The 137,113-nt window shown below is 44.4% G+C and overlaps 1 protein-coding gene across 1 annotated transcript; it reads left to right on the top strand.

Annotated features, from left to right (window-relative positions):
• Window positions 1-46,769: 46,769 nt before the first annotated feature.
• LOC138246802 (killer cell lectin-like receptor subfamily B member 1) lies at window positions 46,770-135,535 on the top strand. Its single transcript, XM_069201564.1, has 4 exons — window positions 46,770-46,988; window positions 61,412-61,510; window positions 72,289-72,357; window positions 135,360-135,535. The coding sequence occupies exons 1-4, from the start codon at window positions 46,904-46,906 to the stop codon at window positions 135,533-135,535; spliced, it is 429 nt and encodes a 142-aa protein (XP_069057665.1). The 5' UTR covers window positions 46,770-46,903.
• Window positions 135,536-137,113: the final 1,578 nt, after the last annotated feature.

Here is a 137,113-nt window from a genome sequence, read left to right as displayed (position 1 = left end):
GAAATACTTTTTGGAGGACATGATCCTTCTTTGTAGCTGAGTATTTGAGCTAGACAAACAAACATGCTGTTGACTAAGCCAGCTGCTTTTTCATTAAGATTGGTAATATTTCTTACATCCTACGCATCATCAGCCCACAACAAGTGCAATAATGGGATGACTTGGCTCTTGGTACAATCTTCCCCTGCTGACTTCCAGTGTCAAAATCTCTAAGATTCTAATCAATAGATGAGGCAGTCTATTAGCCCCTATTTGTCCACATCCTTTGGGTTTGCTTCTGCAGCAGCAGGTCTTCATCTTTAAAGCGTATGATTATTTATAGAAAATACTACCCAGAGAGTTGTTGCACCATGGCTTAGATGGAGTGCCAGTGGGTCAGAAAATCTGGTAACTGCTTTTGCAGGGAGTTTATTTTCTCCCTGAATGATCCTCCAGCTCTTTTAGGCTTTGAAGGAATGACTAAAAGGTGTGCAGATCCTCTGACAGGTGACCAACATGTTCTGGGCTACTTCTTTTTGATGAAGACTTCAACAATCAGGTTGATGCAGTGGGCTAAACTGTGCACTATGAAGTATTCTCCATCTGGTTTTGATTATGTTACTGCCATTTTTAGTGGCAAACACTCCCATTATGGGACCCCTGGCTTCAAATCAATCAGACTTGATACTGACGTTTTCCAAGATGCTTTTTCATGCATAACACCGCAACTGTCACATGCAGACAAACATCTTGAAAAGCACTGGTAGAGGTGGCACCAAGTAACAACCTTCCATTTACTACGGTAAAGCAGACCCAGTGTGCAGTAAAGCATATATAATCTATAGCTAAACAACTGGTCTACTTGTCTGCCCTCAGATGGATGTTCTACACAAATCTCTCCTTCACTGTCACAGTAACCAGTTTGGAAACCTCACAGTGCAGCTGTGGTAAAGTGATAGTTGATAAGCAATTCAAACTTGGAATTTTTCATTTCGGGCATCAGGCATCCAGTAATCCTAGGCAAGCATTGGCAAAGCCAAAATGTCCCACCTACACAAGTGTTATTGGCCTGCAATGTGTTTTTTTCTATGTACACCAAAGTTAGTGGCATAGAGTGTCAGAGCGGAGTGGACTGGGTCAAGTGGACTGGGGTGGATTGGAGTGTGGTGAAAGAGTGTGGTGGATTAGATTAGATTAAATTGGGGGTGGACTGAATTGGATTGATAGGACTGGGGTGGGGTGGATTAGATTGTGGTGGAATTGAATGGTAGGTTAGATTAAATTGGTGGGTGGACTGAATTGGAGTGATAGGAGTGGGGTGGGTTGGAGGGGTGGGTCAGACTGAACTGGAGTGGAGTGGATAGGATTTTTTTGATTGGAGTGGGTTGGATTTGACTGCAGCGAGGTGGATTGGATTTGGTGGAATGGAATGGATTGAAGTGGGATGGGCTGAACTGGTTTAGGGTGGATTGGGGAAGAGTAGGTTGGATTGGAGTGGGATGGATAGGATTTTTTGGGTTGGAGTGGGGTGGTTTGATTGGACTGAAGCAGGATGGATTAGACTGTAGTGGGGTGAGGTGAATTGGATTGGATTGGAGTGGAATGGACTGAACTAGGGTGAGGTGGAATGGGGCAGAGTGGGGTAGATTGGATTGCCTTCATGAGCTCATCAGCTGAGTGGTTACAATGGCTGATGTTGGACCTCAAACGCAACTGCCATACACACACAGTTTGTGTATTAATTTTGAGGGGTCTGGAGAGAGAAAAAGGAGTTTGAAAATGCATTTAGCACTTCTAAAGAGCCTAGAATGCACTTGCTCAATCACCCTCACTATTGCAACCTCTCAGAGCCCCATGAAATCCGGCTGCTACACCAGTCCCCCGCATGCCTACACGTGATGCTCTATGATTTACTTCTTCACTTTTGCATGCATCCAGCCTTGAGTGGTCCTATATCAGCCGTGATCTTAGTCTGTTCTCACGATGTCTACAGTTTTGTGGGTCCCGAGGTGTCAGATGACATTGGCAGATCAATGTTGTTGAGTTCAACAGAAACAGGCTGTCACACCGCCCCACCTTCCCCTTTTACAACAGGGGCTCAGCCCCTTATCTCACTGCTGATTCTATGGATCTACTGCCAGCGATTACAAAAAGCACAATATAGTCATTGAAGGAAGGCAATATGAGACCACAGGGCAGGCAAGAGGTAATTGAAAGCGCACCAGCACACAAAGTGCATTTAGAGGCGACACAATGGGCCAACTCATGCACACCACACATGCACACTGACAAAGTGATATGAATGCTGCTAATGAGATAGCCGGCAACATTTGCCCGGAGATAGACATGAAGGAAAAGGATGGGGAAGGAGTAGAAACCAGCACATACTGGTTGGGAGAGAGGGGTTATGAAACAGACATGATTGAGAGTGAGAGCTAGTCAAACCACAAACACTAGTGGGGAAAAAAAAAATAGTCCCTCCACGAACAGATAAGCACAACAAAGTTGAATTATATTGTACTTAGTATCTGCTCCGTAGTGGAACAAAAGAGAAAAGGAGGGACAAAGAGGCAGTACTGACCACTAGCAAGCACTGATTTTTTAAAGGACAATGAAACAAGCAAATGAGAAGAAGGGAGATGGATTTAGGCCCACAGAGATGTATACTAAAGTATACTTGAGGTCGCACGCTTATGCTCGACCTAAAAAGAATAAGGCCTTAGCTAACAGACCTAATTAGGGGCCCAATTGTTATTGAAAGTCACACAAAATCACTCATGGCATTTGCCATTGTATTAATGCAGATTCATGACTAACATAAATTCACAAGAATTTACAGTAGAAGACCAGCAAACTTTACAACTAGAAAAGGTTTGTGATCTGCATTTTAGCATGAGCAAATATGCATGGGTAAGTCTGCTAATGTGAAAATCTGCAGAACTTTTGTAAGTTCACTTTCCCTACAACCCTTCGTTTCTCCATCCTGAAAAAAAATGTACTTATGCCCATATCAGGAGTAAATTACCAACCTTTACCAGTGTGGGAAGAAATTAAAGAAGAGATGGTGGAAACTCTTAAACATGCAAGTTAGTAAGCAAGCGCAGAATCAAAAGGAAATCCAGCCCTACTATGTGGATCGGTGAAAAAAAGGTGGCAAAGTCAGGTCATTACTAGACTCCAAATCCTGCTAGAATAGGAGTCTTGTCATAATCAAGAAAGGATATTACTGGAGCTCTGATATAACAAGAGCGTTGCCATAATGTGTCCCCTCACTGCATCACCAAAGGGACAAGTGGTTTTTTTCTTGTTTTTTATTTTTTTAAATAGGACAAGTAGATTTAAGAAGCACCTCGTCCTCTGGACTAGTAGATGTTTTATCAAATTCCACGCCCCTGTCGTTCCTTGGCAAAATAGGGAGTTAATCAGAGCATCAGCTAGTCCAACATAGCCCCAATTTAATGTGGAGATTCAGTGCAGACCTACATGAGCCCACTTGTCACAGCCTTACTACTACAAGCACCTAGATTTGAACTGACTCCGTGAATAGAGAGAGCAGCTGATGGGACCTGTGGTGAAAACGTACTTGCAATGTAAAGCCTCCCACGGCAGATCCTGAGCTGTAAAGGTAACATAGCATCACAGACAGCAGGCTTCTTACTCTTCTATTGTTCCACAGGTCTAGATGTGTCCTGAGGAGTTGGGGGGTTAGGTGCACTTCTATGTAGGCCACTAGCCAGTGGGTGGCAACAACTTTATACTCAATGGTTCAAAAGTTCTGAAAGGTAAATCTTCCTTCTTTTTCAAAACATCCTGTGTGCCTCAATGCAAACTATTCCACAGTGCACCGTTGCCAGGGAAAACTAAGATGGCACAACCTTTCTACCACTGGATGAGGCCAGGGACCCACCAAGAGCCCATGGTAAGGACCATTCCCCTCTTAACTATCTACACCAGATTGGTTCTCAGACCAGCCCTACTCTTCTGTAAATGGAGTCAAGATGGCTGCAGTGCAAAGGGCCCCCATCCCCAGGAGTCACTTTGCTTTGAAGGACTAGGCCCCAGCTTGGATTCTTTCAGGTTAAATGAAGTCCCTTATCTCACCCCCACGAGCTTCCTGAGACAGTGCGAGTTGCATATCAAACACCATATGGGGTCACGCACTCGAAGGATGGACAGTCCAAGCATGCTAATGCCCAATAGCCCAAGGGAACTTCAACCAGAAAAATGGTAACTTTTAAAAAGTAACTTTTCCTTTAAAACTATTAAAAATACAACTTCTCCTTTGAAGTGGATTTTAATACATATTCAAATTAGTGGTTTGTTCATCTGTGCAGCTTTCCTCAAACTAAACATACAACATCAGCATTTGTATAGTACTTTAGCCTGTCTTATAGAAAAAGCCATAACACCTATACAGTGAAAATAGCTTTTGGAGGCTAGTAACTGTAGGACTATGTCAAACTTAAATTTCCCACATGCACCACTTTCAAATATTGGGAACGCTGCCTTGTGGGTTCAGGGTCCACTTAGGGGTTATACATTTAATATTTAAAAATTAGGTTTTCCAGTCAAAAAAGGATTTAATTTGACAGGTGTGCCTGCTGTTTTTGAGCTGCAGCAGTTGGGCTACAGATGTGGGCCTGATGCCATGTTTACTCTCCAGACTGGTGGAAAGCATACCCACATACTGCGGTACACTGGTGACTTAATTTCCGTGCCAATGGAATGTTTCCAGCGCTATGTACAACAGCCTTGTTGAAAATTTAAGTTTGCCAATTTGGGGAAATCCAATTTACCCCCCATTTTTAGTTGTCAGTGAACACAACTGGGAACTGGACAACAGTGGCCAGTGTACAGGCTCCAAATACAGTAACATCAGAACAAAAAAAAAAAATGATATGGGTCTGGCCGCAAATAAAGCACTTTCTCACAATTCTCATTGTGGATATGAAGGTATCCACAATTGTATACCCGAAGACTCATGTCAAGGAACCTTGGTCAAGTGTTTGTCCATGCATAGAGGATTTATGATTACAATTAAAGACTCTTCGCACATGGTGCATCCAAACAGCCTGATGCAACACGTCAATATTGTCTGTCAAAATTATGAACGCCGTAGAGGTAAGAATAAAAGCTAAGAATGCATCTAATTGGAGGAGAACAGTAAATATTGTATATTATTTAGAAGATTTTGATGTTTAAAGTGCTTTATATGTCTCCCTGCTACAACTGGGTAAAGCCATCCCTAAGTGTTGTGCATAAACACTATATAGTTTGCTAATGAAAGGAGTTTGTTGATTATATAGGAATATGCCTCTAACCCCTTCGCTGCCAGGCCTTTTCCCCTCCTGTGCCAAGCCTTTTTTTGGCTATTTGGGGCATTTCACGCTTAGGTCTCCGAACTTTTTGTCCAAAGGGTTTGCAGTGTTAAAATCACCATCTTTCCTGCTTTCAGGAAGAGGCAGACATGAATCAGAAAATCAAATTTTTCAACACAATTTTGGCATTTTACTGGGACATACCCCATTTTTACTATTTTTGGTGCTTTTAACCTCTTTCCAGTTAGTCACATGAATGGGTGTGAAACCAATGCTGGATCCAAGAAAGCAAAACATTTCTGAAAGGTAGACAAAATTGTGAATTCAGCAGGGGTAATTTGTGTAGATCCTACAAGGTTTTCCTATAGAAAATAACAGCAAAAATAAAACATTATTGAAATTGAGGAGGAAAAAACAGCAATTTTTCTCTATGTTTTACTCTGTAACTTTTTCCTGCAATGTCAAAAGCAATATACTGTTACGTCTGCTAGAGTCTTCTGGTTGCGGGGATATATAGGGCTTGAAGGTTCATCAAGAACTTTAGGTACCCAGAGCCAATAAATGAGATGCACCTTGCAATGGGTTTTCATTCTATACCGGGTATACAGCAATTCATTTGCTGAAATATAAAGAGTGAAAAATAGGTATCAAGAAATCTTTTGTATTGCCAAAATGGGCACAAGATAAGGTATTGAGAAGCAGTGGTTATTTGCACATCTCTGAATTCCGGGGTGCCCATACTAGCATGTGAATTACAGGGCATTTCTCAAATAGATGTCTTTTTTACACACTGTCTTACATTTGGAAGGAAAAATTGTAGAGAAAGACAAGGGGCAATAACACTTGTTTTGCTAATCTGTGTTTCTCCAAGTCTCCTGATACAAATGGTACCCCACTTGCGTGGGTAGGCCTAATGCTCGCAACAGGAAACGCAACATGGACACATCACATTTTTACACTGAAATCTGGCATGTTTTTTGCAAAGTGCCTAGCTGTAGATTTTGGCCTCTAGCTCAGCCGACACCTAGGGAAACCTACTAAACCTGTGCATTTTTAAAAACTAGACACCTAGGGGAATCCAAGATGGGGTGACTTGTGGGGCTCTCACTATGTTCTGTTACCCAGAATCCTTTGGTAACCTCAGAATTTGGGCATAAAAACATGTTTTCCTCACACTTCAGTTACAGAAAGTTCTGGAATCAGAGTAGCCACAAATTTCCTTCCACCCAGCGTTCCCCAAAGTCTCCCGATAAAAATGGTGCCTCACTTTTGTGGGTAGGCCTACTGCCCGCAAAAGGAAATGCCCCAAACAACTCTCTGGACACATCAAAATTATAAAATACAAAGCTACCTGTTTTTGCAAGGGGGGGGCTGCGTTTTTGGTCCTGGGCTCAGCAGCGATCTAGGGAAACCTACCAAACCCAGACACCCGAAGGAGTCCAGGGAGGTGTGACTTGCGTGGATCCCCCAATGTTTTCTTACCCAGAATCCTCAGCAAACCTCAAATTTAGCTAAAAAAAAATAAAAATGTTCCCCATGTCTGTGTGGGATCACCAAACCGGGACACATTTCCTACCACCCAACATTCCCCTCAGACTCCTGGTAAAAAATGATACCTCACTTGTGTAAGTGGGCCAAGTGCTTGTGACAGGGAAGAGCCAAAAACATGTTGAAATTGAGGGGGAACCAAAGCGGGTCCAACAGGGTAGTTTGGAAAAAAACATTTTTAGGCTGACAAGTGCAGCTGAATTTTTATCAGTATAGATGAGACAATGCTGGGTGGTAGGAATTTTGTGGATTCCTGCAAATTCCTGTTGGAGGTTTGCAGGGCATTGTGGGTAAGAAAATGGTGTGGGATGCAGGTGAAGCAAACCACCCTGGAATCACCCAGATGTTTAGTTTTCAGATGTGTCTAGGTCTTGTGGATTTTTCTACATGGCAGCGTCCAAAAGTTCATAAAGTCCAGCCCTCAAAATTCCAAGTGAGACGATTTTGAGAGTTAGCCAAGCTCTCATGGCCAAAATGTAAAACCAAAACTCCAAATAATCAAATGTACTCTTGGTTGCCGTGGGATAAGATGTTTTAGTGTGCAGGGGAAAGGTGAAAGACTGTTACCCCCTTCGGTTGGGTTGGGGGCATAACCAGGCCCATACTGGTTGGTAGCCCCCACCCCACGATTTTTTTTTATTTTTTTTTATTCCATGGCATCTAGTAGACTTTCTGCCCCCAGGGGTGTGGCTCGGGGGTAGTAGCGCCATCTACCCACTGGTGGCAGAACTACTTTGGCCCCATTTATTTGGGTGGGGGTATAGCCATACTGTGGTTCTAAAAATTCTGGACCCATGTAATTTACTTTGCCACAGCAGTACGATTTTAGTATCAAAAGACCGATAATGACTAGTACACTAAGCATGAGCATTTTCGCTCAATTCCAGCAGCGTTTTCACCTCGAAATCGCCATTTTCGTCCTGCACTCGTGGCTCCCATTTTATACACGACAGCCATTTTAAAAGTTGCCCTCACATAGGCTTATAATACAGTCGGATTTGATTCCAAGGACACGTACACCTTGATTGACTTTTCTCTGACCTGGGCAAGCTGGAACCATTGCCTCAGGCCGAACCTGTTTGGTCAGTCCCTCTCCCAGTGGCCGAATCAGATAGCATCAAGGCACACCAGGCCATAAAACCCTTATTATCGCTCACACACCCTGCCTAACTTGCTCACACCAGCACCTGCTCTTTTCTTCTTCTTACTTTACGAGGGGGAGGTGCCCGTTTTTATTGGGGGTCCACACTTATCTGATGTGAAATTCTAGGCCTTGCCAGGTAATTTATTATGGGCTGGATGACATGAAATACGAGGTTTCATCATGTTACTGGTTTTTCCTTTGTAGTGAAAACATGTGAATGACCAACCAAAATGTCAAGAATGGTTGCCTGAAGCTTAAAAAACTGTATATAAGGAAACCTGATTTTGCATTGACACACAGTCTCCCGAGAACATACAAATCGTGCTGTTGTACTTCTAGGACGCTTGTCAATTGGTTGCAGCCAATAAATTCGATCTTTGACTTCACCTAGAAGACTCTGAGTTTCTGTAGTCTGAATCAGGAAAGTACCCGAGGTCTGTGGGTGTACCCTGGCACCGCTGGGTTACCGGATCAGTACCGGTTCTGAAAAACCCAGTACCTCAGTTGGCGCCCAACGTGGGGCGATACCAGCGGTACCGGTCCAAGCCTGAGGTCGGTGGGGAGCTTCGTGTGAAAATTCTGGAGGAAGGCCGCCACTTCATCGACCCCTGCATGTCGACGTGGTCCGAAAGTCTTTGTTGCGAGGTTCCCCGCTTCCCGACGGCTATGAAGGACTGCTGCCCTGGCTATCGCCCTGATTTGGACCCTTGATTTTTGGTAGAGCGAAACGATAAGACGAGTCTTCTGGTGACGTCATTGATATTTTCAGTTAAGTATAAGTGGAGCGTCTCCCAGTCCTTAGTTGGACACTTGGTTTAGTCCTTAGTTGGACACTTGGTTTGGTCCTTAGTTGGACACTTGGTTTGGTCCTTGGTTGGACACTTGGTTTGGTCCTTAGTTGGACATTTGGTTTGGTATCCCTTTGGGATCACTTTGATTTGGAACTTGCAAGTACCAAAGCCGAAGGACTCGTGTATTCACGAGACTATCGTAAACGATAATCCTTTGAAGTTTGAAGCTAGACTAGTGAGCGAAGATGCCTGGTCTTAGCAGACTTGGAAATTTGTTTTGTCTTGGTTGTAAAAGGGACTCCCGGTTGGAGGACTCATGTCCGGTACCTCCGATTGGAACTCCAACCTATGAACTATATGTTAAGCACGGAGTAGGCCCCATCACGTTTAATAAAGTATGGGTCCGCTATTCTTGGAAATAATTGAAAAAAGTTTTCTTTTTTTCTTGTAAATATGACTTACAACTAGGATCTGCAAACGGTTCTGTAAGTAAAATGCGACGGCGCTATTTATGAAAAATGGCTAAAGCGCGCTGTATTATGTGTACTGAGTGTTTTCTGTTTATATCTGAAATGAGCTCAATGTGTGTTTGTGGGTCTTCTTGATGTTTACAGTTTGTTAAGTAAAATGTTGGTTAATTAATATTAAGTAGAAACTTAGAAAAAATCCAGAAATGAACCATGTGATGTGCTAACATAGCTATATGTTGCTCTTTAATTTATAGAATGAGCAATTGTGCACATATACAAAACTGCCGTTAAATGCTTAATAAATTAGAAAACACATTCAATAGATATAAATAGGGCCCCAAAAAAAAAAAAAACGAAATTAGCTATTTTTGAAAAAAATAAATAAATACATTTACAGCATTTTTCTTAGATGCATTGTATTAGATGTTCACAGGCAAACTTTTCAGCTGCAGTATATTTGATAGGAATGTTCAATTCAGCCAGCACGTTCCCAGTTAAACATGGGGGGAATTTTGCATAACCTTCCTTTTAAATGAAAGTGGCGCAAAAATGTGACGCATTTCAAGTTAGGCTTATGCGCTTAGGCTTGTGAGTTAATGTATCCCAAATAATAGGCAAGGGATGCAGCTTGCTTTTATATGTGGAATTATCACCAAAAAAAAGAATAATTGTTTTTTTTTTTAAAAAAAGAAAATTATTAATTAAGGAAAAATTATTTAAAAAATAAGTGCCTTTCAAAATCGTTTTTTAATATTTATAAAGCTTAATACCTATACTATGACCTCCTAACATTAAAATTTAATTTAAGTTATTCTGCACCGCTAAAATGACATTTGTATGTGCAATTTTCCCTTGGCGCAGGAGCAAACAAGCTCATTTCTATAAAGTATAAGTTAATATTTTCAATGGCTGGCTCATGGATTGTGTAATAGACATTCTGGTAATGCATATTATGCAAGGAAATTGTAGGATATTGATTTTTTAATGCCTAAAACATCAAAGTCGATTTTGGGAAAAAGCACTGTTTAAACTGCATTTTCTTTCATTCAGAGTACTTTTTAAAGTGTCTCAGGCTTCAGTAAATGCATACATTTAGGTTTGATATATATTTGCAGGTTGTGCCTTCTTATGATTCAATGAGTCAATGTGCCAGTACAAAGGCTTGTTTTAATATCAAGGTTGAAGGTTCTAGCTTCAGCTGGGCCTACTGAGACGTTCATTCATTCGAGGTTGATGAAATATGTACCATTGCATGGGATTGCAACAAGCATTTATTCTAACAACTGGTATGTGTGTTATTAAGGTTTGTGAATTATTCACAGTAAATGTAGTTTAATAATCTGGAAATAGAGATAAAAAATTTTAGCGCCTAAAAAGGAATTTTTTTTTTTTAAAATAGAGTGAATTATTACAGGTTAGAAGGAAAATAGGAAGGCCTACTGTCTTTGACAAATGCAGAGTGGCAGAAGCTAGGAGAGCTACAGAGACTGGCTCAAGTCACGCTGCTGAGATGTTATCTTTAGTTTTCCCATAAACAATGGAGGAGGCTGTCATGTTGACACTTGTGACCTTTTAAATTAGGGCCTTGTCTCTGTGAAATGCAGAATGACCCTACCGGCCTCTAAAAGTGGGATTTCTGGTTTCTCCAGAAGAACATCAATACAATTAAAGAACTTAATTCCAAAGGGAAAATATAAAAAAAAGGGGTTTCTTCGAAAGTCCCAACATCATGTTAAATGCTCTGCAGAACTGATACATTTGTGTCTCCGCTCTAAAAAAATAAAATGATGCCTGCTAGTTGCTTTTATTTGACAGAAAACGAAGTGTTGCATTAAGTCTTAGACAGAAAATAAGATGCAGCCCTTTTCTCAAATTTTGAAGGCTACATGCCTTAATGAGAACGATTTGCCAATTAAGACTTATTTTTCACAGTGGAAATTGTAGGTGCCAAATTAATATGGAGTGTCAGTGTAACAATTTTTACTTTTAGAAAGGTAAAACTAAGGTGGCTTGATGTTGCGAAGTAACTGACAAGAGGGTAACAGTTAAGTAATGGAAATTTATTTTCATGTATTTGGTCCTATCATGAATTGTTCTTGCTGGTCCTGTATGTTAGAAGAGAAACAGTATAGTTATATTTGACAGCAGATTTCCATTGCCTGGTGATCTACTGTCAAAAGGAGGGTAAGGATTTTAAACCTGACAAATTAAACAGGCCCAAATATTGGGTTTTGGGCTGCAGGTTTACAGTGCATAAAGTACATGACATGGTGTTGTGTGCCACCGCTTATTCACACATGCTATTGTTTTGTCTATGCTTTTTGTGCTTGATACACAGCAAGTATATCTGATGGCTTGACGTTTTGTGCGTTTTTATTATTTTTTATTTGTTTTTTGCATGTTTGTTGCTGCTTTTGATACTATTACAAGCTCCCCTGTGTTGTGAGGGGATGGCCATGACGATGCCCATCGCTACGCAACAGTTGGTTGAACTTGTTCTGGTTACTAAATTCCACAGATAATGATATTTCATGCTGTGAACATAAAAGACAACACTTCACCAGTGAATGTCTATTTGGCTAAAATGGTATTGAAGGAAAATAAAAAGAGATATACAGGATCAAAGTGTGTCACCTGCAGTTAGTCACGTTACTGCCCCTTCCCTTAAAGGAACAGGCAGCCCTACATTTATGTATCCTTGATTGGACCTAAGGATGAAATTATAGATCTGTGACTCAAGGTGGCCTAATTTCTATATTACATTAGTTAATGATGTTGTGTTTCCTAAGTAGCATATGGCTTTCGTTCCTTAAAAGAAAACCAGGTTTTCATTTTTTCCTGAAGAAGGAACTGAAACATTAGCTAGGAGTACCGTATATATTGTAGTCGCCAACGGTAGAGTTAAAATTTTTGTAACTTTGGCCTTTGTGTATCACCCGTACTCTCGGTGTTGTGTGACATGCCTGACTATCACCCAAATAATTTTTTTTTTTGTTCTTCCTATAGATTTTTTTCTTTTATTACTTCCCCTGACCAATGTCGCATCATGCTTAGTTATTGAGATTTTAGCTATGTCCTAGTCCCATTTCTCTTTTTCGAATTCCTTTCACCAGTCAGCCCTTTTATTATTATTGATGTATTGTCCAGGTTCACATTTCCAGACTGCAGTGATGTACCAGGGACCCCCATGTTATGTATAAATCCCTTTGGTATGACCAGACTGGTTTTCAAGAATTTGCCTTAGGCCTGCTTCAATGTTTTCCAGCCTGACTGTCAGGGTAGCGATAGACTGGTTAACTGACTCAATATTATAGTAAGACAAGTTTTCCATCTCAATAGGAGATATCTTATGTTTACCTTTTTGAACATGACGAATTTTCAATGTCTATTTTAATTTGGTTTTCGGTTCCCTTCTGTTCCTGCTACTTTAATTTTTTGTGGGATCAGATGTGTCCTAATCATGCAAATATCAGGATCCTCTAGTTCTTGTCTTTTTGTTTGCACATTTGACTATTAGCCTGTGTATTGCATAGTGCACCTGATGCACAGTTTTTAAAGGAAGGTTTCTACATGTCCCTGATAATCAGGTATCATGTGATTTCTCTATTGAGATGTTCTAAGGTAAGGAGGAACACCTAGACTTAATAATTGAGGAAAATATGTGTTTACCCCATTAGACAATGCCACTGTGTGAGGAAATCCATTCAGATAGAATTCTCATGTAGCTATAGATGGCAGAGAATAATGGAGAGAACCCAATTAAAGATGCAAGAGACCCTGTTTTGCCCTTCTGCCTTAGTCTTTGTATTTTATGCCCATGGTGTATGGCTACTCCTTTGAAGATTGCAGACCACCTGCTTGCAGTCCCCTTGTTAAAAACCATGAACTGTTTTTTACTAAATTGAAGGAAACTAACAACTGTGGCACATTTCCTACGGCACTAGATTCTGCGGGTATCAAGTCATAATAACCTGCAGGACATTGATTTAAGCCTAATTCCCATCAGTGACAGCTACAGATGAAAGACGGACGTCTTGGCCCTACAGTCTCAGCACCCAGAAAGTAGCAAAGCTGGACAGCGATCGCCAGCGCATGGTATCATACTTGCTCCATCAGATGGCGTTGGACATCACAAAACTAAAGTTTCAGTGTAAAGGAGCTAAAGAGAAGGATTCCTGTTGTTGATGGCAGAGCTGTTTTGAGGTTTCATTTCTCTACCTGTCATGTGCTGGTAACCTCTGACAGTGTGCAATCCCTTGAGCACCTTGGCCTGAGTTTTGGCCACACACCCCCTTTTCTTTGCTCCAATGGAAGAAGGGCAGTGCACCGGAGATTTCAAGTTTAGAAAAAGGCACTATATTGTGGTGCCCATGAAAGAGCAGCTTGAGCGTCCTCTGACACTAAATAATGAGTGTTGGAGTCTGAAAGTGCTGCTGAGCTTGAGCTATTTCCCAATTAATGGTGCTTGCGTCTGCACGAGATGATTTGTGCCCTTGATCAATGAAGAGCACATTGTTTGTAGTGTCTGCCACAGAGGAGAGACACTGGTGCATTGCTTTAAGACATTGAGACTTTCGAGTGAGCTGTGGGTGTTTGCCAGGAGGGCACTCCAACTAAGCAGTATTTTCTCACGAAGAGGCCTGAATTGAGAGGCCCATGCGAAAGAAAACAACAAAAGAAAATTTGATGGAAAATAGAAGCCTGCCAGAGAGGCTTTTTGAACGGACTCTGGGCATAGTTGGTTTCACAAGAGGTTTCTGTGTGATTGTATAGACTAAGGGGGTCATTCTGACCTTGGCGGACGGCGGAGGCCGTCCGCCAAGGTACCACCGTCAGAACACCGCACCGCGGTCGAAAGACCGCGGCGGTGATTCTGACATTTGACCTGTGCTGGCGGGCGGCCGCCAAAAGACCGCCCGCCAGCCCAGGGCAAATCAACCTTCCCACTAGGATGCCGGCTCAGAATTGAGCCGGCGGAGTGGGAAGGTGCGACGGGTGCAGTTGCACCCGTCGCGTATTTCAGTGTCTGCTGGGCAGACACTGAAATACTTTTTGGGGCCCTCTTACAGGGGCCCCTGCCGTGCCCATGCCATTGGCATGGGCACGGCAGGGGCCCCCAGGGGCCCCACGGCACCCCCTACCGCCATCCTGTTCATGGCGGGAGAGCCGCCATGAACAGGATGGCGGTAGGGGGTGTCAGAATCCCCATGGCGGCGGAGCGCGCTCCGCCGCCATCGAGGATTCAGACGGGCAGCGGAAAGTCGGCGGTACACCGCCGACTTTCCGTTTCTGGCCGCGGCTGAACCGCCGCGGTCAGAATGCCCAGCGGTGCACCGCCAGCCTGTTGGCGGTGCTACCGCCGACCTCCGCCATGGCGGTAATTACCGCCATGGTCAGAATGACCCCCTAAGTGTTAGGAGACTGATTGTTTTGCTGGCATTGTTTTAAAGTACTATTCTGTTTAGTAAAAGCAGAATAAAGTCCATTTTCTGTGGAAAAAGTACCCCCTTTTCACCTTAGAGCATTGATGAGAGTCACCACTGTTCCTCCTGAACATACAAAAATTACTGAAATGCAGAGGAGCCCTAAAAATGTTACTAGATAATTTTAGGATTTGCTTTTTGGTTAGGGTTGTGAAAAATTATTATTTCATAGTGGTCACTACTTTCTCCCACTGTCTATATGTTCTTAATAACGTGTTTTCTAGTGTCTTTTAAACATGACGTTGTCATTTATGGGTAGGATTGTTTTTCTCTACTCAATTGACTTCTGCAACCCCTTCCCAACCTATGTCTTTTCCTACTATTGTTTCTTTGCACTCTTTTCACCCTTTTCCTGAACATGAGCAGGTTAGAAGATCAGAATTCGTAAGCAATTCTTTTGTACAGCTTCTGCATCAACACTAGTTAGTAGTGAACATCACTAATTGTTGGGTGTGTGATCTTATGCCACCTACTGCAGATAGAGGTATTCCTTATTTTGTCCTGCCATATGTGGCCTTTTGTGCTACTTCATGTTCAAGGAGACATGTCCAGAGAGAGTTACCAAGTACTAGAATTTTGCTCCAGCAACATCTCCATGGCCTTATAAACATAGACCTGGAGTCAGATTAGCATGAGAATAGGTTTATTGCCTACGTAAGGGCAAAAGGAGGGTTTGTGGTTCTAAAAATTCTGGACCCATGTAATTTACTTTGCCACAGCAGTACGATTTTAGTATCAAAAGACCGATAATGACTAGTACACTAAGCATGAGCATTTTCGCTCAATTCCAGCAGCGTTTTCACCTCGAAATCGCCATTTTCGTCCTGCACTCGTGGCTCCCATTTTATACACGACAGCCATTTTAAAAGTTGCCCTCACATAGGCTTATAATACAGTCGGATTTGATTCCAAGGACACGTACACCTTGATTGACTTTTCTCTGACCTGGGCAAGCTGGAACCATTGCCTCAGGCCGAACCTGTTTGGTCAGTCCCTCTCCCAGTGGCCGAATCAGATAGCATCAAGGCACACCAGGCCATAAAACCCTTGTTATCGCTCACACACCCTGCCTAACTTGCTCACACCTGCACCTGCTCTTTTCTTCTTCTTACTTTACGAGGGGGAGGTGCCCGTTTTTATTGGGGGTCCACACTTATCTGATGTGAAATTCTAGGCCTTGCCGGGTAATTTATTATGGGCTGGATGACATGAAATACGAGGTTTCATCATGTTACTGGTTTTTCCTTTGTAGTGAAAACATGTGAATGACCAACCAAAATGTCAAGAATGTTTGCCTGAAGCTTAAAAAACTGTATATAAGGAAACCTGATTTTGCATTGACACACAGTCTCCCGAGAACATACAAATCGTGCTGTTGTACTTCTAGGACGCTTGTCAATTGGTTGCAGCCAATAAATTCGATCTTTGACTTCACCTAGAAGACTCTGAGTTTCTGTAGTCTGAATCAGGAAAGTACCCGAGGTCTTTGGGTGTACCCTGGCACCGCTGGGTTACCGTATCAGTACCGGTTCTGAAAAACCCAGTACCTCAATACCCCCACCCTACTTATTTTGAAAAAAAAAAAATCTTCCCTGGTCTCTGGTGGACTTTCTGCCCCCCTTTGTGGCAGATGGGCCTTACAGAAATAGGCCAATCTTCCTCCAAGGGGGGCAAATATGGCCAAGAGTAATGTGCCCCCATGGGGAGCGACCCTTGCCCAAGGGGCTGCCCCCCAAACAAAACACACACATACACACACCAATCCCTGGTGCCTAAGTGGTTTCTGCACCCCCGGGGGCGGATTGGCCTAATAGAAATAGGCTGATCTGCTCCCAAGAGGAGAAGAAATGGCCTAAAATAAATTTGCCCCACAGGGGAGCGACCCTTGCCTAAGGGGTCGCTCCCCTTTCAAGAAAATGGTGCCAAAAACAAATCCCCGGTGCCTAGTGGTTTCTGGCCCAGTTGGGGGCAGATCGGCCTAATAAAAATAGTCCAATCTGAAATGGCCTAAAAGAAATTTGCCCCCCCAGGGGAACGACCATTGCCTAAGGGGTCGCTCCCCTTGCGTGAAATTGATGCAAAAAAATAAAGATCCCTGGTGTCTAGTGGTTTCTGCCCCCCTCGGGGGCAGATTTGCCTATCAAAAATAGGCTGTTCTGTCCCCAATGGGGGCAGAAATGGTCTAAACACAATTTGCCCCCCAGGGGAGCGACTCTTGCCTAAGGGGTCGCTCCCCATATATAAAAAACAAAAGTAAAAACAAAAATATATCACTGGTGTCTAGTGGTGTCTGCCCCCCCGTGGGCAGATCGGCCTAATTATAATAGGCTGATCTGCCCCCAGGCAGAGCAGAAAAGGCCTAAAAATATTTTGTTCCCCAGGAGAGGGACCCTTGCCTAAGGGGTCGCTCCCCATCTGTAAAACAAAACAAAAAAATCCCTGGTGCCTAATGGTTTCTGCCCCCCTTTGGAGCAGATCGGCCTAATTAAAGGAAATGGCCTAAAATAAATTTGCCTCCCCCCGGGGAGCGAACCTTACCTAAGGGGTCACTCCCCTTGCGTGAAATTTGCCTTAAAAAAAGAAAATCTCCCTAGTGTCTAGTGGTTTCAGCCCCCCTTGAGGGCAGATTGGTCTAATAAAAATAGGCCAAGGGGGGGCAGAAATGGTCTAAATATAATTTGCCCTCTAGGGACTAAGGAGACCCTCTCCACCTCTATACAAACACAAAAAAAAAAAAAAAAAATGATCCATAGCGCGTAGAGGATTCGAGATCGGCCTAATAACAATAGGCCGATCTGCCCCCAGGGATGGCAGAAAAGGCCTTGAAAAAAATTGCCTCCCTGGGGATCGATCCTTGTCCAAGGGGTCGCTCTCCTTATGCCAATTTCCCTTTACAAAAAAATCCCTGGTGTCTAGTGGGCATTTCAGCAGCCAGATTGCTTCACGATATGGCTGCTGAAATGCCCTGCCAGACTTCAAAGGGAAGGAAATTCCTTTCCTTCCCTTTGAAGCCTCTCAGGCCTCCGTCACATGATCGAAAGAGAAATGCTTTGCATTTTCCCAATGGGAGGTTGCCTCTGATGAGGTTAGCGCGCGATTGCGCGCTGACGTCATCAGGCGTCACTGAGAGGGCTCGGGGGTGGGGGGGGGTCAGGGGTGGCCTTCCATCCCTGCCCTGGAGGGGTGGGAGGGAAGCCCACGGAGGGAGTGCTAGCGCTCCCTCCGAGCTCATGTGCCAGGACGTAATCGTTACGTCCTCGGCACAGGAGCACTGTGCCCGGCGGATGTAACCATAACGTCCCCGGCACAGAATGGGTAAACATACATAAGAGGCTTTAAAAAACACAATGAAGGCCACAGTTTCACATTTCTTACCAGTTCCTCCTGCGTGTCAATCATCGCCAGGGAGGAGTTCAGAGCAACGCACGAGCCTTAGGCCTCCGTCCAGTTCCGCTCGACTTCAGAGAAATAGAAACACTTGCTATGGTACCAGATCCAGCCATAGCCACAAGAGGGCAGCAGTTTAATGTATTCTCCATTGTTTGAATCTCTTTCCATGATTAGAACTGTTAAGACATAAATTGAACAATAAATCAGGACGTATAACTAAAAAGATCTGTGACAAGAAGTTCACGGTACTAATAGAGATTAAAATGTACTAATCAATTAGTGCCATAGAAGCATATTTTGCTTACTAAATATACACTAAAAGGCATGACCAAGAAACTGAGAAAGAATTTTAAAAATATGCATGTTTGAAATATGGCGAACATTGTTGGGCACTGTGTGCTGCCATGTTGGATGTTGTACATTTGTATTTAACAGGCTAATGATGACAATTATCAATGGAAAAAACAGTTTTACAGCATGAAAAGTGTATTATGAGTGTTAAAATGATTATTGCCTTAACCATACTTGTTAGACCTGACAGCCTTAGGGTGGTCACCCCTAACTTTTTGCCTACCTCCCTCCACTTTTTAGACACTGTTTTTGCTGGCTTTTAGACTCTGCGCACTTTATCACTGCTAACCAGTGCTAAAGTGCATATGCTCTCTCCCTTTAAACATGGTAACCTTGGATCATACCTGAATGGACTATTTAATTTACTTGTAAGTCCCAAGTAATGTGCACTATATGTGCCTAGGGCCTGTGGATTAAATGCTACTGGTGGGCCTGCAGCACTGGCTGTGCCACCCACTTAAGTAGCCCTTTACTTTGTTTCAGGCCTGCCATTGCAAGGCCTGTGGATGCAGTTTCACTGCCACCTCGAATTGGCATTTAAAAGTACTTGCCAAGCCTAAACCTCCCCATTCTCCACATATAAGTCATCCCTAATGCGTGCCCTAGGTAACCCCTAGAGCAGGGTGCGGTGTGGGTGAAAGGCAGGACATGTACCTGTGTAGTTTACATGTCCTGGTAGTGTAAAATTCCTAAATTTGTTTTTGCACTACTGTGAGGCCTGCTCCCTTCATAGGCTAACATTGGGGCTGCCCTCATACAGTATTGAAGTGGTAGCTGCTGATCTGAAAGGAGAAGAAAGGTCACATTTAGTATGGCCAGGATGGTAATACAAAATCCTGCTGACTGGTGAAGCTGGATTTAAATATTACTATTCTAGAAATGCCACTTTTAGAAAGTGAGCATTTCTTTGCACTTAAATCTTTCTGTGCCTTACAATCCACGTCCGGCTGGGCTTAGTTGACAGCTCCTTGTGCATTCACTCAGACACACCCCAAACACAGGGTTCTCAGCCTCACTTGCATACATCTGCATTTTGAATGGGTCTTCCTGGGCTGGGAGGGTGGAGGGCCTGCTCTCACACAAAGGACTGCCACACCCCCTACTGGGACCCTGGCAGACAGGATTGGAGTGAAAGGGTACCTGGTGCACTTCTTAGCCACTCTTTGAGGTCTCCCCCCACTTCAAAGGCACATTTTGGTATAAAACAGGGCCTCTGCCCTACCTCATCAGACACTTGCTGGGGAAGAAACCTGAACCAGAAACAACATACTGCCAAGAAGAACTGCCTGGCTGCTCAAAGGACTCACCAGTCTGCTTTCTACAAAGGACTGCTGCCTTGCTGTTGGCCTGCTGCCTTGCTGAACTCTTGTCTGGCTGTAAAAGTGCTCTCCAAGGGCTTGGATAGAGCTTGCCTCCTGTTCCCTGAAGTCTCAGGACCAAAAAGACTTATCTTTTTCACTTGGACGCTCCATGCGCAGAAATTTTCGACGCACAGCTTGTTCCGCGGCGAGAAAAACGCCGCACACCGACGCTGATCGACACGACGCCTTCGGGACGACCGGAACTTCGACGCACGGCCTCGCAAGGACAACGCCGCCCGACTTCCAGAGGAGAAATCGACGCAACGCCTGCCGTGAGATCGAAACTTCGACGCGCAGCCCCGCAGAACGACGCGCAGCCAGAAAACAAGCGGGAAAATCCACGCACAGACCCGGGACATCTGGTAATCCCCGCTACCCACAGAAAGAGACTGTCCGCGCACCGCAAAACGACGCACGACTTCCCCGCGTGAAAAATAACGACACAAGTCCGTGTGTGCTGGGGAGAAATCGACCCACACACCATTTTTCAACGTATCTCTTCTTCTGTGGCCCTCTGAGGAGATTTTCCACTCCAAACCAGGTACTTTATGCTTGAAAGAGACTTTGTTTGCTTTTTTAAAGACTTAAGACACTTTATAACACTTTTCAGTGATATCTCTACAAATTTAAATTGCAACTTTATTCGTTTTGACCTACAATTATCCTGATAAATATTATATATTTTTCTAAACACTGTGTGGTGTATTTTTGTGGTGCTATATGGTGGTATTGTATGATTTATTGCACAACTACTTTACACATTGCCTTCTAAGTTAAGCCTGACTGATCGTGCCAAGCTACCAGAGGGTGGGCACAGGCTAATTTTGGATTGTGTGTGACTTACCCTGACTAGAGTGAGGGTTCTTGCTTGGACAGAGGGCAACCTGACTGCCAACCAAAAACCCCATTTCTAACATTGGTGATCAGCGGTGAGGATAGGACTTGTGTTTGTGCAGTGACATACAGTAGCTAAGTATTTCACTACCTACCCACAGTTGAAGGTCAACTTAATTTTTATCTCTTTTTGCAAAACTTCGTTTTTTTTCTTTCTGACAATTTTCAAAAACGAAATCCTCACTCAACATGTCTCTGACTGGGTCTCAAATGGGAGACTTTGACCTAGTCCGGTTGGATACATATACGGTCAAACAGCTAAGAGGGTTCTGCAGGGCAATGAGGGTACCCACCCAAGGGGCCTCCAAAAAGGAGGACTTTCAAGTGGCACTGAGGGCCTGGGCAGAAGCCCATTTAGAAGAGGATGATAAGGAAGAGGAGCCAGAAAATGGCCCCTCAGAGGATTTGTTGCTATCTGTGGATGATGTTACCACTGCAATTGTGCCCCCTTCCAGACCATGGAGCAGTGTCTCTGTGCAAAGCCTGACCGCAGAGGAAAGGAGAGAGGAAAGGGAGTTCCAATTGCAAATGGCAAGACTGAAAATTGAGGCTCAACAGGAGGAAAGAAGGGCTGAGAAAGACGCCAAGCAAGCTGAGGCTGAAAGAGCAGCCAAACAATTTGAAGCTGAAAGAGAAGCCAAACAAGCTGAAGCTGAAAGGGCAGCCAAACAAGCTGAAGCTGAAAGAGCAGCCAAACAGGTGGAAGGTGAGAGAGCTTTGGCTGAAAAGAAACTATTGTTGGCTCATGAACTGAGTCTCAAGGAGCTGGAGATCAAGGCGAGACAGTCTGAATCCAGCAACAATGGTGGCAGCATACAGACAGGACCTGCTGGAGAAAAGAAGGTTCGTATACCCAAAAATGTGGTGCCCAGTTTTGTGGTGGGAGATGACATAGATAAATGGTTAGCTGCTTATGAAGTTGCACTAAGGGCTCATGAGGTTCCTGCAGGGCAATGGGGGGTAGCTATGTGGGGTTATGTGCCGCCATTGGGGAGGGACACACTTCTCACATTGGATCAACCTGATCAAAACACATACCCACTTCAGAAAGCCACTTTACTTGCCAAGTTTGGGCTGACCCCTGAGGGATACCGTCAGAGGTTCAGGGACAGCACCAAACAAACCACACAAACATGGGTAGATTTCTTTGACTTTTCCAGTAAGGCACTGAATGGATGGGTGCGGGGCAACAAAATAGATAATTATAAAGGGCTATATGACTTGATTCTGAGAGAGCATATACTCAATGTTACCTATACAGAGTTGTGCCAGCACTTGGTAGATAGTAAGCTGACTGATCCCAGGAAGCTTGCTGAGGAGGCGGACCTCTGGGTTAGCACCAGAGTGTCCAAAAAGGTACCTGGGGGGGACACCCACAAAGGTGGTCAGGGTTCCCAACAAAAGAAAGAGGGGGTGATAAACTTACAGATAAGGAACTCTCAAAAGGCCCCCAAAAGAATTCCCAGGGAGGGGGTGGCAACCATTCCTTTTCCAGATTTGGAAAAAAGCCAGGGACTTATGACAAATCAGGGAGATCCAACCCCAAATGTTTAGAGTGCTACCAATATGGTCACTATAAAGGCGACCCCCAGTGCTCCAAGAGGGCACCGTCCACTACTGGACAGACACCTGGGTTGACTAGTGTAGCGCTCGGGGGGAGATGGACCCAGATAGCTTTGTGGAACAGGTAGAGATTTCCCTAGTGTCACTGGGAGAAGGAGAAATGGTGCCCAAAGCCCACATGCCCCAAAATACTTCCAAGTACAGGCAGTGGGCCACCATTGATGGGCAGAAGGTGGAGGCTCTGCGTGACACAGGAGCCAGTATGACTACTATCAAGAGTCAGCTGGTGTCAACAGAGCAGATAGTCCCTAATGCATTCCACCAGATCATAGTCGCTGACAATCGTGAGAGTCACCTACCGGTGGCTCTAGTTCCCTTTGAGTGGGGGGGGTCTCTGGTACTCTGAAAGTAGCTGCGAGTCCTGCGATGCCTGTAGATTGTCTGTTAGGCAACGATCTTGAGCATACTGCTTGGAAAGAAGTAGAGCTCAGATCTCACCTGGAGATGTTAGGGTTACCTGAGTGGGTCTGCATGACCACACAGTCCATGGCTGACCGAGAGGGAAGTCAAGGGCATCTGGAGCCTGGAACAATGGCTCAGAGAACTGCCAAGAGGAGGGGCATGGGGCGCGGGAAACCGGTCCCAGAAGTTCCCGCAGTGGTTGATGGAATTCCTGAGGAGGAGGCTCCTGAGCCAACTGGGGAAGACATTGCCACCCTAGGTGACCTACCTGAGATTGCTGGCTGGCAAGTGGAGGGTGGATCCACCAGGGAGGAATTCTGCAAGGCGCAGAAAGAATGTCCCACTCTAGAGGGTCTGAGGAAGCAAGCCTCAGACCAGGCAGCAGGTGAAGCCTCTGGCGATCACCACCTATATTGGGAGAATGATCTCCTCTACAGTGAGCCTAAGGTTCCGGCCATGGGGTCAGCACGTGCGCTGGTGGTACCCCAGTGTTACCGAACCTTCCTACTGGGTCTGGCTCACGACATTCCCTTGGCAGGACATTTGGGGCAAGGCAAGACCTTTGACAGGCTTGTCACCCACTTTTATTGGCCCAGAATGAGGACAAACTCAGATAAGTTCTGTAGATCTTGTCTTAACTGCCAGGCCAGTGGTAAAGCCGAGAAAAGGGTTAAAACCCCCCTGATTTTACTTCCTGTCATTGGCACCCCCTTTGAAAGGGGCGGCATCGACATTGTTGGTCCCTTGGACCCCAAAACTGCTCTAGGCAACAGGTTCATCCTGGCTTTGGTGGACCATGCCACCCGTTACCCTGAGGCAATCCCTCTGAGGACCGTAACTGCACAGGTGGTGGCCAGAAATCTGATGGGGATATTTACCTGTGTGGGATTCCCAAAGGAGATAGTGTCTGACCGAGGCACTAACTTCATGTCTGCATACATGAAGTCTCTGTGGGATGCGTGTGGTGTAACCTACAAGTTCACCACACCCTATCACCCCCAATCTAATGGTCTTGTGGAGAGATTCAACAAGACCTTGAAAGGCACGATTGGTGGCCTCCCTGAGGCCATGAGGCGTAAGTGGGACGTCCTTTTTCCATGCCTTCTCTTTGCTTACAGAGAGGTCCCCCAGAGGGGGGTGGGGTTCAGTCCCTTTGAGCTTCTCTATGGGTACCCTGTCAGGGGACCCTTAAGCATTGTCAAGGAGGGGTTGGAGAAAGCTCCAAAGACGCCCCCTCAGGATGTGGTCAGCTACATGTTGGCCCTCCGCAACCAGATGACCCGCTTCTGGAAAGAGGCCCAAAGTAACCTTGAGGCCAGTCAAGAGGTAATGAAACGCTGGTATGACCAGAAGGCCACCCTGGTAGAGTTTCAACCTGGAGACAAAGTGTGGATAATGAAGCCAGTAGAGCCTAGAGCTCTCCAGGACTGCTGGTCTGGCCCATTTGAAGTAAAGGAGCGTAAAGGGGAGGCCACTTACCTAGTGGACCTCCAAACCCCTAGGAACACCCTAAGGGTGCTCCATGTCAACCGATTAAAGGCTAATTTTGAGAGGTCTGAGGTCAGCATGCTTCTGGTCACAGATGAAGGAATGGAAGAGGAGAGTGAACCTCTCCCCGACCTCCTCTCTGCCCAAGAAGGTGATGGGTCAGTAAAAGGGGTCATTCTCTCTGACTCCCTGACTCTAAACCAGAAAGGAGACTGTTATGAGCTGTTGGAGCAGTTCTCCCCCCTGTTCTCCCTTACTCCTGGACTGACCCACCTCTGTGTTCATGACATTGACACCAGTGACAGTCTCCCTGTGAAGAACAACATTTACAGGTTATTGGGTAAGGTGAAAGCCAGCATCAAGGAGGAGGTCTCCAAGATGTTAGCTTTAGGGGTTATCGAGAAATCCAGTAGTCCTTGGGCCAGCCCAGTGGTGTTGGTCCCTAAGGCTACTGCCCCAGGTGCAAAACCAGAACTCCAGTTCTGTGTGGACTACCGGGGTCTCAACTCAGTCACACGGACTGATGCTCACCCCATCCCCCGAGCTGATGAGCTCGTTGACAGGCTGGGCGCTGCCAAGTTCCTGAGCACATTTGATCTTACTTCAGGGTACTGGCAGATCGCCCTGACTGAGGGGGCTAAAGAGAGATCCGCATTTTCAACCCCTGATGGCCATTACCAGTTCCGGGTGATGCCATTTGGATTGAAAAATGCCCCGCTACCTTCCAACGATTGGTTAACGGGGTCCTAGCTGGCAAGGATGCCTTCTGTGCAGCCTACCTGGATGACATAGCTGTCTACAGTTCCAGCTGGGAGGAACACCTGCTCCACCTCAAGGAGGTGCTTCAGGCCCTGCAACAGGCAGGCCTGACCATCAAGGCTAGTAAGTGCCAGATTGGGCAGGGTTCTGTGGTGTACTTGGGACACCTAGTGGGTGGTGGCAAGGTGCAGCCACTCCAGGCCAAGATTAAAACTATCAAGGCCTGGCAACCACCTGGAACTCAGACTGAGGTGAAAGCCTTTTTAGGCCTCACAGGATACTACCGCAGATTTGTCAAGGGCTATGGTACCATTGTGTCACCCTTGACAGAACTCACTTCCAAGAAACAACCTAGGTTGGTGAATTGGACAGAGGCTTGTCAGAAAGCCTTTGAATCCCTGAAGGAAGCCATGTGCACGGCCCCCGTGCTCAAGGCCCCGGACTACTCCCAGGAATTTATCGTGCAGACAGACGCTTCAGAGCATGGCATAGGGGCGGTCCTAGCACAGTTAAATGAGGAGGGCTCAGACCAACCAGTAGTCTTTATTAGCAGAAGGCTATTACCACGGGAACAGAGGTGGAGTGCTATTGAGAGAGAAGCTTTTGCTGTGGTCTGGGCACTGAAGAAGCTAAGACCCTACCTGTTTGGGACTCACTTCCGGGTTCAGACAGACCACAGGCCCCTCAGATGGCTCATGCAGATGAGGGGTGAGAATCCGAAACTCTTGAGGTGGTCCATTTCCCTACAGGGGATGGACTTTACGGTGGAGCATCGCCCAGGGGTTGACCACGCTAACGCTGATGGTCTCTCCAGATACTTCCGCCTTAGTGATGAGAGCTCCCAGGAGGTCGGGTACCTCTACCCACTTTCAGCTGGGGCGGACACATGTTAGACCTGACAGCCTTAGGGTGGTCACCCCTAAATTTTTGCCTGCCTCCCTCCACTTTTTGGACACTGTTTTTGCTGGCTTTTAGACTCTGCGCACTTTATCACTGCTAACCAGTGCTAAAGTGCATATGCTCTCTCCCTTTAAACATGGTAACCTTGGATCATACCTGATTGGCCAATTAATTTACTTGTAAGTCCCTAGTAATGTGCACTATATGTGCCTAGGGCCTGTAGATTAAATGCTACTGGTGGGCCTGCAGCACTGGCTGTGCCACCCACTTAAGTAGCCCTTTACCTTGTCTCAGGCCTGCCATTGCAAGGCCTGTGGGTGCAGTTTCACTGTCACCTCGACTTGGCATTTAAAAGTACTTGCCAAGCCTAAACCTCCCCATTCTCCACATATAAGTCACCTCTAATGTGTGCCCTAGGTAACCCCTAGAGCAGGGTGCGGTGTGGGTGAAAGGCAGGACATGTACCTGTGTAGTTTACATGTCCTGGTAGTGTAAAACTCCTAAATTCGTTTTTGCACTACTGTGAGGCCTGCTCCATTCATAGGCTAACATTGTGGCTGCCGTCATACAGTATTGAAGTGGTAGCTGCTGATCTGAAAGGAGTAGGAAGGTCATATTTAGTATGGCCAGAATGGTAATACAAAATCCTGCTGACTGGTGAAGTTGGATTTAATATTACTATTCTAGAAATGCCACTTTTAGAAAGTGAGCATTTCTTTGCACTTAAATCTTTCTATGCCTTACAATCCACGTCTGGCTGGGCTTAGTTGACAGCTACTTGTGCATTCACTCAGACACACCCCAAACACAGGGTACTCAGCCTCACTTGCATACATCTGCATTTTGAATGGGTCTTCCTGGGCTGGGAGGGTGGAGGGCCTGCTCTCACACAAAGGACTGCCACACCCCCTACTGGGACCCTGGCAGACAGGATTGGACTGAACGGGGACCTGGTGCACTTCTTAGCCACTCTTTGAGGTCTCCCCCCACTTCAAAGGCACATTTGGGTATACAACAGTGCCTCTGCCCTACCTCATCAGACACTTGCTGGGGAAGAAACCTGAACCAGGAACTACATCCTGCCAAGAAGAACTGCCTGGCTGCTCAAAGGACTCACCCGTCTGCTTTCAACAAAGGACTGCTGCCTTGCTGTTGGCCTGCTGCCTTGCTGAACTCTTGTCTGGCTGTGAAAGTGCTCTCCAAGGGCTTGGATAGAGCTTGCCTCCTGTTCCCTGAAGTCTCAGGACCAAAAAGACTTATCTTTTTCACTTGGACGCTCCATGCGCTGAAATGTTCGACGCACAGCTTGTTCCGCAGCAAGTAAAACGCCGCACACTGACGCTGATCGATGCGACACCTTCGGGACGACCGGAACTTCGATGCACAGCCTCGCAAGGACAACGCCGCCCGACTTCCAGTCGAGAAATCGACGCAACGCCTGCCGTGAGATCGAAACTTCGACACGCAGCCCCGCAGAACAACGCGCAGCTGGAAAACAAGCAGGAAAATCCACGCACAGACCCGGGACATCTGGTAATCCCCGCAACCCACAGAAAAAGACTTGCCGCGCGCCGGAAAACGATGCACGACTTCCCCATGTGAAAAATAACGACGCAAGTCCGTGTGTGCTGGGGAGAAATCGACGCACACACCATTTTTCAATGTATCTCTTCTTCTGTGGCCCTCTGAGGAGATTTTCCACTCCAAACAAGGTACTTTGTGCTTGAAAGAGACTTTGTTGGCTTTTTTAAAGACTTAAGACACTTTGGGGGTCATTCTGACCCCGGCGGGCGGCGGTTGCCGCCCGCCTGGCGGGAACCGCCATTTGGCCGCACCGCGGTCAAAAGACCGCTGGTGCCATTTTAACTTTCCTGCTGGGCCGGTGGGTGCTACCCAAGGTAGCGCCCGCCGGCCCAGCGGGAAAGAGGCCTGCAACACTGAAGCCGGCACCGAATGGAGCCGGCGGTGTTGCAGGCGTGCGACGGGTACAGTTGCACCCGTCGCGCTTTTCACTGTCTGCTAGGCAGACAGTGAAAAGCATGCTGGGGTCCTGTTAGGGGGCCCCTGCACTGCCCATGCCACTGGCATGGGCAGTGCAGGGCCCCTAGACACCCGTTACCACCAGCCTCTTCCTGCTTGCAGCGCCGCCATGGCGGATTCGCCCAGCCGGGTGTAAACCGGCGGGAAAACCGCCGGCCCCGGTTTTCTGACCGCGGCTTTACCGCCGCGGTCAAAATGGGCAAGGAAGCACAGCCTGTTGGCGGTGCTTCCGTCATTCGCGGCCCTGGCGGTCTTTGATATCTCTACAAATTTACATTGCAACTTTATTCGTTTTGACCTACAATTATCCTGATAAATATTATATATTTTTCTAAACACTGTGTGGTGTATTTTTGTGGTGCTATATGGTGGTATTGTATGATTTATTGCACAAATACTTTACACATTGCCTTCTAAGTTAAGCCTGACTGCTCGTACCAAGCTACCAGAGGGTGGGCACAGGCTAATTTTGGAATGTGTGACTTACCCTGACTAGAGTGAGGGTTCTTGCTTGGACAGAGGGCAACCTGACTGCCAACCAAAAACCCCATTTCTAACAATACTTATATTGATTTATATGAATTTTTTAATGTGGACTTATATGTGTGCAGAAAAATAAATGCACATCGTGGTCATTCTTGGTGTCATACAGTAATAACGTTTCTCATAAATAACTTTGCTTTTGCATATATGGTTTGAAATTGTAAGGCGCGCAGTAGGTTTTATGCATATTGGTTTCTCATTGAAATGTATTTGTGCTAATTTGACCAAACTGGGCCTATAACTCATCTTCACAGCAAATAGAGAAGAAAATGCTGTTTCATCATGTCCCCTTTGACCTGAATTCTTTCCTTAGTATGCACATGTGTTAGCGGCTGAAGCTAGGGTCTACTGACCTTGGTTAATGTTACTTATTTTGTTCTTACTGCTCTATCGACAAATCCTATTCACTTGCTATGTGAGAACTGTTGAAAGCATCCTGTGAGCCATGGGAAGAAATGGTAATGTTCCAATGTAGTCTAAGGGTCCGTTTTCAACGGAAGCAAGGAAGTGCATCATGATGACTTCACAACTTCCATGGGAAGAGTCGGAATAGTTGCAACTTGATAATGTAAACGGACGCCATGGGATATTGATCAGCTCACCCAGAATATGCCCACTTCTTTGACCAATCTGAGAGAAGCTAGAGACTTTTGGAACTTTAGTTAGTCTGACCCTGTGACTCTTGAGTGACAGTCTGCTGCTGACTGTCCTGAGACCCGGTTCTACTTCTTACTTGAGTTTATCTCTCCAAACCATCCTCTGACTTTGTCTGTCCTTATGCTCAGAGGTGTTCCTCTTAAACCATCCTCTATGCTTAGCCTTTGTCCCCCATTTCAGTTGCCCCTATGCTAATGCTGTTCAGTATTGCTATGTTCACTTTGTCTGAACTGTTGTCCTTGTCCTATGTGCAGCCGGTGTTCTGCACTGCCCCTGGAAGCAGTCGACTAATGCTGTGAAGCTGTTGGCGCTCTAGACTAATGAATCTTATGGCCTGCTGTCACCTAAGGAAAGGTATAATCTATCTGCAATGTGATGTTTTGTTTTCGGTTTCAGATTAGACAACTCACACCAGTTTTTATTTTTAGTTACTGCCCAGGCTAGATGATTTTTCAAATTATTTTTGTCTTCTTTTGTCTTTTGCTTTTTGTTGCATGACCCAACCCGGAAACTAACTTACCTTGTTTGAGAACTGATTATGTATGTATTGCCATCAACTGCATCGAAATATGTTTCTGTAGCACAAATGATTATCTTGCTAGTTTGTGTTACTTTGTTAGAATGTATAATTGTGTTAATGCTATATAGGTTACATTTCTTTAGACACTTTGGTCAGCCTAAAGTCTTCATCTATGTGTATAACTTAGTTCTGAGCACCATTTATATTCCCTTAGCATTGTGAATGTAGGGAATAAAGCTTTGAAATGTTATGCTTTTGGAGCTTTACTTCGTGGTCAAATAGGTCATGATGTGTCCAAACTCTTGACTTTACAAATTGTTTGATTGTTGAAAATGTTTAGTTGATGTTTAAGTAATTTGATTACCACGCTCCTTTCTGAGTCAAAAGATCTGATCGACCTCATAGGGTGGTAGGTGATGACTGCTACAAGGCATTTCTAAATCCTTATTAGGAGGTGGTCAGGCGCCCACAACACCGGGAGTTCTGCTAAAGAGCATCTGACCAGTGCAATGGCGAGTGTGCAAATGTCTGGAAGGAAACAAGTTTTGCACCTGGGGTAGGACTGGCCAGCATTAAACAAAGTATGGGAACTGTGATGTTGCATGCAGTGGGGCGGAGTCAGTAACAGTGTGGGCGGGGTCAAATATGTGGCTAAAAAAAAAATATATTCTCTACTTTTTTTTAGTCTTTCAGTGTCGGGTAGCTACATATAAATTAACAAGCTGCTTAAATGAAAAAATAAATACAAATAAGTTGCTGCTCATTGGAAAATGCACTATAGTACATTATGAAACCTCTATTAGTTGATGCACTGCAGAGGTCTGTGTGTGTAACCAGAGAGCCACAGAATTAAGTCTTGGTTGGTGCAGGGAGGAAAGTGACTTGTCTATTTTTAGTGCTACAAAGTCACAGCCTGGAAAAGAAAGCACTGCAAATATGTAATTCATTATGTTTAACTTGCAATACACATGGAGAAGATAGGCTGCTACAAAATGTTTAACTTAAATGGTGCTTGAAAATATAGATTTAGTAATACTCAGAGTGTATGTAATGCATTTTTAAAATTACTGTCCCTTCAACACCTCCGGGTGCAGTAAGCACACAATTACAATTAAAAGCATGCATTTCACAGCCCAGTTAATTCTTTACACTTTTTTCATCACAAAGCTTTGAGTGATTAGGTCAATTAAAGACAGCACCGGCTCCAAGGCACCCTTTACATTTTCAGAATAACTTGTACACATTTGCATTTCTTTCAGGCAAGCAGCCACTCTGGCCTGAAGGCTTGTTTAGCTGGAGCATCACTGAATGACACTTCAAGTGAGGCAGTTAAACTGTTGGAATTAACTGTCCCAGGATGTTTGTCTTTTTACAAAAAGTAGGGTAACTTGTTTCATAAATTTTAGAAATATGGGAAACTTCGTGCCCCTCTGATCCACCCACTTTGACTACCTGGAATGCCTATTAGTGTGTGAGAGCCAAGAAAGAAGATCACAAGGGACACACTCAGGACACAAGGGAAGGCTGCTACCGGGTCACACTTGGGAGGCATGGGCAGGCTTCTAGTGAAGTGAAATCAGGAGACAAGGGCAGGCTTCTAGTGAAGTGAAATCAGGAGACAAGGGCAGGCTGCTAGTGAAGTGAAATCAGGAGACAAGGGCAGGCTTCTAGTGAAGTGAAATCAGGAGTCAAGGGCAGGCTGCTAGTAAAGTGAAACAGTCAGAAAAAGGCGGTGCAGATGTGCTAGTGGACCCGGAGTCAAGCAAGCTACAAGGTGGTGTTTAGGAACATTTTGCAGGCGTAACAGCTAAGATAGTTCAGTGGGTTGAGCACCTACTGCAATCTGCAGAGATGCATGGATCCTGAAAGTCAGATGTTAGATCACAGCAGGTACAACTCAACTACTGAGCTATTAAGGTTGATAAAATGTATTCCTTTGAGCCGGGTTAGAGCATCAACAGTCATAAGCAACGAAATAGAAGAGAGTTTGAGGTCCACGTTTTTAAAGCATTTTACTGTTAAACAGCAGAACCCCTGGGGGATAATATAATCAATAACTCATCTCACAAGGGTGCATTTCTAAATTGTGTTTCACTCTGGAATTCACTGTAGCTCTGTGTAAGTCTTCAGGTGTAGGAAACACATAATTAATCATGATTTAACACTCATAAGCTCCCAAGTGTCGCCAAGCACGCATAATGCATGCGTAATAATATGTCTGCTCCCTTCTTCTTTACACCAAACTTTTAGCAAGTTGGGGGGGGGGGGGTGACATTGACAAACTGAAAACAGGTGGAAATCACACGACAATCAAACTGTCAGGGTCACTTTAAGAATCACATGTGTAACTATAACCAACAGGGACGAACATGGTAACATCACGAGTGTCACTGGCCTAACACTATTACAATACCACACTGCAGCATGTCTGTGAGAGTGTGTGTGTGTCTGTGAGATGGTGTGTGTCTGTTGGTTTTTTTTAAGGAACCACTTACCGATATCACAACTTATAACACAGTTCAGAGTTTAAGGGTTTTTTACGTCACTTAACTCACTGGTTTAATCCGGCTCTGTAAGGGAAGCCAAACAGTCTTTTTAAGCATTTCATGGGTCACCCAAAGCCTCGAGAGACACCCCAGTGATGTGTGGTACTACAGGCTTCTTTGTAGGGAGTGGACAGTCACAAAGTACCCCAGGATCAAAGGTTGAATTCAGGCGGCGGTAAAACTCCAACTATGTACTACATAGGAGGATATAGAGACCGGGCATCGGACACATGTGGAATGTGGGACAGGACTAGGGTGACCAGACGTCCCAGTTTTCCCCGGACGGTCCTGGATTTTTGGGAAGCGTGCCAGCGTCAGAAATAAAGAAATGTCCCGGTTTTTGGGAAGTGGCTAGATTATTTATAGTAATGTCCCGGTTTTTCAGTTATGTCTGTTGAGCATGTGCACTGTTGTAAAATCGATGTGCGCGTTCTCACTTTTCACTGCTTGAGAAGTTGCGGCGTGACGCTGTTTAGGTGAGCATTGTATCGTGAAGGGAAATCCAAAGAGAAAAAGAGAATTTTACTCTCTAGATTTCCCTTCTCTTTATACAAAGCAGCAACAATGGTGTTGTGCCAGCCATGGGGATAAGAGCTCCTTTGAATCAACAGTGACCAGCACGAGCCTGCCTTGCTCACAGGAGTCAGTAAGTCACTGCAGTGAGATCCAGCCATCCACCTTCGTGGCACTGCTCTGCCCTTTTACGCAGCTCAGAATCAAGCAGATGCTAAAGGCAAAAGGGGTCCGGAGTGGAACCATACATACTGGGAGGCAGTATAGTGTGAGTGCTTGGTCTAAAAGCGCAACCTCAGAATTTTAAATGTAACACCACAGTTAGGGGTTCTCTTTAATAGTAATAATTGATTTCTACCAAAATTATACCTTTTTGCAATATTAGGATAATGAAAAGCTGGGAAAAAATCATAATGCTTTAATCTATACCTTGCAGTTTGCATGCACCTCTTTAATGACAGGTAATAGCTCACTATTCTATATTAAGATTCTAACTTAAAAATAATCTTTCCTGACAAAAGTAGTAAGCCATTGACCTATTTGCATTGTATGCACTTAACCTGCATGGCACACTTTCTTTGCAGCAGGCATATTAAAACTCTGTGCTACCTTAAAATGTCCACTAAAGAATCCTGTCTCTCACCAGACAGAACATTAATCGCCAGAGTCACCAGCTATAGTGTCGTAGTTTGGACTCTTGCTCTGAGCAAGACTGCTGGTCTCAGGATGATAGTACTTTCATTTGTAGGTGACTAAGGGGGTCATTCTGACCCTGGCGGTAAAATCCGCCAGGGCCAACGACCGCGGGAGCACTGCCAACAGGCTGGCGGTGCTCCCTTGGGCATTCTGACCGCGGCGGTACAGCCGCGGTCAGAAACGGAAAACCGGTGGTATACCGCCGGTTTTCCGCTGCCCTGGGGAATCCTCCATGGCGGCGCAGCATGCTGCGCCGCCATGGGGATTCCGACCCCCATACCGCCATCCTGTTCCTGGCGGTTTTGACCGCCAGGATCAGAATGGCGGTATGGGGTGTCGTGGGGCCCCTGGGGGCCCCTGCAGTGCCCATGCCAATGGCATGGGCACTGCAGGGGCCCCCGTAACAGGGCCCCACCATGATTTTCAGTGTCTGCCATGCAGACACTGAAAATCGCGACGGGGGCAACTGCACCCGTCGCACCCCTTCCACTCCGCCGGCTCCATTCGGAGCCGGCATCCTCATGGAAGGGTGTTTCCCGCTGGGCTGGTGGGCGGCCTTCTGGCGGTCGCCCGCCAGCCCAGCGGGAAACCCAGAATACCCGCGGCGGTCTTTTGACCGCGCAGCGGTATTCTGGCGGTCCCAGCCAGGCCGGCGGCTTCCGCCGCCGGCCGGGGTCAGAATGACCCCCAAAGTTTCTTCCTTCAACTAGTTGTAACTGTTGTCCAAACCTTACCGGCTTACTAGCAGTACCTCACCAGAAACACAATAGTAAAAGGTGATTTGTAGCAGTCGCTTACGCATGGACTCAAAGTAAGATCTCTCAGGGTTGTCGTGGTTAAACGGAAATTACCCTTTTCTCACAGATTTATTATGTCCCATACAAACAAAGGCAATAACACAGATGCAGTGAAGTTATAATAGTTTTTATTCAACATAACTGCAATTTGCGATAAGTTGAATGAACTGCAATGATTAGGATAATGAATATACCAAGCAATATTATTGTGAAGAAGAGAGTCATTGTTATAAAGACCCCCACCATTGTGCAATATATGAGAAAAATATATGTATATGTATAAGATGGAATAAGCCCTAATACCCTAAGGAGAATAGGTCTAACCTCCTACCTAAAAGGAGAGCTGGGTTCGTTAAACCTAATCTGCCAAAGCTGTGTCCATGAGAGGAGCCCCCAACCCTCGTTACCTTGGAATGAGGTCTCTATCTCAGACTCCGCAGGGACACGAAGACTGGGTCAGTGTCAAGATGACTGCAGCATCGGTATCAGCGATGGTGGTGATGCCCTCTGGTTATCTGTCTAAAAGTGTGTTGTATTTATACAGATCTACAAGGTCCCCTGACATAAGTGTTATTCATAACAATAGATAACAGGCATGCTTGGGACGGCAATTAATATCAACAATCCCTCGAAAGTATGGAGAGGGAAAATCCCTAAAGTGTGAAGGCCTATTGTATGTTTGTCTTTCGTGCTTGATCTTGACGCCTTAGCGCAGTGACACTGATAACAAATGGCCTAACTATAAACAAGGCCGCCATCTTAATGGAAATAAATAATTAAATGGACTAAGACAGAGCAAGCTAAGTAGGTTAAAAGTCACTGGGTGACGGGGGCACGAGTTTACAAGCCTATGGCTAAGCTAACTCCTGTAATCCAATTAAAATAAACTAGGAATCACTATACCCTCCCCATTGCCGTAACAGGTATGATGAAGGTAAAGAAACCCAACCGCTAAAAAAGCTGCTACTGAACTTAAAGCCAAAAACAAAACCGAAAACTTAAGCTAAAAAAATAATATATGCACTTAATGATATAATAAGTGCCATGTGTAAAAATTTGTTTTAAAAAAAAACATACAGAGATGTTTTAATATCAAACATGACAAGTACAGCAAACTGTCAGTCTAATTGCTAATTTTCAGAACCGGGAACTGGCAAGCAAATTCATCAAATCATGTGCTATATGCAGGATCTTGAAGAATGTCATCGAAGTCACCATTCAAGGATCTTAAAAACGAGTCAACATCATCTGAAGTGAAATCGAGAGCTGGACGGACAAACGGATCCACAGAGCAGAAGTGAGCCATATTCATCGGTGTATCGACACTCGCCGCAGCGGCCTCATCCATGTTAGATCTTATCACAGAAGGCTCATATGTGGCCTCGTGGAGCAACCTCAGTCTCAAGGGGCATGACCGTGTATGAACCCTCATCGGGGACATCAGCAGTTCGTGGTCCACAGGAGATGTTGGTGCAACAGCAAGACAGACCATAGGCAGATGTTCAAAGAGACACCATATGCAGCGGAACACCGGTTGTACACACCAAAGTAGAGGCCGGAATGACAATGACCAGTCAAACTCCAGTTCCACCAGCAAAGGTGTACCGAAGATCCGAACCATGCGTTCACGGCACAGCGGGTTTGACGGGAGCGGCTCCATTGCTCTGTGTCGCTGGAAAAAAACAACCACCGCGAATAAGAAAAAATAGCAGTAGTAGTCCGCCAATTAAAGCCAAAATAATTGGAAAGCCACCAAACACACTGGAAAAGAGAGAATGGATGGCTGATGGGATGACTCGAAGACAGTCTGGAAGATGGACACGAAACCAGACCCGACAGCCTTAAAGAGATGAACAATCCCTGTTGTGCTTGAAGCATTGAATATTCTGGATACCAACTCTCCAAAGTGTTTGGGGAAATCGGTATTTAACAGGGATTGTATCTCAGCTGATGATCTCGCAATCTGGAGAGCATACGTCTCTTTTGCGGATGTCAAGGCGACCTGTTTTTTAAACAATAGCGCCTTTAGTCTACTCAACTTGTCATAGTTCACATTAATAGTATCAATGTGGGGCCATATTTCAGATACTTGTATCTCTCGTGTGGGAGGAAATAAAACATGGCCACAACACGTAACGACCTTTGTGACTGAAATTGCGTAGTCAATTCCAGGTCGCAAGCCGCAACAGCTGTCATCGCTCAGTAGAACATAACTCCCATTAGAAAGTACATGAAACACTGAACGAATCAAGGGGACGGGAGAACCCTCCAGAAAACAGGCCAAATTTGCGACCCCCGCATTGCAAAGACCGCGAAGAGACACCTGTTTGCATATCATAGAATGACGAACAGTAGTCTCACATTCACTTCCGCTAAGAAAGACCTCCTGTTCGCCATTCAGACAGCGATACTTAAAGGTCAACTCCCACTCTTCCTTAATAAAGCTATCTCCTAGCCGTTCATATCGTCCCACTGCAAGATGTTTCAGGCATCTCGAGAAACGAAAGGTCGAAAACAGTAAATTAATAATGCTGTGTAAGAGCCAAATAGTTGAAGGACTCTCTGCTACCGTGAAGGGCAACTTATCTAATTTTTCTACTTGAAGCAAGGTGAAACGAGCCTCCCTTTTAGCCATTGTCTCTAGTTCACTCCCATTAATGTATTTCCATGGAATGTAGCTACTTCTCAGCGTCTGTAATGCCCAACCCAGCTGCATGATGGAACGTTGCTGTGTTTTCCCATGATATAACCGGGACAAATCAGTCTGAGTGATATCAATAGCAGATGACACTATATTCAACACTATATTCGACAGTGAATAAATCCTGTTGGATAGCGTGTTCATACTATTGTCGACAACAGCCAATGTTTTTTCCAAATTCTCCTTATCAAGTTGCCTTAAACGTGCAGCAGCCTCAATTTGAGAAAGTTTCCAAATTTTATTATACATAGCATATAAAAACCGCTTCAAGCGTTGTTTCTTAGGACCTAATAGGAAATCTTGTAAATCTATGCTGTCAGAAAGAGTGTTCAGGTGTTGTTTTACCGCTGTTAAAGTGTTTGTCTGCACCCATTGCTGACACAGCTTACCCACACTGTACATTGTAATTATACCAGTATGTTGACCCGATAGAAAGTGAGGGTCTGGCCTATGAATGGAAAAAACCCCTGAAGAGTTCAAAAAACGCCTCTGACACTCATCAGTGTCAGTGGGCCATACCAACCATCCCCCGGGACGGGAAAGTGAAGAATTATAAGCACCAGCCTTAACCATTGCATCTAGCCAGTCCTCTGAAACATTAAGAAAGTGTTGCCAATCTCTAAATTTTGTCGGTGTAGGGATATTGGGCGTGTTTAGATCTTTAATTTTTGCTAACCCCAGACATGATGTCTGCTCAACAGTGTCATTCAAAAAAATCATTTGCACAGGAATCAAGCAAGCTCGAAACAAAGCCTCCCTACCCTGTATTTGCCAATCTTGCGTTCCCCATACACTCTTCAAATCGATAGTGGTCTTCCAATATTCGTAACCCTCAATCGAGAGTCGGGAAACAAAGGGATCTGAATAAATCAGTTTTGTATCTGTTAGCAATAGTTTTCTAAATTGTGCTGTAGGTAATTTAAAATAATATGATTCAGCTTTCTTTGTATCATGCCCAGAAAAGTATTTGAATTTGTCACTGTAATACTTTGGACTCCCCACCTGTGGTGTTGAACAGTGATCCCATTGCGTGTAGTTAAAGAGAGGCCTATATCTAGTTGCACGGTGCAGGTAGTGATGTCCCCAATTGTTATAGCAGAACATTTCCCCATAATTCATTGTATAATCATATACATCATCACTTCCAAAAGCGGAGTAGTCCTTAATCTCAGTTAGCATGGAATCAACTGTTTGGACACCCCAATCATCAGAGACAACATTAGGTGTAATAACATCAGACATTGAAATTTTGAACATGTATGGTATTTGAATTATCTCTGTAGGCCCGTATATATTGAACTGAACTTTGTCCCATACAATCCCATCAGGAATCGGAATAGCTGTAATATTGACTGGGGACAAATCACGTCGGACCTTATGTGATGAATGATGTGGTGTTAAAATTACATCAACAGGCTCTACTGAGGAGCGATCAGCAATATAGTGACCATTAATTAGTAAAAAGAAAACAGTCACAAAACCAATCCAAAAAAAAATGCAACAAATGTCAAACAGAACCAGAGATAGTTCCATGGATATATCAAATAGTTCTTTTTAAGCCATCAATAGAATGTGCTACCTCTCGAATGTCTGTCAGTCTCAGTTGAGGATGAATCTGAAGAAAAATCATCAATGTCTTGCCAGTGTGACTCTAGCAAGATAGTCATTAATCTCCTTATCAATTACAACTCTCTGAGAGATATATTGGTTAGTGTAGAAGGAGGCAAACTGACAAAATGGCATCTATATCCTACAGCTGATCTCCCACCCCCTGCATTCCAGGCAGTGTGCATTCCAAGGGTGCTGGCCGGGTCGCCCTATGATCCCCCAACACTGGCTTTCTGCAAGTCTTTTCATGGTTTGTTTCTGTTCACAAGTGCTTCGACATAGGGGTGGCTCCTTCGCAGTAGCAAAAGAGCTTCACCCCAGTGGCTGAGCCAGCAGCTGAAAAATAAAAGGATATTTTAATATTGTTTTATTTTTCAGCTGCTGGCTCAGTCAGCATGTACACGGAGGGGTGGGGCTGGTTCATGCAAGGGAGGAGGAGGAGTAGGAGTGGAGCCATCCTAGGCCTGCAAACTGACATGCGCACTTAGGTTTCACCAGCCCAACTGTGTTTCACAATTGCAGTGTTGGTTGCTTTTGGGTGATGACTTCCCTGTTACAGATCTATCAGCCCCACCAAGACTGATAACATTGCTTTCACAGAGAAAACTAGCACAACATGATGTTGAAGGACAGTTTTACATTAAGGGAAGAAGCTTCATCAGTACCTTGCCAGTGCCTGCCTGTAGGCTACTCACCAACCAACTAAGGCCCATATTAATACCTTTTTTGTGCCGCATTTGCGTCACTTTTTGACACAAAAGCGGTGTAAACTTACCAAATACAATTACATTTTGTAAGTTTGCTCTGGTTTTGCATCAAACAATGACGCAAATGCGGCACAAAAAAGTATAAATATGGGCCTAGGTGTCAATGTAATTTTTACTGGAACATTGCAGGTGGGAGAGTGCCGAGTGATGAGTATGACTGAGGGAAGTCGAAATAATAAGGGAACATGGCAAAACATACCAAGTGCTAGAATGCTTCAGAGAGTAAATATCTGAGTGTGACACTGCAACATCCATCCCCTCAGATGAGCAGCAGCTCCAGGTGAGTCATGTTTTTCTTCGGATCCTCCTACCCACTACACACATGCCCTGTGTGGATGTGCAGAGGGGGTGTTTTGAGGAATCGGCAACTGAATGTGGAGCAATGCATCAGTAGCCACCATGAGCTGGGGAGTGCTGACGATAGACAGATGTAGCAGTCTTGGGGGAAAGGGGAGCATAGAAGGGGAATATTTGGCTGGAGCACAGTTGGGTTGTGAGTGATTCTGAGTTCCTTAAAGGTTGAATGCCCCAAGCAGCCTCAAAAGAGGGCTGAGGTTTACACAATGTGCGATGAAACTTCAGTCCACGCAGGGCAGTTTTAATGAAGTGTTCTGTTATTGGACTGGGTCAAGCACATGCTTTATTCTTCCATTTGATTTTCCACTTAAGCAAAAACATTATTATACAGCCAGGAGTGAACGTAACACATTTGTAATTCATATCACTCACCCTTTTAAAGTTTTTATGATAGCCCTATGAAATTTTTTTTTCTGATCCAATATGACAGTTCTATTTGAACTAAGTAAACATTTGAATAGTTACAGTATTCAAAATGCACCTCCAGTTTGTTGTTACTAAAAAAGATTGAAAAATGCTTTAGGGTCCATTTAGCAAGTGTCACTTCTGAACTATGCTTTTTAGGAGTTGGTAAGATAGTGTTACATCCAAACTAGGCTCTGTCAAGGAATAACTCTTAAGTGCGAGTCAACCTCAAGATATTAAGTAATAACATTGCTGAGCTGGTACAAAGCTGATACATAAGTTCCATCTTGAAAGTCTTTTGCCCTCTGGGTGTTATTACAGAAGCACATTTCTGTGACAGTAAAACCTGATGAATAGAAACCGTCTGTGGTCATTCGCTTCCTGTGGTTCTGTAGTCAATGGTCCCTGGCGTGTTTCTCAGAAGTGAGCAGGCGAGTGTTATCGCTGGTGTGTCTGTGACCGGACAGTGTGGTGAGAACCACGCTGAAATATTTTTGTATTTGGTTAGTTAGAGAAACTAACATCAAACGTCTGAGGGTGGTATGTCCAGCGTGTGTCAAAACCACAGACAGATACCAAAATGAAAATTCTGAATATACAACATTTTTTCAAGTCAGTTGTACTCAGGGGTACCTGGGCAATCCATGTTACAAATATTGTCTGTTTTACCGATCCCACAAGAGCCATGATGTTAATGCATGCTCACTGAATTGCCAAGTCCCTTCTTTCCAGGATTTGGCATTGAAGGAGCAGAGAGGCTGAAGAATCAATGTTTACTCTAGAATATTGATTTTTGGTGGCATAACAAAACGTGACTCCCCTCCTGCAAAGTACATGGAGGGGCCCCTCCGAAGTCAGTCAGGAGCTCTCAGGCCAGTGAGCCTCCAGAAATTCTGAAATCGTCTTCTGTCCATCAATCAACCATAGTAAAACTGACACATGCATCTCACATGGTAGTGGGTTTGGTGCTATCTACTAAGACAGGCGCGGTGTAATAATGGCAGTTGCAAGCGATTTGAGATTTAATACCTTCCGTCCCTTCCCAAACACCCACCAAAACTATCACTACATTTGAGTGGTCACTAAGCTGCCTCACAAATGTAAAATGCAATATTCTGTAGTATTAAAAAGTTACATAGTAAGAAATTTTTAGGACAGCCTGGGAAAACTTTCAGTCAAGAATCCTTAAAAATCTTCACTGCATAAGAAAGCATAGCAGCACAGAGGAGCAATGCAATGGTTCTTTGATCTCTTACAGTATCAGTGTGAGGCAGTTCACAAGATGTGTTTTGGGGAATCTCTTAACCTTACTTCTATCTCAAGCTCAAATATATTGGGTGCAGCAATGAAAAAAGCATTGGCACAGTCAATCAGTCTTACTTTGTAAACGTATGCATATTCTCAATTGGATCTGGGCAGGCAAGTGAAAAACAGCACGGTATGGTGTGAGAGAGATGAAGTGGAGTGATGGGAAGGTCGAATGAGAGGCAGGTGGAGGGATGACAGGGGAGACACTAGACAAGGAGGCGGAGTGTAGCGATGAATGGAAGCCAAGTGACGAGGCAGCAAGGAATGATCAGCATTGAAATGAGGTGGGAAGAATTTGTGCAAAATAGCAATATGATGCTCAAAGCTTGAAAGTCGCATTATGCGAATCCTTGGATTTGGAGTGCTTCAAAGGCTCATAGAAACAATGGAAGGAATGTCCGGCCTCTTCAAAGAGGTAGACACTCACAACTTGGCCATCTTAGATTTCAGAGTGCCATTAATGTGCTCCACAGTACCAGAATCCACCTGGCCTGTAACTACAGGGAAATCTTTGATAAATCTGTAGTGCTACACACAATAACTTCATTACATCAGTTGTGAAATGTGTCTTGTGGTAAACCAGAATGCAGAACCAGAGAATGAATTCCCTCGGGACTAACATGATCACTTTAAGGCTGTCACACCTTCTGATACATATAAATATATATACACACACATACACACACACACCAAGATATATATAACTCTAATACAACCCGTTAGATAAAAATACAGGGAACAGGCAATAAATGAGCATACAACCTTAAATTAATGCAATATTAAGTAGGTAATAAACAAATGTAAAGTCCTTAATTAACATTCAAAGTTTCATAACAGAAGAAAAGAAAAATAATTATGCTTAGAACGAAACATGAAAACACAAATAGAATGAACGCTATTTCATAATTTAGGTGGTCATTATGACATTGTCGGTGAGTGTTAAAGTGGTGGTAATACCACCAACAGGCTGGCGGCAATTACCGCCAAATTATGACCACGGCAGTGATACCTCCCCTAGACAGCCAATCTACCACACCAACCAACAGGGCGTTAACACCACTGACCACGGCAGCAGCCATCAACAGCCAGGTGGAAGCCAATGTACCTCCCACCATACTATGACATAGTAAACCACCAGGATTTCCAGGGCGGTACCAACGCCATCAAAAGTGTGGCGGAAACATAACACAGAAAATGAAAGACTCACCAACAAGTACACAGAGGTCTCTGCTGCCGCCAGGGTTCCCCAATGCTCTTCTTCACCATGGCCCTCCTGGAACACCAGCGCCGACGACAGTGAGTACAGCCACCTAGAAGACAATGGAGGGAGGAAAAGGAGAGTGACACACACATGCACAACACACACCATCCACACACACACACCATACACAGATCCAGCAGCAGAGTTAAACCAATGTCACAGGACACAAGTTAAAATAAGACAAGGACCACAATGAGAATCAACTAGCACTGTAATTTGATGCCAGCAGCCACCATATTGTCCATTTGAATACAAATGCAGGTGACAATGTCCAGAATGGGCCAATGGCCAGTCCAAAGTACAAAAGGGCCACATGGCCACAGGGCACAGTCCAAGGCCCAACTTAACTCCTGACACAATCCGGAATCCACTGTTCAGGGGCACCTCAGGGGGGAGGGGGGAAGGTGAGGCGGGCACATCAGCTGAAGTGGGGAACTTATCCACTGGTTCTAGAAGGTGCTCCATGCCCAATTGTCTTTGGTGGGGAGTGCAAGGCCACAGTCTCTGAAGTGGGGAACTTGCACACTGGTTCTGGCGGGGGATCCCATGCCCAATTGTTTTTGGTAGGGAGTGCAAGGTCACAGGGGGCTCCTTGTACAACAGTCCCTGGAGAGTGGCCTACATGCCCTCTGCTAGACGTGGGGGCTCCTTGCCCTCTGCTGGAGGTGAGGGCTGCTGTGCCTGTGCTGGAGGGGAGGGCTGCTGTGCCTGTGCTGGAGGTGAGGGCTCCTTGCACTCTGCTGGAGGTGAGGGCTGCTGTTCCTGTGCTGGAGGTGGGGGCGCCTTGCCCTCTACTGGAGGTGAGGGCAGCTGTGCCTCTGCTGGAGGTTTGGGCTGCTGTGTCTTTGCTGGAGGGGAGGGTTTCTTGCCCGCTGCTGGTGGAGTGGGCCTCTTTCCTTTCATTGGTGGTAGTGTGGAAACCTTCCCTTTCATTGGTGGTGGAGTGAGAACCTTTTCTTTCTTTGCTGGTAGAGTGGGTACCTTACCTTTCTTTGTTGGTGGATAGGGAACCTTCCCTTTCTTTGGTGGTGGAGGGAGATCCTTGGCAATCTTTGGTGGTGGAGGGGGATCTATGTGTCCCCTCTTGTGACGGGCCCCCTTGCCTTTGACATGTCACTTGTGTCCTTGCCTCCAGGACCAGGAGTTGCCTTCACTGTCCCCATCTCAAGTCCTTTGCTTTTTACCACCCTAGTCCTTTCTTTCTGAGCCGAAGGTGTGCTCTCAGTAGGAGTGGCAGCCATCACACTCTTGGGCCCCTTTGTGCCAGCTGCTGATGATTTGATGAGAGCAGTGGCAGACTGCTTGGCTGAAGTGCTGTGCTGGGTCGTTGGGACCCTGCTCTTACGGGCAGGAGGAAGGGGTGGAGGTGCAGGGAAGAGGTCAAGTTGGGCAAGGAAAAGCTTCTTAGGGATTTTGGGGTGGGATGTTGGTGGAAAAATGGAAGTGGAGGTTGAGGAAGTGGGTGTTGGAGGTGTACGTCTGCTGGACTTGTGGGAAGGTGCATGGACAGAGTGCCTGTGTGAGGTGAATAGCTGTTGGGTGTCTGAGTGCGTGCGTTTGTGTCTCTTAGGAGGGGGGGCAGAAAGGGTGGGAGGGGACAAAGGTGACATGTGGATGGATGTTGTGGAGGTGTCTGCAAGTGAGGTGTGTGTGCTGCTTGATGTGGTGATGGTGGCTGTTGATGCAGTGCATGCAGGAGTAAGTGCGGATGTGACTGTGAGGGAGGAGGAGGAGGGAAAGACAGTGGAGGTAGTGGATGTGTTTGGGTGTGCAACTGTCCTTTGTTTGTGTGAGTGCTTGTGGCCTGAAGTGTGCTGCCTGTGTTTGACTGTGCTACTCTTGTGTGATGTTTTGTGGACATGCTTGTCTGTATCTATGCCTGGGATGGGCTGGGGTTGAGGAGACTGGGACTGGTAAATGGTAGTTGGAGGGGGGAACGGTAGGAACAGGGACACTGGCTGCCATCAGAAAGGAGGCCAGAGCCTGAAACGATCTCTGTAGGGCCACCAACCCACTCTGGGTGCCCTCCAGGTATGCATTGCTGCATCTGGGATGCTGGCCCCTGGATGGCATTCACAATGGTTGACTGCCCTACAGAGATGGATCTCAGGAGGTCAATAGCCTCCTCACTGAGGGCAGCAGGGCTCACTGGGGCAGGTCCTGAGGTGCCTTGGGCAAAGGAGATGCCCACCCTCCTGGGTGAGTGGGCACGGGCAACTCGGTGGGGGGCTACTGGGAGGGCAGTGCTGGTAATGGGGGCGGCAGCTGTACCTGTAGCTGGGGTGGTTCCAGAGGTGCTCACCACCACCCGGGAGCTTCCATCGGAGGAGGAATCAAAGTCAGTGTTGTCACCTCCTGTTTCCGCTGTGGTGCTCCCCCTGCCCTCCGCCCACTGGTCCCCTCAGTATCACTGGACTCTGCCTCCTGGGTCCTATGGGATGCAGCTCCCTCAGTCGCCGGTGCCTCTACTCCTCCGCCTGATGATGGGAGCCCATTCGCCTTGAAGGGATGGATGTGAGGACCCCAACCGTCAGGACTCCCAAGTTTACTCTGAGTCTATCTCCCAATTAAAGGAGATTAGGGTATGATCTACCTCCTGACCCTGTGAACTATTTACCGCTAAAGCCATATTTGCCATGACTGTAAAGATCCAGCCAGTAGGTGTTTTCTTAGGACAAACAGAGTCCCCCTACTTATGTCCTAAACAGGAGCACTCAAAGCAGCAGGTTTAAAATTGGGTGTCCGGGACCACCAGAACCACTAGTTTCTCAGAAAGGCTTGGGATCCCTTCCCCCACCTTACACTGGGACTTGTCTGGATCATCTTTAACCTACCCCTCACTCTGCAGGAGGGAACCTAACCTAAACCACCCTTCTTGGGGTCACTCCCAGGTAACTTCTTGTCTGTCCTGTACCAGAAGTCGGCCTCTTCAGCAAGCTTCCTGGGATCAGTCAGCCTGCTAGCCACTAGAAGCTGGTGCAGCGCTGTAAAACAAATCTTGAGTGTGTGCTCCCTCAGAATCAGGCTGTACAGCTCATCATGATCATTAACTTTGCTGCCCATCACTCAGTCATTCAGTGCTTTATTATTGGAATCTAAGGCATCTACATAAGACTGGTTTTGAACTTTGTGGCTGTCCCTGATCCTCTTGGGGTATTGCGGGGTGGGGGCACCCCAAATTTAGAAACAAAGATGACTTTAATGGGGACATACTTGGTCTGGTCATCTATCACTAGTGTGAGAAGAGTGTCCCTCCCCACTGTAGGATTATGCATCCACACGCAACCCCCCAGTACTCCTCTGGTATCTTGTGCACCCTCAGGACCCTCTCATATGCCGCAAGACATTTGGCAGTATCATCTCCCACCACATAGTTGGGGACCAGGTCGTTGGGTATGTGGACCTTCTTGTCACCTTCAGACACTACAAGGCCAACATCAGTGATTACTGCCGGCAACTTAGAACCAGCTATAACATTAGGAGCTGTGTCATAGTGAAAGCATCATGATGTCAGAGTTTAACTACTGCAGTACATTGTAGCTTTCTGCTTAGAAAAGTCTACTTCTATCTCACACACAGGCATGGAACTCAGCAGTTCAGCTTCTAATTAATGACAGCTACTTAGAGCAGCTGTGAGGAGACGAATCACTGAAGTCACTTCAGTCTATCACCGAACCTAACAACAGCTCCTCAGGAAACTGTCTTTTAAAGATCCTGTTTGCTGATCCGTCTGCATGTTCTCTGGTACAACCAGGGATGAACAGGCACCAGGCACAAGGAGTCTGGTTCTGGGCATGCGCCTCACAATAACATTTCACTTCAAATCTTCTGGTTTTCAAAAGGAGATTAAAACTCTCCAAAGTTTAAAGAGTCGTCCAAATGTGTACAGACTAATTTGGTCCACATCAAATCTCACTTAGTTTGAATTTAAGCACTGCTTGTTTTATTGTTAGCTTGTGGGTTAATCTGTAGAGTGATCCGATTCTGCACGAGGAATAAATTTTAAAATAAAATAAAAAATAAATATTTACCCCGATACTATGTTTTCGCTACACGCACCTCCAAATGACATCACTGCAGTAAAGGTCACAGGATTGGGTGGGATCGCTGAGAGATTGGACTGGTGCTGAGGAATCTCCGTAAGTGGCGTCAGTGGTCCCTCGTCACGTAGAGCTGCCACACTTCCGCTTCTTAGAGGCGCTACACACTTCGCTTCTGTGACTCCAGGAGCTGAGACTTGTGCACCGCAGGACCCCGAGAGCTCGTCCTTCCCAGCCCTTCACATGGCGGGGGATGTTGTGTATGCAGATATCAGGATTCCTGGGAGTGCCTCGCGCGCTAAGGAGAGGAGAGCAGCAAACAGGCGCTGTAAGTAGTTATTTATTTATAATTTTCTCTAGGCGCTTCAAGCCGGTGCAGAGATGCACCAGAGAGCCTAACTCCTACTGAGAGTTTACCTTCTAATTACAATCTGTAATATTCAGTGTTACACTGGTGGATTCCTCTCACACACAGTACATTTCTCGGTGACCACCTGACAAATGTAGGGAGATGTTACATTAACCAGATGTGAGTGCATTCGTATGATGGATGGTATAGCGACAGAGTAGGGGCGCCAAATATAGGGGTGATTTGCTGCTATTGATGGTTTCGTGAGTGGTGAGGATTACATGCTGCACAATGTGAAAAAATCTCTAAGCAAAACAGAACCTTATTAGTAAAATACTCGTGAAGCCTCATTTCACACCCCAAGTGACAGTGCTTGCCTCTTGGAGCCCAGGGACACAAGTTACTACTCATGCTGATCGCTGGCTCCCCCTTTCCTCCTCTGGTAGCTGCTTCTGCGTGTTCACCGAGGCCAGGCATCCTCTAGGATGCTACCATCCCAAATGTATTTAAACACACAGGTATTTTCACATGTGTCATTTCACCAGGGAGTCAGTCCTTTAATGCATTGGAGTAATGTTGCAGGTGGACGTAGGAGAGCCTGGTCACTTCAGGCTATTCTAGTGAGGATCAGTTATAATGCTCCAGAAAAGCAACACAAGAGAGATTTCGCATCCCCAAGCTCCATTTTCTAATGCGGATGGTAGCAGGCGGTCGTGAGTGGTCGCAATCAGAGGGCTGCTGCTCAAATAGATTTGCTGCTGCTCGAATAGATTTGCTGCTGCTCGAATAGATTTGCTGCTGCTTGAGTGAATCTTGTATTTGAGAGGAAGCAAAATCAACTCGAATGGTAGTGCACTCTTGCACACCGCATGGTGCTGTTTGCGCTGATTTGTCAGTGCTGATATGCTACTTGTGCTAAATTGCAGTGCGTGCAGCGGGATATTCATATTTTCCACCCATTGTAAGAAGTTGCAGAATCTCACTGAGTTTTTATGTAGCTCCGCAGAATTCTGCAAAGTGAAACTTTGAGAGTTCTGCCCACCCCTAATAAACCATTTCAGTTTAATTCAGCAAGGGCTCCCCGGTAAAACGTGTGAGGTGATGATATTTTGAATCCTAAATATCTTGCCTCTCTGTCCAGTTGAATGAAGATCCCAGTAAATCCTTATGATTTCTTCAAACACTGGTCACACTGAAGTGATAGTAAAAGCTCCAGCTACTGTGACATCCCAAAAGAAATTCCTTGACATAGTGACTCTGTGCGGTATTCATTGAACACAATTAGCCCATGAGGGCCAAGTTCCCTGATCCATTGATACCTTCAATATGATGATTCACAACTAAGAGGTCTGATGATTGGGAGATAAAGGTAAAGATGTTACACCGCTCACATTCTGTTGATTTACCTTTCAATAGTGCTACGTTTTCTAGAGCTTTGTGGTAGCTTTTATACGCCTTATAACGTAAAACATCTCTCACCTTACAAAAGAATATGTCATCTTTACCTATAAACGCTTTTTTACCTTATAGAGCCTTCAATAAGCTGAGTGAAATTACAGCTATGGGTGTGTCTGCTATCAGTCATTGACATGAGAGCCAGATTCCCCCCACATTTGTCCCAAATTCTTAACTTTTCACAACAATTCTTTGCTTTATTAAAAAAATTGTATCATGAGATCTTGGGTTCTTTTCATGTAAACGTTACCCATGTCTTTTCTAATTTTAATAATGCTTAGTGTTGTCTAATATCATCAGCTATGCCTCTATGAAAAAGTTGCAAAAATATGGGAGCATTGGTTTCAAGTACAGTAATAATCTTCTCTCAAACCTGTGTCTGAAAAAGTCTGAATTAAACTACTCTCCAAGTTAATACGTGTAAAAGGACTAAGAGAAAATGAGCATGACCAACAAGAAGTAGACAGAGTATTCATTTTTTTAACAGAAATTGTAGTAGAAACATTTGATTGTATGGAAAATATACAGTTTGAGTAATTTTGACAACCCAGGAGGTAGACATAATATTTTTTATGAGGCATTTTGCATCGTGTTTGCACCACACAATGTGATACATGTATGACACACACCCAAGATGTGATTTATGAAGTCATGAAAGACCACATTGTGTCCCCCTCGAGTGGCTTCATTAATATTAATCTGGAATGAGGCAACACAGCGCAAATCGCTCTGTTGCCTTACTCTGGCCTGGAGAGACTATCAGTGTGTGTTGCATGGGTGTTCCCATGCAACTCCCATGGATTTCAATGCGTTTCCACATTTACCTGAATTGGGAAATCTGGGAATGCGCCGAAACACTATGGTGGTCATTACAACCTCGGTGGTCTTTTAAGAAGACCGCCGAGGGTCCACCGTGCGGAAGACCGCCAGTAGTGGTGGTTTGCCGTGCGGCGTATTATGACCGTTGACTGCCCTCCGTCGTTTTTCCAACGGAGAGCCGCCAACAGCCATACTTGCGGACGGCGGGGAAGTGGAGGTTGCTCCACCTCCACCGCCACGCCAACAGAACACCGCCGAGCTAATCACGTCCTGTGATTCTGCGCGGCGGTGTTCTGTTGGCCGTGTGGTGTTAGGGGAGCTGCCCCCATGGCTCTGTCCCCTCCCGGAGGATCGACGGAGCAGGTAAGTCGATCGTCCGTTAGGGGAGGGGGTTGGGGGGTGTTGTGTGTTGTGTGGGTGCATGGGGGTGTGCGTCTGTGTATGTAGGGGGGGTGTGAGTGCATGCATGCTTGCGGGGGTGATGCGTGTTTCGGAAATGTGTGCATGTCTGTCTGTATGTATGTCTGTATGGATGTGTGCGTGAATGTGGGTGTACGTGTCTGAGTGTGTGTGTGGATGTTGGCATGTATGTCGGTGTGTGAGCGTGTATGTGTGTTGGTGGTGCCTGCGTGCGTGTCGGGTGTGTGTCAGTAATGTTATGTTGGGGGTCGGGGTGGGGAGGGGGGCCCTGCCACCTTTGGGGGGTGGCAGGGGTGGTGGAGGGTGTAGGGGAGGGAGTCGGGGTGGGGGAGACCCCTATCAGTGCCAGGGAAGAAATTCCCTGGCACTGATAGTACTTACTGCCATGTATTTCATGGCGGTTCCTATCGCTGGAAATCCACGGCGGTAAGCCGGGTCACAATACCGGCGGCGGTATTGTCACGGCCGCCGGGCTGGAGACCCAGGTCTCCAGCCCAGCGGTCGTCTCTGCCCTGTTGGCGGTCTTACCGCCGCTTTAACACCGTCCGCTAGGGTTGTAATGACCCCCTATTTCTTCCCAGGAAAGGCATAGCAAGGAGAATTATTATTTCTCCTCGTTACTTACTCTTTATATGTGTGCCGCATTCTGCAGCACATAGATGGAGTATGCCTCAGGGGATGATTTGTGTGTAGGAAGGTTTCACTTCCTGCAAAAAAACAATCCTGAATGCAAGGAAGACACAGTTGCTCCATGGTGCCAGGGTGCCTGGGCTGCCGAAAGGGCACCAGTGCAGAGGAAAAGGCAGGAATGCACCTTATTGACTTAAATACAGTACATTACTGTCCTTTCCCTGTCACTTGCTGCACTGCACTGTGTGACATTCATATAAACATGCCGATCATGGCCTCATTAAGAGTTTTGCCCGCCAAACTCTTTAGGTCATAAGACCACCAGTCCGGTCCCTGTTAAGAATTTTCTGCTGGGCCAGCGGGGGGGAACAGCATTTCCGCCCGCTGACCCAGCAGGAAACTCACCACAACATTGAGGCCGGCTCATAATCGAGCTGGCTGCAGTGTTGCTGTGTGTCAGTTGCGACAGTACCATTGTACTGTCAATGGGGGCCCCCGGCACCCCGTCTCCATCAGCCTTTGCTGGGGAACACAGAGGTCGTAATCCCCAGGGCAGCACTGGATTAAGACCGCCAGCACCGCCAGGCTGTTGACCTGAGGCAACATGGCAGTGCTGGCAGTCGGACCATGACGCTTTTGCTACGGTCAAAATGTGCGGCAGTCCGACCTCTACTGCAACCCTGGTGGTCTCATGACCCCCAGGGTCGTAATAACAGCCTCAGTCTTTATTTGTCACTTAACATTAACAACATTAGTAACATTCATAAAACGAAGCATTATGTGGTAAATGAAAATACATAAATTAATGGCACTCTGAAATAGAAATAGTTTCTTTTAATCCATTTAAGACAATATTGTGGTAGTTATACTTGTTCTGTAGTTGAGGAAAAAAAAAGCCACTGATCACTAGCATAGATTTGACACCAGCAAAAAATACCACCTTCTACCTAACTTTTCCAAAAGACAGTTCTAAATATACAATATAGGTGAAGCATTAACTATATTTTTATCACTGGTACTGCCAGTCAAAATAAAGGGTTGATATAATAGACACATATGTTTTAAAATAGGCAAAGCTAAAGAGATAGGTTTTTTTGAAATAACAATAAAATCAGAGAAACAAAATAAAGCAATGAATGTTATCTCTAACTTCACCTTAATCTGAGAACCATAAAAGATGAGTCCAGTAATCAAAACCAGAGCTGGCTCAGAAAATCAATTCATGATAACAACACACAATGAAGGAACTAAAAAAGTATTCTTTCCTTGAGTAATTTAATTTATTAAGATGTATTCAGATTTATTGTTATTTTGACATAAAATGTTCACAATAAAATATATATTTTAATAAAAAAGGATACTGTTACATTAACAGGTAAGATTGAAATAAAGTACAGAAATATTGGTGAAATTGCTACTTTTTAGTCGACTCCTGTCTACCCTCACTAAGAAAGATATAATGGTGACCATGTGCTAATTAAAGAGCAAAAGTTATATTTTAATTTATGGTTGACTGACCTAGAGAACAAAACACCTGCAATTTATTCTTTTGATTACACCAAATTAAATCATACTTTTTAAACTCATCTTTGATGCAGATTTTTATTTAAAAGAACTTCTCATTGTTTTGAGTTGTAAAGTAAATCATTCACTTGTTGGGTCCAACTTAGCTTTTGCAGGTCTCTCAACTTATGCAGTGCTTACAATGGGCAGACACCCTATGAGAGAGTGTAATGGGTTATTATTAGGATTGCAGTCCCTCAAGACTTTCCTGAGGTCCAAACACGCCTGATTTAGCATGCAGTGGACATATTAGTCCGTAACAACAGTGATGGATATCCCCTCCGCCGAAATCTAAATCCCATTCTATCCTATGGGATTTAGATTTCAGTAGATGAAATATCTGCCACCCGTGTGACAGAGTAACCCATCCACTGAGTTTTAAATCAGCCCTTCATCTCTAGTATTTTATGCTATTTTTATAGAGGGACTACCCTTGCATTTTCTTCTGAGACAGTACTAGAAAAAAAGTACTTTTCCAAACTTGTACAATTCAACTAAGCAGCGAAGATAAAGTGAGACTGATATTTAGCAAAGCACAAATCATCAACCACTGCACGTTAATTAACAGAGTCAGTCTAGTGATTTATTTTAACTAGATAGCTGGTCAAAGAATATCATGATAACACAGGTTTGTATTTCTTTCAAATGAATCACTACTTTTCACATCTTGCGTTAGTCAACACCTTTTGTTTAAAATTTTTTATATATACAATATATATGTATATACTATGCTTATTAACTTAAGCAGGCGTTCAGTCAGCTCTAGTAATGCATTGGTCTGCTGCAGTGATGTTCATTCATTTTACTTCCACCCTCCACAACATGCAGAATGAGGCACAAGTTCAGTCCACTTCACATATTGGCTTACCTGACTGCGAGTGACAGCATTCTCCTCTTGAACAATGTGCACATCTGCACAATAGGTAGCCCCTTCAGTGTCAGGCACCACTGGTGCAATATATATATTTTGGCCTTTATACTATTTACTCAGATAAGCGCTTGACAACTCTCCCAACACCTACCGGGCTGATCCTGAGTTGTGTGAATTCATGAAAAAACACAATTCCTTAAAAAAATATATTATTAATATAATTATAAATTATTATCAGTTGCCATAACCAAAGAGTCACCAGTCAATGCCTGGAATATTTGCTTTGCTATTAACTGTTTGGGTAGTTGCCAGCAAACGTACTTGCTGGACAAAAGTAATTACCTGAATAAAGACAGGAATATACACTTTTGGCATTATTTTTACATTTTTTGTATACAACTCAGACTAGCCCTGCATACTGTGTACCGGAGACTAACTAATTCAGTCAATGGAAGAGAAGCAAATGCAATGGCAGAAAAATTATGCTTATCATCAGAAATAACAGCCAATTTGTCTGGCATCCATTTTGAGCCTTGACCAAACATTCTGCCGTTGCCACCATGCAGATCAAATAGGTTCTGGGTATGAATAGATCGCAGATGGCCCAGCAGATGACATTTCCTTGTCACCTGATCTGAAGGGCACACATCAAAATTGAAGTCCAGGGGACCTACTAGAGGGCACACTTTTCCTGTGTGCACCACGGTGCACCTTTGAGCAGATGTGCCAGGTGCAAACAGAAAAAGTGTGCCCTATCAAGTAGAATGCGTTGCCTTCTGGGCAGCAGCGAACTTGCCCTGCCTCCAGGGCAGCGCATTCAAGAGAAATACTGAGCAGCTGTATAAACACTACTCTGGGTTTTTCTGTGCATGCGGCAACCTGTCTTAACTTTGAAGAGGGATCTGAGATCCCCTTGGTGGCAGGTTCAGTGATTGACTGCACTTGTCTGTAAGGGGGTATCTCAGAGGTCCATCCCTCCAGAGGGCTGCCTTTATGCGACACACTGAAAGCGTGCCATCTTTTTGTGGTGCAATTAAAGTGTGTTTCCTAAAGGCATGTTTGCCTCTGCACCCGTATCCATGATAGGGCACGGGCAGAGAGAGAAATTCCTTCATGCCCCCATGCAAGTAGGGAACACCCTCTTGAGATAGCACTGGCAATACATGTGACAGCACTATCTGTATTACAGATGGGACTCACATGCATTTGCAGACCCTTCTGTAATACCAAAGTGCCCAGAGGGAGCACAAAGTGGGTGCAAATGCACTTTGCTCCCCGTGGCTCTTCGTAACACAGTTCCCCATGTATGAACCATTTGCAAAATCACAGAGTTTGCAAAACATAAACTGCCTTTTATACAGTGTTCAAAATGCACTTTGTGTGTTCAAATGCATTTCTCACTTGCAAAATGGGTTTAGTGACCCTTACTGAATAGCATCAGCAGTTGCAATATATTGATTATCAATTAGTTATCAACATCTCAAAGGTTGGGGTAAGTGATCTGCAAAGGCAATGGGGTCCTCTAGGGTCCCCTTACCTTTTGGAAATTGCTTGTGATGTCATCCTAGGGAGCTTCCTAACCTGCCACCCCCAGATATCTTCCCAAACTAGAAACTGTTGTTCCCTTAAACAATGGGGGGTGTTTAAAACGCAAGGCTTGATTTAATGTTTGGCAGACGGGTTATTCCATCAAAAATGTGACAGATATTCCATCCGGCGTATTACAATCTCCATAGGATATAATGAAATCATAATAGGGCGGACGGGATATCCATCATGTTTGTGACAAAGTAACCTCAACCGCCAAACTCTAAATCAGACCCAAAGCCTCCTGTTTGGGAATGTAAACACAGGGATGGTGTCCATTGTTCCTTGCATTCCTGTGTTTGCAGCCGATTACAAAGGATCACAAATAGTGACCTGCCTAAATATTATTTATTAGGATGGTCACTCTGAGACTCTCGATAATTGTAGATTTTGCCAAATTAACTATTAGTACAAACTTTACAAGACAATATCAGAGTATGGTCACTGAAATTAGAGCACAGTTTGCAAACATATATATGTATATTCTGAAATATATGATTAAGATAATAAATACTTCTAGTACATACATAGTAGTTCAACAAAATGTGAAGCGTTATATAGTAGTTCAACCAAATAGAATTGTGACTTTAATAAAGGAACCAGAACAGTTCTTCCTCTCAAAATACGAAACCAAGAGTTATGCATGTATATTTTCTGGATGCAGGACTAATGAGGATAGGACTGTAATGAATTCTTAATTGAGACAGTTTAAAAAAAAAATGAAGCAGACCTCTCACCCAAAATAGGTTACATGATGTATCATAGGGGTCGCTCCACACCAGTAAACAAGTTGCCAAGTGGGATCATCCAAAGTTCTCAGATGTATATTTCTTGAGAAAAGTTTGATGAGTATGTTCTATCCTTGTCCTCTATTTAAAAAAACTCCATCTGGTGATACTACCTCATTGATTTATTTATTTTGTAGTTCACTAGTACAAAATTAAAACTAGGACGAAAGGAAATGTGGTAAAATTTGGAACCACCCTCATCACTTCTCAGTGGTTGACATGTTTCTACTCCAGCTTTCCTACTGGATTATTCTACTAAAAACCCTGATATAGAGAACAGATATAGAAAAAGTCTAATTAATTTTATTTTAATTTTGAACCACATGTACATAGCGATTATGAAATAGCCCAACACTCGGGAGACCAGTTTCTACAGACTAGAAGCATCAATTTATTCAACTTTACTCATTTAACCATATTTCAAGCTCTAGAAATTGAAATTAGATCTTAATAAGAGGCTCTTGAATCTGCTATTTACAGGTTAATATGGGAACTTACAAAGCTCATCGGCAAAGATAATATTAATGTGTCTATGGAGCTGTGATAAAAGATGATCTTCAAAATTAAGGAACTTATTTAAGCTTTGGAGAGGGGTCATCAGACTGTTCTGCCAAGGGATGGAGGTCAATTTGTAAATTGGAGGAAAGGAGTTACATCATACTGTCATTCTATTCTGTTACCAATGATACATAACCAAATCCATCAATTTAAAAAATATTAACAGTAAATGTAATTTTATATAATTGCTCATGTGTAAACCCCCAGCTAACTTAAATCTTCAAACTATAATAATATCCATTAACAGAAAACAGGAACATGTAAATCTTGCCTTATCTTCTAAGTATGCTAATAAAACACCATGATCTATACTGTTATAAGAGGTAATTCTTCATTCTGTGTATTAACCACTTGGAAGCCAGCAAACCCATCTTCGGAGTGCCTAAAGGTTAATCGCTCAACCTAACCCTCTTCAATTCATACATGATCCCTCTGGCCAGTATCATCTGTGCACACTTCATCCACAACCTTTTTTACGCCAATGACACTTCACTCATACTCTCCTTCTCGGACAAGACCCCCAACACTAGAATCAAGTTTACTGCCTGCATGACCAAAATCGCTAACTGGATGAAAGCCAACTGCTTCAAATTCAACACCAACAAAAAAGAAGTAGTGATAGTTGGCAACAGCACCTCACCATGAACCTCCAACTGGTGGCCAGCCATGATCAAGTCACCACCATCACTGCATCCGGTTTCCACTTCCTGAAGATGCTGAAGAGGCTCTTCAAATGGCACCCAAGCAACATTAGAAAAAATGTCACTCTCACCAGCATCTTGGACTATGAGAACATCCTCTACATTGAGATCACCAAGCAACTCATTAGAACACTACAAACCATCCAGAACTCAGCAGCCATAATCATCATCAACCTCCCACACAGAATGCACATCACACCTCATAGAGCTCCACTGGCTCCCGATCCACAGGCACGCTCATTTTAAACTCCTCACACACACATTTAAGGCGGTACATAACTTAGAGTCCACCTACCTGAACAGTTGTATCTCCTTCCAGCAACCACCCAGGCACCTCCACTCTGCAGGACTCGTACTCACACACATCTCAAGCATACACAGAAGCAGATCAGGAGGACAGACTTTCTCTTACATCCCTCCTAAAGTGTGGAATGACCTCCCACTCTGCATCAGAGTATCTTCCTTTCTTCCTGAATTCCACATGAAGCCCAAGACCTGGCTTTTCAATTAACCAACCTGCAATAGTCAGGCTAGGTGCACACACCTGCTCAGTGCCAGGATACCCTTGCAGTTAAGAGCGTGCTTTACAATGCGCATAACAGGTGAAATTGTTCTAATATTTACTTAAATCAGACTTCCCTTCAGATTCTCCAGCTTCCTAATGCCATGGTGTGGACTCCTCAGAATTCAGAGCTAATGTCAGCATGATGCCAAACGGCAGTTAGTTCACAAAGTTAGGGGATTTTTGAAAATCTGGCATATTTATCAAAAATGTGAGAGTAACTTCAATTCATTTTTTAATGTCCATTCTGAAGATATTTCAAGTGGCCAAGTTTAAAAAGCTATCCTATTGTTCAGTCGTGTCCTACCATAGCCTCCAGAAGATTGTTATCCATTCCATGTTCCAAGTGGTAGTAATAATCATTTGATACTCTAACACAGCTGCTACTGAGTACTTCTCAATTACTGGCCCAGCCTCCACAGATTATTGAAGAGCATAATTTTGTTCGGCCAAACCTGCTGTTTTTATTAGACCAAATACATCTAGTAACAATTCCATTTAGCTCATTAAAGCTATTGTTTAACTCATAAGTCAGTGTTTGGAAAAAAATACATTGAGGAAGAACAGTCATTCTAAATAAGATAATCCTGCCAGCTAATGAGAACATCTTTTCGTCCAATCTTTGTACCTGTCTCATAATCTTAACCTTAAGAGGACATAGCTATATTCCTAACATTGCCTTAAATCATTGGTTGTGTGGATTCCGAAACACCTAACAATTTTTATTCAGCTGGATTGTGTTTATAGTGCTGGTAATGTGTAATTCCTGGGGCCATGACACTGGCTCAATCTTAGTATAATTTATTTCACACTTGCATACTTTTGAAACATAACAGATAATACCCAAACCCTTTTCCTTATTCTGCTGCCCTGGATCCAGATATAAAACTGCATAGCTTGCAGGTAATATTTGTTTTCAGTCCGCTCAAAGACAACTCTGCACCAACTCCTTTCTTGCAGATTTTTTATGTGACTGGTTCAATACACAAAGCAAATAGAAGAGACGACGACACCTCTGTCCCATTGTACGGCTAAACTCGATCTCTTCTCAATTCATGCTACTCATCTTTAATCTGATCTTCACTCCTGTGTATAGATGTGAAATTGACCTCTTAAACCGGTTTGAGATTTTCTTTAGAACTTTCTACAGTTTTACCATATCAAGCACTTTCTCAGAATGCATCCAGGTGCTTTTTGCTCCTAAAGATAAGAGATAGCTTCCATCAGTATTTTTGTTTTTGTTCAGAGAAATCAAACTCCTTTGTTAGTTTTGTCTGAGAGTTTGTTTTCTCTCAGCATGAACGTTTCACAGAGTTGGCACTTTCACTGCTGTGAAGTAAGCCCATGGAAGCAGCTCTCTAGCTCCTTGTAGAGCAGAAATATCCCACCTAGTAGGCCATGATCTCTGACCTTCTCCCATTTTCAGGAATGTGTCAAGCCCACTAAATGCTAAATCAAGCCTAACATAATGTGTTGTACATCCCATTTGTGGGCAATGCTGAATTACATTGTATACTGCCCCTGAGACAAACAACTAAGGCATTATGATACCGTCTGGGGCAAGACTTATCTTAGAATACAAATTTTGGACTAGACACATGTATTCATAGTTTATGGATGTATAGTTAACCAGGCTTACACTAGCCTCTCTCTCAATAGAATGCTTGGTCTGAGAGTCACAAGCTATCTCAGCATGTAAGTGACTCAATCTGAGTAATACGGCCCTTTCATAAATTAAATGTATCTGCTATGCCCATATAATCAAAATACTGAAAACCATGCAAAACACTATAGCATTTCTTCTAGATGACTTTCCTCTGCTTGGCAACCTTTTCTTCTTATCTTTGCTTTAAGCTCAGCCATAAGAAATTTCAAAGCGAGACGATTTTTATTGCAACCCAATTCAATATTTCATCTAGCAAAGTACATATAGCAAGAAAAGAAGTGTTTTTTTCATAATTTGAGAACGTATTTCACCTCATTCTGATGGTTTATGACCTGCTGGTACAGTATCTCATCTAAGGCAGCTAAGAAGCATCTTCTTAGAGCTGACAAAATCAGGTTTCAAGGATGGAGATGTGTCACGTTCCCCCTACTGCTCAAAGTAACCTGTCTATACCTAACCTTCCTGACCAGCTTTTTTTTTGCATTCAACACAATATTACAGTGAAGTGATAGCAGAGCTTCTGCCAAAAATCCATGAACACCCCATCTACCACTGATGGTTATCCCAGATCATTTCAATAGCAGAGGAACCTCTTCATTCCATCAGCAGGCCCGCCATAACAAACTCTTTGCCATTGGACCATTTGCCACAGACTCACCTAGATAATAGTTTTAGACAGTTCCCCTTTGAAGGTGTGGACCTTCTGATACTATTTCTCCTGTTCACAACTGCCCTCAAACTGTGGTCATCACAAACAGGAAAAGAAGGAGAACCTTCAGCCCTGTGCTGGAAGAACTACCAGCATACAAGGGGCACTTCATTTGCGTTTTTCAAAAGCAAACAACTGCTTTGGATATTGTTTCTGCAAATAATTAAAATGTTCACCTGGTTGCATGATATGGGAGCCCAGCTGGTATTAACAGTTTTGCTTTCAGTGAAAAGTACCTGCTGACATGAACGAGATGTCTAAATTGTATCATGACGCATAAAATGAAACCTTAAGTTCCTTGTGAAAATAATGTGAGTGAGCAGTGTTTTTCAAGTGTTGAAAACTGGTCTTTACAATTTGAAGAGAAGAGGAGATGCATTAGAGAGGATCTCGGAAAATAGTTCATTTTATCTAAATTTGACGTTAAGTTAAATACATTTCTTTCATTAAGGGTACACCTTTTCTTAGTGGTATGGTCCTCTGCAAGGTGTCTATCACTAACTACTTTCCCATTAGTCTTAAAAGTCTACATTTGTTCCACACCTGATTCTGTTAGAACCTCTACTTCGGAACAGGGTAACAAGTGCTTTTCAGTTAACCTGCTCTAAATGTTTCCTCTACCTCACTACTGCTTTCCTGGGTCTGGCTAATTCTGTAAATGAGTATCTTTCAGGGTGGAATTCTAAAAGTGTGCAATTTTATGTTGACAGTAGACTCATGTGGGTGTTTCCTTTTAATTACCAGCCCTACAGCTGACTCAGTCCTCATGTCCTTGACAGAGATAGATGGACCACTGCCGCACTGTGGACATTGAAAGAGAAAATATTTATCTTCCTCAACTAAGGATGTTTCTTTAGTTCCCATACATGCAGTGTTTTGAAAGTTATTTCTGAGGTGCTCTTCACAGTTACGTATTAGTTAAGAACTCATTAACAGCCAATGACTTTAAAGACATTTCTTTTTATGCTGCAAACCGTATGTCACTTTGTTATTCTAGAGTAGGGGAACTACAACAAGACAGAGATTCTTAAGACGTTATATAAAGCCATTCATGCTGTGGTTGGCTGCATTAAAATAGAGCAATGCCTTCATTTGATGTAAGTACTCTGTAAAGATGGCTCTACCCCCACTTATGATGTAATTCATGTGGTTCTCAAACTCCGGCTTTCACATTGGCAATGGATGCCACCTGGGCCTGTTTCAGTTTCAACTCAACAGAAAGCCAACAATATCTCTTAAAATTCCTAATCTCCCAATAAATTGATTGGGTCTATTATATTTACTCACTCACAAAGAGCAGCCTATAAATAGGAGAAGGTGGAACCTTTCATTGTCCCTACAGAACTGGTGGAATTTGGCGATTTCACATTATTCTTGCAATGTAAAGTGCTGGCCAAATTCTGCCAATCAAAGCATGGTGGAATATTTTCCCACTGAGGTTTCAGAAATGCAAGTAGCCCTTCTCGCCATTTTCTAACGCAAGTAATTGCGGGTGGTCACGAGCGGTAGCCGTCAGTGAGCTGTTTCTTAAGTAGATTTCCTGCTGCTCTAGTAGATTTTCAACTAGAGTGGCAGCAAAAGCAACCAAAAAGGCTGTGCATGCTTGAGCACTGTATATTGCCGTTCTCTCTGATGTTTCAGAGCTGCTCACGCTACTGATGCTACATTGCAGCGCAACATGCATATTTCTGCCTGTTGCCATGGAGTGAAACTCTGCATGTTCTGCCATCTCCTAGCCTTAGTTTGGCAAAGGGGTGCAAGGCATCACCTCTATGAATCCAATTCACATTTACTATAGGTGGCACCCAGCTTTGATGAACATTTGCGGGAGAGGACAAACCCATCTGTCAATACCAGAGTCAGTGCTCAGAACTCCTCTGATCCTAATTACAACACCATGAAAGTTACAGATGAGATGTGGTCAATCAAAGGCTACTTCTCTGTCATTTTCAGCTTCTACAAAGACTACATCTTAGTTGTACCGGTAACTAAGTAATGACCTAAAATTATTATTGCATGCATACTGATTAATTATTGATATACTCTTATCTTCTCAAACTTTCATCTTTACAGCTGATTCCCAGTGTCCGCAGTGGCATAGACGTATACTATGGGTCAGTGGAGCTCTGCTTATAATTGCTGTCCTCGTTTTCATAGGAAGTGGTGTTTGGGGTAAGTGCTGACATCTATGAAATTTAAAAATGTTACATGTGAAGGCCTTGATAGCAGGTCCAACAAAGTAATCAATCAGAGAATTTCTATAGCGCACTACTCACCCGTGAGGGTCTCAAGGCACTGAGGGGGGGCTGCTACTGCTCGAACAGCTGTGCCTTGAGATGTCTCCTGAAGGTGAGGGCCTGATTTAGATTGCTACTCCATCACAGCGGGGACAGATATGCCATCTAAATCTATTATTGCTTATGGGATTTAGATTTCGGCAGACGTGATCTGCATGTGAAGGTAACTTACACCTGTGAACAATCTACAATGTGTAATTTACAACTAACCTTCTGAGTAACTTTGCTACTTTTACGTAGGCAAAAAATCCAAGTGTAAAGTTACTCAAAAGTGAAGACTTGCATGTCTCCTCCTATCGAAAAAGGGGCCAGAGCCAATTTTACAAGTGTTAGTTACTACTGCCAGAAAAGAAACAGTAGTAAGTCCAGCACCACACATGGACACCCACTGATACACCCTCCCATAGAAAATAATGTAGGTAGGTAGGTAACATTGTAAAACAATACACTTTAATGTTTCAAACATCTGAAAATAGTTCATATTTATTATTTAATTATAAACAACTTTAATAATCACTTTTAATTAACTCCATACGTCACCTATAAATTGAATTAATTAATAATGAATAATAATTGTGGTGGGAATTTTTTATATACTTGATATTTCAGAATTTTAAATGTAGAACAAAAGAAACAATGCAAGGCTACAGCACTGGTAACTCAATTTTGCATTCCATTTTGAATTAATTATTTATGTGTATCAAATTAATAATAGAAAAAAAAATGAACATTATTTCAATGGGAACATGTTGATGCTACATGACAGACAAAAGAAATCTAACAAACTAAATGAAATATTGAATATGTTGACTTTTCAATCAAATTGTCCACTATTAGATATAAGCATTGTTCGGCTCCTGTATTCTAAAATCTACTGATATAGAACATTTGCTAATTACACTACAAGGGGGTAGAAGGGCAAGCTGCCCAATAGTAAATAATACAAATGCCAAATCTTCAGAAGCTATCCAGCATGGAAAGGGGCTTGTACCATCAAATTGTTGTGCTCGATACCAAACTGTTAACTCTAATCATTTTATCGACAATTACCCTTGATGTTCTATCCTATCTCCTAGACACATTTTAGGACAATTTGCATAATGGAATATAGCCCTACTCAAAAGATATCTATTAACTGAAGTGAAAGATTAATAACATTTGCTAAACAAGTATCACATCTCATGCTTAAAAGGAAGTAAGGGTACTGGACTGAAGCGTTAGATATCTATGAGGTAAAGGTATAAAGAATGTTTTTCGTCAGCTTATCTATAGATGAGTTAATATCTTTTTTTTTTTTTTTTAGCCATACGTATAATAGTCTGACCCTTCATTGGACATTTCAGGGCATCCCAGAGAGTAACAGGGGCGGAAACAGAGTTACTAAATTGTTGGATAAACCATTTTAGCTGTTTGTTAAGTTCATGAACATTAGAGGCATGTTTTAATATTTCTGGATTCATCTACCAAGAATGACCTGTTGGACATGGTGGGCAATCTGCATGGCCACAGATCATGACTGGTTCAATGGAGAAGGATACTGTATCTTGAGGTAAAGAAGAATTGACTAAGATGTAGTCTACTCTAGTAAAGGATTTATGTTGTGGTGTAAAAAGTTAACTCACTACTTTTAGGGTTCAGCAGTCTCCACATATCAAGCAGGCTGTGATCGGTGCAGAGGGAACGCATACTCTTGTGAACAAGTGGAGACCTGAATGTGCATGCTGATAGCCTGTCAAGGGTGGGATCCAAAAGTGTGTTAAAGGCACTTCCAAACATTATTTGAGCTGCCAGAGGAAGAGAAGCAAGTTTGAATTTTAAAGCAGACCAAAATTGATGAACTTCGCTATTGGGAGTGCAAATGTTCACAGTGTATAATTCTAATTTGCCACTTTGCAGCTGAGTAACTAGCTCTGATCATCATGCTCTGATGAAATAATGGATAGCCCAGAGGCTTTGAGGATGAGGGTGAGTACACTATTTTTCTTACTAGAAGTAGGGCAGTGTGCCAATCCTGAACCAAGCCACTAACTATGGAATGCACCTCTTTGTAACCTATTTCAGCTTCTCATAAGAGAACAATGTCACCTTTAAGTTTGTTACAGCAATCAAAAACTTGCAGTGTTTCACAGGATGGTTCAAACCTTTAGAGTTAAAGAAGATTACGTAGTGATGGCAGTGAATAGACCCCATTAGTGATGGCAATATGTTGAATGTAAGAACAGGAAAAGGTGTGGAGACAAAAAGCAACCCAGAGAGAGAGCCAGGACCCATGACTACCAAATAGGCAGATCAGAAAATAAAAGTGAAAAAGAAGACAGAAGTACCAAAATGTAAAAATTCAGAGAATAATCAAGAAAAAACATATTGAGAAGAATCAAACATTTAAGAGTAATGGCTCAACCCACAGAAGAGCGCAAAGTCCCAAAGTCCCAGAAGCACCAAAAATAAAAAACTCAGAGAATATTAAGAATAAATAAAAGGTAAAATATAAAATTGAGAGGAACCACTCATATAAGAGCAATAGCCTACCTCACCGAAGTGTGGACTGTCTGAAAAAGGGACAAGGTCATCGAACAGGACTAGAGAGGACCCAAGTGGGAATAGATCCACCACAAAACAATGGTATAATAAAACAAGAGTCTCCAGTAGGTTCTTATAATCACCCAAGCAATCTGTAGATCTAGCGACAAATGAATTAGGCCAATGGACAGCTATAACGAGATTATCAGCAGCAATCATTGTAAGCGGGCAAAGTAATACATGTGGGTATTAAAAGGAATTGCAGTATAGAAGAAGAGAGCACTTGTGAGCATTAATATTGTACAGTAACATCAAAGTACATAGTCCTGGAAAATAAAGCAATGTGCAAACATTAACAAGTTTAAACCTTCATGAATAGTGGAAAGTAGTACGCATCAGTACGATAACAGCATAAATATTGACAACATTGTAAAGCAACACAATTATACCATCAGGAAACAGAGCAACAACATTGAGGTATGAATTAGAAAGTTATGTAAAAAAAAAGACAACAATGGTAAAGCATCCAATACTTCATTTCACAAGGCAAACCATCTCAAGCAGGAGATCTGTGCTATGCCTATCATATCAGGTAATACTGTTGTTCGCAACCATCAGAGTTTCAGATTTATTTTCTCAAAATGACCCCAAGTCAGCTGGCTCCATAAAGACAATTGTTTCCCCTTGAAATACTATTTTGAATTTTGATGTGCCAATTGATGCATGTTGAATAGATTTGACAATAAGCCTTTTTCTGAGCGTCAGGAAGCCTTTCCTATGGGTTTTCAAGTAGTTTTCAGATATAAAGATCTTTGCCCCATGCCATGTGGTGGATTAATGTTTCTCTTGTGTGCAAGAATCATTTCAGTGTGCTGTTTGCATAATGGTTTGAAGATCATTGTTCTCAGGGAGGACGAATTGTTGTTTTTGAAAGTAGGAACCCTATGAGCGGGCTCTAGCTCAAAGTCTTTATATAAAATATGTCAACCATATTCAGGATTCAGGATTAGAGGAAAGCAATTAGCGAAAAACCCTCTGGAAGGCTGAAGATTTTGAGTTTCCTCCTTCAATTCTTGTCCTCCAAAACATTAATGTTAAGTTTGAGAGAGGTGATTAACAGATCTAATTTGTTGAACTGTTTCTATTGTGCTAAGGCACCATCGTTCACCAAGTTGATTCATCCCTCCCCACTCATCAACCTGACGTCAGATCCTTGAGATCTTTCTGAATACCTGCAACCTCCACATGTAGTGCGCCTGTGTTGGTTTTGGTACTTTGCTCAATATAATGTATTTAATTTCACTTTTTTAATATGGCCTGAAGGATGCCTTTGCTGCTGAAGAATCAGTTCTTGTTTTGTATGTTTGAGAGTTCCTTTGGTTCTTTTTCTTTGGAGGTTTTAAAGCCCAACATTTTGAGAGACAAAGAATTCCTGTACCGATTAACAGCAAAATTCAGTCATACAAGAAAAATTGGGGAACCAATAGGTAATGTGAGTGTTTTGTATGCAGCAGGCCCTCTGGAGCTTCAGAGGAAGACAACATCATTGTGAAATTCAGGGTCGCACAAACACCCCACCACAGATAGAACCTACAAGGAAGTAGACCATGGTATAGGATATTGAAACCAATTGGGTCAAGCACTTCCCACAGGCAACCAGTTCCTTAGTTGGAGCTGCGTACCTCAGTTGTGAATATAATTGCTTTGAATGTAGGCAGACATGTGAGCACATTATAGCCGCAGGTAAAAGTCACTCATAATAATTGTATTGGTCGGAAAATAGCCTAAGATGAACGGGGTACAGATCACATGTCCGAGTAACAAGGGATAATTGAGCAAATAAGACAATGAGATATGCAGGAGCAGCTTAAAACAGATCAAGCAGGAGGAGGAGGCACCAATGTCCTAGCAGGACAGCTGCTGAAGGCAGTAAGAAGAACACCAAAACCCAAGTACATAAGGATGCCCTCTTTAGGGAAAGCTAATGATCGAGCAGGCATAAAAGCTTTAAAGCCACACCCCTGATGCCACGTTCATACTCATGCTAGTGGTGGTCAGTCATCTTGAATCCTCCAGACATGGAGCAGCTGGTTCCAAAAACGTTCTGAATTCCCAGCACAGAGTTTACATCTGTGATGCACTTGTTTGACAGGTTCACTGCTGACCTCTATGAGATGAGTTTATCACCAAAAGTGTCCAGGAGCAGCTCAGTACCGCAATAATTGCAGCAGGCTTCACAGAGCTCAAGGGAGAGTTGCCATTCCACTCTGGCTCAAGTAATACCCCTAGAATTGTTGATAGTATGCAAGTTTGGTTAATGTGCTTAGTAAATAGTAAAATTAATATTTAGATAGTTACCAATAAATTTGAATGCTAATTCATGTATATATTTGTGAAAATCTGATCTTTAGATTCTGGGGAAGTAGTTCTGAGCACAAGGCTTGTGCCAAGGCCAGTCCCTTTTACAAATTACCTGACTGTAACCAAAGTTTGAGCACAGTGGGCTCTAGGGAAAGCGATGTAGCACAAAGAGTCTGGTCAAAGCCCAGGGTCAGTGTCTACAGTCTGTTGGGTGCATCCTAAAATAGACCCTAGTTTTCTTTGTGGTCATGAACTCTGTGGTACGTCATTACAGTGCTCAAGGTGTGACCAAGAGCCAGACCTGTGCCAAGAATCTATCTGAAAATGTCACAGACCAAACACATTGAACTCTTTGGTCCGTGAGTTTTAACCTACTTCACAGTGCAATTGATGATGTTGATAGTAATATAATATGTGATTTCACATATTATGCTGCCATCTATAATTTCATGTTGATGTTGTCCCTGACATAATGTGTGATGTCAAGAGCAGTGTGTTTATGGAGTAATGGTTGTGCAGTCTTTCAAAACTGTATACCTGTGCAAAGGCCTGTTGTCTGCGTTAGCATCTGCAGCGAAGCATTCAGCAGTCAGCATAAAGTTGTGGCTTCCTGGCTGGAATCGCCCTCCTGAGGTGTAATAGGACTAGGAAGTGTTTTTATAATAACTCAGCTGATGTTCTAAGAAAATGTCCCTACGTAAGGATGTGTATTTTCTACGAATGTTGGAGACTAAACTTCTACTACGTTCACCGGCAATGTACTAAACTGTAGCCTTGACTGAAGCACAAAGGGATCAAGAATGTCTTGTTTGAGAACACAGTTTGAGAACACAGTGCTGGGCTAAGGAAAAACAGTTAGATAGGTGAGAATAAAAATAAAACAAGACTGTAAAACTGGTTATTGTAAAAATAACAATGCAAAGATGAATAAAATATATCTAGATCAAAGTGCACAGCGGCCTAGTGTGCTAAACTAACGTGCATGGAGCTATAACTAAAATGGCTACACTGCACCCTCCCGTTGTCGGTTGAAAGTGGTTCAAAGCCAAACCTAAAATTTCATTGCTAAAAAGCTCAACCTAAGATATCTATAAAAAACAGGTCGATTTTGACAAGTTAAAAGGACACACAAGCATACTATGTGGCAATTTAAAACATGAGCATGTGACTTGTAACCGAATTCTAAAGACATGTCAATTTAGAAAAGTTCCAAACTAGGTACGAGTCATGGAGAACAGGTGATCTTCCACTTCGGCAGATGTCAGAACTGGAAAGTCCATGCCAAAAATGATCAAGGAGCAAGTGTGTTCCATAGCCCTAGTGTCAGCCAAGGCAGCATCCCGTGGAGTGACCATTGATGAGTTGGTGGCAACTTCCTCCAGGAAGGGTAACTCATAATTAGCTTCACGCAGCAAACGCAATCTCAGTGCGCATGTCTGGTAATGAACCCTCAGCGAGAACATCAACAGATCAGCATCTATTGCAGGGAGGTGCTGCTGTGAAAGATAAACTTGCAGTGCATGTTCGAAAGAGCACCACAGGCACCGAAACACAAGCCATTGCGCATAAACAACAGCAACACCAGGATGCCAGCTCGTAAAGCCAAAGTTATCGGAAATCCCCCAAAAACACTACAGAAAATTTAATGTATAGGTGAAGGTATCAAACCGAATATGGAGAAGAAGGTGTGAATGAAACCAGAACCAACAGGTTTGAAAAAATGTGCGATTCAAGTCGTACTGGACACATTAAATATTCATCCCACAAGTTCACCAAAGTGTCTCAGAAAGTTTGTATTTAACAGGGACTGTATTTCTGCTGATGACCTTGCCACTTGAAATGCGTAGGTCTCACGCGCAGATGAAAGGCCACATGCTTTTGAAACAATAAAGCCTTGAGTCTACTTAACTTGTGAAAGTTCACATATGAAGTAGCAATGTAAGGCCAAATATCAGCTACCTCCTTAATTTTAGTGGGGGGAAACAGTATGTTCCTTTCTACTATGGATTGGGTTTGTCATTACCTTTTTCCTGTGAATACATGGTCATTTTTTACCTGAAAGATCGACAGTTGAACTGGTGGAGGAGGATTAGAAACCAAATTTTTCTTCACATAAAGTCCGAAGAGACTTTTCTTTTGTGAACATTTCCGCAGTGCCAATTCCTGATGGGATTGTTTGGGACAAAGTAATGTTTGATATATATGGTCCCACTGAAGTTATTAAAACACCGTATGTGTTCAAATTATCAATGAATGACATAGTGATACCAGGCAATGTTTCTGATGATTGGGATGTGAAAACAGTTGATTCTATTATGACTGAATTGCAATATTATACTGTCTTTGAAAAAGAAGATGTTTATCAATTCAAAGAAAATCATGGTGATATGTTTTGCTATAATTACTATGGGCACCATTTCATACATAGAGCGAGCAGTCCAAAAACTGTATTTAATTAGACGCAATGGGAACATTGTCCCACTCCACCGCAAGGGAGTTCCAAAACATATTCTGAAAAGTTTGCATATTTTTCTGGGCACAGTCAAAAGAATGCTGAGTCATAATATTTTAAGGTACCACCTACTAAGGATATACATATGTTATTGACCAATCTGAAATTTAAATATTCTGAATCCTTTGGTTCCCAGTTATTGATTGAAGGCTATGCATATTGGTCCAAATCAATTGATCTGAAAAATGTCTGAGGAACAAAAAATTGGCAAAATAAGGGAAAAGAAACATTGTTTAGAGCATGCCTCATTCCTGTACAAATGATCTTTTTTAAATGAAACAGTACAACAAACGAGTTGTTTAGGCTTAGCTACAATCAGGGAATGAAACATGCCCAGTATACTTGCCCCGCAAAGTTTTACAAATGGCAAAAATATATGAATGCAACTGAAGATGAGCTTGATGAGTGGGTCCAGAATGGTACGTTTAATGCTTCACTGACACGTCCAGGTGGGTGGGTATTGTAGCCAATAGATAACAATGGGTGTCATCAACGTTTTATGACCTCCTCGGAGGGTTTTAGGATGAGTAGGCCAGACCCTCGCTATATGTCACCAGAGCATGCAGATCATAATTACAACATATAGTGTGGGAAAATTATGCCAGCAGTGGCTAAAATCATCCTCACTAAACGCAGTTAGAGAACACCTCAATCTCTTGTCTAACTCCACTGACTTATAGGATTTCTTGTCAGGCTCTAAAACACCACGTAAGAAGCATTTCTTAAATGCAGTATACAATGAGATTTGGAAACTTTCCCAACAAGATGCTGCTGCCCGGTTATGGCAAACAGACCAGGAATATTTTAAAAAGGCATTAGCTGTTGTGGATAATGGGATTAACACTTTGTCCGACCAGATATATACCATTAATAATATTGTCTCTTCTGCTATAGACATTATACAATCATATATGTCTTCTTTACACCAGGGACAGAGTCAGATCAGGTCCATTATGCAGTTGGGTTGGACGCTTCAAAACATTGAAGGCGGGTCGCGTTCCATGGCAGCACGTCAGTGCAACGGAGATATTTTCTTCTTTTAATCTAACACAACAACAACAACTAAGGCTAAGAAAGAAGCAACTTATGTCATGCTTAACATTGAGAAATTAGAAAAGTTGAATTTTACTGTGGCTGAAATACCATTGGCTGAGTGGTTAATACATGCGATTATTAATCTGCCTATTTCCACACTACAATTCACCTCCTGTTTAAAACACATTCCGGTAGGCAGATATGAAAAACTGGGAGATAGTTACATTCATGAGGTGTGTGAGCTTCCCTTCTCGTACAAATGCTTCAATGGCATAAAAGAGGTCTTTCTTAGCGGTAGTGAATGCAAGACTTCAGTCAGCCATTCGATTCTACATAGGACAATGCTTCAGGGTCAATCTCGTGCAAAATAGCAGTGACATGAGCTGCGAACAGTCCTGGGCTGTTCTTATACCCCTGAGGTAAACGACAGAATTTTTTCTGGGAGCCTAGTGCGCTGAAACTTGTTAAGTCTCTACTCTCAGGCGCTATATTCTGGAAGAAAAACCCATTAGAGATATCTAATGTTGTTTTGTGCTTTTTTACGTATTATGTTGTTCATTAGTGCAGTGCTATGCGTGTTTTGGATAGCATGAGTATGTGTATGACTGTTTAAATGTCTGAAGTCTAAGACTATTCTGTATGAATGGTCTTGATTAGCTACGGGGAATAATGGGTTATTCATTGGTGAGACAAAGGGTTCAATCACACCCTGGTACTCTAATTGCGTTAGTATTTCTCTCACTGGTGCTTTGGCTTCATGTTTTATAGGATTCTGCGGTTGTGGCTGAGGTTCGTTTTTAATTGGGAATACATGGTAGGGGGATTCTTTATGCCATCCCACGTGATTTCTGTATAATGCAGGTGCTTGTGCCAAAGCCGATTTAATGGAATAGCATTCAGCGAGTTCCTCTGGAACAAGGGGCGAGAAAGAAGGCTCAATGACATCTTCTCCATATGGGCAGGTACGGACAAAGTCAGGTGGCCAATCTTGTTCGGCCAACAAGACATCATATAATTTTACTATGCGATCCCAAAAGATTGCGTCTATTGTGCGTTCAATGTCTCCTTCTAACTGTAGTGTTACTTTGTACACCCTATCAGGCGTGGAGCCACGCGTGTCCGCAGTTTCTACTTGTATAAAGTTATCAGTTGCTTTCACCTCCAGATGCTCTAGAAGATTCCGGCAAACTATTGTGACCTCTGCTGCGCTGTCTAGCAAGGCTAGAGCCCAATTCTTGTTCTTCAAGAGGACCCTCTTCCTGTGTGGCATGTCGAACTGCGACTGCTGCCACCTTTTTCTTTCTAAATTGTTGTTTTTGTTGGGCGGGTTTCTCTTCATTTTTAACAGAAACCTCCGAAGAGCGTTGTGATTCCTGTCTCGGTTTCACGTACTCTGTTCTTCGCTCTGATCGGCCACCTGTCTTATTTCTTTTTTCCAATAAGTCCTGAAAAGAACAAGATTGGCGTGTATCAGTATATTGATATCTATCAGGTGTTTTTATATTATCTCTATTTCTGAGATTATGCCTATTTTGTGGCGTCTCCATACGCAGAGATTCTCCCCTCTCTTTCTTAGGAGTTTGTTGTTTTTTATCCTAGTGTTTCTTATTACCCTCAGGTGCTTGCTTGGGGGTATCTTTGTTTGATTTACCCTGAAATTGTGTTTTTTGTGGTCTGGCCCCTAAGCTATCTCGACCAATACTTGAGTAGGACTCTGCTATTATTTTAGGCAGCTCTCGATCCTGATTTAGTGCCAAAGTCATTCTCAGTATTTTCTGAGACGGCAGGTGCCGTGCAGGGCATTGCCAACCTTAGGAAGAGGCATCTTGGGCACTTAAATTAGGCTGAGACTTTGTCTTAGGTGAGGCTCTGTGTCTGTGGAGAAATGCCTTTTGTCCTTCCTTTGCACTTCATTTGTTTGGCCAATGGCCAAAGTATATCAAGACTAAACCAAAGCAATGTTTGGAAAAAAACCTTTGATACATTGACTTATGATGTTTTGAAGTCATCTGGGTAAGCTCCAAAACACAATGGACCATGAAGCATAACAAAGTGATGAATGTTGTAGCTAAAGAAGATGTGAACGGTCAGTTGCTGCACAAGTGGTATCAAAAGTACTATTTATGATGAAGAATGCTTTTCTACATTTGAACTACCTTGCACATATAAATATACTGTCCACTCTAATTGTTACTGCCTGCTCTAACTCTATGTTTCTCTTGCAGCAGCTCACGGGTTACACAAGAAGAGCGCTGTAAAAGAATGTAAATGGAAGAACTCAACAGGCAACTCGGGTAACAAGTTTTAACTCATTTGGATTTTATTTACATGACAGACTAATTTATTTAACACCTTTGAATTATTATTTAATGGATGCAGTATCCACTAAGAGATGTTAACAGGACCTTGATGAGCTGTCAGCCCCAGGACAAACTTCCCGCAAACTGTTTGCCTCTCTGCCTCCCTTTTTGCTGGACATATTTTTGTGGGTCTTAGGACTCTCTGTACTTTACAGCTGCTAACCATTTCTAAAGTACTTGTGCTCACTCCTCTAAAACAGGGTTAAATTGGTGAATACCCAATTGGCATATTTAATGTACCTATAAGTTCCTTGTGGAGTGGTATATCGTATACATTGGGCCTGTAAATTAAAAGCCACTAGTGGGCCTGCAGCACTTATTGTGGCACCCACTTAAGCAGCAACTTAAAAGATGTCCCAGGCCTGTCACTGCAGCCTGAATGCAGGTTCAAACTGCTATGTCAACTTAGCAATAAAACCCCGCTGCCAAGCCCCAACCTCCTCTTTTATTACATATAAGTCACACCTAAGGACGTCTCTAGGTAGCCCAAACGGCAGGGTGCCTTGTAAATGAAAGGTTGGGCATGAACACTTTAGTTTTGCATGTCCTGGAAGTGGATAAATCCTAAATTTATGTATCACTGCTGTGAAGCCTATCCCTGCGATAGGATAACAATGGAGATTCCTTTTCACATTTGATAAGCTGTTATTTGCAATTGGGACCAAGAACCTATTTCATGTTTGTTGTCTTTGGAATTCTAATGAAAAACCCTATTTAATGGTGAAGTCGGGGTTTTGATTATAATTTTGAAAAATGCAGCTTTTAGAAAGTTAGTATTTTCCTGCCTTTAGCCCTTTTGTGCCGGCAACCTGTGTTGGGTCACATGACTAGGTATAACTGACAGACTTTGTAAATCCTTCTAGACTGTCACACAACAGAGGGATTTATTGTGGCTGAATTCGCCATCTGCTGGCAGGATGCGGGTGGTGGAGCTTTGCACAGCCCCACTGGCAAGTAAATAGGCTCTGCCTTCACATAAAGGACCTATCATCTCCACATTTTCATTGCACCCAGCATGGAGCCAGGGCAGGGAACTCAGGAAATTCCATGCACATCAAAGACCCTGTCTAGAAGCTTCTCCCACCTTCCAGAAGTAGGACACTAGCATATAAAAATAGGACCTCGGACACCAAGTCTTCAGTTCACTCCTTGACATGCAGGAGGACTGCCTGCTGCTGTTACCTGCTGAGCACTCTACATGACTGCTTTGTTTTACCTGGAATGACTACTTTGTTGCCTGAAACCTGCCTTGAACCCTTTGAGTGCTGTTGCACCCTGAATCCTCACCTGAACCCAGGGCTGCCAGAGTGACTCCTACAGTGAATTTGCTGGCCTCCTGTTCAAAACCAGAGGGACACAGAAGGCTCCCATCATATTGAATCCTCACCTGGACCCAGCCTGAGTGAGTCTTGAATGCCCAAGTGGTGTTCTACTAGTCCTGGACCCATGATTGAGGTGCTAACAGTGCCCAGATGGACAAATCCCCAAAATGAGGACGTAGAAATGTTTTGTCCAAAACTTGCTCTGAGAACCAGCAGGAGACCATCACCAACCTGCTTGCCTATCCACCCAAGGTGCATTTCTGGTCACATTGACTGTGCAGCTTTTCTTGCTCTGTTCTTCCCTGCAGCAGCATATCCAGTTCAGTCGTCCTTCAACAAAGGAGGATCCAGCCCTGGAGTACTGTCTTTGGCTACAGCCCTCTGCCTAGTCCCACTGGAGTTTTTTGACTTCCTAAAAAGAGACTTAGGGCCTGATTTAGATTTGGGAAGATGGGTTACTCCATCACAACGGTGATGGATTTCCCATTCACTGAAATATAAATCCCATTATTTCCTTTAGGAAATCAGGCCCTAAGTCTGAACATAGAAATGTTCCCTGCAGCTTTAACTCAAGGCCTCCTGACGCTGGCAATTCCTCCTCGGACACCCCCTGCTGCATGCCCCAACTGAAATTTATCTTCCCAGAACATTTTTCTCAAAATTTCCTCTAAGTCTGAAAGAAAACAGCGACTGAGCCCAAGCCACTGCTTGTATCGAAAACATGCTCTTTCGCAGTCAGTCATATTTTTCGACTTTGGCCTGGTCTTCCATGATTAGATGTCTGCACTTTGATCTTTTAGGCACTAATTTTCATCAAAAATGTAAAACTTCTTGACTCCGGTTCTACTGATTGGATGTGTGTTGTTTTAGTGTTAAATGGTTTACCAAAATGTGCTCAATTTGCCTAAATTGGTGTGGAATCTTTCTTGTATTGTACTTTCACTTTATTACTGTTTGTGTGCTGCATAAATACTTTACACATTACCTCTACATTTATCCTGATTTCTTTCTGTGCCAAGCTACCCAGGGTTAACCACAGGTTAATTTAGTGACATTTTTGGGTTTACCCTGCAAGGGATTGTGGCTGTGGCTTGACTAGGGGCCACACACTACTCAACCATCAACCCAAATTACCATTTTGGCATTCAGTGGTGTGAATCAGGATTTGTTTTTGTGCAGTGCCATGCAGTCATTTGTGTTACATAAAATCCCAGTTAAATAGTTTGATGGCAACTCAAGGATTTTAAATTCTTCTTAATTTTCCATTATTCTTTCTTTCCTAAATTAAAGTGCCCTAAGCTTCCAAAGGGAATCTACAGATAGCCCTCCTGGCCTATTAGGAATTTAAGAGGTTGCAGGCACAAACAGTAGAGGATGACCCTGCGGAGGAGGAGATGGACTTGATTGAGAAGAGAATCAGGTCCCAAAGAGGGGCTCTGTGTTGCAGGGAGAGACCAGCTGTCCCCCAAAGTAGAAACAGTATCCCCAGCGTGAGGCAGGGAGCAGTGTGTCTTCCACGAACCTGTCGCCAGAGCAGTTGAAGGAAAGGAGGGAGGTGAGAAAGCCCAAGATGCAGTTGGCCAAACTATAAGTGGAGTTTGAGGAAAAGAAGTCTGGTGCTGAGAGGTCCTGCCGGAGAAGAAGGCTGAGGCTCAGAGGACCTTGGCAGAGAAAAAGGCTGAGAGGGCTTCGATTGACAGAAAATACTGTTGGAACATGAGGGAGCTGGAGCTAAAGGAAAGGCAATCTTCAGGGCCCAGCAGTGACGGTAGCAGTGTACCTATCATGTCTGCTGGAGAGATGAGAGTCTGCATACTCAAGGAGCTAGTGTCCTACTATGTGAAGATGATACAGACAATTAGTTAGCTGCATTTGAATTTGCTCTCAGGATACCTAAGGTCCTAGAGGAATACAGGTGAAGTAATTTGTGGGAACACATGCCTACATAAGACATGCCCATTTAGGTGTTGCTAAATTTAGGCTGGCCACTGAGAAGTACCATCGGAGATTCAGGGACAGTCATAAACCCCCAAACCCTCCCAAACCATTACTAAGTGGACTTCGTAGATTATGCCAGCATGCCACTGAAGGGCTGAGTGAAGGGCAGTAAATTGGATGATTTTACTGAGTTGTACAACCTAATTTTGAAGGAATGCATGATCAATATTTGCCTTACAGAGCTGTGTCAACAACTAGTAAATAGTTGGTTGACTAAAAGTAACACAAATAGGTGGCACAGTAGAAGGTAGCAGTAACAAATCCATTAAATGAAACTAAAAAGACTATCTCTCCTTTGAAATCAATGGGAAATATTGAAACATGCTGAAAAAAGATATAAAAAAGTTAATAAAAGTTATCAAACCTGTAAAGCATGTTGAAAAATGTTGTAATTCAATGTAAAAAATTGTAAAGTATAAATTAAATAATAATATAAAATATATATCTTTATTTAATATGTACTGTCAAAATGTATGTTTAAATAATAATGAAACAATATATATAAAAAGGCATAAAATGTTTAAAAAAATGAACAACAGTAAACAAAAGAAATTGAAAATTGTAGTCAAACAACATGCTACATACTGTACATCTTTTCATTAATAAATTATAAAAAATGTTGAAATTACTTAACTTTATATAAATGTTTATTTTTAGCTTGAAGTATATATGAGTAAAAATGGCATTTGTAAATGTGGTACCTCCTTCCCTGGAGACATATTGGGGGCCTTTGCCTTGATCTCTGATATCAAATCTGCCTTCTTGGAGGGGGGACAACTTTACATACATCCAATGTGCCCAAATAGTTTGATAAAGGCTGTTCTAAGGCACTTAGGAATCTTAAGGGGGTGATGAACCTCAAGCCAAAGGATTTGGATCTTGTCAGGAGGTGCCAAAAACTGCATAGGTTAGAATTAACCCAGAAGAACAACATTTTAAAGGATGCTGCCTGGGGGGATCTTTTAGCATCATGCTGGATGAAAATTAGCTTTACATTTTGGAGTGTACTGAACAGCCCGTTTTTGGCAACAGATATGGTTGCCTCCATTACGTCTCACATCACTGAGGATAGCTGGGTAACATACTTTGAACGAGCTTATAAGTCATCTATTGATGGTGGTGTTCAAGGTATGGAGCCCTTGGGTGAGGGAGCCTCCAATTTATGTTTTTGCCAGGAGAAGGTAGAAAGCGCAATAGTGAGTTTGACCACGAACAAGGCACCTGGGCCTGATGGAATTCCTCCTAATCTATTCATTAACTATGTTAAAGTATGGGCTTCTGTTCTGACATCAGTGTTAAATACCTCAGTAAGTGAGTGCCCTCTACATACCTGGGCTTCTTCTATTATTTTGCCCATATTTAAGAAGGGGGCTAGGGATAGTGTGCATTGTAATAGGCCTATCTCTCTTCTAAATTCTGTGGTGAAGGTGTTAAGACGTGTTATTTTTGACAGGGTTGAGCATTGGGCTGAAGAGAAGAATATTTTAGCAGATTCCAATATGGTTTTCACTCAGGTAGGTCCACGGAGGACCAATGCCTGAATTTATATATGGTCTATATACTATTGCCCTCCTCAGTTCCATTCACCTGGTTTTCATGGACCTTACCTAGCCCTTTGACCCGGTAAATAGAAACAAATTGTAGCAGTTTATGATCAGGATGGGAGTCGATAGAGATATAGGGCCTCAGTATGAGTTTGCCAAGTGCCGGTCAAGACTGCCATGTTGGTGACCTAAAAAAAAAGGCCACGTTGTCTGTCTTCCACACTGCCCTATTACAAGTTACATAGGCAAGACCTCCCCACCGCCAACCAAAAATGGCCGACCACCAGCAGCACGGTGGTCGGGACAATGGTGGTTCAACTTCCCTTCCCACTAGCCCCGCAACCAACCACCGAGCAAATTAGAAGAACACAGCCACTGTGGCGGCCCTCTCACTTCCACCAGCCAATGGTAGTCTGAACCACAGCGGTTTGCAGTCTGCCAAGCAATAAACCACTGTCCATTGGTGGATTTTGAAAGAAACACAACTTATTCACATTGACACACTGGACGCATCTGTGTCATAGTTTGGACTCTTGTTCTGTGCAAGACTGCTGGTTCAAGGATGACAGTACTTATGTTTGTAGGCAACTATGCCTACCCTACAACAAGTCAAACTGTAGTCCTAACCCTTCCGGCTCACTAGCAGTACCGCACCAATAACCCAAACAGTTAAAGGTGATTTGTGGCAGCTGTAACGCATGGACTCAGAAGTATGACATCTCAGGGAGTGTTGTGGTTAAACAGAGATTACCCCTTTTTCACATATATATCATGTCTCAACCAAACACAGGCAATAACGAAGATGCAGTAATGTTTCAACAGTTTTTATTTAATACAATGCAGTAAATTGCATGGGCTGCAATGATTAGGAAAATGAACAGTGCAAGAAATAGAATTGTAAAGACGAGAGTCATGATTATGAAGACCCCCACCATCTTGCATTAGCATGGAAAGACATACAGGACCTCATTACAACCCTGTCGGTCGGTGTTAAAGCGGCGGTAACACCCCCAAAAGGCCGGCAGTAAAAAAAAAATGAATCATGGCCACGGCAGAAACCGCCAACACATGCAGCCACTTTAACACTCTGACCGCCACAGCGGTAGCAACAAACACTGCGATGGTAACCGCCAACAGTCAGGCTGAAGACAATGTACCGCCCACAGCATTACAACCCGCCCATCCGCCAGCTTTTCCGGAATGGTTCCAACGCCATCAAAAGCATGGCGGAAACAGTATTCTGAAGGGAAACGACTCACCTCTCGACACTCAAGGAAGAACCAGGACTCCATGGAGCCTGAGCTGCAGGTTTTCCCCATGCTAGTGTATCTTCTCATACACCAGGAGCACCAACGCCGGCGACGACGACCACAATGAGTACTGCACATAGCACACAAGGGAGGGGGGGGGGAAAAAGAGAGTGACACACACACACACAACACCCCTGACCCCACCCTCACCCCCAACACCATACACACAGACACATGCAACAACATTACATATACACCCCGTAACTCTCAGGAATAATGCAAGGAAAAAAGGAATGGAGTCAAATTAGTATAATATTAGGAATACTTAGAAATACGTTCATAAATCAAAAACAGTATTTACAATATATACAAAAGGCGGGACAATGCCCAATCAAAAATGTCCGTGGCCCACATAGGCCAAGCCCACACTTGACTCCTGCCTCAATACAGAGAGAACACTGCAAGGGCATCAGGTCGAAAACACACAGACACCTCAGGGGACGGGAAATGGGGGGGCACTTCAGCTGGAAGATGGTACAATGCCACTGCTCCTTGAGGGGGCTCTGTAGGAGGCTGGCCTGGCTTGTAGTGGGTACCAATGGCACTTACACCTTGTGCCAGGTCCAGTTATCCCTTACTAGTAGAGTAGTAGTGTTCTAGCAGCTTAGGCTGATAGAGGTAGCTATAGCAGAGAAGCCAAGGCTGAACTAGGAGACATGCAAAGCTCATGCAATACCACTTATATCATATAGGTACTATATCATAAGAAAGACAAAACTCAGTGTTATTAAAAAGAAAGGTACTTTATTTTAGTGACAATGTGCCAAAAATATCTCAGATGATATACTCCCTTAGGAGGTAAGTAACATACACAAAATATACACAACAAACCAAATCAGGTAAGTAAAACAGTCAGAAAGTAGTGTAAACACTGTAGAATACAATAGGATGCAATAGGCCTAGGGGCAACAAAAACCATATACTAAGAAAGTGGAATGCGAACCACAAATGGACCCTTAGGCTAGTGTAGTGTGTAGAGCATGACTGGGAGTGTAAGAAAACACTAAGGGTGTCCAAAATGTCCCACCCCAAGATCCTGTAAAGTAGGAGTAAAGCACTATTATTTCCCCGGAAACACACTAAAGTCATGATAAAGGACTTTGCAAAGACCACAACAGATTGCAAAGCACTGAAGACAGATTCCTGGACCTGAGGACCTGCAAAGGAAGGGGACCAAGTCCAAGAGTCGCAAAAGTGTCCAGGGGGGCAGGAGCCCACTAAACCCCGGATGAAGGTGCAAAGTGGCTGCCTCCAGTTGGAAGAAGCTGAAGATTCTACAACAATGAAATGAGGTAGGAAGTTCTTCTTTGTGCAGAAGATGTCCCACAACATGCTTGAGGAAGCAGAAGTGTTTTCTTGGCAAAATACCACAAACAAGCCTTGCTAGCTGCAAGAGTCGCGGTTGGAGAAAAAGAGTGCTGCCCGGGCACCGGAAGGACAAGGATGTTGCCACTTGGGAGAGGAGACAGAGGGGGCCCTTGGCAACGTAGAGAGCCCACGCACTGGCAGGAAGCACCGGCAGAAGTCCTTGAACATGTGTTCAAGAAGTCTGAACATGGCGGTCATCTCAACACTGCAAAAGGAGGTCTCACGACACCGGAGATCAACTCAGGGAGCTGAGCATCGCAGGACAGAGTGCTGGGGTCCTAGGCTCAGCTGTGCATGCAGGATTTCTTGGAAATGTGCACAGAATCCCTTGTAGCTGCAGATCACATGTTGCACAGGATTACTGCCTGGAGAGGGGAGGCAATGACTTACCTCCTCCAAATGTAGACATTTGGACCACTGGACAGTCTGGGTCACTTGGGTCCACCACCTGTGTTCCAGGGGCCACACTCGTCAGGATGAGAGGGGTCCCAGAGTACCAGTGAAGCTGAAGTTAGGTGCCTGCTGGAGCAGGGGGAAGATTCCATCGACCCACAGGAGATTCCTTTATGGCTTCCAGTGCAGGGTGAAGGCAGGCAGCCCCCAGAGCATGCACCACCAGGAAACAGTTGAGAAAGCCGCTGGGAATAAGCGCTACAATGTCGCTGGTAGTCTTCTTGCTATTTTGCTGCACTTTTGCAGGCATCCTGGAGCAGTCAGCGGTCGATCTTAGGCAGAAGTCGAAGAGAGAAGTGCAGAGGAACCCTGATGAGTTCTTGCAATCGTCATCTGAGGAAAAGCCCACTGGAGAGACCCTAAATAGCCCTCAGAGGAGGATTGGCCACCTAGTCAGATATGCACCTATTAGGAGGGGTCTCTGATGTCACCTGCGGGCAGTGGCCACTCAGAGGCCTCCAGAGTACCCTCACACCTCTGGAAACAAGATGGCAGAGGTCTGGGACACACTGGAGGAGCTCTGGGCACCACCATTGGGGTGGTTATGGACAGGGGAATGGTCACTCTCCTTTCCTTTGTCCAGTTTTGCACCAGAGCAGGGACTGGGGGTTCCCTAAACCAGTGTAGACTGGTTTATGCAAGGAGGGCACCATCTGTGCCCTTCAAAGCTTTTCCAGAGGCTGGGAGAGGCTACCCCTCCCAGCCTTTAACACCTATTTTCAAAGGGAGAGGGTGTAACACCCTCTCTCAGAGGAAATTCTTTCTTCTACCTTCCTGGGACTGGGCTGCCCAGACCCCAGGAGGGCTGAACCCTGTCTGTGGGGTAGGAGCAGCAGTAGCTGCAGAGAAAACCCCAGAGAGCTGGTGTGGCAGTACTGGGGGTCCATAGTGGAGCCCCCAAGTTGCATGGAATTGGCTCCCCAATACCAGATTTGGAATGGGGGGACAATTCCATGATCTTGGACATGTTACACGGCCATATTCGGAGTTACCATTGTGAAGCTACATATAGGTATTAACCTATATGTAGTGCACGTGTGTAATGGTGTCCCCACACTCACAAAGTCCGGGGAAATGGCCCTGAACTATCTAGGGGCACCTTTGCTAGTGCAAGGTACCCACACACTTAGTAACTTTCCACCTAACCTTCAGCAAGTGAAGGTTAGACATATAGGTGACTTATAAGTTACTTGGGTGCAGTGAAAATGGCAGTGAAATAACGTGTGTGTTATTTCACTCGGCTGCAATGGCAGTCCTGTGTAAAGGTTTGTCTGAGCTCCCTATGGGTGGCAAAAGAAATGCTGCAGCCCATAGGGGCCTCCTGGACCCCCAGTACCCTGGGTACCTCAGTACCATATACTAGGGAATTAAAAGGGTGTTTCAGTATGCCAATTGAAATTGGTAAAAGTGGTGCCTAGCCTATAGTGACAAATATAAAGGCAGAGAGAGCATAAGCACCGAGGTTCTGATTAGCAGAGCCTCAGTGACACAGTTAGTCACTACACATGATTACACATTCAGGCCACAAACTATGAGCAATGGGGTCCTGGCTAGCAGGATCCCAGTGAGGCAGGCAAAAACAAACTGACATACATGTAAAAATGGGGGTAACATGCCAGGCAAGATGGTACTTTCCTACAGGCTCCATGCCCACTGCTTGGTCCTGGGGAGTGCAAGGCCACAGTCTTGCAAGTGGGTGGGTTGCCCACTGCTTGGTCCTGGGGAGCGCAAAGACACAGGGCCTCATTATGACCCTGGCGGGCGGCAGAGGCCGCCCGCCAGGATCCCGCCCTCCAAATTACCGCGCCGCGGTCAAAAGACCGCGGCGGGTATTACGAGTTTTCCCCTGGGCTGGCGAGCGGTTCCAGTTAAACCGCCCGCCAGCCCAGGGGAAAACGACCTTCCCACGAGGATGCCGGCTCGTAATCGAGCCGGCGGAGTGGGAAGGTGCGACGGGTGCTACTGCACCCGTCGCGTATTTCACTGTCTGCAAGGCAGACAGTGAAATACATTTTGGGGCCCTCTTACGGGGGCCCCTGCCGTGCCCATGCCATTGGCATGGGCACGGCAGGGGCCCCCAGGGGCCCCGCGACCCCCCCTACCGCCATCCTGTTCATGGCGGCTTTCCCGCCATGAACTGGATGGCGGTAGGGGGGGTCAGAATACTCATGGCTGCGGAGCGCGCTCCGCAGCCATGGAGGATTCCAATGAGCAGCGGAAAGTCAGCGGGAGACCGCTGACTTTCCGCTTCTGACCGCGGCTGAACCGCCGCGGTCAGAATGCTCATTGGAGCACCGCCAGCCTGTCGGCGGTGCTCCCGTGGTCGGTGGCCCTGGCGGCCACCGGCCGCCAGGGTCAGAATGACCCTCACAGTCTCTCAAGTGGGTGGTTTGCCCACTGCTTGGTCCTGGGGAGTGCAAGGCCACAGTCTCTCAAGTGGGTGGTGTTGGGATAAGTTGTAGAATGTTTTTCTATTGCTAAGCAACGGGTTGGAATGGTTGGGAGGTGGAAATTGTGAGCAGTGACAGTTAGCTGCTGGAACTGCCAGGGTTAGTAGCATCTTGCTTATTGAAAATAAACCTTTGGAAAAGGTTATCAGAAAGGTGTCTTTTTCAGTGGTGACGAGGATGTGATACTGCGTGTAACCAACTCTGGCAGAGTGACAACCTCATCATTGTGTAGAAGAGGATTCCAGGAGGCTGCGGTTTCAAAAGACACTGGGTGTGCCGCATCGTGCCTCATTGTGTGAAGACATCCTCTGCATGCTGTGGCCAAGAATCAAGGTGTATGTCTAGGTGAGGACCTAGGAGAGGTCCGGACATTTCGTTGAGGAGATGCATGGCAGCAGGAGTTCGTGGGAGTAAGGAGTAAGGAGAAGCACACTGAACAAGAAACTACAAGCTGGGTGTTCCCGTGCGGTGAACATCAGGATGAGGTATTGTGGTGTAAAGCGGTGATCGTAACAGTGTTATTGTAAAGTGACTATCATAGCGGTGTTGTCTCCAAATGAACTTTGTTTTAAAAAGAAAAACTGCGCCGTGAACTTGTGTGTGCCGCACGCCGCTGTAAAGAGACGATTGTAACAGTGTTATTGTTAAGTGACGATCATAGCGGTGTTGTCTCCACATAAACTTTGTTACGAAAGAAAACTACACCGTGAATTTGTGTGTGCCGTGCGCCAGCATTTTCATAAACTATTTACCTTTGTATGGTCTCCATTGCGATACCAGCGCTGCACCCAGGCTCGTGCATGGGAGCCGTTGCCCCGTGTAGTGAAACAGCTTGCGCCGGTCTCTTCTTTGCCGGTGTGTCCTTACGGAGCTGAGGAGGAGTTGCTCACGTGCTGACGTCGCACCTCGGCATTGGTTGCTCACGCACTGATATCACATCTCGACATTGCCGTTTCCACGGCACCCAACGTGATCAGTGTTGCGTTGCTTCACGTTGCTGAAACAAGGGCAACCATCTTTAAAGAAAGGAACGAGCGATCGTATATTGATGCTAACTTCACCGAAGTCAAAAGGTTATGCTTCATGCTGCCGAGGCAACCGTCTCTAAGGAAAGAAACAAGTGTTCGTACACTGAAATATTGAGGCTGACTTCACTGGTGTGGAAGCTTCACCAGAGTGAAAGTGCTGTCGTTTTGGCTATTCTGTCCAGTAAAAAAAGTGAAGAAATTGATCAACTGGCACAGCTGTAACTGTCGGATGTACATTGAAACTTTGTGGTTATAACATTTTGTTTAGTTATTTTATTCAGACACAATGCAATCAATAACCCCTCCTCCCAAGTTCTTAGCTCAACCTGGGGACCTATTATGCCATGGGAGGATTGGCATGAGGCTTTTGAAACTTATCTGGAGGCTTTAGGTGGAGCTATTTTCACTGCTAAACGGAAATTAGCTTTGATAAAACATAATCTGGGAGTGGAAGGCAGGAAGGTGTTAAACTTTACTATGTGATAGTTTTATTGTGAATGGTAAGGTTGAAGGGTCTGATGAAGAGGTAGATGGTAATGATGTTTATACTAGGGCCATGGGGCGTTAGAAAATCATTTTAGCAAAATAGTGAGCATTGTGGTAGAGCATCACAATTTGTTTTCTAGGATGCAAGCACCAGAGGAATCGATTGATCAGTTTGTAAGTGCCTTACGGACATTGGCAATTACCTGCAAGTTTAGGGATTTGCACGAGGAGATAATTAGTGACCAACTGATGAATTGCACTAGATATTTAAACGTTCAGGAGAAGCAATTAAGCTTTAAGGATCCATCATTAGAGGAGGCGATTATCATTGCACGACGTATTGAAGACACTGCAAGATACATTAGAGAATTGGGAAAAGGTGACGCAGAGCACATTAATGTGCAGGAGGTTGATTAACTCAAGAGTAGTAAAAGTGACAGTAAAATTGAAGGAAAAAAAAATGTTACAGATGCGGTAGTACAAGAAATTTGGCATTCTCTGGGAATTGCCCAGCGGTGAATGTCAAATGTTTCAATTGTAACAGGGTGGGACATTTTTCTAAAGTATGTATCCAGAAGAAAAGTATGAGTAAGAAGATAAGTAGAGATTGCTTGCAGAACAATGGTAATAAGGGGGATAGATTGTTTTCGGATGAAGATGGTGATTGCATACAAGCGTTCATGTTAAATGATGCCACCCCAGAAGAAGAATTGTTTAGGAACAATTTCTTATTAGTAGGCAATGATCGTTACAGTCCCCCGAAATGTGTTGTGAGTTTGAATGGTGTGTCCGTTGCCATGTGGGCAGATTCTTGTTCCTCATATACGCCTATTGATAAAGATACATGGTGTAAAGTGTGTAAAGTGGAACTAGCTATCTCCAAGGTTGTTTTAGTTGATTATGGAGGTAGCAAGGTACCCGTTATGGGATGTTTCCATGGAACTGTGGGTTTTAAACAGAGTGAAATCATGTGTTGTGTGTATGTGGTAGAGAATAGAAGATGTTTGCTGGGGTGGAACGAGCAAAGGGCTTTGGATATTATGTTAAATCCAAATACCAGGGAACAGGTTTTGACTGTGTTGCAGGATGATCCCAAAGCGAAGAGATGGAAGATGGAATTTCCGAAATTGTTTAAAGAGAGGTTGGGTTGTCGGCAAACGTTTCAACACAAGATTTTTTTAAGAGAAGGTGCTGTACCTAAGGTGCATGAAGTGAGAGGGGTACCATTGGTGTTAAGGGATACATTGAAGGCCGAGTTAGCAAGATTACTACAGCTGGGGGTGATAGAAGAAGTGGAGTCGTCTGAATGGTTGAGCCCAGTGGTGTTGGCTCAGAAACCCAATGGCAAAATAAGAATGTGGGTGGACTTATAGGATTTGAACAGTGAGATATGGATTGACAGACATCCTATTCCTAACATTAATGAGTTGTTGACTAGCATTCAAGGAGGTGTTTTCCACCCTGGATTTGTCCAATGCGTATCATAAAGTTTTGTTACGTCCAGAGTCAAGGCATCTCACCTCTTTTATTACACCTGAAGGAACATTTAGATTTTTACAAATGCCATTTGGGTTGGTATCTGCTTCAGCAGTGTTTCAGAGGGTAATGCAGAGCTGATTGGGCGATATCAAGAATGTAAAGTTTTTTCAAGATGATGTGTTGGTGTGGGCAGGAAATGTAGAAGAGCATAACGTTGTGTTAAGAAGGGTATGTTCGATTCTGGAAGAAGCTGGCTTGACAGTTGAGATGAATAAATGCAAGTTTGAGTGCAGTGCTGTAGAGTACCTGGGTCATACTGTGTCTGGGGATGGCATAAAGCCAAGAGTTGGATTAATGGAGGCAATTGAAAAGGCGCCGAGCCCTGTGGATAAGGAGCAGTTGAGATAATTTTTGGGCCTGGCCGAATATTTTGCAAAGTTTGTAAAGAACTTTGCTGACTTGCTCAACCACTGCGGGCATTGATGAAGATGAATCAGAAATTTGAGTGGTCTGTGAACTGTCAACAAGCGTTTGATGCGTTAAAAGGCAGTATTATCAAGGCAGTGGAATTTAAACCTTTCGTAACAAGTGACCGTACGATTATATCCACGGATGCTTGCATGTATGGCTTGGGCGCAGTGTTGATGCAATTTAGGAAAGGGAACGAGCATGTGATTGTGTTGCATCGAGAACACCTAGAGGTATGGAATGTACATACTCTGCAATTGAAAAGGAGGCTCTTGCTTGTTGGTGGGGGGTCCAACATTTTAGGAATTATGTCTGGGGGAGAAGGTTTGAACTACGAACTGACCATAAGCCCTTGGTGGACATCTTTACGACGAAAGGTGCCAGTAGTGCGTCTCCTCGAATTGCAAAATAGCTGTATAGGCTGCAGGAATATGATTTTGTGATTGAGTATGTGCCGGGCGTAGCTAATGTGAATGCTGACTGTTTATCAAGACTACCAATTGAAGGAGTCGAGAGTGAAAGAGATGAAGATTGGGTAGTGGCGGACATACAAGCTATTGAAACAAAAGCTATAGAAGAAAGTGCGTGGAAAACAGAGATGAGGGAGGATGTACAGATGCAAATGTTAAAGAATAATTTGGATAAACATTGGTGGGAGTTGAAGGAAGTCATGGCAAGTGTGTTATCTGAGTTCAAGAGTGTATGGCCAGAGCTATTGGAACAGAGCGACATTCTGAGGAGGGGTGACAGAGTAATTGTACTGAGTAAGTTGAGGGAGAAAGTATTGGGTATTTTGCATGAAGGACATGGTGGAATGTCGGGTATGAGGAAGGCTAGAGAGGATTTTTGGTGACTGGGTATGGATCGTGAAGTTGAAAGGTTTGTTAGAAATTGTTTGTGTTGTGCATGCAGTGATAAGACACATGTTGGGAAAAGGACTCCTGTAATCCCCATACCATTTCCGTGTGAGCCATGGCAGAAAGTGGGTATGGATGTGTAAGGTCCATTTGAATCGGTTGGATGTGGTAGAACCTATGCCATCGTGATGATGGATTACCATTCTAAATGGCCAGAGGTCAGTTTAGTGCGTGATGTTAGATCAGGAATGATCATTGAGATTTGTGAAGAAATATGGAGGCGGAAAGGTTATTCCGAAGTGTTGGTGACTGACAATGGTCCGCAATATACGTCTTGCGTGTTTGAACATTATTTGGAGAGCTGTGGAGTTAGGCATATCAAGACTACCATTGCACATCACAGGGAGAACGGTTTAGTGGAATCATTTAACAGAGTGTTAGGGGAGAACATTCAGCTGGCTGTGCAAAATGGGTTGAATTGGATGAAGGAAATCAAGGATATGTTGGGGAGTTATCGCACCACTCCACATTCTCTTACTATGGAGACTCCATTTATGTTGTTAAAGGGTAGGAAACCTTGTACTGAAGCGGTACCAGGTTGGATGGGCAAGGCTGGCAGGGAGAGGGTGAATAAGAGAAGATTGATGAGTTGGGTCGCAGAGAGGAAAGAGAAGTATGAAGGCAGAGGGTTGGATGGCGTGATGGAACGCAAGTTGGCAGTAGGTGATTGGGTAAGGACAAGGAATTGGGAAAAGACGAAGAAAGGCTTGTCCTAGTGGTCTATGCCAAAACGTGTAACGAAGGAAAGTGGTTATTGCGTAGTTTTGGAGGATGGGAAGAGATGGAATGTGGATAGTGTGGTGAAGTGCAATGGGATAGAATTAAGAAGGTGGAAGGAAAGTGTGCGTGATAAAGTAAGGAAGGGAACGGTGTGGGAAGCAAAGGAAAAAAGAGTTGTGAAGATACCAGAGTATTTGAGGGATTACGTTGTCTGAGGCAACGTTAAATTTTATCTAAGGATCCCGTTGGAATGAAATTTTACAACCATATTCAATATTTTGTTAATTTGTTATTTCATATTCTTTCTATTATGGGTATTTGTTACTGTATTTTATTTGAGGAGGGAGATATGTTGGGATAAGTTGTAGAATGTTTTTCTATGGCTAAGCAACGGGTTGGAATGTTTGGGAGGTGGAGATGTGAGCAGTGACAGTTAGCTGCTGGAACTGCCACGGTTGGTAGCATTTTGCTTATTGGAAATAAGCCTTTGGAAAAGATGATCAGAAAGGTGTCTTTTTCAGGTGGGTTGCCCACTGCTTGGTCCCGGAGAGTGCAAAGCCACAGTCTCTCAAGTGAGTGGTTTTCCCACTGCTCGGTCCTGGGGAGTGCAAGGCCACAGTCTCTCAAGTGGGTGGTTTGCCCACTGCTTGGTCCTGGGGAGTGCAAAGCCACAGTGTCTCAAGTGGGTGGTTTGCCCCACAGTCACTCAAGTGGGTGGCTTGCCCACTGCTTGGTCCTGGGGAGGGCAACGTCATAGTGTCTCAAGTGGGTGGTTTGCCCACTGCTTGGTCCTGGGGAGTGCATGGCCACAGTCTCTCAAGTGGGTGGTTTGCCCACTGCTTGGCCCTGGGGAGTGCAAGGCCACAGTGTCTCAAGTGGGTGGTTTTCCCACTGCTTGGTCCTGGGGAGAGCAAGGCCACAGTGTCTCAAGTGGGTGGTTTGCCCACTGCTTGGTCCTCCTGGAGAGTGCAAAGCCACAGTATCTCAAGTGGGTGGTTTGCCCACTGCTTGGTCCTGGGGAGTGCAAGGCCACAGTCTCTCAAGTTGGTGGTTTGCCCACTGCTTGGTCCTGGGGAGTGCAAGGTCACAGTCTCTCAAGTGGATGCCTTCTTCCACTGGTTCTGGAGGGGGGCATTGTGCCCAGTGTGCTTCATCCACGCAAGGAGGTGGTGAGTGGATGCTGCTTCCACTGGTTCTGGAAGGGGCTTTGTGCCCAGTGTGCTTCATCCTGGCAATGAGGGGCTGAGTGGATGCCTATTCCACTGGCTCTGGAGGGGGCATTGCGCCCTGTGATGCAGATGTTTTGGAGTACAAGGTCCCAGTCTCTCACTTGGGTGTCACAACAACAGCTTTTGCAGGGGCCAGAACCCACTGCAGCCCATGTAGTCACCACTACACAGGTGGCGGTGCTGGCACTGGTGCTGCTTGCGGCAGTGCAGGTGGCGGTGCTGGCGGTTGTGGTGGTAGCCTCCAGGCCTTCACCTGCAGCCTTGGACGGCTGAAGTGCCCTGGCTGGTGTTCTGTGCCTCTACCTGCCCTTGGCAGATGGTGGTGCCTCCTTGCTTCTGCCAGCTGGAGTCTTTGACTTGCCCTTGCTGGCCTGCATGTGCCTCCTTCTCCTTGCTGGATGCTGTCCCCTTCTTGCCCTTGCCAGGTGGCAGAACCTTCTTGGCCTTGGCAGGTGTTGGTGGCACACTGGCTGAGCTGACAGGTGCCTCCTTGGAGCCTCTCACAGCTGCAGAAACCACAGCGGACGTGGACTTGGTGGCTGAGGTGGTGGGCTAGGTTCTGGCCACCCTGGCCCGAGGTGAAGGATGGGGGGAGGGGTAGCGAAGAGGTCAAGGGTGGTGAGGAAAAGTTTCTTGGGGACATTGGGACGGGAAGAGGGTGAAGGTTTGGGAGTGGAGGAAGAGGGAGTGCTTGTAGGAGGTATCAGTTTGCTGTGTTTGGGTGCAGGTGCATGGGCTGGATGCCGTTGTGAGGTGGATGGCTGTTGGGTGGGTGTGTGCTTGCGTTTGTGTACTTTGGGAGGAGGGATCACAGACACAGTGGGAGAGGACAAAGGGGACATGTGCATGGATGTTGGAGTGGTGACTGCCAGTGAGGGGCGTGTAGTGATAGGCGTGCTGGTGATGGAGGCAGTGGATGAGGATGTTGTGCTTGCAGGTGTGAGTGGAGACGCTACTGGGAGGGAGGTGGATGAGGAGGGGGACACAATGGAGGCAGTGGATGTTGGTGTGTCTGCATGAGGATGGTGCTTGTGTGAGTGACTGTGAGATGAAGTGTGGTGCTTGTGTTTGCCTGAGCCACTTCTGTGTGTTGATTTGGGTGATTGCTGGTCTGAAGGTGTGCTTGGGATAGGTTGGGGTTGAGCGGATTGGGACTGGGTTGAGGAAGTTAGAGGGGGGAGGTTGGAGATAGGGACAATGGCTGCCATCAGTGCGGAGGCCAGAGCCTGGAATTCGCTCTGTTGGGCCACCACGCCAGAATGAATGCCCTCCAGGTATGCATTTGTTTGTTGCAAATGCCTTTCGACACCCTGGATGGCATTCTGTATGGTTGACTGCCCAACAGTGAGGGATCTCAGGAGGTCAGTAGCCTCCTCATTGAAGGCAGCAGGGCTGACTGAGGCAGGGCCTGAGGTGCCTGGGGCAAAGGAGATGCTCACCCTCCTGGGTGACCGAGCACGGGAAACACGCTGAGGGGCTGCTGGGAGGGCGGTGCTGGTACGGGGGTGGCGCTGTACCTGTTGTTGGGGTGGGCACAGAGGTGTCCGCCACCGCCAGGGAGCTTCCATCTAAGGAGGAGTCACTGTCAGTAGTGTCTCCTCCTGTCTCCGTCGTGGTGCTCCCCTCGCCCTCCGTTCCACTGGTGCCCTCACCGTTGGTGGATTCAGCCTCCAGGCCCATGTGGGATGGAGCTCCCTCCATCGCCGGTGCCTCTGCTCCTCTGCCAGATGATGCTAATGCACACAAGGACAGGGTGACAAAACAGAAAGTGGGGTGGGGAGACAGAGGTTACACTTGGTCAATGCCAGCAACAACACTACCATTGGAATACACAACGCACAGGGATCAGCCCTATACACTAGGCCATGCACTACCAGTTACAATGCTAGTCACCAGCCCATGGGGTACATTGCCTAACGCCATTAGCTACACACCAGAAACCAACAGGACCCTGCCCAGTAGTCGATGCCCACTTACACTATTGGGGTTGGAGTGCTTTACAGCCTGCCCAACAAGGGACCTACCCTGACAGTTCACCCTGGCATAGGGGCACCCCCAGCCCACATCCCCCGCCCAGGTAAAATGCGCGCAAAGTCATGATTCTGAATCTGTACTCACCCCCCTGTGGCTGCTGTGATGCCTTCAAGCACCCATCCAACTCCAGATAGGCCACGACCAGGATGCAGAACATCAGGGGGGTCAGGGTACGATGGGCACCCCTTCCTCGTTGGGAGGCCAGCCCCAGCTGGGCCTCAGCCGTCTTCCTTGGCCAGCGGCGCAGGACCTCCCACCGTTTGCGGCAATGGTTGCTCCGTCTGTCAAAGACCCCCAGGGTCCGCACTTCCTTGGCGATGGCACGCCAAATACCCTTTTTCTGGTGGGCGCTGACCTGCAGAAAAAATACAGCAGAAAAGGGATTGGTTATACCGTCCGGACTGTTACACTCATGGCCCACCATATCCCTCCCATCCCCTTATGCACAGACTTTGACCACCAGACATGCAGCACTCTGCCCATGACCCCTCAGCCACCCCCTACACGAGGCGTACACACACAGAAATCCCTACATTCATGGCCCACGCATCATGCTAACAGTGTACTCACCTGTCTGTCTGGAGGGCCATAGAGTAAAGTGTACTGGGGTAGGACCCCATCCACCAGTTTCTCCAACTCCTCCGAAGTGAAGGCGGGGGCCCTTTACCCTGACACTTGAGCCATTGTTGCTTCCGGGCACAGGTCACAGCGGCACTTGCAGTGTAGGTCCTCTCCTGTTAAAGGTCAGGTAGCAAGTGAGTGAACAGATAGAAAATGGCGGTCACGTCCGCGGCGGTGCGTACCGGCACCGCCGGCGTACATCGCCATTGGCTCCTAGAACCCATAGGGCCCAATGATAACCAATGCGAAGTTGCGCAGCAGTCATCGACCACTGACCGCAACAGCGCACAACGCCAGCGGAATTACCTAATTTCCACTTGTCTCTCCTCACAGGTCAGGCAGCCGCCATTTCAGGAGGGCCCAGGCCATGGCACCTAACTGCGTCACAGCAGACATTGGCACAGCAACTGACTCTTGAATTCACATACTTTTTCTGTAAAGGAAGAAATGCATTTTATTTTATCATATGTGTGAATATGACCCTCTGCTCACAGTTTTTCACCCTAGAGTTCAACCGCTGAGGATGAATAGGAGATGGAGACATCTCCTGTGTACATACCCCTGGTGAACCTGGCAACAATCGAGGAGCTGCACATTATCCTGACCTACAGACTTGATAGGGCAACAATCCATGAGCTGTGTGCCCAATTTGAGCCAGACCTGATTTCAGCTATCTGCCAGCCCACAGGTATCCCCCGTCTAGTGCAGGTCATGTCAGTGCTCCATTTCCTGGCAAGTGGTTCCTTCCAAGCGACAGTGGCCATGGTATCAGCGAGGTCTCAGCCAATGTTCTCCAACGTGCTGACCAGAGTGTTGTCTGCCCTGCTGAAACACATGCGCAGCTACATCATATTCCCCCAGGTGGAGGATTTGGCCACAGTGAAGGCTGACTTTTATGCCCTGGAACATATCCCAACATCATTGTTGCCATTGATGGAACACATATAGCATTTATAGTCCCCCCGGAAAAATGAATAAGTGTTCAGGAATAGAAAAAGGTTTCACTCTATGAATGTGCAGATGGTGTGTTTGGATAGCCAGTACATCTCCTATGTGAATGCCAAGTATCCTGGCTCTGTGCATGATGCATTTATCTTGAAGAATAGCAGCATCCCATATGTGATGTCTCAACTCCAGAGGCACCGGATGTGGCTATTAGGTGAGCCCATGGTCCCCACCCAGTTGATGTAGGTATATGAGTGTGGGTTTGGCCCTAAGGGGGAGTGTGTGGCTAACAGGTATCCCTCAATATTTACAGGTGACTGGTTACCCCAACCTCTCATGGCTACTGACCCCAGTGAGGAATGCCAGGACAAGGGCAGAGGAACGTTACAATGAGGCACATGGGAGAACAAGGAGGATAATTGAGAGAACCTTTGGCCTCCTGAAGGCCAGATTCCGGTGCCTCCACCTGACAGGTAGATCACTGTACTACTCACCCAAGAAGGTGTGCCAGATCATTGTTGCATGTTGCACAACCTGACCTTGAGACGCCAGGTGCCTTTTCTGCAGGAGGATGTGCCTGGTGATGGTCTTGTGTCAGCGGTGGAGCCTGCTGAGAGTGCCGAAGAGGAGGAAGAAGATGTGGACAACAGAAGTACACTCATTGAACAGTGCTTCCAGTGACACACAGGTAAGACACTTTAACTTCACCTTCCATTGCAGTTTTCTGTTTGACATTGGACATGGCAGCCTCATTTCCCTATGTCAATGGCCACTTACTATACCCTTTGGCTTCTCTATTTTCAGATCTCTGTGCCCCACGCTGGCTCCTGGTGTGTTTACTGCAGCCCTCTACAGGTTATACCTATGTTAATCTTACAGTGGATTAGAAATGCAATGTCTGAAACTTGTTAAACGAATACATATTTCCATCAGTTGACAGGCTCCATACTTGTATTTGTTCCAAGGGTGTTTATTTAGGTGCTAATAAGTGGAGGGGGTATTGCAATGGGCTGGGTTGCTGATGGAGGAAAGTTAAGGGTAGAGTCCAGTCTATTTGTATCACAGATGCATTGCCCCAGGGAGCATAGGAAGGGGAGCAATGGCAGTTAAAGGTGGACAGGGTGACAGAGTGGGACAGAAGGGTGACAATCAGGAGAGTCTTATTTCCTGGGCAATGTTCTCTGGCTTCTGCCTGGGTAGCAGGGATCATTTGCGGGGTGGTTCTCCTTCTGCAGGGGGTGGAATACTGGTGGCCTGTTGGTTATGTGGCGGGGCCTCCTGTCCACTAGTGCCAGCGGAGGTGGAGGGCTGTTCTTTGGTGTGGCAAGTGTCAGGGGCCCGTTGGTGTGCGACTGCCTCCCTCATGGTGTTGGCCAGTACCCCTGCAATTGTGACCAGGGTGGTGTGGATGTCTTTGAGGTCCTCCCTAATCCCCAGGTACTGCAATCTCTCCAATGCACTTCACCAACCAGGGAGGATAACATATTGCAAGGGGTGTGAAGTGGAAGGACTGCCATGACTAACAAGGACAGGGGCCACTGTCTCTGTGACTACAAACAAGCCCAATGGTCACATGCAAAAATAGCCTTGTCTGTTAACTCACAACGGAATTTCATTTATCTGGGAGGATATCATTGGTAGTGTGTGTGTAGTACAGACACTTATCTGAGTACACCAACCAATAGGCCCTGTTCCTGTAACTCCAACCACCAGACCACTATTCACTTGTCCATATAACCCTGTATATTACTTTACAACTGAAGTAAACTTACCTGGAGAGGAAATTATTTCTACAGTGTGTGAAGTACATGGTCTGAGCTGACCACAGTTCCCATCAGGCACTGTTACAACTACTCCAAAACACCAGCCCAGTGCTCAACTACCAGAATACCCATGTTTTGAAACTGCCAAGTGAAGTGTAATCACCTAGTGGGAGAACATAGCTACACTGTGAGTAGTACAGGGACTGAGCTGACTATTGCTCCCAGCTGGCACCTCTTCTGTAACTCCAACCACCACACCAGTCTTCACTTGTCTGGATAACCTTGTTTGTCAACTCGCTATTGAAGCGCACTCATCAGCTGAAGATTCCATTTGCTAAGTTTCAGGATATGGGGGGAGTGACCTGACTGCCAAGAACAATAGTTCCTGTCCCTCTCACGTCAAACACTAGCTCAGTAGCCACTTGCACAAATACCTTTGTTTCCCTTTTCTCATTTTAAGAGGGGGAAGTCCTCATAGTCAGCTCTATGCAACCAGCCAGGCATATCAGGGGCCCGGAAAACACGTTCTGTCTTCCTTTTGATATATGTCAAAAGTTTGCAATAAGGCTGATGTATGGTGCATCTCCTGCAGATATTTAAAATACCCCAGAAGATGTTTGCCGTTTAGCAAAACATGCTTAGTCTGTCATTCACTACATCACAACTTATATCTCTCTCATGCTCTACAAGAAAAATTCATAATTGGTTTTGCACTCATGCTAATTCCTGTATACTTTTATGCAAACCACTCACCACAATAACTTTAGCTCATTTAATGGTTTGGTTTCAGAATGAGGATATATGGTCTGCCATCTCCTTTGCTAACATGTGGGAACAGAAAGCTGTGTGCCATACCAAAATATAATATGCGGCACCTGGGTCACATAGTAGTGTCTTATCATGGCCCTCTCATACAGCTGTGCCGAAGTGTTCCAACCAATTTAGGGGTGTTTATTAGGCCCCTAAAACTTTAATTGACCAAGAAAAGCTGTACCGCCTGCACTTTGATATCCTATCTCTTATAGATGTATCTCACTCTCCAGTCTCTCCGTAGATTCCTGAACCACCCTCTGCACTTACTGAGCTATACTCATTGTTCTAATGCACGTCTTAAAGGCCTCCCTCATCTGGCCAGGAAGAGCAATGGAAGGCAAAGTGAACTGTTCATGAACTATTCAGTTATTGACTACTTAATCTCTGCTCTAACTACTGGTCCAAATAGGGCCTCAGGAGGGAGTCTGTACCTCTACTTTTCAACAATATAAGTACCAATTTGATAGCGTATGTGATAAAATTGTGTCTGTCATCACCAAAGCATGTGTCTTTGGATAAGAGCCAATAGGCTAGTTGTGGAGTTAGGCTCTGAAGAACAATATGCATAGTCACATATTACAGTATGTCAAACTTTCCAGATGTACTATCGGTCTAAGATTTCACACTAGCCTAGATGTCATGGGGGAGCCACATGTGCACACACTGAAGGTTTTGGTTGGTTTCTATGTCGCTCCAACTGTGTTACAATTGCAGCCCTGGAAACCCGTGCCAGCTTCCAGTTTAATATATACTGCAAATAATTGTGTGAAAAATTCCGGGGCATCGCTATTTGGTGTATAACCAGTAATAAAGATAATATGCACTTTTTACAACTTACCTTGGACAATAAGGTATATTCTTTAGTTATCATTAATCCTAAACATATGGTGAAACAACACATAAGTATTCATTAGAATAACTACTCCTTTACCATGTCAACTGTAAGAGAAGATACATCTATCTACTCCCCATCCCCTATTAATTTGACCTTCTCTTTTACAGCCTACTAATCTCCCCAACTGATCTTCCTTCCTCCCACTCTGTCCTCTCAACTGAGCCATACATTTCCACTTAACAGCTGACTAATATACAAAACCCAAACTAAAATGTAAGTTGTGCATGCAGGGTATTTGATAGGGACATGCATCCTGTGGCATTCCCAGTCTTACATTGTTAACACATCCTGATAAGCCAGATTCCTTTGTCCCAAAGTTTTGTGTTGATAAGCACCTTTACTCTCACAGTGCAGCACAGATATGCCAGATCTTTGAGGTTTTCCTACCTGTGCAGTCATCTGACCGGCGCATAATATCTCCATTTGCGTACTGTATCACTGTGCCGTAGCATTCCAAATTTTATATGCAGTGTGTTGGGCCACATCGCCATCATTTTTACATGACATCTTTTGTGTTCCCCCACTTCTTGTGTTTAGGTCTAAAAACTTTTTTCATGAATTAAAATGCTTTCTGAGGATTTATGTAGGCTCTTGATGTTCCATATACAGTGATCTTCAGTTTAGCTGGGTACAACTTGCATACTGTACTTGATTGTCCCTTAGAAGCTTTACAATTGGCAAAAATAGCCTTGTTTATGGTGGTACCAACTGCTTGAAAAAAGGTACAGTTAGCTTCAATCCTTGATACTCCAAATCTTTTTTTTTTCTGGTCTTGTATAGTACGATGTCCCTGTCTTGATAATTTAATAATCTTACAGTAATGGACTACAGACCCGCTCTAGGGTGGTGGGTAGGGACCTAAAACTGGTATGCTCTTTTGATTACCAAAAGCTCAGAGAAGCAATTTCTACTGAACAGAAATCACCAGGAGAGATAGTACAAGGATTTCAAGTTTCTTGTCTTCATTGTTTGTGCTGCACCAATTATTTATGTATTATTTCACCTGGATTCCAGGTCTTTGTTGCTGGCCACTGCCAGCTCCAGTAGTTTCTCAAGTTGGGACAGCTTCTTATCCTGCTTCTTGAGGTGTCTTCCAGATCAGATATTCTCCTCTCAGCGATGTTCGTCTTAGTTGTTTGATACAAACTCTCTTTTTGAGGTAACTTCCTTCCATAGACATTCCATCAATTTTGTTATCTATGACAACCACTCTTCCACTAATTTCCCCAAACGATGTTTTAAGTCGCCATCAGTGCCACCATCTTGCAAGGTAGAGTAGTCTGAGGAGCCTGCTGCCTGATCATCTTGATATATTTTACTTGTTTTCTTGAAGGCGAAAGGCAGTTTCCTTTCTGTGACAGTTGTTTTTCCCATTTCGCTACACTGCCATGTTTGCCTTTGCTGGAAGTCATGTTAAAGGTGCAGACTGTGCCCCAAAGCACAAAATGGTATTGAACCAAATGGGACACCTACTAATGCTTTGTATCCTGGAGTGAAGGGTACTCTAGCTCCTTTATTTTTGTTGAAGCTCTATTTCCCAAGTACTAACAGTTGTTTATGACATTCACTGTCATGCTCAATGTTGCAGCCTACAAATGACCTTGTGAGGAACTATCCGTACTTGTACTCCAATGCCACTCATGAAATAGGTCATGTTTACTTCATACAGTCTTTTCAGGGTGGTTCACAAAATTGTCTACATTGTTCCGGTTGGGTGTCAGCACTCACTGCATTGTATTGCTGTTCAGTTTTCAATAAGATCGAGTTCATACAGATGTATCAAGATGCATCCATCTTTTTGTATTGACAGCGGACACAGCAGTCCAGTCACTCAAGTGCTTTCTGTAATCATGCCCACCTCCAGGCAAAGACTGTCCCTTGTAGTCTAGAGGGTGCAAAGAGGATCTCTTGCGGAATAGCCCTATGTTGATTCCTATGTGCTCCAGATAGGTAGAAGCAGGCAGAGCCATGAGGCCACCCTGCTGAAAAGGGGGAAGATTTACGGACATACCATAAGCCTAGCCAGCAGCCCTTGTCGCTGCTGCACCTCTAATGACTCTTGCCATAGCCCACAGTTTTCTTCAGCTCCATATTGCTGTAGTGGCAACCTCCCTTTACCACATTCACTGTGCAGTGTCGCCGGACGTTCCTGCTCCACTATCAATGCTTACCAACATTTGTTTATTTTCAGGTCCACAGCAATGTGGTCTGAGGACACTATGATGAATGGTCCTCTGCAGTCAGGAAGCAATGCTGCGCAGGCCATGCCCTCTATGCTAGCCATTTATAATGGTTGAATACTGCATACAGACCTGTGATGGAGATGTTTTAATATTGCTACAAATTACTGTACCTGATCAGAGCATCCTTCATTTGAGAAGCTGCATGGGGCTTTTATCTCATGAATCCTATCATAAGAAGGTCTCCAATTTGCTCATATATACTGCAAATGTCCTGAAATATGTTCTGACATAGGCTTAAAAGACATTCAGAGATCCTGAAAAATGCTCCAGGGGCATCCTATTTTATGGGCTGCTTGGTCATCATTGACTATGGTCTTTTTTATCGAATCAATCTCCTTAACATTTTTATACTTCTATCCTACCACTTATGTACACATATTTTAGGAAGATTCTGAATAAATAAATAAATGATGTGTAGGATTTTGTATTGCCATTAAAAATTCTTGTACATTGTGTGAGGCTAGAGTTTTGTCAACATAATTTGTTAGATTCCACCTCATCTTACCAGTGTTCTCACAAACAAATAGCCACCTGAAACCACAGCGTAATGTTAGCTAAAATTCCATGGCACGTTTCACAGTTTTTTCTCAGTGTTAAGACCTTTCAAAGTGCTAAACTGTCAAACTAAATTTGACAAATGAATGCCCCCTAGCTTGTTTGACAACTACATTTGTTCAAACAATGATACCGTTCATCACGGAATGTGTACAGTGTTCCTAAACGGCATCAGTTCTATTGGGCTTTCAGTGAGCAATCTGTGCCGACAATTGCCAGTAGGGATGCCCAATCACACCATGTAGGCAGGTCACCATCTTTTCTTGAACTATATTAAAAAAAAAAAAAAACTCATTTACTTTATTTATTTAAATGAAACAAGCACTGCACTTGTCAGGATCCAAAGATTTGTTATATAAAAGTCCTTAATGTAAACACTGATAGCCATGGAATGATGAAGAAACCATTCTTAACTGTTTCTGGCCTGATGTCCCACCAGATGCCACCCATCATAAAGACCATACACAAGAAACAATGGAAGACCATTGCTTGCAGTCCTTGATTACAACTTACAAAGTTTAAAAAGCTTAAAAATTATATTAACTATGTTATGAGTTCTTTGAGAACACTTGCTTACAAAAAATGTTTATGCTCATGTATGCACCTTGTAGGTTTCACAGTGATTGTATTTACTTGGGAGGGTTAGCCTATTAATGGTGACCTATCATACATTCTACCATATGCACCTATAAAGAACCAGGCACAAACCAGCACAATATAGCAAGTAATAGCATCTTTCCAAAATCTGTGAAGTACCTACCTCAAAGTCTAAATAAGTGGATGGTAGCGTGATGTTGAATATGGCATCTTCATGTGTGATCAAATCCTGTATATGGCTTTACAGGACATGGCCTGGTAGACATGGCAGTGGAGAGGCTGCTATTAGGAGCAGTTGTTCCTTGGTATTCACTACCCTTGTTCTGTGAGAGTCAGGAAATCTACATACCTCAAATGTAGTGAAGATATACATTTTGTATTTTTGTTAGTTTCTGTTTTCCTCTCATAGGCAAGCATGGACTTTCACAGGCAAGCATGGACTTTCACAGGGTGGGGATTTGGCAGAGTACAAATGGGCTTTGCAGATAGCTTTCCCTGTATCGATTCTGTTAAGAGAACAAGTGAGATGTCAGTTATACTCTTCTGCCTTACCCTCTTTCAGTACCCTGCACTTCTGTCCTATTTGATCCAGTTGGGCACTCATGAATTGGTGAAAGAAGTGGGCTAGATGGATCTGCCATTCCACCCTTCATCCAGAAAATGGTGCAGGGAAATTCCTATGAGACCAATCTATTACATCATCTTTACAAGGAAAGAAAAGAAACTGAATAAAAATCAAGCTACCAGGCATCAAGAATCATCCTTCTTGAAATTCATTTCAAATGTCTTTTACTTTGTCCTTCTGCTGTTCTGTGTTACAGGGATCTTACATTTATAACATGAACATTTTTGCCGGTGGACCAGCTCACCTAAAAACTGAGAACAGACTTCAAATTTCCTTTAGCCGGTGCATAGTTAAATTTCAGGTGTACAGAAACTATTGAAAAGAATAAGACACTTCAATTGGAATGAAGATAACCCCAGAAGACTTACACTATTATATGTTCTTTGTTTTTTTAAAACTGAAAATAAATAAGAATTGTATGATGGCCAGTCTATGCCTAAGGGCCTTAGAAAGCTATCCTGTATCTTAGAAATATGCAAATCAGTGATTGCAAAATGTTGAGTAGCCCTTGCAGGAGTGATAACCCATGTACTAGTGGTTACACTAGAAGTCAACATTTAGTGTGCAACTTGATAAACTGTTGTTGGTGCGTTTTGCTATCAATTATTCAAAGTACTTGATTTGCAGGATCAAGGTCAGGTGAGACTCTCAAAGCAGTGACCTAAGGAATCGAATTTGAAATTAAACAATAGAATCATAACAGACGGCAAAAAGTGTAGTTAGTGAAACATCTTAATTGTGGGGGAAACAACTTAAGATCAACCTTTAATGCAGCAACTTAAAAGGTATGAATATTCTAAGTATAAATCAGCAAAAGGGCCATCATGAAGTCTGCCTCCAATAAAAGTGCGAAAGAAACTAAATATGTTATCATTAAGGAGACTAACATTGAGACTGTTAGCTTAAAAGGCAAGGAAAGTGTAGCACACATCCCAAAAGGGCTATATTGTGTAGGGGTTTCAAAGTGAAAGGCACACATTCATCAAATCAGATTGCACATACATATTATACATTGAATGTAAGACTATAAGAAACACCCTCCTAATCCATATAGATGAGAAACCTTGCCTCTAAAAAACAGGGAAAGATATAGCATAATTGAACCAAGTAGAAACCAATAAACCATTAGAGTTGCGAATAGGATGACACATGTGGCCAAGGAAGCAGGACACAATCAGCACTAATCCAACACACGGCTTCCTTCTCTATGAAGAAAGGTAACTACATTTTATTCAGCACAAGAAAACAAGACATAACATTCTTTCTATTTCCTATTTTCTTCTAAAATTGAAAGACATGAGAAAGAAATCGTCCACATAAGAAATTTGTTTCCACACAATGAAACACATTTGTTGAGCAGCTTTTAAAAAAAGATGCCAATGCAAGCAGCCAAAGAGCTAGTAATGTCAATTGCAGTCTTTTTATGCTAACTTAAACACAATGAAATAAACAATATTCTCTTAAAAAATAAAAATTCCTAGATACCATTTGTCCATATAACATCTTAGATTTGTCTATCTTGAATGAGTCTGTAAGTCTTTAATTTGGTTTCCTGACACAATATTGTGATAAACACTATTGTTGGGAGTGGGGCCAACCAAGATGGCAGAGTGGACGTGATCCACATGGGCTCCGCTGCTTCACTAGAGAAAAATCAAGGCAACCGCCCCCCAAACGCAATAAATGGCATCACTTAATTACATAGATCCTGCAGGCAGAGCGGGGTGCCTAGGGAGTACTTATTGATGGCCTATACAACAGACAAGTGGAGTCAGAAGTGCCGCTGGGCGAGTGTGCATAGGCCGCAGCTCTGCCCTACCCAGAGGCCCGCTGTTTTGGTGAGCAGAGCTGCGACTCTCAACCTATTCTGCTATGCACTACAAGACAGCAGGACATGAGGGGGCCTCGAAGTAAGGTGAGGAGGCTTTCGGGGGCACCTTAAACCCAGGGCTGCGTCTCAGAGCCGGGCAGCCGGAGACAGTTACTGCAGGTTTCAGCCATACCTGAGGGGAGTAATGACAGAGAGATTTACTCTGCTTTCCTCCAAAACACTGGGTGTCATTCAAGGGACATGTCCCTGAGCTAAGCGGGGCTGTGGGGGAACCACAATACAGACCATGGACCGTTCAGGAGGAACAGAAGCCCTCTGGACTCAGTGCCTGACTTCAACATGGTGGCACCGTCACGGGGTGGAAAGTGGCGGCATACACAATGACCCCCAATTCTGAAGCCAGTATAGGACAGACAAATGTGTGCAGAGAGATGTGCCGATCTCGAGCTCCCCTATAATACCTATATAGCTTACTAAGGCCCATGGACAGAAGGCAGCTCTGTGCCATTTTGAAAGTGGGATGGCCCCATTACAGGCCCTTCACCTTGCAGTGCTGGCTGCGGAGGAGTGCCATTTCTCACTCACACTTGAGAACTGAGGGCCACATGTATGAAGCAATTTCGTTGGTCGGAAATGGCCCATTGGGCCATTTGCGACTGGTAAAAGCCTTCTGGCCTTCTGGCCATATACCATCCCTACTTGTCGTGTTGGTTACCTGTTACCGACTCGCAAAATAGGGATTGAGAGTCGCTAATAAGAAGGGGTGTGCCAAGGGCGTCCCTTCCTAATAGCGAGTCACAGGGCCATGGAAGAATGTTTTGCGAATGCGGTTGCAAAACATTCTCAATGACCACCAGCTTCATGTTGGTGGTAACCCATTCACAAATGGGAAAAAGTCCCCAAGGGACCCCTTCTCATTTGTGAATGGGCGTGCAAGCACGGACCACTGCCTACTCATAGAAAATGAAGTGAAAACTTTTCAGTTTTGTTTTTGAAATGCATCCCGTTTCCCTTAAGGCTGCATTTCAAAAAGAAAACACTGCTTTATTTAAAAAGCAGTCACAGGCATGGTGTCTGCTGTCACCAGTAGGTCACCATCCCTGTGAGTGAGGCCATTTCCAATGGAGTCGCAAATTGTGACCTACCTCATGAATATTAATGAGTTAGGTCATTTGCGACCCCACTGGAAATCACAAACAGTGTGCTTTACACTGTTGTACATTTGGTTTTATGACTCGCAATTTGTGATTCTCAAAAGAATCGAGTAGCAAAACAAAGGAAAAGATTTAAGAAAAGTGGTGCTGAACACAGTGTAGCGCCACTTTTTCTGTGCCCCTTAGTCCCCTCTACCGCCACCATACTTGGGCCGTATTAAAAATACTGCGCACCATCGTGCAGGGCAGGGGGTAATAGCATCAACATTTTTGATGCTATTGATGTATATTCAGAGTTAGCTCAAAAAAATTACAGCTAACGCTGAACAGTACATAGGGGCCAATTATAACCAATGGTGTGTCCCCTTTTAACACCTGCTCTGAGCAGATGTTAAAAATGCTGCAAGAAATGGCGCACATAAATCTTTCAGATTTCTTTATGATATTTTTTCAGCCTGCCTAAGGGGGGAATGCCCCCCACCCCCTTGCATACATTGTACCTGGTCAGACATAATGGAGTGCAAGGGTTTATAAAGTTGCAGTTTGCATGAATTGCACCACTCTGTAAATCTGGCATGGTGATTTTGGCCTTGTTGGGTCACATTAGCATACAAAAATGATGTTAAAGTGGCGCAAGGAGGTGCTAGGCCATCTTAAATATGGGCCAAGATGTCATACATCTGGCCCAATGATGGGACCTGGACACAAAGACCGGCTCCCCCGATGAGGAGGCCTGTTTCCCCCCTCATTGTGGACCTGCAGATTTGACAAGCCCACCATGTAGAAGGCTAATGCCCTGGGGGAAGAGTGCCCTATTTCACAGGGTGAGCAGTGGGACCCATGTGTTTGGTTGGTAGAGGCGCTAAGACATTGATTTTGAAACCCCCATAAACAATGAAGTAATGCACAGCACTGTGAATCCTGCCTGATAGAAATCGTACACCATGCATGATGAGCCACAAATAGAGCATGACACCAAGATAACCTACCTGCCACCAATTGTCAGTGCGCCTACTATGAACACCAGCAATTTATAGCTATTCTGGCTGACCGCGTCTGTTGCCTTTATGCCTCCAAAAAAACTAGTCTCAACAAATTGATCAGCTACTACGCCAACAGAGGCCAGGATCACTTCTCTTGAGGCTAGTCAGATTGGCGAAATGAAGGATCACTTCTCTTGAGGCAAGTCAGATTGGCGAAATGGCCCTCACCAATGAAGACCTCCTATTCTCCCTATTTGACTTCAAACAGGAGGTCTTCAACAGAAACTCTAAAGGAGGACATTAGTACCAAACTAGCCTCCTTGCAAAAAGATGTGGAATCAGTGGGCACTTGGACAATAGACCTGGAGGCCAATGTACAAGAGATGGAACAATGAGTGGGTCAGATGGATTACTCAACGGACAACCTTTGCACACATCTCCAGGCCTCTCTTCTGAAAAGCAAAGATCCAGGAAAATAGACGACGGAGAGACAACTTTTGCGTTTGCAATCTGGAAGAAGGCACAGAAGGCCCAGACCTGGAGGCCTTTGTAATATACCTGTTCACTGATCTGTTGGGAAATGAGCAGACAAAGGTCAAATTTGGCAGTCCATCAAGTAGGCTCCCAGACCTCTGGAGGATGAAAACGTCGCCAAGTTATTTTGGCAGAACTTAATTCCTTTAAAGTAAAGGACACCATCCCATAGGCAGCACCAAAAACAGAAGAAATCTAATTTCATGGTGTCATGTGCTCCCTCTTTCAAGACATTGGTCCAGCAGCCTTGGCCCGTTGCCTACAGTTTTGCCCAGTTACAGATAAACTTCATCTCGAACACAGATATTGATGGGCCTAGCCACTGGGTGCAGCCTTTGACTTTCAAAACAAAATGCACCACTTCACAGAACTTGCAGATGCAGCAACCTTGTTGGGAGTATCGACCCCAGAGCCTCAGGGACCCGAAGTAACATTGGATGACCTGACCAAGAGTTCCACTGCCAACACAGAGTAGAGACAATGGCTTACACAACAATGTCAAAGAAACCAGAGAAAATGTTAACCTAGCGACAGAAACTTCATTCTTCAGGATGTAAATTTTCACTCATGACCTCATTGCCACAACTTACTGCCCCCAGCTAATAACTTGTGGGATAAGTTCATGAGAGTCACCCATTGTTTTCTTCCAGCTGTGGCTTGGTAGGAAGATATGGAATGCTGGATGTTAGGCACTCCTGTATTGGCCCCCCTCACATGAAATGTGAGTGTGCCTTGATAACAATATGCTTCTCTTCTAATTTACTAGCATGTTTTGACCTACACGCTTGACTAGCAAGGGCGGCTGCTCCATTAGTGTGGAGGAGTGTTGCCCCCCGCCAGCAGCGTCAGCTGCAAAACCTTTTCAAGAAAATTATAATAAACTGTGTTTATTATCATTTTAAACTATGTTTATTATCATTTTCTTGAAAAGGGGCGGAGCATTGGGGGTGACGAGCACTTGAGGGTACTGCACAGAGCACTCCGCTCAGAGCGCATGTGTGTTTGGCCGGCCGTCTCATGCCGGCCAAACACACATGCGCAGTAGGCTCTCTCCAGCCCAGCAACACTGTTGCCAGGTTGGAGAGAGCTGGTACAGGCTTCCAGTCTGCCTGGGATTGCCCTGGCTGGGCGCTCCCGCCAATCCTGACGCTGTGCCTGTAGCGACAAGGGACCGAGGCGAGGTGGAGGAGAAGGTAAGTGGTTTTTAAAATTTATTTTAAATGTAATTGTTATTTATTCCCCCCCCCACGCACCGCCCGACCCTTCTGGTTGTTGCGAGCTGTGACTGCTGACTCGATGTATTTTGCAGATAACTGTGCTAAGTTGGAGAACTATTGTCTTGTTCACTAATAGTATGTGGTTTAAGTTGTTTGTTTTTATAGTGCTTGAAGGAGGGAATGTTTTTCTAGAGTGGGAAGGACAGGGGAGGAGGGGAAAACAGCATTACAACTATCTATGAGATGGGAAATGGGGGTGAGATCAAACTGAGGGGCATCTAGGGAATGACAAAGAAGTGCATTATTACTAAATTATCAAGGTCATTACCACACTAACATGGAATACCAAGGGGCTTAACCTGCCAGCTTAATCCCACAAGCTATAGAAATACTTGCTTGGCCCATGACATGATGTGGTAACACTACAGGAAATGCATCTTAGAAGGAATTAGGAACACAAACCATACCCCGTAATGTTTCAATCCTCTACAACTACCAAATGTAATGGGGTGGCCATGGGAATTAAAATCACTGCTAAAATTTCAGATCTGAACTATCCACCACTTTTACAGCAACTAAAAGCTGACCTCAAGAAATGGGAAACCATGTATATTTTGTGGCTTGGGCAAATCCATGCAATCAAAATGACAGTCTTACCTAAACTGCTTCATCTCTTTCAAGTGCTCATTATTCGGTTGGACCGAGACTTCCTGTCCTCCCTTTGCCCTCTAATAATCTGTTTCATTTGGCAGGACTGCATAGCACAATTGCCGCAGTTTTGAGACTACTGAAAGATTCAGGAGGCTTAGCCCTACCGGACTTTCATCTATGCTACAAAGTGGCTCAGTTGAGGTGATGTCTGAGTGTTCACTACAGGAGTCCGATAAACATTGGCTACACATGGATAGAGCAGTGTCAGGCAGGTGTATCTGGGATCTACTATGGAAACTGAAGGTAGATCGGCCAACTAATGCTTACTGTAGTACCCCTAATAAAACTACCCTAAAGGTGTTGGATGAGGTTATTTGATCCTCTGAGTGGGCCATCTTTCTCTCCCTATGTAATCAGATTCATGATAATCCGGCATTTACACCAGCAGTCCAACTGGCGCCCTCTGACTTTTGGAGGGAAGAGGACTGCCTCACTATTTCTGACCTATTCCGCGACTGGGACATCCTTACCTTTGTGAAATGCCAGTGAGATTTTGATCTTCCAGATTCAGACCACTATCACTACACACAGTTGAAACACTGGTACTACATTCTGATTTTAGAATAGCAAACACTAGAGAGCTTACCATATCGAACAATTCGCTAGACGGGCGGGCGGGTCAAGAGGAAGTATTTCTTATATTTACTCCTTACTACTCACCACTACTATCTCACCGCAAACCCATCACATAGCCTTTTGGGAGGTAACCCTTGAAGAGACAAACCCAGAAGCAAAATGGCACAAACTCTGAAGGGACATTTCCAGATTTAATTCCCAGATTTAATCATTCTATAGGTATGCGAGAAGTGCACTACAAACCAGTCTTTGACTTTGGTCACATCGGATATCTGGTGGAGGGGTTGTGGACTATTACGAGATTTCCATCACATATGGTGGGACTGCCCATTCATCCACCCATTTTGGAATTAAAATTATGGCCCAAATCAAGGACATCCTGGGGTACCCAGCCCCGGTCTCTCCTGGGTTTGCTTTACTGGGTTTGTGTGATGACTCCCTCAAGCATCAACTCTCTGGAGACCAAGTGATACTGTGGCTGTGCCTTGGAGCTGCTAAGCTTGCTCTGGCAGCTGCATGGAAGAAGAGGGAGGCCCCATCATTATCTCAATGGCACATACGACTCTGCAGGCAGTTACTATGGAAAGGATGGTTAACATTCTGTTAGAAAAATTTAAATTTTTTTAATTACACCTAGGGCCCCTTAGTTGAATGTCTTTCAAGAGGCCCCCCATTGTGTGCCTGCCTCACTCGCACAAGGGCACTTCACCTATTTCAAATATATGGGGCCATTACGAGTTTGGCAGTCTCAGGACAGTCGTACCACCAACAGACTGGCAGAGAAGAACGCCAAATTATGACCATGGCTGTCTTCACAACAGAGTACAGTCAAAGCACTGCCGGCTCTGCCAGTACGGTCTGGCCGCCACGGATGATGGTTGCCACCTGCAGGCCAGCAGAGATTATCTTTCTACCGGACAGATTACGGGGTTGCACACTGCCAAGCTTTTCACCGTTGTGGCACCACCACAGAAACTCAGGCAGAAACCAATTGCAGGAAAGTAGACAGTCAACCTCAGGAAGCCATATGCGTCCAGAGCTGCCATGGAACCAGAACTACACTTCTTCCCGCTGCTCGTGCTCGCCCAAAGAGGGCGGAATCTGTGATGACAGAAACCATAAGTACATACTCTTACCTGTTACTGGTGTAAATGATCAGTTTTTGTACACTCACACAACTGATAATGGGGAAGGCGGTGCGAGGGTTACACCCATACGTAACTGCACACTAATGTGCACTCTCACATACGGCCACACAGACACTTGCATATACACAACGAACACGCCAGGACCACCACACACACACACATACACACGTCAAAAACACAGACATGTATGCATAGAAACAATGTACAGGCCCACACCCACACAGTACCACACAATGCCAGAACATGTCACAACCACAACACAGCCGCACCATCTCCAGTCTCTTGGCAGGGACCCACAGGGTCAACTACCCAGGTACACATCACACATTCATCACAATGTAACACTAACAGGCATAAAATACATACAAATACACAATCGTACTACGTACTGATCGACTTACAAAGAACACTGTATCTAATATTTCACACATAACACGTACACAGTCAAAGCACACAAAGCCACACAGCACACGAACTAACACATCTCAACACAAACAACACATAATACCAGCACAATAATACCTCTTGGACACACAAATGTCAATCACAAAACAAAACCGACACCACTTTGAGACAAAAGCACTAAACACAATCTCACATACTGCCTAAAAAAAAGACATATCCCAAGCAGAACACACACACACACATACAGAAACACAAGTAATATCAGCCAGGAACAACTCCATACTAGGGAAACAAATGCATGACAAATATGTAACCAGGAAACCAACAACTGGTTGGTTCAAATAATTATTAGGACCATAACATTTGTAAAACAAAGGCCAAAGGCCAGTCCATCATAAAAAGTCTCAATGCACACAGTGAACATATGTGTGCCCTGAACTTGAATCCTGACTGCCATATAACCTCCACAGGTAGGGGCAGCTATGGGGGAGGCAGGCACCTCAGGGGTTATCTGGTGGGGGGACACTGAGGGGGTTTGAGTTACGGTCTTGGAGGGGGACCTTTGGGATCTGGCTTGGGGGTTGGGCTTGGTCCTAGGTTTAGGGGAGGGTTGGCATTTAGTTGGAGGGGTTGACTTTTTGGCAAGGGGAGGGGCATATGAACTTGCAGGGGAGCAGTGGAGATCTTGGAGGTGGAATGGCCACAGTACATTTAGGGGTATCCCAGGGTGGAAGAGTAGAGAAAAGGGCAAACTCCCAAAGGAAAGCATTTTTTTTGACACACCTGGACTGTCATAACAAAAGGGTTTGGGTGTGGAGGGAGACGGAGTGGTTGTCTGAGGTGTTGTTGTGGATATCCTATGTGCATGCTTGTGCGAGGTAAGTTTGTGGGTGTCTCTTGGGTGAGTGAGTGAAGGCATTTATGTGTCTTGGAAGGAGGGGGGTGGAGGTGCTGGGGGATGAAGTGGTGGGTGGGTGAGTGTCTGTTGGAGTAGTGACTGCAGGTATGGTGGTTGTGCTGCATGTAGGCGTGTCTGTAGTTGTGTATGCAGGTGTGGTGACTGAGGTGGATGTCTGAGGGTCTGCTGTGGTGCAGTCTGTGGGTAGGATAGTTTAGTGGCTGGATCTGTGAATGCTGGTATGGTGTCTGCAGGCATGTCAGGTGTGCTATCAGTTATGCTAGGGTTGGTGGCGGTATAAGGGCAGGTTATGACTGTTGCTGTGTGTGCAGGTGTATGTTGCTTGTGTGCATGCTGGTGGTGTGTCTTCTGGTGCTTGTGTTTGTCTGATCTACCCTTGGATGTTGCAGTGGATGCATGCTTGTCTGTCTGTGTGCTTTGTCTGGGTCGGGAAGAGAGGTTTGTGATTGGCAAGAGGAAGATGGAGGGACGACGGGAGAAAAGGATGACTTGCTCCCGTCAGTGTGAAGGCCAGAGCCTGAAAGGATCTCTGGAGGCCAGCCATTGCACTGTGTATGCCCTCTAGAAACGCATTACTCTGTTGGACTTCAGTTGCCAGTCCGTGGTAGTAACCATGTAGAGCCTACATCAACTCACAACTACATACTTCCAACAATCCTATATGACAACAGTCTCACCCACAACATAAGCTAACCATCTGACCACTACATCACCATCTCATCAATTCACCTGTAACACAAACTATGCATGCACAAGATGAATTGGCAACATCACAAGTCTATCCCTATAAAGATCATCACTGTGTATCGACAAATGCTGTTAACTGATATCACAATATTGTGTCTACCCCTAATCCACAAATGCCCTGTCCATCACCAGTACTCATGTTTCATGAAAGTAAACTCATCTGATTTCAACTACAACACAGCTTGTTGCAACAAAGTAATGCCCGGCAATAGGGGGCCTACTTAGAACACAGGATAAAGCCACAGACAACCAAAGGGAGCATACCAACAGCTCCAATACAATGGACACAAATCATGTGGATTGAGACCACATAGTATTCCACAAAATCATGCTGAGTAGAAACCTCTACATGACTACAACAATAAAACCGACATCACTAACATCTGTCCAGACATGTGTAACCTAACATTTTAGGACTGAAGTAACACTGACATAACCCACTTCTAATGTAACCATGATGGACACATACACCTAGAGTCCATCAAATTGACCAAAAACATATCCCATTCCACCAGCATGTATATGTCAAATGGCATACCAGCTACACTATTAAGTCAGGCTGAAATGAGATAATCCATTACAAAATCTGTCTTAACAGCCTTAGATTAGCAGAGGTAAGAAGAGGCCTCAACACAGAAGGCACAAAGTACCATTTGACACAAGTTGTAGGCACAAAACAGTGTATGTTTCACCCATATAAGTATGACACTGCCCTATGTAGCATGGACAATATACATGGTCTAAGGGATCAGCAGGCTAGCCACTTACCTTTCCACACATGGTAAAAAATGAGTTAAAGCACATGTAGATGAAATGTCTTGTCCTGTTAATCTTTGATTACCACCATGCTTTTCACTATGTAATATGGCCACCCTGATCAAACATCACATTTGCCAATGTTCAAACATTACAATGGAGACACCGCCTCACACTGTCACGTAGGCTCTCATTATTCTAATGAGACTACTGGATTTCGAGCAGCAGAATCGCCTGCGGTGTGGGAGACTGTGTCTAACCCACTATAGGTGACACCTGTCGCTCTAATCCGTGTTTTGCTCTGGCTAACTAGCAGTGCCTCATCTCCACCCAAGGGCGGGATGATTGAGCAGCCAAGGGCATGATATAATTGATTTCTCAGGGAAACCGAGGTCGCTCAGGTGTCATTCGTTTCTCTCAGTCACGTTGGTCTCACATACACAATGACAATCAGAGGCAGTATATGTTTCAATAATGTTTTAATGAAGCAACTGTATCTTAGATAGCAAAGCATGGGCTGCAATAACCAGGACGATATAGCATGACAAGATTAAATTAGTGACAAGAAGAGTAAAGCATAGAAATAACTCTACCTTATTGTCACTAGAGTCAATAGATTAATTCCTACCTAGGCTGTAATAGAGCACAGCGTGTTCAGCTGTAATTCTGCCCTTCAGGTTTCCGTGGGAAGACATCATCCCCCATACCTGAGCAAAGGCCTGAAGTCTCCTTGAGCAGTTGTAGCGAAGCATTCAGCAATCAGCATACAGTTGTGGTTCTCTGGATCGAATCTCCCTCTAAAGTGTAAGGGACAGGGAAGTGTTTATATAATAAAACAGCTGATGTTCCAAGAAAATGTCCCCACGTAAGGATGCATGTATTCTACAAATGTCAGAGACAAAACTTTATACCACGTTCACCGGCAACCTATCTTACTGCAGCCTTGTAAGAAGCACAGAGTGAGCAAGAATGTCTTGTTTAAGAACAGAGTGCTGGCCTAGGCAATAACAGTCAGATAGAAATAAATAAAACAAGACCGTAAAAGTGGCTACTGTAATAATAATAAATTGAAGCCAAATAAAATATATCTAGGTTAAAGTGCACAGCTGCAGGCCTAGTATGTTAAAATAACGTGCATGGAGCTATAACTAAAATGGCTACACAACAACAACTCAGAGAGAGTGTAGTAAGTATGCCATGTCTAATTCCTGTTTGGGATGACAGCCTCATATGAAGTTTCCATCTACTGCAGAACACAGGATTAATTGGCCCTGTTACTCATCTGTCAGACCCAATGTAGTATACTGAGCTAAATCCACTGGAATGTGACTGGTCAGAGACCTGAGAACTGGACAACTTATCAATTGGGTATATGGACTGTGGATCAGTAGGTGCAAAGGATTACACAGCAGGTTACACATACGTATAGCAGTGTTGAGGTACACATATGACACTGCCACATGTGCACAACCACATGCTGTCATACTATTTGGCTAACATAGGTGACTAACTTGCCCTTATACACTATACAGTGTCCACACCTGTGTATCTATGGTGGCAACTGCAGTACTGTATCTTCCTAGGAGACTGTGACCGGGTAGTTCAATGAGGACACGAAGTCTGCGGGTTGCTGGTTCAGGTGAGTTTTATTTTGTTTTTGTTTGGTGTGCAAGATACGTATTCAGTAATGTTCAGTCCTGTTCTGGTAACAGCTGCGCTTCAGTTCTCCTTTCCTTTTCTTCCTTCTTCCAGGGCTCCTGGGAGTCACATGTGAGGAAACACAAGATAAAGCACTGGTTAGTTGCTTATCCTATTTATCTCGTTCATTCCTTCTTTCTGTCTTACTCTTTTTTCTTACTATTTCCTGTCCTTGCTTTCTTGTGATATTATTTTTGTTTCTTTTCTCCTCTTTCTCCTGCTTCCTTTTTTGTTTTCTTGTTGCCTGTTTCTGGGTTAATCCTCTGTACCCTCTCTCTCTCTTCCAGTCTTCCTGTGTTCCTGGTTTGTACTTCCTCTTTGCCGCTTTGGATATACTTTTTATCTACCTTTGACTGTTCCTTTTTTCTATCTGACAGCCTTCCTTTTATTGTTATCTTCCTTTCGTATGGTCTTCTTTCTATTTCCTGCTCGTTTTCTATTCTTTTATTACCCCCTTCTACTGTTGTACATTCAGTGTTTTCCCTCCTACTTCCCTCCTCCTCCTCCCTTTATGGTGTTCTCTGGTTCTGTCCCGCAACCTCCTACCAGCCACCCTTCCCTTTCCCCTACCAGCAAGTAGGACACACCTGGATTGGCCACGCTTCTCCTGAAGCGTGGCTGGAAAGTTTGCGGGCCGCCTCCTGCGTCGGTGGCAGAGCTGTGGATCCCTCCGGGCTGCTATCAGCTTCTCGAGTCCGCTTGGCTCCTGATTGTTCTCCTGGCGCTGCACGATTCCTCCATCGTCTCCTCCCGTCACTCCTGCTCCTTCCGCTCTCCTTTCTCCTTCTGCCTGGACTCTCCTCTCTTGTACTCCCTGAGGCGCGCAAAGCGTATGAGGCTGCCTTTTTGGCCCCGGAAGCCAAAGGGGATTGGATGTCGCACCTTCCCCTTCCGGGTTGGAGGCGGCAGTGTCAGTCCGTGCCGCCTCCTTGGAATGGCCTGTCCTCAACAGCCCATCACAGAGACTTTCTACCTGTAGCAATTACCACATTGTCACAGCTGAGATCATACACTTAACTGACAGAGGCATGTACATGTGTTTAGCCAGTACTTACGCCCTTGTGGCTGCTGTGCTGCCCTCAAACTCCCATCTACCACAGGGTAGGCCTCCGGCAAAATGTGGGTCTTTAGGGGGGTAAAGGTCCGAAGGACACCTCTCCCTCATTGGGAGGACATCCCCAGCTGGGCCTCTGCAGTCCTCCGGGCCCAAGGTCTCAGGTCCTCCCACCACTTCCTACAGTGGGTGTTCTGCCCGCTGTGGACCCCCAGGGTCCACTTTTGATTGGCGATGGCACACCAGATTACCTTTTTTTGATGAGCGTGGACCTGCATGGATGATGCGGACGAAAGCAAAAAGTCATGTCCACATGCACCATACCAACACAAGTGGACAGAACACTTCAATGACAGCAAGGAGGTAAACATTTCCATCCTCTCAGTACACACTCATGCACAATTAAGCTTCTGCATGCATCAACACATTCACAACTTTAAATTTCAGGTACACCATCATACACCTCACCTTTCACACATAGGTATACCCGTTGACTCACCTGCTCATCTGGTGCACCATATAGTTGTTCATACAGGGGTAGGACTTCCTCCACAAGCTTTGTACAGCTCTTCTGGGGTGAAGGCTGGGACCCTACTTACCTACAGGACGTGGCATGATAACTCCCAGAGGCAGTACACAGCAGCTCAGGTAGTGGAGGTCTTGTTGGCAGCAGTGTCAGGAGTCAAGTGAGCAATACTGTTGAAGATGGGGGGGTCACATCCGCCACGTACAGGACCGTCACTGCCGGCGGACATCACCTATTGGCACAAGACTGCCAAAAGTAGCAATGTGTTCCAATGGCAATTTCCACCGCGGTTGTGACCGCCTACCACCATGACGACATCCCCCGGCAGAGTTAGGTCACTTCCACATGTTCAGTAGAGTAGGCCAGATGGCTGCCATTTTGAGCACATTTCATGTATGGAAAAGTACTGGAATCTGCATTGTTAACAAATAACTATAATGTGCTAAATATCAGTAAGTACTCAGGTTTAGTAGTCAATTTGTGCATGTGAGTAGTTAAAGCTGTGTAAAGAGGGATCTGTGGTGATAAAATTGTACACCTACTGTCAGCATCCCATGTGCATCGGAAATGTAGAATAGGTGCTACAAAATGTGTTTCACATGTAAAGCCGATTGGACTAACAAACACTGACAGTCAAAGATAAAAATGCATGTATAGTACATTAGGTAATTGAGGAAATGAGCATCAAGGGGAGTGTCATGGGATGCATAGCAATATGCTGTACTGTAGATGTCAGATGTTGTAACCAACCTGGAATGCAGATATGTTTGAGTTGTGTACACGTTCATTACGTGTGCATTTTTCTTGACACATACAAAATGTATATGTTTCCACGTAGTTACCCTGGCATGAGGAGAGGAAGACAACCTCCAGTGTACTGCCGACTAGCAGACCTGCACACCGTGGAGGGGAGACATACTATCCAGCCATATTGTCTGAATAGGCATACAATCATGGATCTTTGTGGTCAGTTGGAGGCAGATCAGATGCCTGCCATTCGCAATCCCTATAGCATTCCTTCGATTGTACAAGTCAGTGCTACACTTCCTGGACACTGGGTCCTTTCAGAATACAGTGGCCCTAACTGAAGGGATATCTCAGCCCATATTCAGTCTGGTTTTGAAGGATGTACTGTCAGCATTGTAGAAACACCTGGACAACTACATCAGGTTTCCCCAACATGCGGATTTGGTCTATGTGAAGGCAGAGTTTTATGTAACGGGGCAAATTCCACATGTAGTTGGAGCCATAGATGGCACCCATGTATCCTTAGTACCCCCCAGTGCCAATGAGCAGGTATATAGGAACAGGAGAAACTACCGATCCATCAACGTTCAAGTTGTGTTTTTGGCAGACCAGTACATTTCACAAGTCAGTGCAAAGTAACCAGGATCGGTCCATTATTCCTTCATCATGTGGAACAGCAATAAACCACGGATGATGACACGACTCAACAGAGAGAGGGCCTGGCTGGTTGGTAAATCAGATTTGACATGTGTGTTTGTGTATTTCTACCTATTTGCTTGCAGGTGACTCTGGCTATCCTAACCGTTCTTGGTTGTTGACACCAGTGAGGTACCCTACCCCACCAGGGGAAGTCCGCTACAGTGAGGCCCAAGGAAGGAAAAGGCGTGTCGTGCAGCGGACGTTAGGAAAGATTTCGCTGCCTAGACAGATAAGGAGGAGCCCTCCTCTACTCACCCAACAAGGTATGTCAAGTAATTGTTGCCTGCTGCATGCTCCACAATCTTGCCGTAAGACGTTGCATACCATTCCTACCAGATGAGGGGGAGCCAGCAGAACCTGGGGGTGGAAATGCAGATTTGCCAAGTGATGAGGAGCCAGATGAGGATGAAGCAGGAGACTCCAGGGCAGATCTCATCAATCAGTTCTGATTTAAATTTGTGACCTAGAGTTGATGGGTAGCATGTCACCTCCTGTTTACCATCAGCTATGAGATTTTAGGTAGCTCCAATGCCTATGAGTGAGTTGTGCATGCAGACTGAAATTTTGTATTGTGGACAGAACAGAATGGTCTACAGTTTCATGTTTTGTTAGTGTCCATGCAAAGTCACTCTTGTGAACATGACTTGTCTGAATTGAGGAATGTTTTCTGCTATGTCCTATCTCTTATCTATGTCAATCACAGATTTGCCGAGTTCCAGTTTGGCTCCTCATCCTTGGCAGGACACAGACTGTCAAAAGCAGATGGTAATTGCAGGCAGACATGAGAGGTGGACGTTGCTGAAACCAGGTAATAAGTGCAATGAGTATGTGGACCGTAACTAACATGGCCAGACTGTCAGGACACCGGTATGGCATAGTGTCTACCCATCACAATAACCACTAGGGTACTGGAGGTGGTCAAATGGTGTCATTGTGTGTCCATATGTGTTTGGTACATGTGAAATGTAGAACCATAGCCTCTACCATCACAATGGTTTTGTTGAATGTAACCTACCTTGGACCTAACTGTCAGTGTTCCTACTTTGCAGACCACTGTGCGTGTCTCTGTGGACTCACATAGGTGAGTGGCAAGCCTACATGTATGTGGCCAGTGTAATTGAAATATCCCTGGACTGAGGGCATGAGTACTGATTTCTGTCTGTACCATGGGTTATGTATATTAGGAAGCTAAGGTAAGGTTATGTTATAAGGCTTTACCAGCTGATACAAAGGGCCAATCTGTATGCCTGCTGGCTTATAGGAAGACTGACATGTCCCTAACTTCAGTATCCTGTGGTTTAGCATTGTCTGACACCTTAGCAAACTCCTTGATGTTACTAACTATTTTACTCTATGTACTGTATGCATGTCTACGGATAAATGTGTGTAGATGTAACATACAACTGTTTTTGAATCTGTCAATGTTGGAATCCTAATGTAATGAGTCTCCTGCTGATAGAGTCCACGTGTAATGTCCATAACATAGATTGTAAAATACAGAGGGACATATTGATAGCAAAGTTGCCATGCATAACAGATGTACATGGTTGATAAATGACACATACACAGGACCTATGTTCACGTGTAATTTATTGTGAACAGTAAAACAATATGTGTGACTAGTAACTTACAAAAACACAATGTTAACAGTGAACCGTTCAGTCATTGTGGCTGGAATCATGAGGGTAGCTGCTACACCATTAGGATAAACAAGTCCAGTGTCCTTGTACCATGGGAAAATGGAGATTGATTCCAGAACAGTGAACATGGTGTATCTGTGGTACACAAGGGGAGAGGGTCACATCCTGGCAGTGGGTTTGGTCTTGGCATCTGCTCCTCCTGGATGTCTGGGTGGACGTCCATCTTTGTGGGGGGATTCCTCTGCTACAGAGGGTGGGGTGTCTGAGGCATGTCCTTTCCCAGTAGGACCTCAAGTCCACTAGCAGCCACAGATGTTGAAGGGCCTGAAGAGTCATTACTAGTGGAAGAGGCCTGATGTGCTGCAGACCTAGTCAGGGTAGTGTTGATGTCCCTCAGCAACCCAGCAATGGAAGGCAGGCAGGCATTTTGTGCCTGCCACTGCTGCATGACTTCCTGGTAGTGTGCCCTTTGAAGCTATTGGATTTCCCCCATCTTGGTTATTACCCAGCCCGTAATGCCTTGGGTATTTTGGTAGGCTCCCAAGACTTGGGGGATGGTTTCCTGGTCAGTACTCTTCCTTTGAGCCCCCATCCTCTGGCCCAAACCATCCCTCCCACGCACCCTAACCCGACATGCCTGTGCCCCTGGCACAGTGTGCCCAGACCCAATGGTGGCAGGACCATCATTGTCAGGGGAGACAAGAGTAGACTCAAGTACCTGTACTGTGGGGCACACAATGGATGATACAGTTCTTGAGACACATGTTTCCGGGCGAATGGTTGTCTGTGATGTAGATGCAACAGGGATGGGAGGAGTCAAGGTGGGCAGGGTGAGGCTGGCAGTTGTTGACTGACCAGGTATCCCTGATGGGCCAGCTATGTCTTCACTGTCCACACATCCAGGAGATTGTCCTCACTGGGGCATTCATCCCAGGGTAGTGGCAGTCTCTGGTATCCTGTCCATGGTGACATTGGCAAGGTTACCTGTGGGAGAAGTGGAACACAGTGTTGCTGTCACATTTAGGGTATTATTGATGTTGTGTGAGAATCAGAGAGTGCCTTGACATGATCCCAAGAAGTGGCAATGACTGTTGCTGCACAATCTTACTTAGTACAACATTTGATTCTGTAATTTCAATCCCATACACCATGCTTGAAACCGGTAAACTATGTTGGTAGGGCTTGGACTGCTGATACCATCTTATGTTGTCTGATTATTGACATGGGTGTTGACTTTTGTTGCCTAGAGAAGTTTCTGACATGATACATGGTACAAAAAAGAGCTGTACAATGTACAATAGTGTCAGAGTAGAGACACAGTTTGGGAGTAAGCAATAGACATTGACCTGTAATTGGATATACTGCATGTGCATCGACTTTGGCATCTATATTTCCTGCCCAGGCGAGTAACCTATATTCTAGGAATCTTTATTCTAAGGGCATTAGGATTGGGCACTCAGCTATAGCTGTGTTTTTCTTGTGATGATAGTGGGAGTGGGCCATTGCCTTGCTGTCATTGGCATTAACTGTTTCACACTTGCACATAAAAGATGGGTTAGATTGGTAGTTAGTTTCACATGCATGACATCTCACATTTGGTGCACCGTTCAGGTTTTCACATTGGTGGGATAATGCATTCTGGGAGTAGTAGTGGTATCAGTTGCCTGTACTTCACGTGCCATTCCCAATGGTTGTGGAGCCAGGTGAGTTTAGTAGACATGTTGCATGCCAGAGAGTGGTATTGGAACATTTAGACAGTGGTGTGGAGGGTGGTATGTTAATTGGGGTGGGTAAATGTGGTGAGGAATCATGCAGGACATGACAATTGGGTGACATGGATTTTGTGGGAACTTACCTGACTCCACTCCCCCAGGTATTCCTGTCAGGCCCTCAGGATGCAGTATGTCCAAGACTTCTCCTCCCAAGATGTGACAGTAGGGGGAGGAGGTGGGGGCCCACCGCCAGTCTTCATTACCGCTAGCTGCTGCCTGGATGCCATGGAAAATACCTTCCCCCTGAGGTCGTTCCACCTCTTCCTGATGTCCTCCCTTGTGCCTGGATAGCTGCCTAAAGAGTTGACCCTGTTGACTATTCTGTGCCACAACTCCATTTTCTTGGCAATTGATATTTTCTTGACCTGTGCTCCGAACAGGTGTGGCTCTACCCTGACAATTTTGTCTACCAAAAGCCCTCAGTATATAAAGTATATTTTTTCCTCACCCTCCCTTTGACCACTACTATTTCCTTTTTGTTTGTTGGAATTACCTGCCTGGCTGCTCATCCAGTCATCGAGCACTCCCCCCCGTTGTGCAGTGAGCAGAGATTTTCTCTTGGGACATATATAATATATATATTCATATATATGTATATATACACACACAACTACATAAATAATATCAACAGAAAAAATAAATAAATTGTAAACAGTTTTATTACAAAATGAAATAATCATTTTGACCAATATATTAAATAGTAACATTTTAAACCACTCAAAAACACATTTTACTAAAAATAATAAATACATAAGAAAAAAAAAGCAATATTAAAAATAAACGAATAAACAATAATATAAATTCAGAGCCACCAACAGTTGGGATGTTGAAGAACTTCGGAAGAAAGAGATTTTTTATTTCCACTCTAATCTATGGAACCCTAAAGGAAATGTTGGACTTTAAAAGGTTTAGATTTATTATTCCTACTCCACTATAAACAACAATAGGGAAAATGATGGACTTCGAAGAGGATAGATTTACTATTCCCACTCAAGTCTAAGCAACAGTAGAGAAAGTACTGACTTTTGAAGGGTTAGATTTACTATTGCCCTCTAGTCTAAGCAACAAGAAGGAAAGTGTTGGACTTCAGAAGAATAAGATATACTATTCCCTCTCCACTATTAGCAACAAAAGGGAACATGTACTTTCAAAGGGAATACATATAAGAATACAAGTCCTAATCATTTAGTAAAAATGTTTCAATACCTAATACAAATATCAAATGATAGTACTTATGAAAGATTCTATATTGTTTAAAAATAAAATATGATTTTTCAACACATATAACAAAATAAATACTAAAAACATAAAATTACTTTTAACATTCACTTGCCTAACAAGAAAAAATACAGACTTCTGAAATAAGTTCACAATTGATTTTCATTTAAATTAATACAATATTTAAAAACAAAAATAATTTCACAAACAAAATTTCAAAAGCACTTTCCATTAAATTAATTAAGAATTCAAATAAAACATAATTAGCATAAGTACAAAATTAAAATTATACATTCATATCAAAATGTAAAGAAATAAAGTACTACTGAATTATTGAAAAGTTAATTCATTAATGTACATAGCTAATTTTTAAATTATACGTAATTAAACATAAAAATAAGTTAATATTGAATTTAAATACATTTCCCTTTAATTGAATTCTCACCCCGTTCCCCTACAACCTAACCAACCTGCTGCCTCCTGCCTCTGTCCCCGACCACGCTGCTGTTTGCGTGTTCGAGGCCCTCCTCCACCCGCAGGCATCCTCCTGCGCCTCATCCCTGTTGTCTAGTGGGCTCTGACTAGCTCCACTTGACCCTTGTGCCGCTTCCGCCGTCCTGTAAGTTGTTTTTCTCATTTTTCTGCGCCTCGCCGCCGGCGCTTCTGCCCCCGTTGTGCCCCCCTGATTGCTGTCTCCCCGATCGTGTACAGTGCCATTACTGTATTTCATACTGTGTGTTTTCATATTGTGACTGCCTTTAATTTTGCTCGTTTTTTGTGCTTTTTGCCCCTTGGGCGCTCCCCCAAGCTCTCCGATCCCTGCCGCTGCCTCCCTGCGGCCCCGCCCCCCTCGCGCCCCCATTCGCCGCTCCCTCCCGCCTCCCAGCTGCTCCTCCCTCCCCCCTCCCTTCTTAATGGCTGGCGCTGCGCGTCGCGAGTGAGCGACCTCTGACCTGTTTCAGGTCCTGAGCTCGCCCCCCACGACCGCAGCACCAACCCTCTACCCCCTCACCGCCGCTGGGGTAAAGTCACCCAAGACCAACTAACCAGCACCCTCGTCAAAAACCCTCCACCCGACGCAACCGACCCGAACACAGCCGCCATCAACCTCCATCAATGGATCCTCGACTGCGCCAGCACCTTAGCCCCACTCAAGAAACCCACCACCAACTAAGGAAAGAAAAAACCAGCCTGGTTCACAGACGAACTGACCGCCTCCAAAAGCCTCTGCCAGAAGCTCAAAAAGAAATGGATCCTAGAACGCACACCCGACAACCTCGCCTCCCTCAAAGACGCCAACCGTGAACACCACCAACGGATCCGTGTCGCCAAGCGCGCCCACTTCACCGAACACATCAACAACAACGCCCACGACTGCAAAGAACTCTTCGGCATCGTGAAGGAACTCTCAAATCCTAAAGCCAACTCCAACAACATCCCGCCCTCCCAGAAACTCTGCGACGACCTCTCCACCTTCTTCCACCAGAAAATCGCAACCATCCACGACAGCTTCAACACCGGTCCACCGCCAGACCCCACCCCGACGTCTCCACCCACGCCTGCCGCCTCACCGCCTGGACCCACGTGGACGACGCCGAAACCATAACAACCATGAACACCATCCACTCAGGCTCCCCAACGGACCCATGCCCTCATCATGTATTCAACATAGCCAACGCCACCATCGCCCCCAAACTCCGCAAGATCATCAACCTCTCCTTCATTTCCGCCACCTTCCTGGACAGCTGGAAACACGCAGAAATCCAACCCCTCCTCAAGAAACCCAAGGCCGACCCCAACGATCTCAAAAACTTCCGACCGATCTCTCTCCTCCCTTTTCCAGCAAAAGTCATCGAGAAGATCGTCAACACAGAGCTCACCCACTTCCTCGAAGACAACTCCATCCTGGACCCCTCACAATCCGTATTCAGACGAAACCACAGCACCGAGACTGCTCTCCTCGCCGCCACAGATGACATCAGACATCAAATGGACAACAGTGAAACCTCGGCCCTCATCCTCCTCGACCTATCAGCCACTTTTGACACAGTCTGCCACCGCACCCTACGGACCCGCCTCCAGGAAGCCGGCATCCAAGATAAAGCCCTCCACTGGATCTCATCCTTCCTCTCCGACAGAACTCAGAGAGTCCGACTCTCCCCTTTTCGCTCCAAAGTCACCAACCTCATCTGCGGCGTCCCCCAAGGCTCCTCCCTCAGCCCTACGTTGTTCAACGTCTACATGGCCCCCCTCGCTAAACTGGCCCGCCAACATCACCTCAGCATCATCTCCTACGCCGACGACACCCAGCTCGTCCTCTCCCTGACCAAAGACCCACTCACCGCCAAAACAAACCTCCACGAGGGACTAAAATCCATCGCCGAATGGATGAACAACAGCCGCCTGAAACTCAACTCCGACAAGACGGAAGTCCTCATCCTCGGGCGCACTCCCTCGGCCTGGAACGACTCCTGGTGGCCCTCCGACCTCGGACCCCCACCCACCCCTGCCAGCCACGCAAGAAACCTCGGCTTCATCCTGGACTCCGCCCTCACCATGTCCAAACAGGTCAGCGCCGTCTCCTCCTCCTGCTTCAACACCCTTCGAATGCTCTGCAGAATCTTCAAGTGGATCCCAACAGAAACCAGAAAGACGGTGACCCAAGCCCTCGTCAGCAGCAGACTTGACTACGGCAACGCACTCTACACAGGCATCCCAACCAAAGACATCAAACGACTCCAGCGTATCCAAAATGCATCCGCCCGACTGATCCTCGACATACCCGCCGATGCCACATCTCCCCTCACCTGAAGGACCTCCACTGGCTCCCTGTGGACAAAAGGATCACCTTTAAACTCCTCACCCACGCTCACAAGGCTCTTCACAACACCGGACCTTCCTACCTCAACTCCAGACTAAACTTCTACGCTCCCACACGTCAACTCCGCTCTGCCAATCTCGCCCTCGCCATCGTCCCCAGAATCCAGCGCAAGACCTCCGGCGGCAGATCCTTCTCCTTCCTCGCCGCCAAGACCTGGAACTCTCTCCCCACATCACTACGCCAGACCCAGGACCTCCTCGCCTTCAGGAGACTCCTCAAGACCTGGCTCTTCGACCGCTAACAGCGCACCCCCCCCACCAGCGCCTCGAAACCCTGACGGGTACATAGCGCGCTTTACAAATAATTTGATTGATTGATTGAATTAGATGCTAAAATATAACTTAGCATTACCAGTAATGAAATTAAAACATACAAAAAACTAACAAATGAAACACAAAAGTATAATATAAAAATTAAACAATTGACATATTTAATGTAAATCAAATAACTAATGTATAAAAAATTGCCATTAAATTAAAAAAATTCTGAATTTTACTAGCTTTCCGCCTTATTCCCCTATAAACCCAACAACCTGCTGTTACAAAATAAATTAGTAATTACAGTTGACAATCATTTTTTAAACACTTAAAATTACAAACTATATTTAACAAAAAAAAACAAATATATTAACAAAACTAATACCTAAAATTAGTAAATTAACCTCTTCAGTGAGTGCGTCAGCCACTGGTTGACGCACACACACCCTCCCTGGTGCGGGTCATGATCAGTGGCCGATGCCAGGAAGGAGGTTTAAAAATCCTCTGGTGCGTTGTACTGGAGGATTTATTTTATTTACAAATCCCTTGGGAGACACGGAAGAGCTTCTGTGTCTCCGCCTGATTCCCCACCTGCCCCTCTGTAACGTCAGCATGCCAAGAAGCATGCTGACATCACAGTTTGTTTTCCCTACCGGAGCAGGAAGCCGCAGGTATGGTTGCTTTCTGTTCCGATGGGGAAAATGGGCGCGAAAGGGCTTCCCCAGCCTTCAGTAAGGCCTTGTTTGAAAGGGGAGATTCTCACCTTTCAAACAAGGCCTTCCTGAAATGGTTTCCTGGCCATGGATCACAGTCATGCTGTGATTCACGGCCAGGAAACTCCACTAGACACCAGGGATTACACTTGGGGGGGGGGTTTGGCCCCCTCTGAAAATGGGCTGACATGGGGTCGCCATTGAGCAGGGCTGACTCCGTATGGGGGGCAATTTTTTGTAATAGATGTATGGTTTCCCTGGTGGGCCACGATCGCCCCCCCCAGGGAAACCAAACAGCTATTAAATATATATATATATATATATATATATATATATATATATATATAGCTATATATTTATAGATCAAGCTATATAGATCTCTCTCTCACTCTCTCCTTACATACATATATATATATATATATATATATATATACACACACACATATACATACAGGGAGATCATTTTTGTCAAAGCGTGTGCAGTTTCCCTGGGGGCTGCGATCAACCCCCAGGGAGACCACACCCACATCTAAAAGTGGTCTCTCTCTCTCTCTATATATATATATATATATATATATATATCAACAACATTCATGAAATCCTTCACGAACGACCGCACTCCGGGATCTCTTATTTCACAAAATTCATTTATTCAGGCTCCATTAACTTCGTTTACAGCTCAACAATCACCTGCCCTACGCGTTTCGGTCTGAGAGACCTTGATCACGGGCATTTCCGGTAGGGGGTTTCTGTTTCCACATTTATATCTACAAATAACAATTCATTAAGACTCAACATATTTCTAAATGCACTTAGAAACTACTTCTCTCTGCTTGTTCAGTTTAATAACTGCGGTCTGCACAACTAAAACTCACCCATAATTTCCAAATAAATTAAATTATTAACTAGTGCACTATAAACTTATAATGCTGCATTCTGGGAGTTGTAGTTACCGCAAAACAAAACCAATTTAACCAATATGTTGATACACCTCATAAATGTGCGTATGTGACATACTGTCAGTGTCTCCCCCCATAATAAAAAAACTAAAATATTAACCAAACTGAATATTAGCTGCAAGTGCTACAGAATAGAAAATAGAAAAAACTGTGTTTTATGATTATTTGCAATGGCTGCCATGTAAAATTACAAATGTACAAATAACTCCTCATCCTAAATCATCCCCAGAGGGGTCAAGGTTCGAATCTCCAAGATGTGTTTAGAATCCAATTGTCGTAGTCTCTTTTCTCTGTCCCCTCCTCGTTCACTTATGGGGACATGGTCAATCGCATAAAAAGTCATTGTTTCCCATTGGCTATCATGTGCCAACTCCATATGCTTAGCCGTGGCATAACTTCTGTCTGTGTTGACGATGGCACGAATATGTTCAAGGATCCTTTTCTTAGTTTCACATATGGTGCTCCCAACATACTTTAAACCGCAGGGGCATTCAATAACATATACTGTGAACCGGCTCTTACAAGTGATATGTTGTTTAATGCTTTTTGTGACACCATTACCAAGGGTGTATTCCTTAGTGTTTTTCGCAATTTTGCAAGACTTGCAATTGCCACATTTCCAAAAACCTGTTTTTTTGAGCCAGTTGCCCCTTTTCCGAGAGCTAAAGTGACGTTTCGTGATTCTGTCCCGCAATATATATATATATATTTATGGGTTCCATATACATATATATATTTGCCACCAGTTGTCTTGCAGCGCTCGTCTTCAAAGCATTGCACATACTCCAACCAATGAGTTTCAACCGTAGCTTTTAGGAAGCAATAAAAAAGTCAAGCTAACTCTTGTGATTATGTTTCTGCTAGAGAAGGATCAGATTTTTGCCTAGTGGCAGTTTTGATGCCATAAAGTAAAGCAGGTTCATATGCCTGCTGCAAAGATCAAATCTGTATTTTATGTGAATAGCTGAGTGGATTAGTAAAGCCAGCCATTAACTGCACTATAATACAAATGTATGTGTGAGGGGGGCTATGGTGAGATGAAGGGCTCTTTTACTGGGTGGTAGTGAGGGAATCCGAAAAGGAGGTCATGGGAGTGGGAGCACCAATAATGATTGTCGGACTGGGTGCCACCATTGCTAAGACTATGAGGATGGGTATGACACAGGGTGAAGTAATAGTGTGTCTTTTTTGTTTTTTTGAATGTCTTGAGGGAACATGCTCATTGAGGGAAGAAGTGAAGGTAAGGTGACTGACCTTTACTGTTTCACGCATCACACACCAACCAGCAATTTTTTGACTGTCTACATAGGCTAGTTTTTTAGAGGGACAGTTTAGCCACTAGCAGAGATGGCGTCTCGTTGGAGGACTGCTGCTCAAGCTCTAACTCAGGTTATGGAGGACAGCTCTGACGTAGGATCAGAGGCTGAGATATCAGATACTGAGGCAGCATCTGAGGAATAGGACAATGGCGCTTACTCTGAGAGTGATTTTTCAGTCAGAGGAGTCCCATCCGACAACTCCTCTTTCTGTGATTCTGAGGGAGGTGATGAGGACAGTCGTGCTGTCCCTTCGTAACCACGGTCTGTGCATCGGGACAATCGTGGGTGAGCCCAACCCAGAGAGCAGGTGCATGCGTTGGCAAGCACAGAGAGAGTGCTTTGTTAGGAGCTCCCCAATTTAGTTAAGCCCCAAATTCCACCACCCAAATCGTATTGTGGAGACATCAAAATTATCTATCACATAACAACCTGGTTTTGTAAGGCAAGTACCTGCGTTTTTGGTCATGGGCTCGGCGGACATTTAGGGAAACCTACAAAACCCATTTCTGGAAACTAGACACCCAGGGGAGTCCACGGAGGTGTGTCTTTGTGGATTCTCAAACGTTTTCTTACCCATAATACCCTGCAAAGGTGAAATGTTGAATTTAACTTTTTGTTGCATTTCTGTCACACAAACTATAGGAATATGCTGGGATCCACAAAATTCTTACCACCCTGTGTTACCCCACCTGTCCTGATAAAAAAACTACTCCACCTGAGTGACTGTATATGATGCCTGCTTCAGGAATGGATCACCCCAGGGTCCACTGTTGCCCTCATGTAAGGACTAACATTGACCGTTGTGTGATCCTTTCCTGTCATGGGCACTAGGCCTACCCACACAAGTGAGGTACCATTTTTATCAGGAGACAAAATATTCCCCTACGTGTCTACTTTCCATATATGTTTAGGTTTGGTAGGTTTCCCTGGGTGCCAGATGAACTAGAGGCCAAAATCCACAGCTAGGCACTTTGCAAAAAATGTGTCAGTTTTCATTAGAAAAATGTGATGTGTCCACATCGTGTTTTGGGGCATTTCCTGTCACAGGCACTAGGCCTACCCACACAAGTGAGGTACCATTTTTATCGGTAGACTTGGGGGATTATTGGGTGAAAGGAAGTTTGTGGTTCCCCTCAGATTCTAGAACTTTGCATCGCCTAAATGTGTAGCAAACATTTTTGTTTAGCCAAATGCTGAGGTTTACAAAGGATCCTGGGTGACAGAACCTGATGAAAGCCCCACGAGTCACCCCATTCTGGATTCCCCTAAGTGTCTACCTTCCATAAATATATAGGTTTGGTATGTTTCCCTAGGTGCCGGCTGACCTAGAGGCCAAAATCCACAGCTAGACACTTTGCATAAAAACACGTTTGTTTTCATGAAAAAAATGTGATGTGTCCACATTGTGTTTTAGGGCATTTCCTGTCGTGTTGTAGGCCTATCCATGCAAGTGAGGTACCATTTTTATTGGGAGACTTGGGAGATTGCTGGGTGGAAGGAAGTTTGTGGCTCCCCTCAGATTCCAGAACTTTCTGTTGCCCAAATGTGCAGCAAACGTGTTTTTTGGCAACATTTTAAGGTTTGCAAAGGAATCTGGGTAACACGACCTGGTGAGAGCCCCACAATTCACCCCCCGTCTGGATTCCCCTAGGTGTCTACCTTCCATAAATGTATAGGTTTGGTAGGTTTCCCTAGGTGCCAACTGAGTTAGAGGCCAAAATCCACAGCTAGACACTTTGCAAAAAAAGTGCCTGTTTTCATTCAGAAAATGTGATGTGATCACGTTGCGTTTTGGTTATGCTGGGTAGAAGGACGTTTGTGTCTTCCCTCAGATTCTAGAACTCTGCAGTACCGAAATGTGAAGAAAACTTGTTTTTTGGCCCAATTTTGAGGTTTGCAAAGGTTTCTGGGTGACAGAACCCAGTGAGAGCCCCGCAAGTCACCCCATTCTGGATACCCATAGGTTTTCGCTTTGCATAAATGTAAATGTTTGGTAGGTTTTCTTAGGTGCTGGCTCAGCTACAGCCCAAAATCCACAGCTAGGCATTTTGCAAAATACAAATCAAAATACAAATCATTTTTCAATGGAAAAATGGGATGTGTCCATGTTGCAAAACAAGTGCAGGCTAGGTTTAGCCTTACATCAACATAAAACGCCCGCGCATGCGTTCTTCCGTTTACGCGGCTCATTGCAAAATTGAAGACAGCGTTCTGCAGCCGACGCGTTCCGCGAGGCTTGTGTACGCACACAGAGTGGGCAATAAGATAAGTAAGTAAATAAACATCGGGCCGGGGTACTTAGCAGTGCCACTTCTAGGGGGATTGTACTATTTTATAGACCTGAATTGCTTCATATAGAGTTGTCTATGTTATTTTCAGACCCCAGCATACACTTGGATATACTTAGACCGAGTAGCATGGCCAAATAGGTAAAAATATGACCCTTGGTTATAACAGTTCACTTGTTGGCACCTGGGGTGTTCTATTAGACATATTAGTTATGGTCTTTTCAATTGGATCCTTCCTTTTCCTTCCTTTTTTATTGAGGAGTAGAACTAATAAAGGAAGAGGACACTAACTCGGAAGGTTGGATAGACATCATAACGGAAAGAAAGGTATGCCTGATAGTGGAAATGAACACATAGGCTCCACGACTTAGGTCGCAAGGGTGACTAGTTTTGACACTTACATTTTTTTTGGTTACGGTGTTCTAATTAGGTAGTGACATAAATTACTGGTATAGAACTATTAATGATAGTTCGTGATTTCTTTTTAGAGCATGACAATGGTTTTAACTAAGATACACTGGGATTGAGTGGTGGTAGTTCGGTACTGATATTGGACACATTTGGTGGAGGATGGTAGAAGTATTTATTGAATAAGGATGATTGTAATATATGTTAATTTTTGTAGTGTTGCTAGTGCCCCCTGACAGTCCTGACGAGGCCCTGAGTGTTAAGGCCGAAACGCGTGGACACCTCTCTAATGGAATCAAGGGCTTGGAGCAATAATGAATTGATACACATAAATGGTTGAGCACTGCACAATACCTGTCCAAAAAAACATCTAGGTATTGTTCAGTTGGGTGTAAGACCCTTGGTTACCATTTGGTATTAGATCACATTGCGAACTGTGTTATAGTGACTATTGTTAAAGCTTTTAAGATGGGCACATCTTTTCTTGTATTATTTTCATGATTTTTGTTATGTGTGAGTTCATTTATGTACTATGTGTCAGATATGTTTGATGTAAATATAAATGTAGGTGTTTTTTTGCCATAATGATAGAATAAGAGATAGGTTGCTCTCCAAGGAGTCTGATGCTGCATTGTTGTGAATTAATGGAATAAATAAGGGCAAATAATTTACCCCCTGAAACCAAGAGTTTATATTGGTTATTTGAAATAAGGATTGAATTTATCCCGTGCCTGCTAATTGCTGTGAGTTTTCATGTTGCATTTTGGGGCGTTACATGTCGCGGGCACTAGGCCTATCCACTCAATTGAGATACCATTTTTATCAGGAGACTTGGGGAAATATAGACTAGAAGAGCAAGTGTTATTGCCAATTGTCTTTCTCTACATCTTTGCCTTCCAAATCTAAGGCAGTGTGTAAGAAAAAAGTCATTTTGGGAAATGCCCTGTAATTCACATGTCAGTGTAGGGACCCCCGAATTCAGAGAGTGCAAATAACCATTGTTTCTAAACTCCTTATCTGGTGCTCATTTCTGAAATACAAAGGTTTCCTTGATACCTATTTTTCACTCTTTATATTTTACCAAATGAATTGCTGTATACCCAGTATGCAATGAAAACCCATTGCAAGGTGCAGCTCATTTATTGGCTCTGAGTAGCTTGGGTTCTTCATGAAACTATAAGGCCTATATATCCCCATAGCCAGGAGGGCCCAGCAAACATAATGGTATACTGTTTTAAAAAATCTATCATAGCTGGTAAAAGTTAAGGAAGAAAACATAGAAAGGGCTGCCTTTTTTTCCACTCAATTTCAATATTTTTTTAATTCAACTGTTACTTTCTGTAGGAAAATCTTGAAGGAGCTACACAATTGACCCCTTGATGAAGTCAGAATTGTGTCAGCTTTTAAGAAATGTTTAGCTGTCCAGGATCCAATCTTTTCACACCCATTTCTGTCACTAACTGGAAGGAAAAAAAAGTAAAAATGTGGTATGTCCCAGTAAAATGCCAAAATCATGTTGAGAAATGTGGTTTTCTCATCCAAGTCTGTCTGTTCCTGAAAGCTGGGAAAATGGTGATTTCAGGACCGCAAATTCTTTGTTAATGCCATTTGCAGGGAAAAAAAAAGATACTTTCTTCTGCAGCACTTTTCTCCCATTTTTAAAAAACAAACAAATTTTAGCAGTATTTTGCCTAATTTCTTGGTCTCCTTCAGGGGAACTCCAGGTACCTTTAAAATTCACAGAAAGTTGGAAAAAAAGGACGCAAATTTGGCTTTGATAGTTTATGTGCACTAAAAGTTATGGGGTCTAAGCATGAACTACTCCAAATAGCCAAAAAAGGGCTCAGATCTGGGGGCGTGGGAAGAAACAGCAGCTAATGGGTTAACTAAAACATATTAAATCCATAAAAAAACAATATTATTTACATTATTAAAGAAAATAATATTAAAAACAGCAATATTCTTGAAAACTATTTTATATACCAAAAATTCTTTACAATATCTTATCCCGTCATATTTTGCTAGTAACAATAATGTTTTAACTGCATTTATGTCCCACGATATTTAAAATTCAATATTTTGACATAACTCCCTTAATTTGTAATAGGATTTACTTGAGTATTTTTTCAATTTTTAAAGTCCTTGGGGACATCTCCAAAGCAATAGCATGAGCAATGAGGATCTGTGTTTAACAGAAAGAAGGCTATGATGGTTCAGGGTACATTTCAGTATCTTTTGAGACTAAAATAATCTCAGTTTTCTGTGGGATTTTGTGGAGGATTGTGTATAATTGATAGGTATTGTAGGGTAGGCCTTCTACCTTTATTATTTGATATGGTGCAGGGTGGGCTGTGACCTTACTGTTCTCCACTTTCGCTGGTGTTACCTCTTTTCTCTGCGCGTCCTCTTCCAATGGCATAATAATATCTCCAAGATAGAATTAGCTGATGTGATGAGCAACGGGGCTGCCTAGCTACACAGGCATAGGATCACGTGTATCAGAAACAGGCAGTGTGTAGTGCCTTTGTTTCTCTTCCTTCATTTGTTTCTGTTCAGCTTTTTAGCCCATTTTTTGCTATTGCTTTGTAGAGGAAGTTGTTGCCACATTTCAGTTGTAACTTACAGTTGTACTGATAGTATTTCTTTTAGCTTCATTTGGAAGCCCCGCCCTTTCTCCTATAACTTCTTGGTGCTGGTGATTTGCTACTGGTTAGTTTAGTAGAGGATCTGTTGCTATGCAACAGTGATCCGAGGTGGTTAGTCAGCACATCCAGGAGGCACTTTCTATGGTGCCAGGATATCATTACCCATCAATTTTCTTACAAAAAGTCCTCCTCAAGCCTTATTAATGTTGTTGATTCGAGGATTGCTTAGGCTGCTTCTAACATATGACAGTGGCTTATTTTAATCAACAAATGTTCGGTATGAGAGACTATTTTGACCATGATCGTTTCTAGAATCATGTTTTTTCTCCGAATGACTTACCGTTGGGTCATTTCTCTGATAGCAGAAAGTGAGAAATGAAAATCCTCCTTTTTGACTGTCCTTTACTCGAGCAGTTCTTTGTTCTGTGTTCTTACTCGCTGAAATGTTCACACCACCCTCAGAGTGAGCTGTTTGTGGCTGACGAGCCATTTCCGATGCACCTGAGCGTGAAGAGATACTTTTGTATGTGAAGCTTTGATTGGGTGTCTTGACACTAAAAGACAATCAACGTATATTGGGAAAAGTCTGGCGGAAAGAGTAATTGAGAGGATTGCCTTTGTAATAGTCCCTCCACAAGAGATGTATAGCACATGTTTATATTTTTTCTAATGTATAAAAGTCTATGTCTCAGATGGCTGTTTCTGTTGTTCAAAAAATTTGAAATAGAGAAGGTAAAAGAGACCACGTTGTTGTGCTGCTTCACAAGTCCAACATTCGGACAATATCATTTATGGCTATACGTAAAGGCTGATTAACACACCCTTATTGACCCTGGCTAAGCCCCTCTCCTTGTGTGATTGAAGTTCGTAAACAAAAGGGTAGGTGTACTGAACAAACTAGTCCAAACCGTTCTCACATAAACTTTGGTTCTAGTTTTGTGATTGAATGTAAACTCTATGAAGTATCTTTTGTAAGAGTGATTTTATTTTTATTCTGTTGCAAGTGGGTAATTTTTAATTTGTGTAAGCTGTAAATGTATTTACTTCTTGATAAGGTATAGTTGATTCAGAAAAGTAACTTGAATTGATTGATATGCACTTATCATCATGCGCTGTGGTAGTTCATAAATTGGACTTGATACAATGACATATTGATAGGGCTATATCACTTGACTGTCCTCTCCACCCATTCCCACTGGCTTAGGCTGGCAGCCTGGTGTGATAGTCTTGTGAGTTCCCAACATCTCCTATAATCTTCAAAAACGTCATTCTCTAGAAATCCCCCTGGACTATCTGATACAACTTCTCCTGACTGTCGAGATGGTCAAAAACAAGACAAGGCGGTCTGGAGAGTCGTCACATCTGTAATTGATGTAACCAGTCTGTCAACCCTATCTGATGTCAACTAAATGTTTAACCATTTATCAGGTGCTCATCTACATCTTAACTCTCATTTCCAATCATGAGCGTGACTAGTCATCTCTCTCTACCTAAAACAAACAGTAAAATAAATCCAACAAAGGTATTCAGCTGAATCCCCTGCGATGAGTCACAATGTGCAGCCCCAGGGTCACTTGCTACCAATTTCCTTTCTGTATGTTTCACATCGAGTTTGTGAATAATTGAGGCCCCAAAACTACAGATTGTGATTATTTCAAAATAAATGAATAGCAAACTCATTATAATCCACTCAGTGGAGCAGTTTGGGCTGGGCAAGGGAATAATCTTCTTTCCCAAGTCTCCAAAATGCAGAGCATCAGTGGCCATTTAGGACTGGATCTCTGAGGGTGTATTCAATTAATTAATGATGCTCTCAGAAGGACAATGTGTTGTATCTGGAGGTGAAATTTAGAAAGTGGCTGAGGGTATAGCAAATAATTTTTGAGAACCTGCTTATGAAGGTGGGTCTTAGTTACACCAAACACAGCTGTGATCTTTTAGTCTTTGGTGCCAGCGTCTCTCTAGCTCTGTTAAAGGTGTGATGAACCAGGGGAGTTTTCAGAGGTGTGTGCAGTGATGGGGAAACAATTCAGTTTGTGCTGGTTGGTTTAGTGAGAGGGAAGAAGAGGTATTACCAGATGAGACCGTTTTCACAGCTGGGATTCTAAAGGAACCCGGGCATTTCAAGGTAGTAAGGAATGGAGGTGAACGGATGCTATTTGTAAGTCTGCCAATGTGAGAAATGTTGTCAAAATAAAGATCAAACGACAGCTCTTTTTACTCTGCTGTGGAGACCTAAACCCAGAGAGTCTGTTAAGAGAGGTATATTTTAATACCTGTACCTACTCTCACAAAATGCTGAGCCCTGCACCAACACAACAAGCAGAGGAAAGCCAAGATGCTGCTGCAGGATGTTGACACTTTCATTTCTTGAATTCTCTCTCTCGCTAAGTTTTTATGTATTCTGCCCATTCGCAGTTCATTCTCATGCTTTGCTTTATGAGGATGCTGGCTCACATGTTGAGTGGTATCTCAATTAGCATAATGTTGCTAAAGATGCGCAGTCGTCTATGCGCTAGGTATTGTCTATGAAGTTTTGACTAATGTATAGACTCACATGCGGTTGTCACTACTGTGATCAGATACCTCCTGACCCCCGTCAAGTACTCTGACCAATCACACACCCTACAGCACCGGACATTTCTTTAATTTGTCACTTACCGCCTCGCCGTGGTAACGCAGGATACATCCCTGCTCGCGTCTGCTGGCGGTCTCTGTGGAAAGAGAGAGTAGATGGGGTTGAGCAGTCTCGGAGGGATGCCCATCTCTCCGTGAGATAGGAATGAAATGGAAGCTGTGCCAGTGTGACTAACGTGTTCCATAAATGTCATCTCTTATATTCTGTCACAACACATCAGGGCTGCACGTGACTGTGACTGACCGAGATTGTGGACAAGCAGCATATTTTAGGGACAACTCGCTGAAGACATTTTACTGATAGTTGTCCAGTTCGGCCTTTTTTTCTTTTGCTGCAGTAGCACAAACCAACACTAATAGCACGTGAGTTTTAATGCAACACTAGCACCTGGAATATTGCTGTTTTAAAGTGTCGTAACTAGGAAATGCTACAAATATTACCCCATCTAATAGCTCATAGCCTGCTCGCCCATATTCAGACCTGTGACATGAAAGAGACACATTTCAGCATCGAACAATTAAATCTCCAACAGGTCTGACCGGCTGAGCTTCCTGACTGGCACAATCTGCTTATCCTTTTTACTCAATAGCTTTAACCCTAGTGACAATTCATTCCATTCTCTTCCAGCAGCAGTTCACCCTACGCCATCCTGTCCTCTGCACTGGGAGCAGCATGGACGGAAGTGCTATTACTTTCCAGGAAAAAAAGATGAGAAGAGCTGGAGCGCGAGCCATGAAGACTGCTCCTCCCGGAGCTCCCGCCTGGTGGTGATAGAGGACAAGGCCGAGCTGGTAAGGCATCAGTGATACAGGAGCAGGCAGAGCTGGTAAGACATCAGTGATACAGGACCAGACAGAACTAGTAAGGCATCAGAGATATAGCTGCAGGCAGAGCTGGTAAGGCATCAGTGATAGGGGACAAGGCCGAGCTGGTAAGACGTCAGTGATACAGGAGCAGGCAGAGCTGGTAAGACATCAGTGGTATAGGAGCAGAGAGAGCCAGTAAAGTATCAGTGATACAAGACCAGTCAGTGCTGGTAAGTCATCAGAGATACACGATTTGGCAGAGCTGGTAAGGCATCGGTGATAAAAGACCAGGCAGAGCTGGTACAGCATCAGTGATACAGGAGCAGGCAGAGCTAGTAGGGCATCAGTGGTACAGGAGCAGTCAGAGCTGGTAAGGCATCAATGATACAGGACCAGGCAGAGCTGGTAGGGCATCAGTGGTACAGGAGCAGGCAGAGCTGGTAAGGCATGACTGATACAGGAGCAGGCAGAGCTGGTAAGGCATCAGTAATACATGAGCATGCTGAACTAGTAGGGCATCAGTGACGGGGGCAGAGATTGCAAGGCATCAATGATACAGGACCAGTCAGAGCTGGTAGGGCATCAATGGTACATGAGCAGGAGATCTGGTAAGGCATCAGTGATACAGGAGCAGGCAGAGCTGGTAAGGCATCAGCGATACAGGAGCAGGCGGAGCTGGTAAGGAATCAGTAATACATGAGCAGGCTGAACTATTAAGGCATCAGTGATTCAAGAGCAGGCATAGCTGGTAAGGCATCAGTGATACAGGAGCAGGCGGAGCTGCTAAAGTATCAGTGATACAAGACCAGTCAGAGCTGGTAAGGCATCAGAGGTACAGGATCAGGCAGAGCCGGTAAGGCATCAGTGATACAGGACCAGGCAGAGTTGGCAGGGTATCAGTAATACATGACCAGACAGAGCTGGTAAGGCATCAGTGATACAGGACTAGACAGAGCTAGTAAGGCATCAGTGGTACAGGAACAGGCAGAGCTGGTAAGGCATCAGTAAAGCAGGAGTAGGCAGAGCTGGTAATCATCAGTGTTATATGTGCAGGCTAAAGAGGTACGGCATCAGTGATGCAGGACCAGGAAGAGATGGCAAGACATAGAGCAATACAGGGGCATCAAGAATTTGCAACGCTTTAGTGATACAGGACATGGTGTGGCCAGTATGTCATTGCTGGCGCAGGATGCGGGCCAGAAAGAATTAGTAAGACAGTAATAGAAGACAAGCCAGCGGTGACAGCTGGTAAGGTGTTAGTGACAGAGTAACAGGCAGTGTGGGTAACATACTTGCAATACAGGACAAGACAAACCTGTCTTATTCTGTAATACATTATAAAACAGACTAAATTGGGCTTCATTGATAAAGTACTGAGTAGAGCTGATAAGATGTAGTAAAAAAGAGTAAGGTAAAGCTGGTAAAACTTCAGTGATACAAGAGCAGCAGGGCTGGTAACTCATTCATGCTATACAAAGCAATAGGGCTGGTAAGACCTGAGTGATATAAGTAGTCAAGCCAATTCTTCAGGCCTGTGGACCTTAAAGCCAGGTAGGCAATCTTTGCAATAAATATTTT

This window comes from Pleurodeles waltl, chromosome 7 (genome assembly GCF_031143425.1).
Source record: "Pleurodeles waltl isolate 20211129_DDA chromosome 7, aPleWal1.hap1.20221129, whole genome shotgun sequence".
NCBI classification, from domain to species: Eukaryota; Metazoa; Chordata; class Amphibia; order Caudata; family Salamandridae; genus Pleurodeles; species Pleurodeles waltl.
The sequence above is the reverse complement of the archived record's forward strand: the minus strand, read 5'-3'. Positions and strand labels throughout refer to the sequence as shown.

Bases quoted from the DNA above. Each gene is read 5' to 3' on its own strand.
- LOC138246802 (XM_069201564.1), top strand. From the start codon at position 46,904: ATGGCGGGGGATGTTGTGTATGCAGATATCAGGATTCCTGGGAGTGCC. The intron at 46,989-61,411 runs GTAAGTAGTTAT...TCATCTTTACAG, and splicing joins GAGAGCAGCAAACAGGCGCT to CTGATTCCCAGTGTCCGCAG. The intron at 61,511-72,288 runs GTAAGTGCTGAC...TTTCTCTTGCAG, and splicing joins CATAGGAAGTGGTGTTTGGG to CAGCTCACGGGTTACACAAG.